General features: G+C 42.7%; 2 protein-coding genes across 7 annotated transcripts; one reads left to right on the top strand and one right to left on the bottom strand.

Moving 5' to 3' along the window:
* The first annotated feature begins 36,843 nt into the window (after positions 1-36,843).
* Positions 36,844-40,119, top strand: SRP14 (signal recognition particle 14). Its single transcript, XM_045531373.1, has 5 exons — positions 36,844-36,945; positions 37,093-37,165; positions 37,648-37,760; positions 39,205-39,237; positions 39,726-40,119. Exons 1-5 carry the CDS (start codon positions 36,922-36,924, stop codon positions 39,813-39,815), a joined length of 333 nt encoding a protein of 110 aa, XP_045387329.1. The 5' UTR covers positions 36,844-36,921; the 3' UTR covers positions 39,816-40,119.
* Positions 40,120-40,546: 427 nt separating this feature from the next.
* Positions 40,547-136,849, bottom strand: EIF2AK4 (eukaryotic translation initiation factor 2 alpha kinase 4). 6 transcript variants are annotated; one of them, XM_045530911.1, is made up of 40 exons: positions 136,640-136,849; positions 125,538-125,650; positions 121,802-121,904; positions 115,305-115,457; positions 113,240-113,320; positions 111,935-112,083; positions 104,729-104,844; positions 101,093-101,250; positions 99,607-100,142; positions 95,474-95,580; positions 94,678-94,835; positions 91,348-91,781; positions 90,447-90,516; positions 89,409-89,417; positions 88,237-88,320; positions 86,004-86,126; positions 83,659-83,763; positions 81,781-81,838; positions 81,155-81,234; positions 76,938-77,039; positions 75,067-75,120; positions 72,497-72,733; positions 71,178-71,253; positions 70,634-70,755; positions 67,108-67,157; positions 65,991-66,159; positions 64,812-64,928; positions 63,251-63,316; positions 60,362-60,532; positions 59,796-59,930; positions 56,929-57,036; positions 56,155-56,283; positions 54,331-54,417; positions 47,502-47,614; positions 44,947-45,005; positions 43,966-44,063; positions 42,882-42,950; positions 42,317-42,361; positions 41,336-41,454; positions 40,547-40,789 (listed from the first exon to the last, which is right to left on the bottom strand). In XM_045530911.1, exons 1-40 carry the CDS (start codon positions 136,781-136,783, stop codon positions 40,732-40,734), a joined length of 4,965 nt encoding a protein of 1,654 aa, XP_045386867.1. In that variant the 5' UTR covers positions 136,784-136,849; the 3' UTR covers positions 40,547-40,731. The 6 variants fall into 6 exon arrangements, with proteins under 6 accessions (XP_045386867.1, XP_045386926.1, XP_045386961.1 ...); XM_045530970.1 differs by lacking the exon at positions 89,409-89,417 and having other exon boundaries at positions 136,640-136,841; XM_045531005.1 differs by lacking the exon at positions 115,305-115,457 and having other exon boundaries at positions 136,640-136,841.
* Between the last annotated feature and the right edge of the window lie 1,977 nt (positions 136,850-138,826).

Here is a 138,826-nt window from a genome sequence, read left to right as displayed (position 1 = left end):
TTGATTGTTCTTACCCCGATCAAAGTGGTAGAAGTTAAAGGGAAAATACCAGACCCGAAAATGATGGTGACACTGGAGTCCTGAGATTAGGTATTTGTGAACAACACAAATAACAGAAGTGATCATGTGCTTACTGGTCTCATCCATCCCTGAAGAAAGTAGTGGAGTCGTGTAGATTGGAACCAAGCAAGCTAGTTCCACGTCCAGGGGGTCAGTGAAATTCCTCAGGCAGAGAATGACAGATAAGTGTCATCTCTAGTGATGATGCTGTGAAACTGGCAGCCACCTGTATCGGGAAGGATTCTGATGCTAGCTCTAGGCCTAGCAGGAAAGAGGGCCATGACCAATGAGCAATGTCTCCTGGGCGTGGGAGGAGGAAACAACAACACATATTTGCTATCCCTGTCCTAGTGATATCTCAGAAAGTAAGATAACTGTATATACACAAAGATAAGTAGAAAACAGGCAGTTCCACAGAGGAAATGTAGACAGAATGAGAAATGTAATTAAGACAGAGACAGCAGTGCTCACTAGACATTATATTTAGTCTTGCATATTAAGTGAGCCATGTGACAAGTTCTGAGCAATGAAATATAAGCAGAAATGATGTGTGTCACCTCTGGGCTGAGGCAGAAAACACCCATGTGCTATTCTTTACTCTCTCTTTCCTTGTTTCAGTGACTGAACAGGCTTCTTATTCTGATAGCACAACTACAAAATGTTGTAACCTTTGTCACCCTGGGTCCCTGAGTGATTATGTGGAGCAGAGCCCTTGGCCAGCCTGGAATGAACTTGTAGCATAAGAGAGAAACAAGCCTTTTCTGTGTCCACGGGAATTTGGGGGTTGCTTTATTACTACAGTTTACCCTAACCTACCCTGACTAATATGGTAGCCAAAGAGGAGCAGGGTTTTTTGTTCTTGTTCTCTGCCGATGTTGGAGATCACTATTTCAAAAATAAAATGATAGAGCCTTGAAAATCAACTCTAGTGTACTTGAGACTGACCAGTCTGAAAGATGTTGTTTGAAGTAGGGGTTACAATTATGTAAAATAGTGGCAACATATGTGAAAGTGATTTGCAAGTATAAGCAATATTAACATAAATTCTAGTACTGCCACTTAGCTGACAACACTACCATCACTGCCTGGGGCCAGAGAAAGTGGTGAGAAGGATCAGTTATGCAGAGGAGGGGAAAAGGCTTCAGAGTTATGAAAACAATAACATTGGGGGACTTGGGCTGGAGAAATCTAGACATAAAAGATAAAAGAGACCTTGACAATTTAATCATATGTCAAAGGATTTCTTAGGGCAAAAAAGCTGATTAGCCTCTGATCACGATTAAAGTATTTCCATGTCAGGATCCATTTGCTAACCTATTCCAAAATGTCTGTGCAACTGGTTCAGTTTATACGCTTGTAAAACACAGGGCTTGCTGATGAGCTTTTTAATTTTCTTTTCAACTGCTGTTCTTCCTTATTCCCATCACAACTTCCAGTATTTGTACTACTGAGCAGTTGTCTAATTTATTTTTTGTCCTCTGCTGACCCCTTCCCATTCCCATGTTTTAGAGCCCTGTGCAGCGTTCATTGTGATTATGCCCACTTAGAGGTACATTGTTCTTAGAGTCTATCAATCTTTGCGTCTCTGATTATCTCTTTAGGAAACATTCCTATAAGTGCAATTTCTGGGTCGTAGATGTGAGGAACACTAACTGCTATAGTAGACAAGGCCCCAAGCCACAAAGGCTTAACACAATGCAAGTTTATTTCTCACTCACACAGCTACCTAATGTGAGTATTTGGTGGGTGGCTTTCACCATGGTAATTCAGGGAGCCAGGCTCCTTCTAGCTCATCACTCTGCCATCTTCAGAATGTCCCCTCAAAAGCCTCTTTCAACAGGAAAAGAGAGGATGGAGAAGGCACATCTGCTTCTTAACTACGACAGCTTGGCAGAGACACATAGCACCACCATTCAGTTCCCATCAGTCAAGGCTAGTCCCATGGTGCCACATTGACTGCAAGGAGAACTGGAAATAAAGTCCCTGGCTGGGTAGCCACTTCCTAATGTCACCTGTATACCACAGAAGGGGCATAATCAGTGGATAACTAACCAGCTCTGGACACAAAGGCTATGGATTTCTCAAAAGCTTTTGATACCTGTCCTCAAATTGTCTTCCAGAAAGTTTGTATCATTTTACACTTTTGTTTACAGTGTATGGAAGTCCTACCTAACACAAGTTCAACCAAAATTGAATACAATACAGTTGACCCTTGAGCATGCAGGGATTAGGGGCACCGACCCCTGCACAGTCAAAAATCCACGTATAACTTTTGACTCCCCCCAAACTTAACTACTAATAGCCTACTGTTGACCAAAACTTCACTGATAACATAAATAGTTAACACATATTTTGTTTGTTATATGTATTATATAGCATATTCTTACAGTAAAGTAAGCTAGGGAAAAGAAAATATTATTAGAGAAAATATATTTACTATTCATTAAGGGGAAGTGGATCATCGTAAAGGTCTTCATCCTCATCATCTGCACATTGAGTAGGCTGAGGAGGAGGAGGAAGAGGAGGGACTGGTCTTGCTGTCCCAGGAGTGGCAGAGGTGGAAGAGGAGGCAGCACTGGCTGTAGCTTTTACTAAAAGTGGACCCACACTGTTCAAACCATGTTCAAGAGTCAACTGTATTATCATTTTAAACATCTTTATTTTGCTGACTTTATGAGTGAAAAAGGACATTTCATTGTTTTACTTACATTGTCTTATTTTCTAAAAGAGTGAGAAATATTTATATACTTAATTGCCATAGTTTCTTCTGCGAATTTCCTTTTTCTTAGTATTTGTCTTATAACTTGTGGAATTAGTATTTTATTGTCATGGAATTAGTATCTTATTGTCTATTTATAAGAGTTCGTTATATGCTGTTATTTGTCTTACAATTTCACTTACTCAAGTAACACATTTTTTAATGTAGTCACATCCATCAAGCTTTTCCTTTGTGATTTCTGTTATTCTTATGCTTATAAAACTTTTCACATAAAAATATTCAAGTGTTCACCTATACATTCTTGTAGCTTTTCTTCTTTTTACACTGCTTCCTTTCAAGAATAATAATGATTTTCCAAGTCAGTAAAAAGATCTCAAAAACAAAAAAGAATAATAATGGTTTAGTAGAACTGGCGTTTGTTCTGGCATATGTGAGCGAGGTAAGGAGCGGCTCCACATACTCACCACCGCTCTGCTGCTGACACTTCCTTGAGGACCCAGAACATGAACGTTGCATGAGTCAGGGTTTGGGCCTTGCTCTAGCAGCAACTGAGCATGAGGTCACTAACCATTCCCTGGGTCTCCCTCTAAGTTCACTTGTCTTAATTCTGCAAGGAAAGTCCCAGGCACTGCTGGTCACACGATTGACAGATACTGCTAAACACCCACTGCTTACTCAATTCCCGCCCTTCTCTTATCACTAGACTCTGGTGAATCATTGTCCTGCCCTTCGTACCTCTGTACCTCTTTCCCCCTTGGCTTTCACCTTGCAGCTTGCCAGTCTGAGTGGAAATTCCCGCCCTTGCTCCTCTTTCCTTCAAGGAAGTGGGAAGTGATTTTTGCTGACTCATTTGTCCTCTGCCCTTCTTCTGCCCCAGGGTGCTTCCCCCTTTCTCTGGAGCCTTTTCGGTTCTCTCCATGCGGCCTACCGTTTGTGGCCTTTCTGGAAACCAGGCCCTCGACTTTTCGGGGATTTAGATGTTCAGAGTATGTTCCTGCTGGCTCTGGGTCCTATTCAGACTTGTTCCTCTGGTCTGGGGACAGTGCATAGTTTGTCTCTGGTTGGCTTCAGTGCTGCTCTTGAAAGGGAAGGCTTGTCCCTGGGCCTGGCAGGCTGTCTTCCAGTGGGTGGTTATGGCCTGCAGATAGCAGGGGAGGCTCTTCTACCCCCAGGTCCTGTGGGCTTGTTTCCATAGTTAGAGGAGGAAGGAGGGAGAGCAGGGATGGAGGAGTCATGCTGACTGAGCGTGCACGCTGCCCTGAGGACCACACTAGGTTTCCCGGGGTCGTTAGAATTGACTGGGCACGATGCCAGGCAGCCCTCCATGCCTTGGGAGAACTGGAGAACTCCCGATTTGGGAGAGTGATGGTCTTGGCCGGAGCGACTGCCACACATTCTGAAATAGAGTCCCCCTCGAGACCCCTGGGATCAAGGCTCCTGCCAGTGAGTAGCCTGAGCGGCTAAGTTTCCCCAACAGAAAGGCAGCAGGTGGGACAAATTCTCGATTGTCACCACCCACTAGGAAGTGTGCAGGATAAGCAAGTTATGAACAGTCACCTTCTCCCAGAATTGGAGACTGTGGGTGCTCTCATGAGAGGTGCTAACGTTCTTCCAGCCGGGGGAGGAGGGGCTCTCCTTTTCCCTGCTTCTCCCTCCCCAAGCCTGGGAGCGGTCTAGCTCCACAGGGGGTGTTGGCAGAGAGGCCGAAGCCAGGCCTTTGGCAGACTTCCCACCTACCTTGTGCTTCAGGTGCCTGCCACCGCCCTGCCACTGCCCGGCTTCGGCATAACGCTCGGGAATGGACCTTTTTGGGTGAGAGAGGGGGAAGATCGAGACCAGTTTCCTCGAGAGAGGTGGGGCAGGGGAGCAGCCGAGAGAAAGCTGCGCCGTCTGGAAAGGAAGCCCGAAAGGAAGCCCGAAAGGAAGACAGAGTCTCTTTGAACTTCTTCCACCAAGTTGACAGGAAAGTGGCAAAAACACCATCGGCCTGGCTCAGGATGCAAAGGGAGCAGGCAGGAAGGCATGGCTTCTTTGAAGGGTTCCCGCTCTGCGTGCGGCGCGGCTCCTGGAGGGGACACCAGCCAGAGCGAGGAGCAAGCCGCTGCTCCAACAATCGGCCTGCACGGGGACCAGGCTGCGTTCGTGCTTGTGTTCCCAGCAGTCCCCAGAGCCAGGGGAGAGGGGGTGTGAGAAGGATGCTGATGAGCTGGCGGCAGACAGGGGAGGCCTGAGGCAGGACCTGAGGGCAAGGGCATCCCTGCTCCTGGAGAGACGACACTGGACTTGAGCACAGCCCAAACCTATGTTGGGAGCCCGGTGCAAAATGCAAATGGGGACCCTTAATAAAAAACTGAAGAATTTTAAGATGGCAACAACAGAGGATTAAACCAAGTGCAGGGCCCTTCTAAGCCCTGGGCCTTGTGCGACTGACTGCTCAGGTCCAAGCGTGTGGTTACCCGGGGTGAAGGGTCTACGAGCTCCTGCTGAAATGGCTGCCAAAAGGACAGTCCAGACAGTAGATGTGAAGGCCAGGGCAAAAAAAAAAGAAAGAAAAAAAAAGAAAAGAAAATCAGTCTCCCTGAGGAGTCATTTGTTTTTAAAAATATTGGGGAGAAACACAGACTCTACATTAACAGTGTGTTTTTAACTTTTAAACAGGACTTCACATCTCTGAAACCATATAACAAAGGTGACAATTTTATGAGCCAAGTTATGCATAGCACATTTTGTGTTCCTAAACGACCTAAGTGATTTTTGTAGGTCCTTCAAGGACATTAAAAAAGTAAGTATCGAGAGGGGTTGAGTGGGAAAGAATCATATGTATTTCTTTTTTTTTTTTGAGACAGAGTCTCGCTCTGTTGCCCGGGCTAGAGTGAGTGCCGTGGTGTCAGCCTAGCTCACAGCAACCTCAAACTCCTGGGCTCAAGCAATCCTCCTGTCTCAGCCTCCCGAGTAGCTGGGACTACAGTCATGTGCCACCATGCCCGGCTAATTTTTTCGATTTTTAGTAGAGACAGAGTCTCATTCTTGCTCAGTCTGGTCTGCAACCCCTGAGCTCAAGCAATCCTCCCACCTTGGCCTCCCAGAGTGCTAGGACTACAGGTGTGAGCCACCACGCCCGGCCCATATGTATTTCTATTTCTGTACCAAATGTCACTATTTCTTTTATAGAAAATTCATCCCTCTCCCATCTCTCCTGTGTGTCCAGAAGTCTGGACATTTCCCATCCCTAGTCCAGGCTGGTTTTGTTTCTCACTTGCCATTGTGTCATCTTGCATGGTTTGGAGACCACAGCTCCCCAGGTTTGTTAAGTTAGTGTCATTTGTGAGCCACACGTTTCCCCTACCTGCCAAGCCCTAACCCATGCTCAGCTAGTCAGTCAATACCTGTGTCTGACTTGAGGAGGGAGACAAGGGAAACTGAGCGCGCGAGGAGGAACAGGAGCTGGCCTGAGAGCCAGCTGCCAGTGTCCACTCTCCCGTGCTTTCCAATGCCTCCTCCTGCCTGCGTCAGCTCCCTTTCCAGGTGGTTGGGATAGAGTGGGGATTCCAATGGCCTCCCCGACAGATGGAGGCCTCACTCCATCTGCAGGGATTATCAGGCCGGGTGGATCTGGCTGTAGCAGCCTCGGCCCTCAGAACCCGACCTCCCCTCTCTCCACCTGTGGCCTTGGAATCCAGGGGCTGTCAGTCCGGGTATGTGGCCAGGTGTTTTCTCTCCTCAGTGGAGTTTTCTGGACATCTCAGGGGAGAGATATACTGACAATGGCCTAAAATTTGGAGATTCTACCCAATGGAATGACCTATCTCCCTGATGTCAAGCCAAAGAAGCCAAACCTTTGCTCAGCAAGACTGAGAGACCAGGGATCTCCTCAGCACAGGAGAGCAGCCAACTTCAGCTCCTTGCCTGGGGGAGTGTCCCAGGGGATGCTGGGAGCTAGCAGTAAACTCAGAAAACCAGGAAAGGCCCTTCCCCCCCAGGCAAGCCCCACTTGTAAGAACAGCTTCTTAGCAGAGATGCTTGGTAGAGCCCTCAGCTGGGCTCCTGCCACCCTCCCAGCTCCTCTTCAGGGTGGGGCTGCTGAGGGGCTGCAGAGCCCATGGCCCAGTAGGGTTTTTGAAGGACAGGAAAAGAAAGGCCCTCTCCTGAATGTGGAGACCAGAAATGAGGGCTGACAGACACCAGCCAAGCTTAGCAACCTCCCTGGGTCCTCATTTCTGGCCACAGCCCCATCTCCCACGCCCCTCCCCGTCCCAGTCTGTAGGGCCACAGAGCAGCCTCAGAGGCAGCCTGGGACAGGAAGAGGCCTGATCAGGGACAGTCTGCTGGGAAGACCAGGGCCCAGGGTCTGGTGCCCGACAGGCGGCCCCTCCCTACTGGCAGTGACAGCAGCCTTGGGAGCACAGCCTGCGGGTGGCAGCGGGCACCCAGGCGAGCCTCGTGCCCTCATGGCCAGGGTGACTGAGTCTGCCAGCTGTGGGGCCCGACCGTGCCAAGTCTGCCCTGGCTCCGTCTAGTCGTAATCGATGCTGGCGCCAGGCCAGGCCCCCTGCCAGCTCTGGTCACACTCGGCTAACGCCAGAGGCCCAGCCCATTAACTCTTTGCCAAGGCCCATTGTCTGGGTCCCTGCCCGGTGGTTTATTTACTCCCGGGCTGGAAGGCTGGGGCTGGGAGGTGACAGGCAGGACTGGGGGGTGGGGCAGTGGGGTGAGAGGGAAAGAGGTGAAGTGGGGGGATATGGGGGTAGGTGAGGGAGGCCGAGGCCTGGGAAGGGGTCTGAGAACAGGCCAGACCAGGAGTGGGGCACCCAGGGGGGCTTCCAGAGCCTGAGGGCAGGATATGCTGCTGAGGGTTTTTTGTTTTTTGTGTGTTTTTAGCCACATCAAAGATCTCCTGTATAGGCTGAGTGGGTCAGATACACCTCCAGAGGCCCACCTGGTGGTACCTTAGGAGTGGAAGCCGGCACTTCCTTGGGAGACCTTTAACCTTCCAGACAGTTGCCTTCAAATCCCCTGAAAGAATTTTTTATGTTACATACCCTCTTGCATTTTTAAAGTTGGCTTTGAAATTTTCCATCACAAGTTTAAATAGTTCTAAAGGATATCCTTTTAAGCATTTTATGATTATTGACTTTTTTCCACTTTCAATGTGCCTTTATTATGTAGTCATTATGAAAATTCAAAGAAAGATGAATATTGACTTTTTTTAGAGATTGGGTCTCCCTATGTTGCCCAAGATGAACTCCTGGGCCTCAAGTGATCCTCTCCCCTCAGCCTCCTGATTAGTTGGGACTACAGGTTGAATATTGACGTTTTAAAAATACAATTATAAAACTTTCTTTTAAATGTCTAATGGAATCTAAATACCATAGCGATTCTATATCTTCTAAAATCCATTTTAAAAAATAAGGGAATAAACTCTAATTCTTTAACAATTAGAAGTTTACATTGTTCCTTTTCCTCCATTTGTATTTCCATTCTGCTACTGTTACAGATTTTATCCTAATGTAAATATTTTTTATACTTGGAAATATTTTATTGATTAACCTATTAAGTAAAAATTTTAAAATTAAAATCTTTGGGCTGGATGCAGTGGCTCACACCTGTAATCCTAGCACTCTAGGGGGCTGAGACAGGAGGATCGTTTGAGGTCAGGAGTTTGAGACCAGCCTGAGCAAGAGCGAGACCCCATCTCTACTAAAAATAGAAAAAAATTAGCTGAGCATGATGGCACATGCCTGTAGTCCCAGCTACTTAGGAGGCTGAGGCAGGAGGATCACTTGAATACAGGAGTTTGAGGTTGCAGTGAGCTATGATGAAGCCACTTCACTTTAGCCCAGGTAACAGAGCCAGACTGTCTCAAAAAAACAAAAACAAACAAAAAAACTCTCCTTTGTTCATAAAGCTGAGTGTTATAAACTTTTTGTTAGGATAGTTAATTGATCAGAACAATGTAAATAATTGTAAAATTTGATAAACAACTGTTAAACATAAAAAGCAAATTTTGATTGTAAATGCATCTCTTAATGAGACAGTTGGGGCAGGTTTTCTTCCTAGTTAGTGCATGTGTATGTGGTTAACTATGACTTATTGCTAGACTGATCCAAAGTCCAGCATCCACTTCAGTCCCATGTTTTATCTTTGTAGGTTTAAACATTGGGAAACATTGTTCACATGGATAAATAAATAAATAAATGGAAACCCAAGAGTTTGTTATAAGAATGTCATTCATTTCTTTGAACTTCTTCCAAGTTATATGCCTAATAACATTATCATCAAAATGTTTTTTCATGATCCGTTGACAATTTGATTAGTGCTTCCTTCAATTTTGTTGAGGCAGAGCTGGAAACCACTTGACTTGCAAAAAGACTTGCTCCCCCGTCGTGAGAGTCACTGTCTTTCTCCATACCTACCTCACCACCCGCTAGTCACTCTGTTGGGTGCCTTGGAGATTTCTACCCTGAGGGCAGTGCTCATAGTGGGGCCAGATGGGTGAGGGGTGGGGCTTTCTCTTGTAAAGCTCTCTTCCCCCCAAGTGGGAAAGGGGATGCCTTTTTGGGAAGATTGCCTTTAGGAAAAAGGGCACAGAAAACTGAGGATCAGAAAATGGATTCTCTCCCAACTATCTTGATTCACAGACCCCTTTGAGCACCCCTGGGGTGTGTCACAATTTTTTGACTAAGACCGAAAATGTACTTGGGGGACAGAACTGAAATTTTGACTCCTCTGCTAAGGAGTGAGCTCAAAAATGGATATGATTCAAATACAAAGACGCCTGTGGCCAGTGTTGTAATTCTTCACAGCCCTCAGACTGCCCTCGAAGGGCAAATCTCCCTTTAGTCCCTTCCTCAGGCTCATACCTGCAACCTATTTATCCCTACTATGTATTGAATGTTCCCTGAACAAGGGGAGAAATGGCTGGAGGCTGAGAGAGACCCAGTTCATCAGAGTTAGAAGCATCAGTCTATCTCAGGGGCCTAGAGAAATGATCTCCAAATAATCAGCAAAAAATCAAGAGGCAGCACCTCCAAATATTTGTATATTTATAAATCATAACCATGTACTATTGCCAATCAGTATGTTATGTGTATTAAACTTTATTTTAGATTTTAAAAGCATAAATTAATGTTTATTTTATTGCTGATGCCCAGTAGATTGTCTTATAAACCTTCTTTGTAACCCATTGCTCTGTGCTGTAGAGCTTTCACTCAAGGTTGTTTTTAAAGCCCAGGGGAATGTGTGGGGGAGTGGCAAGAGATGGCCTTTGTTCTGAACCTTTGTTCTGGCCTTCACAAAGGCCTGTGCTCTGCAGTTCTTCAGCCAATATTTACTAAGATTATGTGCCAGGCACTGTGCTGGCGTCTGAGAATACAAAAAGACACAGTCTCCTGTTGTGCAACAATGTGAATACAGTTAATACTACTGAACTAGACACTTAAAAATGGTTAAGGTGGTAGATATGTTTTTTTACTGGAATTAAAAAAAAAAAGACACAATCCTGCTCTTAAGGAGGTTATAGAGTAGTGGAGGAAAAAAAGCCTTCACTAATTCATTTATCTGGCAACTTTCTATTAATAGAGTGCCAGTCACATTCTAGGGCTGGTGTAGGCGCTGGGGATAAACCTATAAGCAAAACCAGGTACAGCTGGCTTCTTGTAGAGCTTATAGTTCAAGTTCATGGCCAGGTAGGAAATGTGAACCCGCACTACCCAATAGCAGTGCACATATGGCTGTTTTAAATTAATTAATTAAAATTAAATGGAAATTAAAATTCATATCCCCAGTTTCCGTAGCCACATTTCAAGCGTTCAGTAGCCACAGGTGGCTAGTGCCACCGTATTGGACAGCACAGACAGGGAACGTTTGCGTCACTGCAGACTGCTCTAAGGCACTGAGTGTGGGCACTGCTGCGGATAGATGAGCCAGATTGCCAAGTAGGGCCCCTGCCGGCCTCTCCAGCACCTTTGCGCCAGTTTGGAAGAGGTATTCTCCCTTGGCACGTGCAGCTCCATGCCAAGGATGAGGCTTATGGAGCAGAATGTAGTTCTGGGCTTAAGAGAAGTCAAACTGTAGAGAACACGAGATGCAAATCACTCCGTGGTAACCAGGTCCCCGGAAGTAAAAGACTCGGGACTCTGAGGTGTGGTCTGATCTCATCTCCCACCGCATCCCCCACTAGCGCACCCCGTGGCTCTGCTCATGCTGGTTCCTCAGCCTCTGGCCTTTCTTCATCTCTGTGCCTCCTAAATTCCCTTCGAGGCCCAGGTAAGACTCCACGTCCTTTCCCCTTAAAGCCTTTCCTGAGCCCTTTATGAAGCTGATTAACACGTACCGAGCACATGTTGTATTTGTGTTACTGGTGAATGTGGGCAGCCGAGCGTGCTGGTGAGGCGGCCCGATGAAGACGAGACTCGGGCTTTCCTCAGGAGTGGTTCTGACTCCAGCACCAATTCGGAGCTGCACTGTCACAGTAGCCTCACTGTCATCAGTGCACATGCATCGGGCAACAAAGGCCCAAGACCCCTGTGACTTCTGCAGAGTAGTGCCTGGGACACATCTGTGTCCCCATCTCCTGTCTCATGGCACACATAAAAGACACCAGAAAAGGATTCATTGAAGGAATTTACTTTTCTAAACCTCAATTATCCAACCTGAGAAATGGTGAGACCAACACTTACTAATTGACAATGACTTTAAAGTCTTCAGAGATTCTCCAAAGAAGCTGAAATACAAATAGCAACTCACCTGGTATTGTTCTCAAAGAAGACTTAGGCTGGGCATAATGGCTCTTGCCTGTAATCCTGGCACTTTGGGAGGCTGAAGCGGGAGGATCGCTTGAGGCCAGGAGTTCAAGACCCTGTCTCTACAAAAAAAATTAAAAATTAGCTGTTTGAGGTTGTAGTGAGCTATGATGACACCACTGCACTCGATGCTAGGCAACAGAGCCAGACTGTCTCAAAAAAAAAAAAGAAGACGACTTAGATGTAGACAGGTCTCACTCTTCCTATGCATTAGAAAATCCACCTCCTCTGGGCAAGTACCAGAAGGGGTATTGATGGAAGTGTATCAGCAAAATGCTTCCTGCGGCGTCTGGCTAGCGGCCTCTGCAACCCTGGAGGCCTCCTCTCCACGCCCAGGCTCTGCCCGGGATTAGGCTGCCAGATGGGGCCTCGGCAGGTCAGCCTGCAGAATCATCCCTGTGCTGATGCTGGGGGTGGGTGCAACATGGACCAATGAGAGGAGGATTGACTTGGAAGTCAGGCCTGGGTTCAAATCCTGGTTCTGTCATCAGTCAGCCTAGTAACCCCGGGCAAATAATTCAACCCTTCTGAGCCCATTTCCATATTTGTAAAATAGACAATAACATCTGCTTCACAAGGGAACTAAATGGTAATAAATCTTGAATGTATGGCTCAGGGCTAAATTAAGATCCTGGTCCTGCCACTTAACAAGCCTTGGAGCTTTAGACAAGGTACTTAGATATTTTGTGCCTCTGTCACCTCCTCCCTAAAGGGGAGGGAAATTTATAGGGCTGTTATGAGGATTCCTTAATGTCCGATGCAGGGTGAGTGCTCAGTGAATGTTGGCATTTATTACTTCACCTTTTCAATACGTAAGGTAAGCAAGGTGGTTATACTATCCCTGCCCGGAGGGTAAGGGAGAGTCACACATCTGCTGTGGATGAAGCCTGGATGCGGAACTGGCTCTGTGCATCCTACTCCTGGCTGCAAGTCAAGGCCCTGGCTGAAACCCCCTTCTGGCTGGCTCCCTGGGCCCACTCCCAGGCCCACAGAGCTGCTGGATAGGGGACAGCCACCCCAGGAGCCAGGCTTTGCTCCCTTCTGGAGGGCCTGGGGAGCCTCTCCATGTCAGTCCATGCCTTTGTCACTGTCCCCAGTGGAGTCTGCCCTGCTCCCTGTGGGCAGCGTCCTCTCCCTGAGGTTCATTTCCACGCCCGAGGGAGGGCAGGCCTACCAACTTGTTTGCCCAGGATCAGAGTGGCGTAGGACAACGCAAGGAGCATTTTGGAGCCAGGGAGGAGGAAGAGAGCAGACCTTGGCTCTGTCTCTGAGCTATGCTGACAACAGGAGGGTGGCTAATATAAAGCCAGGGATTAGCTAAGGAGACAGGAGCGAGGAGAGGTCAAGGAAAGGAGAGAGAAGCTGAGATTCACAGAGCTGGGAGGGACCTCCTCTCCTCTCCATTTTGTAGTAGACAAGGAAAATGATTCCCATTTTGTCCAAAGTTACATAGCAGTTTGTAGGAAAGATCGGGCACTAATCCGGCCTCGAGTCTCGAGTGCCTGATCAGCTTTCCTCCCAGCCCCCAATGCTGCCCTCGCCTCCCACTCTGGCAAGACCCCTCTCCCCCAACCCCAGTGTCACTGTCCCACTGCTGCACACCACCCCAGGCCCAGGCCTGGGGGGAGGTGGCACCAGCACTGTTATCCACCTGCCTTGGCGAGACCTTCAGGGTGATCCTATCATGCCTGAGACACTTGGTCACCCCTCGTCCCCCATACAGCTCTAGTCCCCTAATCTGGCCCAGTGCCCCAAATCCTTTCACTCTGCTTCCCACTCAACCTTCCTTTTGAACACTCCTTTCACCTTCCTGATCTAATGGAAACCTGCCTGACCCCCGACATGGCTTTTTTCTTCTACATCCCTCACACCAACGTGCCTGGAGTCAGTTGTCTTCCTCGCTGTTATGGCTGCTTTTAGGTTTTTGCCTCCTTCGTTCTCACCCTAGAACGGCATCTCCTTTGAAGGTATGCCATCAGACCAAACCGCCCACCACCCTTCTGGTATTCACCGCGCTCTGGGCCACGGCTGCTCATTCACAGAAGGTTTTAGAACCTGGCTCAGGGTCTTCCTCTCTACCACCACACCTTCATTATTTTTCTAGACCTTAACATTCATTCATTCTTTCATCCAAAAAATATTTTTGAGCACTTACTGTGTGCCAGGTACTGTTCTTAGAATTGAGATTATCAGAGTAAGCCAGAGAGAAAATGTCCCCACCGGCAGGTGCTGACACTCTGATGGGAGCAAGGAGAATTAATGAATGAAGGAGTCCTGCATGACACATGTTAGGCAGAGAGGCTAGAAAAGGAAAAGGCAGCTGAGGGCTAGTGGCAGGGTCGGGGAGCTATTTCAGAGATGTGGACAAAGAAGGGCTTCCAGGTGGGTGATCCACCCACACCCACCACTCTTGGTCTTGGACCCCCTCACTCTCCGCCTCCTTCCTCCTACCTCTGCCTCCTGCTCCCACGGCCACAGCTTACACCTCGGCACCTCTGAAGCCCCCCACTCTCTGACCACTGCTTCCCATGTTTTCAGTCTTTCACTCTATCACCTCCACTCTATTCTTTGTCCCCTCTGAGACCTCCATTCCACTGAAATCACCTCTTTCACTGTGCATCAGTCCCTTTAACGTCTTCTTCAGCTAGATTCTGTCGTCCATGACAGTAATCACCCCTTCACAGAAGCCCTCCACCCTTCTGCCCTTCTGGCTGGCTCCCTGGGCCCACCCCCAGGCCCACAGAGTTGCTGGATAGGCGACAGCCCACCCCAGGAGCCAGGCTTCACTCCCTTCTGGAGGGCCAGGAGAGCCTCTCCATGTCAGTCCGTGCCTTTGTCACTGTCCCTGATGGAATCTGCAGTGTCCTCTCCCTACTCATGGCTGAGGTTCACTTCTGACTGGACTCTCCTGACACCAACCTGCTTAAACCCAACGCCCTGCCACCCTGCACCTGCACCAGGTAGCTGAACGCCACTAGAGGAAATTCTCAGCCATGCTGACTAGCCACACTTTACATTTCTGACCACAAACCTCAAGTGGGCGCTCAGCTTGCCTGGTAATCCTGCTATGTTTCTCTACTAAGTTCACTGCCCCACTTCCCAAATGGGTGTTTCATATCTTCTCCAACCCTCAACATCTCTTTGCTCCTCGCTCTTAGCTAATGACCTTGCTTCTTATTTCACTGAGAAAACAGATGCTATCAGATGAGAAGTACTTGCCTTCCCCTGTCAGATCCCCCAAGGTGCCTGCATCTGGACCTGGCTGTGGAGGGATGAGGGGAGGGAGGGGTTGATTGTGGGATGGATGAATATGTGAATGGGGGGATGAAGGGATGGATGGGTGGATGGATGGATGGATAGATGGATGGATGAAAGGATAGATGGAGGGATGGATGGATGGATGGAGGGATGGAGGGGTGGATGGATGGAGGGATGGATGAATGGATGGAGGGATGGGTAGATGGATGGAAGGATGGGTGCATGGATGAAGGGATAGATGGAGGGATGGATGGATAGATGGATGGATGAAGGGATAGATGGAGGGATAGATGGTAGATGGATGGAGGGGTAGATGGATGGAGGGATCGGTGGATGGATGGAGGGATGGGTAGATGGATGGATGGATAGATGGATGGATGAAGGGATAGATGGAGGGATGGAGGGGTGCATGGATGGATGGAGGGGTGGGTAGATGGATGGATGGATAGATGGATGTAAGAAGGGATAGATAGAGGGATGGAGGGGTGGATGGATGGATGGAGGGGTGGATGGAGGGATGTGTGAATGGATGGAAGGATAGATGGATGGATGAAAGGATGGAGGGAGGGATGGATGGATGGAGAGAGGGATGGGTGGAGGAATGGATGGAAGGATGGATGGGTGGCATCCTCTTACATTCTGGGCCATCTCCTTCACTTGTGCACCACATCCCAGTCTCTTCGCTTATTCAAGGACTTTGCCTGATATCATCCTTCTCTCTCCTGCACTAACTCCCCTTCTCTACCAGATCATTCCCTTCAGCACATAGGCATGCTGTTATCTCTCTCATCTTAAAAACAAACTCTTCCTTGACCTGATACCCTGCTCAGCTCCTACCCCATTTCCCTCCTCCCCTTCAGCAGTCCTCCTACACTTGCTTGTGCCTGTGGGCTACTTCTCCTCATCCTCACCTCTGTCCCTTCCTAGCCCACTCCAGCCAAGTTTTATCTCTGCTATTCCATTGAAACTGCACTTGTCCAAGTCACCGGTGACCTCCTTGTTGGCACACCCAAAGGTTTGTTTCCTGTCCTCACCTCACCAGTGTCTCTGCAGCATTTGTACATTCGAGCACTTGCTCCCTGCAACACTGTCTTCACTTGGGATCCAGGACTCCTCACAGGTCTGGTTTCCTCCTACCTAGATGGCAGCTCTTTCTCCAGCTCCTCCACTGGCTCTACCCCTTCTCCATCTCTAAATGTAAGCATGGTGTGGGGACTTCTTTTCTATTTAGTCTCTCCCTGGTTAAATCCTTCTAGGCCTGTGCCTTTAAATGCCATCTGGAGGTTGGAGTCTTTGTGAGGCACTGTGGAAGAGATCATAGAGTGACTGCCTGGGTGTGGCCCTGCTTTGCCCTGATAGTGTCTTACTTGGAGTCTGAGACAAAGGCTTAAGTATGAGAAGTTTATTTGGGAACATGATCCCAGGGAGCAGGAGTGAAGGAGAGGGAGAGTGAAACAGGGACACAGAGGTGCCAATACAAGGGTGTGTTAACAAGTTGGCCACCTCTATGGGTGACTATTGCTCAATTCTTCTGAGGAGCTTTGTGAAATGTACTTCAGAACCTGCTGGAAGAAGGTCGAGTGGGGGAGGGGCAGTCATCCAGGCTCCTGTTGGTTACCCCATGGAATGTTAGCTTCCCTGCACTTCCGGGTGGCTCACGTGTCCCTGCCAAGAGGGTTCCATGGATGTCCCCCCAGGACAGTGTCAGGAGGTAAGAGGAAGCAGAGGGGCACTGTCAGGCTGCATTTAAGTGACTCTGGTCAAGACTTGTGCAAAACTGGTCACTGCAGCAGTAGCTGAGGCTGACGGCAAGTGACGTGGTACACGAGACGTGCTCAGCAGAGACAGGGATAACTGCGGAGCCCTCTTCATAGGATTGCTGAGAGGATTAAATGATTTAACACATGTGTTTGAAGGAGTGCCTGGACCTTAGCAATGACCACCTACATGGTGGTGACCCTGCTCTGACATCTCCCCTGCCTGGTGGACATCTTGGAAGCCTGTCATATCCAGAACAGAGCTCCGATCCCCTGTCCCTCCTCCAGTCTCCCCTACTGCAGTTAAATGGCCTGGATTCATCTGGCTGTCCCACCCCTCACATCCAACCCTTCTCATTAATCCCTATCACAAAGCCACCAACCCAGGCAGGTCACCACTAGCCCTTGCCCGGCTGACTGTGCTAGCCTCCCAACTGCCTCCCGTCCCCGTTTGCCTCCCTACGTCTCTTCTCCCACAGCAGCTCAAGGGATAATGTTACTACCGATTAAAGTCCCCTCTAACAGCTTCCTATTATCCTTTCTTAAAATAACAGCTTTATTGAGATACAGCTCCCATACCATATAATTCACCCACTGAAAGTATACAATTCAATGTTTTTTTAGTATAGTCACAGGGTTGTGCAAACATCACCACAATCAGTTTTAGAACATCGTCATCATCCCCCATAAGAAACCCAGTGCCCATTAGCAGTCTCTCCCCGTTTCCTCCCAAACCCCCAGCCCCAGGCAACCACGAAGCTACTTTCTGTCTCCACGGATTGGCCTATTTTGGGCATTTCATATAAATGGAATCATGCAATATGTGGTCTTTGTGACCAGTTTCTTTTACCTATTATTCTTAAAATAAAATCCAAACTTTGTGCCATGCCCTTCCAGCCTGTGCGTAAGGCCCACACCCAGCCAGGCTCCCAGCTGGGCCCACTGTCCTCTCCCACCCACCCTCCTCCAGCTTCGCCCTCTATGTCTCGAGCAGGCCCCACTCCTCCCCCCAGGACCTCAACCCTATCATCCCTTTGCTGGAACTCTCTTTCCAAGTCTGTGTATGGGCCACTCTCCATGATTCAGGGTCTGCTCAAGTATCATTTCCTCCGAGAGGACTTTCCTATTCTCCACACTCCTCCCTACCAGTTTCTATCTCTTCCCCTTACTATTGGAAATATTTATTTATTGGTTTGCTTACTTGCTTACTGTCTTTCTCCCTCTTTAAACCTCCACAAGAGCAGAGATTTTTGTCCTGTCCACGTTAATATCCGCAGCACCTCCGCAGTGATGGGCACACAGTTGGTCTTTGACATCTGCTGCACAGATAATTGGATAATGCTTCTGGAAATCCAGTTGAGGAGTTTCCACAATTCCTACCACCCCCTAAACAGCATGAGACACCTTCAAGTTCTCTTCCCTAGGTCTAACGAAAACCACCATGTTATCACTTACATTCATTTTCTTTTTTTGCTGGCTATAGTGGTCTGCACTCTTATATATCATCCTGTTATGTTCTGAATGTTTGTGTTCCCCTCAAAATCCATATGTTGAAATACTCTGGAGGTGATGGTATTAGGAGGTGGGGGCCTTTGGGAGGTGATTAGATCCTGGATGTGGAGCTCTCAGGAATGGCATAATGCCCTTACAAAAGAGCCACTAATAAAAGAGGCAACCTTCTGTCACGTGAGGATGCAGCAAGAAGGTGTCATCTATGAGCAGAGAGTGAGCCCTCACCAGACACAGAATCTGCCCACACCTTGACTTTGGACTTCCCAGCCCCTAGAACTGTGAGAAATAAATTCTTGTTGTTTATAAGCCACAAAGTCTATGGTATTCTGTTACAGCATCCCAGAAGGACCAAGACACAGCCTCACACCTCCATGCACCAGCTAAGCTCTCTTCCCTCAGGCTCTCCTCATAGATTCTCTTCCTAGAGTCTCTTGCTCCCTCGGGGAAGAATACTTCATTTATCAGCTGTCAGGGTTACTGCTCCGAACACAAGTAAAACATCAAGGCCTGAAGGCACCCAGGCCTCAGCTACCTGTGTGTCATCCCCGGCCACGCTGCAGACAGCTCACTACAGCTCTGCGTGCTCCTGGGGTCCCTTCTGGGTTCCCCTTCTCCCTGTCTCTCTTCTTTAGAGCCCCGATAGTGCCTGCTTCCTTTTCCTTTAAAAATATCAGCCTTGTGGGAAAACAGGCCTTTCATACATTGCTGGTGGGAATGAAAGTGACACAATTTCAGTGGAGGGCAGTTTGTGATGTCTCATGAAATTACAAATGCACAGGCCCTTGAACCCATCCTACAGATGTGCCTGCACACATCTGAAAGGACACATATGGCACTGTCTGATGGCAAGGGCTTGGGGACCATCCTTTGTACCATCAACAGAGGACTGGTTTAGAATAAGGAACACTTGGTAGCTGTAAGAAAGAATGGAAATCTTCTATGTGAGGATATGGAATAATCCCCAGGACATACTGGCAAGAAAAACCATGACTATCGTAAACTACCTCTCGAATAATAAAGAGGAAAACTAAGAAAATATATTTACATAAAGAAATCTGGAGGAATATAAAATTTTCTATATCAGAAGTTGGGAACTGTTAGGGAAAAATTAGGAGGAAAACTTGTTACTGAGCGGATTATGCCATTTTTCTATTTGAACCATGTGATTATTACATATCAAAAAATAAATAAAAACATGAAAAAAATCACAATCCTATTTGAGGGAATCTCATCTTCTAAGGGCTTGAAAATTGTTCTTTGAAGAAACTGAAAGCGTTCAGTGGTTATGGTTGGGTGCAAGTAGGAACCCACTGCGATGCTGGCTGTGATGTTGGGGTGTGTCCTGTCAGCTCACCAAGGACAAGGGCCTTGTTCTATTCAACAATGTGTTCCCAACACCATCACAATGGGTGACACAGCGTAGGCACTTGCTAAAGGTTGTTGAATGGAATACGAAATAAATGCATGAATAGAAAGCTTCCTAACTCAGTAATGGAGCATTTCAGTCTTGGTGAAGGGTCCAGGCAGATATAAAATTGTCAAAATGGATGACTGAGCAGGGAGGAAAGCGGCAATGCTGGCTAAGTTGGAGATCAGAAGGTGGCACTCTGGATGTACGCCGTGGCTCTCCCAACGACAGATTTCTTGTAATTTTCTTGACACCTGGGGTCTGGACAACAATAATGGGCAAATGCCAAATATAGCCTAATGACAGCAATGAAGCAACGAATGACACCGCGTGGGCAGATCCCCTTGCCACGGGCCTTCTCACCAAGCCCACTTTTCTCAGGAGTCCAAAGCTCTTCTGCCTCCACACACCTGGGGGCAAACCACGGTTAGCAGCTGCCTCCCAGCCTGGACTCTGTGCTTGTGGCCGTGTAGCCCCGTCACAAATGGGCCAAGCACAGTCTGCACCACACAGTGGACTCCTGGCACTGGCCCTGGGTGGTTGGCATCGGTTACACCCGACAGGAGTGTCATCATCTGTGGGAGCCAAGCCAGAAGCCCGGGGTGCTGGCCCAGCACGCCCCTCAGCTCCTCCAGGCCCTGGCTGCCACCTTGCAGGGGCCTCCGCCTGGGGCAGACGAGTGTGGACCAAACTGTGGCTGCTGGGGGGCCCTCTCTCCCCGCTCCCCACATCTGCCTCGGGGGCTCCTGCAGATGGGTGGCTCTGTTTCCTTTCAAGCCTCCCTTGCCAAATCGCCCTCCCTCTTACTGCCCTGGGTGGGGAGTTGTCTCTGACGGGGCGGGGAGCTTTTCTGCATACCAAAGGCCACGGAAGCCCTGAGCCTGAGGCTACAGGGCCTCCCAGGGAAAGTGTTGAACTGAAGCAGTTTGCCTGGAGCTGGATGTGAGAGAAGCCAGAACCCTGGGCCCTGTCATGCCTGTGCCTGTCAGATTCCTGTCCTCCCATCCCTCCATCGGCCCAAGCCTTGGCTCTGGACTGAGTGAGCATCTTTCAGCTAGGACCTGGGCCGGAGCACCCCGTGTGGCATCAGCCAGCTGTCCCCTGAGATTTAAGGGCGTGCCCGGCAGCGTGGGGTGGGATGCGGGCAGGCTGTTAGGATGAGCCCAGCCTCTGGTCCCTGCTGATGGCTGATGCTCCCGGGGAAATGTTCCAGCAGGGAAGCTCCCAGGACTTTTTGCTTCTTGCCTCATTGCCTCAGAGAGACAGTGTTCAGAGGTGTCCCGTGGACACATTTGTCTGGCCCAGAGGACAGTTGAATATTTGCCCAGGGCTCTATGCCCTTTTCTAGGGTAGACAGAGGGCTGACTCTGCCAGAGTCCTAGCATCGTGGCTTCAAGGCTGCTGTGACCAGCAGAGGCCTGGCCCCGCCAAATCTCACTTCCTCCTGTTCCTTCCTGTCCTTCCCACTCACCTCTCACACTCCACTCACCCTCTCCTTCTGGGGCCCTACATCCTACCCCTGGGGGAATGCCAAGCCCACACTAAAGAGGCCAGTCAGCTTCTTCCAGAAGTCAGCAGAGTTGGGGCGAGGAGGGGCTGAGGGGCCCTGGGCTAGTTTCCCTGGTTCCCTCCTCAGGAAACCTCCCCACCGCCCCAGCTACAGAATGTCTGCGTTTGGCTTCAAAGCCTGGAATTCCAGCTTGGTCGCTCAACCAGAGCACTCCTGTGTCAGGTCCAGGTCAGAGGGCAGCCAGACCCACCCATGCCACCCCAACAGTGGGAAGGAGGGTGAGGAGCCCCTCCCAGGTGCCCCAGGCCCTGAGCCTCTCAGGTTCCCTCTGAGGGAGGGGGGCTGCCTCAGAGCCAGCTGCAGCTGTGGGAAACCACACACCGCAGCCTGCAGGTGCAAGGGGCCTGGGGGCGGGGGAGAACATTAACTATTTCTTGGGAGTAGGCCTTCTCCATTCCTTCCATTCCCAAACTGTGGCTTCCCCACGATGCCGGCTGCCACGCTGAACAGGAGTGTGAGGTAGGAAGCCGGCCACAGAAATGTCAAAAGACAAACTCCAGCCTCAGAGGCCCTAAAGCCTGCAGAGAGAGGCCAAGGTACCCACACTGACTCTGGGCGTCTTCAGAGGCCACTGAGAAACCTTGAGGACCATGACCCTTTTCCTGTCTGGTTGCCACTCTCCTGAGCAATTCACTCCAAGTCGTGGGACTCCACCCGGGAGAGGCAGAAGGGAGCTTCGTTCTCAGGGGGTGCCACACACTCCCACCGGGGGCTGCCCACTAAGGACCCCAAGGGCTGCCATGGGGAGCGTTATGCCCATAGGCTCAGCCTCAGGAGGGTGGTCAGCTGCTGAGCTGGCTGTTCCCACTCAGCCTATGCTCTCACTCTCTCAGCCTGTGCTCCACTCCCTCAGCCTGTGCTCCCACTCAGCCTGTGTTTCCACTCAGCCTGTGTCCCCACTCAGCCTGTGCTCCTACTCCCTCAGCCTGTGCTCCCACTCAGCCTGTGCTCCCACTCAGCCTGTGTTTCCACTCAGCCTGTGCTCCCACTCCCTCAGCCTGTGCTCCCACTCCCTCAGCCTGTGCCCCCACTCAGCCTGTGCTCCCACTCCCTCAGCCTGTGCTCCACTCCCTCAGCCTGTGCCCCCACTCAGCCTGTGCCCCCACTCAGCCTGTGCTCCCACTCAGTCTGTGCTCCCTCTCAGCCTGTGCTCCCACTCCCTCAACCTGTGCTCCTACTCCCTCAGCCTGTGCTCCACTCTCTCAGCTTGTGCTCCCACTGTCTGTGCTCCCACTCTCTCAGCTTGTGCTTCCTCTCAGCCTGGGGCCACTGGTGGTAACTGTTAGTGCGAGTCAGTGAACCTCAGCTCACCACAGCTTGGACGCTGCTCTGGAGTTGTCAAAGGGCTGGAAGCCATTCAAGGGGAAAGCTTTCACAGGATGCCCAGAATGGCTCCTTTCAGCTATGCTGTCCCCAGCAGTTAGTGTAATGCTAATGCTGCCCATCTGCCCGCCTGTCACCAGTCCAGGTTGGTCTGACCTCTCATCCTGCCAGTTCACCTGCCACCAAGAGCAGTTTTCTGGCAAGAGGCCCAGGAGGCCCAGGGTCCTATGGGAAGAGGCCAGCCTTGCCCTGTTTGAGTCCTCCCCTGACCCCTGACTTCCTTCTCATTCTTCCCAGTATAACTCACTCCCTTACACTCCCCTACTCTGTCTTTTTTTTTTTTTTTTTTGAGGCAGAGTCTCACTCTGTTTCCCGGGCTAGAGTGCCCTGGCGTCAGCCTAGCTCACAGCAACCTCAAACTCCTGGGCTCAAGCAATCCTCCTGCCTCAGCCTCCCGAGTAGCTGGGACTACAGGCACGAGCCACCATGCCTGGCTAATTTTTTCTATATATTTTTTAGCTGTCCATATAATTTGTTTCTATTTTTAGTAGAGACGGGGTCTCGCTCTTGCTCAGGCTGGTCTTGAACCCCTGAGCTCAAATGATCCTTTCACCTCGGCCTCCCAGAGTGCTAGGATTACAGGCGTGAGCCACCGCGCCCTCCCTCCCCTACTCTCTTGATTTTTCCTAACTGTGAGAAAGGCGACACTCTCTAGGAGAAAGTGACTGAGTTCATTCTGCACACATGTCTGAGCACCCAGTACTTGTCAGGCTTCACCAAGGCTTGGCACCATAGACACATGTTTTTGCCCTGGAGGAGCTCACAGTCTGGCAGGGCAGACATGCACACTCTACTCGGAGAGACAGGGCTCTTCGAGGGAAGGCACCAAGTTCTTCATGGGCAGTGGAGGGGCCAGTGATGATAATGGATGTGTGCGTAGAGCTCACAAGTGTTGTACAAAGCACTTAGTGCTGGTTGTTTGAAATGAAGCAGAAGGGGGTAAGGCAAGGTGCTTAGGGTCAAATTGGGGAGATAAGCATGTGAGTTGCAATATGTTTTCTCATAATCCCCACAGGGCAGTAGGGGGCTGATTCAAAGGGCTTTCAGAGTTCAGGGTAGGGTCACTCCCACTGGGCTAAATCAGGGAAGGCTTCTAGAAGGAGGTGGCATTTGAACTGGGTGGAATGTCAATAAGCTGAGTTGGGAGGTGGCAGACCTGAGTCATGGGCCCTGGGTGCCCAAGTGGAGACTGCAGGATGCCTCCTTCTGGATGAAACACCTAGGGGAAAGTAAACATAGAGGAGTGAAGGATTCTACCGAGATACTAAAGGGAGGAAGTAGTGTCTACCCTTTTCCTCTGCCTCCACTTCCTTAGGTGAGAGGGAGTGAGTTTTCCTTCCCTTACCCATCAATTTCTGACTTTATAAATCTGTCCCATCCTACCTTTTCACCCTCAGCTCCCCCCTTTCCCTACAAGAACTGTTGACTACCATCTGTGGTGTAATGAAAAGTGCATTTAATCTTTGTCCCCCTTTCCTGGCACAGAGCTTCAAAAACCCTTGGAATTTCCTGAGTGATAGGAATGTTTTTTGTTATTCATATGAGCCCATATCCAACACACCTAAGTGTGAGCTAATGAGGCAACTGGTGGTGGGCCCTTGGGCAATTTTAAGGAGGGACTGGCCATGCCAGAAAGACGAAGCTTGTGATCAGAGGGTTGGAAATTCCATCCCCACCCTGCAACCCACCCCAACCCCAACTTCTGGGGAAAGAATGTGGGGCTAGAGATTGAATTCATCACGTGGTCAATGATTTAATCAATCATGCCGGTGGACTGAAACCCCATGTAGAAACTCCGGACACTGAGACTGAGAGGGGCTTCCTGGTCGGTGAACACACTGATGTACTCCCCACCCCAGTCCGTGAGGAGAGGGCGTGGAAGCTCTGCACCCCGCCCAGACCTTGCCCTAGTCATCTCTTCCCTTTGGTTGCTCCTGAGTAGTATTTTATAATAAAACTGTAAGTACAGCCATGTTCAGTGAGTTCTGCGAGTTGTTCTGGTGTATTACTGGACCCTAAGGGGGGTGATGAGAACCCCAAATTTGTAGCCAAGTCAGACAGAAGTGCATGGATCCTGGGGACTGCACTTACATCTGGAGTCTGAAGTAAGGGCTGGCTTCTTGGGGTCTTTGTGGGATGTGACACTATAGAAAAAATGAACTTGGTTTCTCCTACTATAGTCTCTACACACTTCTGACATCAGATGTGTGGGGGGCTCTCTCTCACCCACCCGCCAAGCAAGCAATCAGTTCTGCAGCAGATGCTAGCTGGGCATCCTCCAATTTGATTTTGACAGGATCTACCTGGAGACAACATCAGATCCCACAGGTTAAGGGCTCAGTGCCCAGGAGTGCCCCCACTTCCAATGCCAAGTGCAAGCCCAGCTTGTTTTGTCTGTGCTTCTGACCTGCTGGCCATAAATTAGGGTTCCCATGAGCCCCTCCTTGGGTTCGATTAATTTGCTAGAGTGGCTCACAGAACTCAGGGAAATACTTACATTTTATTTTAAAGGACACTACAAAGGATACAGATGAAGAGAAGGTGTAGGACAGGGGCAGGAGCTTCCATCCATCCCAGGTGCACCACCCTCCACGTATCTGGAAGCCCCGTGAACCCTGTTCCTTTGGGTTTGTATGGAGGCTTCATTACATAGCATGATTAATTAAACCACTGGCCACCGGTGATCAACTCAACCTTCAGCCCCTCTCCCCTCCCTGGAGGTTGGGGGTGGGGCTATGAGCCCCAATGCTCTAATCCTGCTGGGGCTTTCCAGTGACCAGCCCCCATGCTGAAGCCACCTACGGGCTACCAGCCACCAGTCAACTTCATACAAAAACCACTTGGGAGATTCTGAGGATTTTAGGAGCTGTATGCCAGGAGAGGAAGACAAAATATATATTTCACTATATCACAGACACTAACTAGGTAGCTAGTGTCAGAATTGGCACTGAATGGAATTGCAGAATGCCCATTTGGTGTCAGAGAATTGGTGTCAGAATGTACCAATCAAAGAGGCCTCTTTATAACTTTTCCTATAAATCACATGCATTTCTAACCCCTTCTGTCTGAAATGGCTCTCCCACTTCCCATGTTCACTAATCAACTAGTCTCAGTTCTTTTTTTTTTTTTTTTTTTTGGAGACAGAGTCTTGCTCTTTTGCCCTGGCTAGAGTGCCGTGGAGTCAACCTAGCTCACAGCAACCTCAAACTCTTGGGCTTAAGCAATCCTCCTGCCTCAGCCTCCCGAGTAGCTGGGACTACAGGCATGCGCCACCATGCCCGGCTAATTTTTTCTATATATACTTTTAGTTGGCCAGATAATTTCTTTCTATTTTTAGTAGAGATGGGGTCTCGCTCTTACTCAGGCAGGTCTTGAACCCCTGAACTCAAACAATCCACCCGCCTTGGCCTCCCAAGTGCTAGGATTACAGGTGTGAGCCACTGCGCCCGGCCCAACTAGTCTCAGTTCTTTCAAATTCTTTCTTTCCTTCAAAGGCCACTTCCTTCATGACTTGGTACTAGGGATGCTGTCCTGAAGCCCTTCCTTGTATGTATAAACCTGCATCTCCCACACATGCGTTTGAGGAGAGGGACCTGGGGTCTTGCAGAGCTCCCACGTCAAAGGAGTTGCTCGCTAGTGCTCCTTGGTTTATAGAAGGGGAGGCTGCGTGGAGGTGAGGAGGGCTTCTGGCCCGACTAAACACTCCTTGTAGATGAAGCCTCTACTTCGGGCCTGTCCACCTCCCCGCTTCTCTGTTTGCGGTGAGAAGCAGAGTCTCAGGATGGGCAGGGCCTGGGGGACTCTGGCTTTGCGGCTCCCAACACCTTTGACCCTGACAGGAAATACGGTTTGGACATCTTCTGTACTGCCACTGCCAGTGTTCACGCAGGCCTACAAACACACACCCTCTTATTGTGCACAAGTGTGTGCCCCCCACACACACACAGGGTAGGAGCGGGCCACGCCCCATGTCTGCATCGTATTGGGCTGAGCCCAGAGTCACCACACGTGGGCTTGGTTTGGCCTCGGTACTCCCCTCTCCCCTTGCTCTCTGCCAGCATTGGTCTTGGCAGGGTGCAGCCCTAGGACGGAGGGCCGGCAGAGAACAGCGTGTTCCCTTCTCCCACACCTTCTCACCCACCTCCCACCTTGCGTGCTCCACCCTGACCCGGAGCTGCCTCCAACAGCCTAGGGCTGTGGCTCCTGCTCAAACAGCTCTGACAGAATCTATTTGACCTAAGCCACATGAGTGATCTGGCGGGGGGGGGGGGACAAAGGGCAACGTTCCTTTGTCCCCCGAACCCACTGGAAGATGAACAGGTAGTAGCCGTGTGGGAGCCACACTGGGCTCTTTGTCCCAGGGGCTGCTGAGGCCCAGGAGGCCAGGGTGGAGGGTTTCAGAAAGTGACCTAGCGGCATTTCAAAAGCCCAGGGCCTTTTCCCACACCACTGCCCACAGGAAGCTGCTCTGAGCTGCTAGGCCTAGACCTGGCTTCAAACACAGTGTGGCTGCTGTGGTCTCTGGGCCTCTGCCTTCCCTCCTCCTCGCCCTCATGCCCTCCGACAGCCTCTCCGCACAGCCTGCGTCCTAGGATAGAGTGTTAGCCATCTATCCCCTCACGGGAATTTAGATGGTCGTGTCAAGTTTTAGCTGTAACTGGAATGAAAGGCTTGGCCCTCAGTTGAAGCAATTTTAAGGAGCAGCTTAAGTGGGAGCGACAGTTGGGAGGGCTGGGATCTGTCCTTCCTGGTGTGGCTGTGCCCGACTCCCCACTGTCCAAGATATCCGGAAGGATTCTCATTCTTCCCCACCAAATGTTGCGGAATCTTCTACAAAATTAGCTCTTGAGATATTCTCAGTCCAACAGACCCAAATCTCTTTATCATGAGGATCTGGGGGAAATAAAACTCCATCACATCTCAGGTCCTAAATGGAATCTAATTCCATTTTATCTATTAATAGCTCTCGGTTGGATGCTCATCCTAATTTCTCTCCAGCTATGCTAGCTCCAAACGGTCACTACAGCAACCCTGATGTTGCCTCGGAGCATTGGAGTCTCACATTTTAAAACTAAAAGGGACCCTAGAGCTCATCAATTCCAACTCCCCATGTTATAGACGAAGAAACGAAGCCCAGCGAGGAGAAAGTGACTTGTCTTGGGTCACAGAACTAAGTAGTGGTGGAATTAAGAATAGAACTCAGTGCTTTGACTGCCAATCCAGTGCTCTCTCTGTAAAGACACACCACTTAGCATCCCCACTCGATTTAGAGTTTGGGACCTGGAATTTAGGTACTACTTTTAGGGACATGGCTGGAAGTCCCAGGATGAGGTATTTATGAAGAGTCAGTTCCTGTCCCCCTAAAGCCCTTGTTTTGTCCTTCCCTGCCTCAGTGCACTGCAGCCTGGCCTGGGGTGGGGAGGCGGTGGGCGAGGAGCTGCGGGTGGGCTCCCAGCCAGAGCCCACGGGGGCTTATCCAAATCAGCCTGGGAGCAGGTGTGGGCCCTCTGTCCCCAGAGCTTCTTGAAGAACAGTTTGTTCTGCAGGGTGCAGCTGGGGTAGGGGGAGAGTGGCAGACACCAGTACAGCCCTGGAGCCTGTTGCAGCTGCTTCCTGTTGTCAGAGTGCTCCTCGACTGAGGGGCTGAGCTCGATGGCACCTCCACGCCCCTGGCTAGCTCTCCACGTGGTGTCCTGCCTCAGTGGGCCGGTGGCTTCCCATGGCTGCTGAGGAAGACCGTGTTCAAGGAGCACAAGCCGAGTGAGGAAGTGTCTCGTGGCCAGGCACACTTTCAGCCTCATTGCTCACCACTCCCTGTGCAAACAGGGTCCTGTCCCCGAAGGTGCACATTCATTTCTCTGTCTTCTTCCTTTCTCTGTCCACAAGACCTTTCCTGTCCTCTCTGCAGAGCCAAGTTCTCCCCATTCTCTGCGTCCCCTCAGTTCTACCTCTTCCCTGAGGCTTTGTCCACAGTGCTACCTCCCCATCCACTCCACTGGCCGTACCGGACCGTCCAGCACAAGAACGTGGGCCCTAACCTCACACCGCCCAGTCTTGTGGTTTGACATTTCACCTACGTTTGTTTTGTCTCCTCTTCAAGACTTCAAGACAGGAGGATTTGGGTCCCTAACCACTACCTCCTACTTCAAATGAGTTCCCTACAGAGCTGAGCTCAGAGCTAACCCCACCATAAGGGCACAATAAATCCTTGCTGAGTGCCCCAGTGTCTCTCCCTTGGTTCCTGCCTGCATTTCAGTCTGCTGAGCCACAGTTCACCCCAGACACTGTGGCATGTTGGGAGGAGAAAGAGAAGGGTGACTTGGGCTCCCCTCCCCAGCATTTCTGCTTGGTAGTCACGTTACAGGAAGCTGACCAAGGCCTTGCCCTCTCCAAGCTTGCTGGCCTGGCCACTGCCAGGTTCTCCCCTGACTAGTAATGAGTGTTACAGGGCTGACCTGACTTGACCACCTCCTGTCCCAGAAAGGATTCCCCCAGCGTAAATGCTTGCGGGTGGACGGCAAGGGAAGGGGGAGAGTGGTGGGCACATGCAAAGCTGCCCCTCGCCCAACTCCAGGGGCTCATAGAACACTCCCAATGCGGGCTGTGCAGCCTCTGTCTCCCTTCGTGAGGCTCTCTTCACCCCAAACCTCAGGCAGGGCCTGGTCCATTCTCCCCAGAGGGTCTGAGAGGGGCTGGAGTGGGGGTGGAGTGAGCAGTAACCCGGAGTCTCAGCCTGGCGCTCTTCCCCCCATTGTGAAATGGCCTTGGATGCGGGCCAAGCAGGAAGCTGCCTCCTATAGCCTCAGATCCGTGGCCGGCGCCTGGGGTGTGAGGACGCCCCGGCTCTTCCCTTCCCGAGGGAGGGCTGAGGCTGACACACTGAGCACCTGCTAGGAGACTGCCTGAGCTGCCCTTGGCTAGTCTTGAGGGGCCTCTGCCCTCCCTCCTGCTCTCTGTGCCAGCCAGAGGGGCGTGAAGGGCAGTGGAAAGTGCATGGGCCTGGGGTTCAGGGCTTCCAGCCTCTACCCTGCCATTAATAGGCTTTGTGAACTCAGAGAGGTCACTTTCCCTCTCTGGGCCTCACTCAGTTTTCTTACTTGTGAACAACCAGAAGGTAAGGGGTTGGACTGGAAAGACCCTGGAGGCCTCTTCCAGTGCAGTATTGTGACTCATTGCAGTCAGTGATTCATTGATGTTATTAGCCGGACTTGGCTCTGATCAGACGGGAGTCTGTTCATTGTGTCTGTCTAGATTTCCCTATATAAATCTGCGCCTGTTGGTCTGTCAGAGAGGTGGAGTGGGCTTCCCTGGACAATCAAGGATGAATGATGACACAGAGGCCAAGAAATGAGCAGCATCTGTTGCTTTGGGGAGTTACGACACCTGGGTAATTGATGCAGAAACTCTGGCTATATAATTTCCTGTCCTTGACTTCCAGGCAGGAAATTTTAAGTTTGGGACCCCTAATCATCATGAATAAAGGGGCCCCTCCTCCCGCCCACTAAACCCATGAAAGCTGGGGTAAGAGGAAGGCAGGAAGAGGTCTTCACGCCCCAGACCTCCATCCTGGCTGGGAATGCTTGAGCAATAACCATGCTGGCCTTTCCTGGCCTCAGTTTCCTCTTGTACAATATGAGGTGTGCTGGCCCTCCTTCCTGAGGTTCAGCAAGAAGGAAATCATAGATAGGAAGGGGAGAACTTGTTAAAGTTCACACGTGTCTTCTAAGTGCCACTACCTGATTCTGCACAAGGCTTACCTTCCAGGCATGGGGGCCAGGGGCTGTCCATGAAGTGCTGTCTATGGGGTACCTGGAGTTCCTCTGTATCTCCCCAAAGCCCCTCCACCTGAAGTCCCACCATTAGAGTCTTTTCTTTGTTTAACATTGCCTAAGTTTCCTCCAAAAATGGAGTGTGACATATCTTACCATTTGTCCTGAACTTACAATGTGTGATTTAGCCACCCGATGGGTTACCGCTGCACAGCTAGTTGAGGTTAGTGAGAGACCCGGCTTTGGTGGAGGTGGAAGGGAGGGTGTTTTGGGGGACTGCATATTTGTCCTCAGGGTACTGCTTAAGAAGGAGGGGAATAGAACAATGCAACCTGGCCTTTCCGGCTGCTTTCTCATTTACAAGTCGTTAGGCACATCATCTCCTTTAACTCACCACAGCAGTGTCAGGAATCTATTTCCAGGTTACAGTTGAGCGAATGGAGGTGCGTGGAGATTAAAGTGGCTTTCCTTCAGAGACACAGCCGGAAAGTGCCAAGGTGGGCCTAGAACCCAAAGACTGAGGACCCAGGAGGCAGGATGGGGGTTGGGAGGAGACAGGGGCTTGGGATGGGGGGTCCACACCATAAGGGAGGGAAAGAGGAGGGGTGGAGAGTGGAGTCCCAGAATGTTCTGCTCTGCCCTGGGTTGGCCTGTTTCTTTCTGCCTTCCCTCCCTTCTCACCACCTCCTCCCCTCCTCCTCCTCCTCCCCGCTCTCTGGACAGCTGACAGGTCCTGTCCCCACACCAGCTGCCCTCAGGCTGCCTTCCCTTGCTCCTCTCCAACACAGCCAGAGCGTCACTGGGGCTGAAGTTGGTTGGATGGGGTCCAAATCTCCACACCACCTCTTACTCGTGATGTGACTCCAGACAAGTCACTTCATCTTCTGATGCCTTCGTGTCTGTGTCTCCAGGCGAAAAGATGAACATAAAACAACACACATCTCACAGGGCTACTATGAGGACTCAAGAGAGAAAACATGTGAAGCACCTAGAAATGAGCCTGGCACTTAGTAACTTCTCAATAAATATAAGCGAGGCATTATTGGACAAAAAATAGTCCCTCCTCTAACATGAAATTGAGGCTTCTTGCACCTAGATCAGGGCCTGGCACTGCTTATTGTTTAGTCCTTGTTCAGTGAATGAATGAATGATAATCTTCTTGTTACACAGAACGCTCTGGCCTCCGCAGAAGTGATTTTGAAAAAATAACCACCACAATCTTGGGTATTCTCCTGGTCGGTCTAAGGTAAATGATGGGGCAAGATCTGGGGACGGCTGGGGCTGCCGGCAGCCCTGTGTCCGGCGAGGGCAGGGCGTCCCCTGCCGGCCGCGAGGAGCGCTGCGGGCAGGGCCCGGGGGCCGGTTCTGGCCGCGAGACGCCGCCTGGAGCAGGGCACGGGGGCGTTGCCTCCCGCCTCGACCTCAGGCGAGCGAGGGGAAGGCCAGTGCTAATCGCTGGCACTGGTGGGCTCTGCGGGAGGGGCTGTGGGGAGAGAAGCAGTAGTTCTCAGAATTTTGGAAGTGGAAGTGACCTTAGCGATCTAGTCTAAGTCCTTAACATAATGGTGAAGAAATTTTAATAATATGTCAGCTGAGTACTTACAATTGCGCTTTACATGGATTACGTCATTGAAACCCCAAAACAACCCTCGGTGGTGGGTACTATGTGAGGATAAGGTGCAGCTAAGTACCTTGCCCAGGGTCCCATACAAAGCGAGGGACCAGGGCAAACCCAGGCCCTCTGACTCCCCGTGAAGGGCCCCACTCTAGGGTACTGTAGCTGGGATTTAAATCCAGGACCTCATTCCGGGGGTGGAGACAGTCCCTGGAGCCCTGAATCTCCCCAGTAGACACAATGAGCATTTGTTGACCAACTGACTGAAGGAAAGAATGAAAGAATTGGTAGCTGCAAATGTCTGAGTGGACTCAGTCCAGGGGGTGTGTTGATGTGGCTTCAGGGTTGTTGCTTTCTTTCTCCCAGAGCCCAGGCTTCCGGGACACACTCTCATCTCCCTTGGCCACCCCTCTGGCCCTCTCTAGGAAGCCTCCACCAGAGCTAATCCTCCAACTGACTAAGGAGGTCTTCCAGCTTCAGGTCCTCACTCCTGTCACCCTGAACCAAAACCCACCCAAGGATATTCCTTGATGCATTTAGATGACACCCTCCTTCCTTTTTGTGGAGCTGACCCTAAATTCAGCACACTGGCACTATGGCAAAGTGAGACAGCCAGAACCCAAGGTGTGGGTCCCCTCAGTATCAAACTGGAAAGTTAAACTAGCCCAGAGAACAGCACCCCTAAACCATGCCGTGTCTGGCAGGATGGGCACTAATCCATGCTGGCTGTGATCTGCTTATGTTGAACAAACCCACCTTAACAAGGAGCAAATGGGAACAGGCAACTCCAACCTAAGTGATGAGAGTGCAGTAATGCCTACGTTAGCTCATTTACCCCTCCCCGTGACAGGGAGGTAGGCACTTTTATTAAGACATTCCCATTTTACAGATGAGGAAATTGAGGCACAGAGGGATTTAAGTAATTTTGGAATAAGTAAAAGAGATTAGTGGAAACATAAATAAAAGACAAACTAAAAAAGAAAAACTACAACAACAACAAAAAACAAAACAAAGATTAGTGGATGTTTCCAGTGGAAAACTCTACATTGTTTAGAACACACCCAGCTGGATTAGCTGATTCTAGCCTTTCATTTCCTTTGAGCTATTTTGCAACTCTGTAGGTTGTAGAGAACCAACAGCAATGCATGCAGCAATGCAATGATGCTTACCTATGTGCATACGAGTGATTCTGTTCAGTGACGGGACAACCCTGGGTACCTCCTGTGCAAAATTCAATTTTGCTTCCATTTACAAATTCATTTCAGAATTCCTGATGTATAAATCTGTCTGTTCTTTGGATTCTCATTTGAATCAGTTATAACATCTACCTGGTCCCTATGTTAATAATAAGTTAAACAAATCTTTAATATGTCTATGAGAGTCATGATTTCACCTTTTAAAAAAATTATTGAAAATTATCTTTTAACAGGGGTCTTGTATTTTGTCTCCAATCACTTGGACAAAGAGAAGTAGAACCGGGATTCAAACTCGGGCAGCTAGGAACTAGCGACTGTGTTTTTAACCATTACATTTTCCAGGCAGCGCCAAGTGTAATTGCAGAGTCACTGCAGCTGTGCATTAATCAATCCTAACCTTAGCAAGACCCTTGATCCTCATTCAAACTCTAACCTAAATCTTGACCCTAATTCAGACCTAACTCTAATTAAAACCTAATAAATTAAATTGTGCTCTGAGGAAAAAAACGCGTGACCCCCTGCATTTCAGGAGAGATGATCTTAGGTGGAACAAACAGGAATATTTATCCAGGCCCCTTAGGTCCCATGCACTGTTGAGGAACATGGGGTATTTTTCTCTCCTCCTCTTCCTGTAGTAGCCCTGCACATGGGGAAGCAGCCAAGGTTGGTACAAGTGCCTTTTTGCTCTTAGTGCTGCCTAGGCCTTTGATGTGGGAAGGGATTTGGGAGCCATTTGCATTTGGCAGTTCTAGGGTGAGGGAGAGGGAGCAGGACGGTGTCTGGCTTGTGTGACTTGCAGACAGTGACCCAGCTCCCTGCCTCATATACAAACTTCTCTGCCTCAAGGGCCAAAAGCCATTAACCTCTATTATGCATTTCAATTACAATTTGATTAATGATGTTGCCCTAACCACCCATAATTGCGAGTTAAAATTTAGGGTGCTGGACAATATCAAAATTTAACTCAATTTCATTGTACCTGGAGCTAACTTTATTCCTGACTAATCATGAACAATATCATTTTTTTAATTGGGGAATTTATTTTCCTATATATTCTCATAAATCAATTAACTTCATTATTGCTTTTATCCATTGTTTTATATTTTTTCATCCCAAATTTAAAATTTAGTAACATTATTTTATTTCATAGTGCTAATTTTTATTATTCTTTTTATCTATGGCAAATGATACTGGTTTTCCATTTATGATAATATTAAATACACTTATTTAAGTATAAAATGAGTCAACTTAAAGAAAAATATTAACTAACAGTACAGGTGATATTGGGATAATGTCAGAAATCGGGATGGTGATGTCTGAGTGATGGATGGTGTATAGCCTATAAATATAACACTGTCTGATACTGTTTATTGAGCATGTATTATATGCCAGGCCCAATGTTATTGATGGTAGCACTGTCCAATAGAATCAGCAAGGGTGAAAAGGCTCTATATCTGTACTGTCCAAGCCACATATGGCTACTGAATCCTTGAAACATGGCTAGTGTGACTGAGGAATTAAAAATTTTTTAAATTTAATTTTAATTAATTTAAATATAACTATTCATATTTACCATGTTAGAGCAAGCCTAAGGGTCTGTTTTTTTTTTTTTTTTGAGACAGAGTCTCACTCTGTTGCCCGGGCTAGAGTGAGTACCATGGCGTCAGCCTAGCTCACAGCAACCTCAAACTCCTGGGCTCAAGTGATCCTTCTGCCTCAGCCTCCCAAGTAGCTGGGACTACAGGCATGCACCACCATGCCTGGCTAATTTTTTCTATATATATTTTTAGCTGTCCATATAATTTCTTTCTATTTTTAGTAGAGACGGGGGTCTCGCTCTTGCTCAGGCTGGTCTCGAACTCCTGACCTCGAGCGATCCTCCCGCCTCGGCCTCCCAGAGTGTTAGGATTACAGGCGTGAGCCACCGCTCCCGGCCAAGCCTAAAGGACTTACATTTAGTATTTTATAAAATCTTCATAACATCAATGAAATAAGCATTATTATTGTCATTTTGCTAATGAAGAGATTTGGGCCTTGAGAGGTTGCCTGAGGCTACATAACTATTAATAATAAGTAGCAGAGATAGGATCTGAACCAGATCCCTCTGACTTCAGAACAGGTACTCTAAGTCATTTCCCACAGAAAAACAGAGCCAGAAGAACACTGTCAGTAATTGAATTGTAGTGGCCCAAGTGTGATGCTAAAACTGTCAGACATGAGTATTTCTGTTACTAGAGTGGCTTATTCTGTTGTGGGGCAGCCAGCATGACTGCTGGTTCTTGAGTGGAAGTGAGATGTGAGTGGGCACATGGTGAGCAGTGAGATGTGTCCACATGGAGGGCTGACCCTGATGAGGCATCTCAGATATTACATGACCAAATCAAAACTTTTTATCTTTCTACTTCCCAAGTCTTTCCTATTTAGTAAATGGCACCACTATCATCTACCCAGTTGCTCAAATAAAAACCTCATGAGTCATCCCTGATTCCTTTTTCCTCTTAATGTTCCCTTCCAATCCCATATGAGTCCTGTTGGCTCTATCTTCAAGTATATGCTAATCTTGTAAACATGCTAGCACCTGTACTTCTGCAAAAACCTCTGTGGTAGGCCGGATGGTCCCCTAAAGATTTCTATGTCCTGTTTAAAACTTCCTTAACAAGAACCTTCTCTTTGTATTTGGAACAAAATCAAGCTTACCATGGCCATAGGCCCTAGGTGATCTGGTCACCGGCCACCTCTCCTTACTCCTTTGTTCCTTGTTCCACATGCCCTCTCCACCCCACCTCACCTCCCAGCCTTGTGGGCACAGGGCAACTTGTTTTCCCTCTGGAGCTCTTGCTCTAGAAATTCCCTCTGAGAAACTGTGCCCCTCAGAGCTTTGTATGGCTGGCCCCTTTAGCTTTCAGCTCAAAGTTCTCCTCTTCAGCGAGAACTCCCCTGACCCCAACCCAAAGCAGTACCCTTGCCACTGTCATTTATATCATCCTGCTTAGTTTTCACAGCACTCATTATCTGGAGCTATATGACCACTGGTTTGCTTGTTGATTGTTTATTTCTTCCCTACCCCTTTAACCCAAGTTCCGGGAAACCAGGAACTTAGCTTGTCATATCCTGTAGTACCCCTAACCCTTACAACAGTGCCTGGCACAGGCTAAGATGCACTCAGCAAAAACCCATCGTGTGAAAACGATTGACTTTACCGAGGGCTCAGAGTTCAAGTTGGCTGCTAGCAGAGCAGGGCCGAAGCCCGGGACTCTGGGCTGCAGTCTCCCGTGCTGGAGCTGTGGATCAGCATTTAGGGCCACACGGTCTGGTCAGAGGAGAGTTCAAAGGACCTTCATGGGAATTTATCACAATGATGACAGCGATATTGAAAAAAAACAACAGCTAATGCTTATTGAGCACTTTCTATGTTTCAGACACTGTACTACACGTTTAATATAAATTTCATGTACTCTTCACAACCACACTGTGAAGCAGATACTCTTATTGTCCTCACTGTAACGATGAGGAAACCGAAGCACTGAACTGTTTAGGTAACTTGTCTAACGTAGAGGCGACTACGCACAACTATAGGTTTCCATGACATCTTTCTTTTGCTCTCAGTCCTCCACATTGACTGGGGTGATAGGACTTTTGGTCTGTGACACCTCAGGTCAGCCCCAGCGCCCTGCCGCTCCCTCCCCACCGGGGACCAGCGGAGATGCCCCAGGCCACGGGCGCGGGGCGGGAGGGGCGGGGAGAAGAGGGCGGAGGCCGGGATTGGTGGAAGAGACGCGGAGCCTGACGGCGGAAGTCCCGCCCAGCCGAGGCCAACCTTCCGGCTCTAACCGCTTGGCTTTACGCGGGCCGAGGGGAGCCAGAACCGCTGGGATGGTCCTCCTGGAGAGCGAGCAGGTATGGCCACACCTGGCTGGCCGAGGGGCGGATGCGGTTCAGTGCTGAGATTCAGACCTCTGTCTCGGTTTGCGGGAGGGGCGGGGGCTTGACGCGGCGGGGCGAGGATTTGGGGCCGCTGACAGGGCCGGGTTTGTTGTGTTCCAGTTTCTGACGGAGCTGACCAGGCTGTTCCAGAAGTGCCGGTTGTCGGGCAGCGTGTACATCACCTTGAAGAAGTGTAAGCAGCCGTCGTCGCGGCAGGGCTGGAAGGAAGCTGGGAGAGGGCGCCTTGGAAGCCTAGCGATGCCTGGCCCGGGTGCTGAATGTCTAGGAGTCACCGGGGGCTCTTTGTGGCGGAACCCCGCGTTCCCCTGTCTTCCTCCGCCTTGTGCTGGGCACATTCGGGGCTTAGGGTCCGGAGACTATTAGGGATTGTGGCTTGTGCGGCCCCCGGCCACCTAGGTCGGTTGCAAGAGGCCTCGAGCATGTCAGGGCTTTTCTTTTTGTCAGGGATCCCAAACCCCGCCACGATTGGTGAGGTTTAGTGTGCTTTGATGTTACAGCGTTTCTCCAAGGTTTGGCCAAAACGTAATCGGGGATGATGTGGTTAACAAACAGAACTAGAGCGGTGGGCGTGGACTAGGTCACCTCTTTTTGTCTATCAGCAAAGTATGCGTGTGTGGCCATGGCTGTGTTCACCAGAATGTGTTTTTCATGCAGATGATGGTCGAACTAAACCCGTTCCAAAGAAAGGTTCTGTGGAGGGCTTTGAGCCCTCCGACAACAAGTGTCTGTTGAGAGCCACTGATGGGAAAAAGAAGATCAGCACTGTGGTGAGTTGTTTGATTCCTAAGGCTACATTTTGGAGTTTAAAGACTTGAACTTAACTGAGGATGGGGCATATCTGAACAAGGCTTTTTTTTTTTTCCCCCAACATCAAGACTATAGCGTAGTTCCCTGGCTGTCTTGGGACCAGGACCTTCCTTTACTACTTTAGTAGTAGAAACCTCAACAATAAAATTGAAATGAAGAAGGTAGAGGTCAAACACTTATTAGTTTTGCTAAAATTTTTGTGGAAATAAAATTAGCATGTTGGTCCGTACTCGTAGTACTGTAAGCAGTTGCATAAATGTTTGATTCCTTATCCCCTTACTGTGATTTCAATAAATGGTTTCTTGGTACCAGATGATTTTACTTTTGAGTTATTATTCCCTTATCTTTGTGGGTCACATAGCACTCACATGGCTATATGTTAGGCTTTGTATTTGAGAAAATATGCATTCAGTCAAGAGCCTTAGTCTTTCCTTTGGGTGGAGGGGGAATATGGCAAAGGAAGAGACTCCCTGGATTCTGAGTGAATACTTTTTTATTCCCCTGTGGCAGAACCAGACTGCCATCTAATCACATTAGTGTAGGATATTCTTGAGCAAGTAGATTGTAATTAGTTGATAAGTCTCCCTTTATAAATTATCTTGAGAAGACTTTGACAGTAAAGTAAGCTTATGTGGTTTTTAAAATTAAGTTGGATACCATGAAACATGAAAACCTAAGGAATCTTCTTCAGAGGTAGAATTTCTTTTGTGGTAGCTTGCATTATGCTTAAATAGGCCTGAATTAATGGAAGGCAGTTTAAAAAATAAGATGGCGAGGAAGGAATTTAAATGTATCCTGCACAAAAAATTAATACTGAGAAGTCCTTTGACATCTCTCGGAACCCAGGGAGAAAACTATGCCATCCCATATAAGGGATTTCAAGAGGTTGAGAAACACAGCTACTTTAGGAATCCACAGCTTGGTGCAATTCTCACGTGGAAAAAGATGCAGAACTACTTTGCTTGTTCCCTAGGCAGAGGAAAGTGGCATAGAAAAATAGCTGCTAGTGTATTGCAACCCCTGAAGTGGGAAGAAGTATTTTAACATATTGACTGCCACACTAGAAAAAAATTTTTTTCCTTGGGGCCACAGGGTTTTATTATGAAAATAGAATAAAAACTTCAAAAACAAAACGACCCAAATTTAATGAAAAATTTGTTATTTTTTATTGTTTTCTGAGTTATATGCAACTTGAAAAATAGTTCTCTCGGCTCCCAAGGTGAGTTACACATGCTTCGCGAGTCCCCAGGCTCAAAACTAGCATGAGTTAAATAACTCACGTGGCAGTTCATGTGTTAAAAATTAGGATGTTGTCTTCATGAGGCTTTTGAGATACTATCTAGGGAGGAACAGAGGATACCTATATAGGTAACAGGGGTGACCTCTTTTCTCTTCCTTTTCCAGGTGAGCTCCAAAGAAGTGAATAAGTTTCAGATGGTGAGTTTCTGGTGTTTTCTGTGTTCCCCTTCTCAGGGCAAGAGTCAACATAGTAGTGAGCACTGGGTAAGATTGATATTTGGGTTCACTGCTCTCCTGTGGTGTAAGTTTTACCAGTATTTTTCAAGTAAAAGCTGCCGGGCTGTGAGTTTCAACACCAATATTGTCCTTCTTTCTCATTTTTTAAGCTTGATTTTGTTGTCTTAGGCTTCAGATGTGCTCTACCTATAGTGTAGTTGAACCAGAAGTTGCCAGCAGTTTTCCCTTAAAAAAAAGTAAAAATTCTGCAACTCTCTGTGGGCAAGTGTTGCAGAAGCTGCTATGTGAATGAGTGTTTTATGTTTATACCATTTTCCAGTACAAGTATCCCATGGTCTTATATTCTTTATCAGGTGGGCCTTCTGATTTTGGCTACCCATTATGGAAATATGGCAGCTCCTCCACCCATGTGCACCCTTCCAGCTAAGGTCATGTTCTGTGTTTTGCAGGCTTATTCAAACCTTCTGAGAGCTAACATGGATGGGCTGAAGAAGAGGGACAAAAAGAGCAAGAATAAGAAGAGCAAAGCAGCACAGTGAAGGACACTGAGTTTCCTGCTTTCACCAACTAACCACTGAATTGCTATTTTTCCTTTGGTTTTTACTTTTGGCCACAAAGTTAAGTTTCTGGTTCCCCCACACTAATTGTTTTCATGTGAGATTAGGGTCATTTTATAGAAAGGGGTTGCAATGTTTACAGGGTAGTTGTGGTGAGAAGCCAGTTTATTTTAGATCTAGCAAATTCGTCTGTGCTGCATGGTTGTATATTCCTGGATTATAGATTAAAAATCTCAGTAATCTCTGTGAAGAGCAGTGTATCATTAAACATGTCGCTTTATCAGCACTGACCGTCTCTTACTCCTTTTCCTAACCCATTTTAATAGTTTTGGCAATAACTACTAATTCTGGAATGATGCAATTAATGAATGGGTTTTAGCCCTATCTTCTAGGTTATTGGAATTGAAACCTGACAATTTTATAAAAAGTCATGTTAACTCATGGGCATTCTTCTCACCTGGCTGTATAATTTTATCATCATAGTTCATTTAGCAAATTTGAATGAATTCTCATAAATGAGGAGAAACATATTACAAAATCATTAAGACTAAAGATTCCAAGGTAACGGTGATTTTTGGTTTCTTTATGTCCTTTAGTTTGGACGTTTTCATGTATTTAGTCATTATGGCCAAGGGAAGAACAAGGATGTTTTCTTGTGTTCCAGCTCCATAAAACCTTTAGTATTAATAGATTTGTAATTAAAAAGCAGCAGATATATAAAAGCATTTATTAAATCCAAAAAGATAAATTCACAATATACATGAAAAACTAACAAAGCTCAACTTTGTAGGCCAGCTTCTTAGAATTTAAAGTTAATTTAAAATTACAACGAATGTACAACATTCCATTATTCCAGTAAAAGCCCCTGTTTGAACATTGTAATGACAGTTCTTTAGGGTTAAAATAAGATTCTGTAGTAGTCATCTCTGTAGCTATACAGGAATAGCACAGACACCCTGCAAAAGAAAGGAAAAGGTAGATTATAAGGACAGACTCAGTTTAATAAGTGAAGAACAGAGTTAATATAGTTAGGACACTTAATTTTAGGAGCATTGTTTAATCAAAAACAAGATGGAAGGCCAGTCACGAAGAATGACAGGTTTTACAGAAGGTGTGACTGGCAAGGGTCTGCAGATGAGGTCCTACATAAGGAGAACCCCATTCACCTCAAGGCTTCCCTGTTGCCTTTTAAATGGATGATAACATGAATGACTGGCATTTTGACATAAGCAAAGTAATCACAGTTATTTTCTTTCATTTAAAGGTACTTCTAGAAGTGAGCTACCTGGGTGAATGACATAATTGGGATATATAGGACCACTGTCTTTTGTTATTGATGACATCGTGACTGTGATTCACAGTCCAAGCAAGAGGTATTGGTTGCCAGCTCTAACAACTTACCAGCCATCAAACCTCAACAAGACAACAAAATGTGTGTCACTCTGAAACCCCTCCTGGAATTTTAACCACGTGAAACCTGCTATGCCTAAATAATAACTTACTTTTTTTCTACTTTGATGTTATAAATTTCATCACAGACTAATTTGAGGTATCTTTGCTTTGGAAGGCGTGACAGCAGCTGCTTCACAGTTGTGTTAAATGCCTGTTCATCAGCATCCCACTAGGAAAAAGCAGATAACACTTAACAGGGCACCAGGACCTACCAACTGGCTTTTTCTGGGTCACTAATGAAATTCCAATGCCATTCCCCTTTTCAAGTATGCCAGGAGAATCAGTTATAGGGAGATGGTAGAACTGGTGCTGAGACTGCTGGGGTTTTTCCTTTGAAGCATCAAGTTTCTTTGAAACAAGACTACCTAATTAGAGCCTGATTAATAACACTGCAGCCCTGGTGTGCTATTTGACTTTTCTGCCTACTGTTTACTTCTTGTAAAATGAAAATATCAGCTGTGTGTCCACTTGACTATCAATAAATTGCCAGTATAGGGGTATGTGCTTATTTGTAAGAGAACAACAGAACATGAAATATTAATTCTGGGGCAAAGTTCATTTTTAATTTAATCTTTGATGAAATCTCTGGATAGACAAAAAAGTATTCTTTGATATGACTTTGCAAAAATCACCTATAGCTATTAAAGTATTCTTTTTTCTTTTTTTGTAGAGACAGGATCTTGCTGTGTCACTCAGGCTAGAGTGCAGTGGCATGATCATAGCTCACTGCAACACTGAACTTCTGGGCTCAAGTGATCCTGCTGCCTCAGCCTCCTCAGTAGCTGGGATTATAGGCGTGAGCTTCCATGCTTGGCTTGAAATTTTTAAAAGTCACTAGAAAAGTATGATTCCTTCAACATAGGATTTAGGAATACATATGTCACATAAAAGGAACAATGTTACTAAATTCCTGGAGCTGTCAGAAAACTAAGAAAATTTAATGCTGTTTTCAATATTTTTTTGGCAAACTAACAGCAAAGATCTGGGTGGGATCTTAAAGGGCACAGTAAAGAAGAGTTCATATTGCTTACCTCTAATGATAAAAACTGTAAGATTGTTTCTTTGGGTAGATCCACCTGTTAATACATAAAAATGTACATCTATCAGGGAACTCACATATTGACTATGATGGCACTTTGGATGGGGCAATATGAATAGGGTTGACAGAGGCTGGGATGTTATTGTGCTATAAAACAGACTGGATGGATGGCGCAGTAGTATGTAGCACTGGTGAACTAATAAGCAGTGGAAACTGAACTCCCATCCCTACACACCACTCCCCAAAGGTCTGACACTGCTACATGCGCTTGAGTGTAGGCTTAGTAAGGCAAAGGCCTGAAACATTTAGAAAAGGTTGATTTTGGTTGTCATTTCCCCCTTCCATATTTCAGAGGGAAAAATAAGAGAAACAAACAAAAACCTTCAATTTCCCCTGCAGTTCTTTATAGGTTTAGATTAGCACCTGGTTCACAGTGACAATAAGGCCTGCCTCCAAGTACTGCTGACACTGAGCAAAACAGCCCTGAACTTAAGGCAACTATTTTGACAGTATGGACAGAGGTGATCTTCAAAATATTAAAGAAAGAAGCAACTTACAGCCAAAATTTCAATTTCACTGCTTTTCTGATGTAAGTTGGCAAGGGAGGTCTGAAGTCGGGTTTGTACCTAACAAGAAGAAAATGGAATTCAGAACATGTTAAACCAAGCCATAGTTCTTGCCATCTTATTTCCTATTCCAGGAAATAATCACAGAGTGACAAACCAAAACCTAAAAAGGATTCCAAATAGTGTCTAAAGATTTGTTTTTAATCTGCCTCAGAAAAAGGGGTGTCTAGGTATTATGATCTCGGGGGAAATAAGGTTTTTATAACCTATCTTGATCACTTGTTTAATAATCCTTGTCACTTATTTCTTTATAATTTTAAAATGATACCTAATAAGAACTCAGTACAGTAAACAGTATATACAGAAGCAGAGAGATTTTAGTATACAGTTAAATTAGAAGTAAATGGGTTTCCACCCAAATCCTGAGAAACAGCTAGGAGAGTTCACACAAATAAAGTACCTGGTCTTTCACATTTCAGTCTAATTACATTTCTAAATAATGGCTCTTAACTCCCCCTTTCCCATATGTCCACAGCGCACTCTAACTCTCATATTCAGTATACTTAAGCTCAGCATTCTAGTACCTATTTTCTTCTATTGTTCTCTAACTATATAATGAACATGCTTCTAAGGTTATAAACTTTCTGAGGATGTGGGCCATGTTAATTAATGTCTTTTATATTGTACACAGCCCTTAGCACACCATCAGACATATAGCAGATAACAAAACCACGTAAGGAAGGAGAAACCTGCTTTAAGTCTTGTGATCAGCCTCTTCTGCTTTGTTATTTAGAGCAAAGCCAAACAAACCCAGACTGCCATTAGAAAGTTTTCGTTTAGATGCAATCATTCTGATAACAGCTGCTTCTATGAGCCCACAGTGTACAATGAGGCCTCTCAGGGGGACAGATGGGGCCGAGTCCTGGCACCAGAGAGATGCTTTGTGCTGAGGAAACTTTCAGAAGCCACCAGTTAGGGAAGTGGGAAGAAAAATATTTTCAAGAAACTCTATGTTTATTATTTTCTTTTCCTATTTTTTTTCTCTTTTGTCCAAAGAAACCTTGGCCTGGCGTACCTGAGTTTCATACCTCCTCCTAGTGCTGGCTGACAGCTTCTCCGGGGCTATCACACTCACAATGGGAACAACTGTTGCTCCATGGATTTCAAACAAACCTGAGACAGAGAGTTTCAGAATTTATGGCCTTATCTCATTCTATTTTATACAACATACTACACAGAGCAGAGTTTATTAGTAGACATCCTGTCATGATTCTAAGGGCCAGATCATGTCTGAGCCCTGTTTTCTATTTATGCAAGCACCTGCACTTGACCAAGGAGGAGCCCTGAACCCCAATACCCAGCACTGTTGATGCTTCTGTCAAGTGGGGGTAACTTTGTCAGAAGGCACAGGGAGGCCACATGAGTCACCAAAACCTCATGAACCTAAGAAAATCAAGCTTGAAATCTCCCAAACTCTAATACTTCCTTAAATTCCTCAAAGTAGTTAAAATCTGATGGTGACACAAAGTCAATGGTAACAGAAATGAATGAGACTCAATTATGTTAAAAGGCAAATATGTTTTCTCGTGGACTTAATGGAATCCTCCTTTTTCAGTAAGGTTGATAGAGGTGATGAAACTAAAGGCATAACTACCAGCACTGTTCCCTCTTTGCTTTCATGAAAATAAAATTTATATAGTGTCTTTTTCTAAGGATTTCAAAATACGTTTCTTCAATTCTCTTTGTGAGGAAATATTCCAGGAAAAATATCCACATGTCATCTATATAATAAACTGAGTAAAATGAAGATTAAACCACTTGTAAAAATAAGACAGAGATATACCAGAAGAATCACCTAAATTATAGTAGTTTTATCATTTTCTAGGATGTAGGTTTCAAAGCAAAGGGATGAATTCTTACATGGTACAATTTATTATATACATGTTACTTTAAAAAGGTATTTCCAATGTCACAAGCAGTTAGTCACAGTCATAAGTCCTTAAAGCAAACATACACACAAGCATTATCATGTTCGGATCATAATTAGTAATTATACCTGAAGCATTAGAAAATGACCCCTTCAGATTTTGTACTGCAAGATTATCGGAAGCTTCTCTAAAAACAAGCAAACAAAAACAATTAGAAAACAGTCAATACGGCAAAAGCAACACAGATAACTTACAGTGAGCTACAGGTATACTGAGCCACTTTTTCTGTTGAATATAAAAACATATTCTTCTTAGTTATTAGTGGGAGGAAAAACAAAAATTCACAACAAAAAGCTGTACTTAGTTATGCTTTTGGTCAAGAGCAAGTAAAAAATGATAAAGGATGTCTTGTCAAGTTAACAAATACATAAAGAAAAAATTTTGATTTATTCAGCTGGGTTTGAAACCCTGGATCCACACATGAAATATAACAGGCGTTCTTTCCGCCCCCCTCATAATACAAGGAAACATGAGCAACAGCGTGCCCCACCTTCTCTATGGCAGCCTTGACAACCACCCACGGGAGAACATTTGGTAAATAAGGATATTCTTTCAAAAACTGTGAATGGATGTTCTTTCAAATGCTGTGAATTAATTTATAGCCGCTGAGAGATGCAACAGCACTCTCTCTTGGGAAAACAGGGAAATAATCATTTGGATGGAGGAAGACTCTGAACCTTTCCCAGCTAAAACTAAATCCTATTTAGCTTTGTAAGTGCCTTAATAACGTTTGTTCCCTCACACTCACTGGTATTTAGTTGGCTATTTGTGGTTTTCTCTTCTAAACCTCTGTCTTTGATTTGGATCTGTAATTCTAATACTGGCCACTCCAAGAACATTACATTCCCTCAGAAAAGCCTGATGGTGAATTTATTAAAGCGAGGTGTGAATGGGAAGTGGGGGGACATGAGAGGAAGAAGAAAGCAAGGAGATTTATTTTCCATAAGCCAGGATTTCGCAATCTTAGCACTACTGACTTTTTGGGCCAGATAATTCTCTGTAGGATGTTTTAGTAACACAATCCTGGCCTCTACTAGACACCAGAGGCACTCCTTAGCTTTTTTTTTTTTTCTTTTCTTTTTTTTTTTTTTATTCTTATTTTCAGCATATCGTGGGGTTACAAAAGTTTAGGTTACATATATTGCCCTTGCCCCCCAACTCCTTAGCTTTGACAACCGAAATGTCTCCAGACATTGCCGGATATCCCCTCGGGGGCAAAATCACTGCTGGTTGATAATCACTAATGAAAGCCAAAAAAAATTATAATAGAGTGTTTTCTGATTATGAGCATATACATAAGGGTTGTAAATATATAGAAAAGCTTAATAAAGGATCCCTTAGTATCCCACTAACCAGAAATAACTACAATTAAAAATTTGGTACATCCTTCCAGGCATTTTTCTATGCATAGGTTGCATATTTTGGTTAAAACAAAATGGGATTATATTATACATCCTATTTGTGGACATCCTTCCATGCCGATAAACTCAGCTTAACTACAATCATCACTTTTAAAGGCTGCACAGTATTTCACTGAGTTATTATCATAATTCAAACAATCTTCTTTCTACCAATGTGTATTTTGATATTATAAATGAGGGATTTCTCCAAGTACGGTCCAGCGACCTTTGGAGGTCCCTGAGATCCTTTTAAGGGGTCTGTAAGGTCACAACTATTTTCATAATAATCCTACTATGTTAACTGTCCTTTTTACTCTCATTGTCTCACAAACGTGCAATGGAATTTTCCAGAGACTATATGATGTGTGACATCACAACAGATTGAATACAGAAGCAAATATGAGAATCACTTCTTCTTCTAAAGCATTAAAAGGGATTACAGAAATATAAAACAATGCACCAAAGAGATTTGTAAATGTTAAACAATGCTACTTTTCTCACTAAATTAATTTTGTTTTGGAAAATACAGTTATTTTCCAATAAGAATATTATATAGGTTAGCATGTAAGGGGGTTATTGTTATTTTAAAATGAATAAATATTTTTAAAATGCTCAAGTTTTAATTTCTAACAAAAATATTGACAGCTATAACCCACATAAAAGTTCTTTGGGGTCCTCAAACCAAAAAGTTTGAGAACTGCTGTTATAAACGATGCCTTGATAGAAAACTTTGGAATAATTTTTACTATAAATTCCTGAGAGTGGAATTACTGGGTCAACTTTTAAAAATTCTTTTAACTTACTTTGCTAAATTCCTACTCAGACGGCTGATACTCCCATCATAAGCACATGAGATCTTTTCCCAGAACACATTATAGCTTTCAAAGTACACAGACAAAATACTATTGAAATTTACTGATTAACAGACTGAATAAGATAATAACAGACAGATTTTGGCTCCTTAGGCCTTTCAAAATGATAAACTATTCTGGGAAACGTTATGAAGAACAAATGTGGAAAGTAAGATATGATTAGTCTTATACAAGGGGTCATAAAATTAAACTGCTGATTGAGTTATTCAGAAGTAATAGAATGGCTCATCAGAAGCAATTCTGACCTGTCTTTATTTCCCAAAAGGGTCAAATTGACTTTTAAAACAAATTTATGTCGGTTCTATGTAGGTAATTGCGGTCAGTTTTCTAGGCTTCTGTTGACTAAGATACCTGATACTCCTTTCGTCACTGACTTTAGTCCTCAGTTTCTGCATAACATGGTCCACAAGGTCAGACTCCAGCACACGCTTCTCTGTTTGCCTTTCCTTCTCAAAAGACTTAACCTGAAAAAGAATGAAACAGACCCATCACTTGGAGGTTTGTGAAACCAGAAAGCTGGCTCAGAGTACCACAGTAACACTATTAAGTCAACAGTTTAGGTCGGCGGTTCTTAACCAGGGCTGATTTTGCTCCCTAGGGGACACGTGGCAATGTCTGGAGACATTTTTGGACGTTACAACTGTGGGTGGGTGCAACTGGCACCTAATGGGTAGAGGCCAGAGATGTGCTGAACAATGAACAGGGCAGCCCGTGCAACAAAGAGGTATCTGTCCCCAAATGTTAAAAGTGCCACTGTCAAGAAACCCTAGTCTGGACTAGTTTATCAGAGGTGATAGGATTAAAAAGGCCAAGATGAACCAGCTTCCATTTCATTTGATTTGTTCACATATTAAACATCCTCTGGTCAATCACCAAGGTTTCTTAGACCTCAGCATCATCTACGAATACAACTCCTCCCTCTCTTTTCTAAACCCAAGTCCTGCCATCCCTCTTTTATGGTACCCATCCTTTCATCTTCACTCCAACCGGCACCCAACCTTGGCCTGGGCTAGTCCGATATTCTTCACACTGCTGTCCTGTCTTCAATTTTCCCTCACTCTGTTCCATGTCACACATCCCTGCACATTAATTTCTCTCAACTACAACTCTGATGTCCCCTCTGCCCGAAACATTTGTGGGCTCTCCATCGGCTGCTACATAAAGTTCAAATTCCTTGGTTGACATCTGGGCTCTCCATGATCTGGCCATAGCCATGCCCTCTTGCTGAAGTCCCCTTCTTTCCAACCTTCCTGCTTCTCCCAGCATCGACTACTCAGAGCAGTACCAGAGTGGTTCTCTGCTGGCCTGCATCTATCTTTTGGACAACTACTGAAAGAACTACTATCACTTTTGCTTACTCCCTTTGCTTAAAGGCCCTTTCAGCACGTATCTATATTCTACCCATCCTTGAGGGTCCAGCATAAACCCCACCACCAACCTGAAGACTTCCTGCTGCCTCTCTTGTAATCTCCCAGGCTGAGGAACCCTCAGAGAACTTCATCTGTAGGACTCTGATGGCATTTAGCATTTTCTAGTTCATAATCCCATACTAACGTCTTATGTTCCCTGCCAGATTATAGGATCCTTGATAGCAGGGCCTGAGGATGAAATGTCTCTCTATCCTCCATGGCCCTAAATTCAATCCCTCTCACATTGTGAATGCTGAATTGATAAATGATGTGATTTCTTGCTTTTCAAATATGAAAATGATGCTACTGACCCACCATTAATAGAGGCAGCAGCAAAATTCAAAAGAGCTAGATAGGCTGGAATGATGTACTGAAATAAAAAGATTGCATTTAACAGAGATAAATATAAAGTCCTGTAATTAAAGCCTTCACTGTAGAAGGCCAGCCAGACATGGTGATAACTTGGAAAGGCCAATGGGTTTTGTAATAGTTGATGATAAGTTCAGTATGAGCCAAACAGCCACATGGTTGCTAAGAGTCAGGTCATCCTAGGTTGTAACAGAAGTACGGTGTCTGGATTGTGGAACGTCAGAGACTCTTCTCATTTAGTCAGAACATGCTAGAGCACTCTGTAGAATTCAGTATCACATTTAAAGAGAGAGAGTGACTAAAGTGTGTCTAGAGGAGGTTAACTAGGAGGGTCAAGGATTTGGAAACCATGTTATATGGAATGGCTTAAGTCACTTAAGTAAGTAATGCTTAAATCAGAAAAGAGGACACTTAAAATGTTATGGCAGCTGTTCCCTAAAATTTTTTCTCTTTTTTTTTTTTTTGAGACAGGGTCTCACTCTGTTGCCCAGGCAGGAGTGCAGTGGTGCAATCCCAGCTCACTGCAGCCTTGAACTCCTGGGCTCAAGTGATCTCCTGCCCCAGCATCCCAAGCAGCTGGGACTACAGGTACGTGCCACCATACCCAGATAATTTTTCTTTTTCTTTTTTGTAGAGATGAGGTTGTGCCATGTTACCAAGGCTGGTCTCGAACTCTGGGATCCGCCTGCCTCAGCCTCTGGGCCTGACCCTAAAATTTACTTTGAAGAAGGAGGAAGAATTAGACATTATTTTGACTGTTCTAGAGGGCAGAACTAGGACCAGTGAGTATAAATTTTGGGAAGCGGCCGGGCGCAGTGGCTCACGCCTGTAATCCTAGCACTCTGGGAGGCCGAGGCGGGTAGATCGCTCGAGGTCAGGAGTTCGAGACCAGCCTGAGCAAGAGCGAGACCCCATCTCTACTAAAAATAGAAGCAAATTAGCTGGCCAACTAAAATATATATAGAAAAAATTAGCCGAGCATGGTGGCGCATGCCTGTAGTCCCAGGTACTCGGGAGGCTGAGGCAGTAGGATCGCTTAAGCCCAGGAGTTTGAGGTTGCTGTGAGCTAGGCTGATGCCACGGCACTCACTCTAGCCAGGGCAATAAAGTGACACTCTGTCTCAAAAAAATAAATAAATAAAAAAATAAAAATAAAATAAAAAATAAATTTTGGGAAGCATATTCTGATTCAAGTTTTTAAAATCTGCCAATAATTACGGCAGGGTGTTATGACACTGGAATTATCCAGCAAGGCCAGATGCTCATCTCTTGGCAATATGGCAGAAGCAATCACTCCTCTGGGAGAGTTTGATTAGTGAGACTTAGGGTCATTTATAATATCGTGATTAACAAGAAGACCAAAAGTGGGGACTTGGAAATTTGCCCACGAAGGATTAAGTGCTATGAGAACTGCCCTCCTGCTCTAAACAACTAGAAAACCAAACAAAACATAAAAACGTTTTTTAGACAAAATAGACAATAAGCAGTGGATGACTATTATCCCTGATAGAAGGGAAACAAACAGAGTGAGCCCCACAGATGACCAGTATACTGAATTGAAGAAGTTTCTGGACTGCAGTGCAGAGAAGGAAAACCTAAACAGGAGGGGCAACGTTTTGAGGGGGAGCTCCAGAGCCTTGCTGAGTTGAGGAGACAGAGTGGAGTTTAGGCAGGCCAAGGTGGCTGGAAGTTATGGGGCAGGGGATGAAAAGGAGAGAGCTACATACTCAGAGAAATAAAGATTTCTGAAGCTCTGCAGGTGAGTCCACACACAATTTTGACCAAGCACTGATCTGTGCATGGGTGAGAGGAAACTCAGGAAACAACCACCAGAAACGAGCAGATGTTAATAATTCCTGGAACTCATAGGGCTCAGGATAGTTCTTGTTCTTACCAGCCAGAGCTGAGAGCCATCATGATACACAGGGCTTTAGGCAGAACCCTCCAAATGGTATTGCCTTAGCAGTGGGGTAAATCAGCTCTAGACAAAAGGTTGCCTGGAGCTGCCCTAACAAAGTTGAAAATCAAGCCTGGGAAGGATCGAACAGAATGCAAGTATCTTACCTACACCTCAGAACAAAGCCCCACAATATTTATAGGAACATAAGAAAATCCAGCACCCAACAAAGTACAATTCACCATGTCCAACAACGAGTCAAATATTACTGGGCATGCTGAGTGATAGGAAAATATGACTCATAACCAGGAGAAGCATCAATAGATATAAATGGATCCAGAAGTGGCACAGATGATGGAATTAGTAGACAAATACCTTAAAACAACTATTACAAATTTTGTAAAGGATGTGAAGGAAACAAGAATGATGCTGAAGTGAGAAATGGAAGACATAAAAAAGATACAGTATCTGAAGTGAGAAATGCACTGGAAGGGATTAATAGCAGATTAGATATTGCATAAGAAAACATCAGTGAACTATACAGGCCAGGCACGGTGGCTCATACCTGAAATCCTAGCACTCTGGGAGGCTGAGGTGGGAGGATTGCTTGAGCTCAGGAGTTCGAGACCAGCCTGAGCAAGAGTAAGGCCCCATCTCTACTAAAAATAGAAAAATTAGCCAGGCATTGTGGCACACGCCTGTAATTCCAGCTACTCGGGAGGCTGAGGCAGGAGGGTTGCTTGAGTCCAGGAGTTTGAGGTTGCTATGAGCTAGGCTGACGCCACTACACTCTACCCGGGGCGACAGAGCAAGACTCTATCTCAAAAAAACAAAAAACAAAAGAAGAACTATCTAGGATAAAGCAGAGAGGGGAGAAAAACAAACAGAACCTCTGTGAGCTGTGGGGCATTACTAAATGATTAATATGTTGTAATCAGAGTCCTAGAGAAAATGTGAGAGAAGGGACAGAAAAATATTTGAAGAAATAATGTCTGAAAAATTTCCAAATTTGATGAAAACTATAAACCTACAGTTTAAAGAAGCCCCATGAACACCAAGTATTAGGGACATAAAGGATACCACACTGGAGCAGAGCATAATCAAACTGCAGAAAACCAGTGACAGAAGAAAATCTTAAGAGCTGACAGAAAATAAAAAGATACACTATATACAGAGGATCAAAGCAGACTTTTTGACAGAAACCATGTCAGAAGACAGTAAAACATATCTTCAAAGTGCAAAAAGAACAAAATGTCAATCTTGAATTCTATACCTAACAAAAATATCTTTCAAAAATGAAGGTGAAATGAAGATTTTTGTTTCTTTTTGAGATAGGGTCTTGCTCTGTTGCCTGGGCTAGAGGGCACAGTGGTGTCATCATAGCTCACAGCAACCTCAAACTCCTGGGCTCAAGAGATACTTCTACCTGAGCCCCCCGAGTAACTAGGACTACAGGCACATGCCACCATGCCCAGCTAATTAAAACATTTTTTTTTGTAGAGACAGGGTCTCACTATGTTGCTCAGACTGGTCTTGAACTCCTGACCTCAAGCGATCCTCCCGCCTTGGCCTCCCAAAGTGCTAGGATTATAGGTGTGAGCCACTGTGCTTGGCCCGGAATATATTCTTTCCAAGTGTATGTGAAACATTCACAGTAACAGGCCAAATTTTGGACTTTAAAACATATCTCAATAAAATTAAAAGGACTGAAATCATACAGTGTATGTTCTCTGACCACAATAGAATGAAACTATTAATAGAAATGAAGAAAGATACCTAAAAAATACCCATATATTTGTAAATTAAACCACACTTCTAAATGATCTATGGTTCAAAGAAGAAATCATAAAGGAAATTAGAAAATATTCTGAAACAAATGAAAATGAAAGCTCTCTTTATAAAAATGTGTGAGATGTAACTAACCTAATACTTAGAGTGAAATTTATGGCATTAAATGCTTATACTTAGAAAAGAAGAAAATCTAAAATCAGGGATCTAGGCCAGGGGCTGGCAATTTTTTTTTTTTTTTTTCAGTAAAGGGCCAGATAGCAAATATTTTAAGCTTTGTGGCCATGCGCAGTTTCTGTTACATACTCTTCTTTGTTGTGTTTTCCCCCACAAAGATGTAAAAATGATTCCTAGCTCACAGGCCATACAAAAATAGGCCTGGGCTATAGTTTATCAATCTCTAAAGTTCCACCTGAAGAAAGCAGAAAAAGAAGATTAAACTAAATCCAAAAAAAGCAGAAGGAAGAAAATAGAAAGAGTGGCGATTAATAAAATAGAAAACAAATGAACAAACAAATAGAGAAAAATCAGACGCCAAAAGCTGGTTCTCTGAAAAGACAAATAAAATTGATCAACCTCTAGCCAGGCTGATCAGCAAAAAGAGGGAAGACACCAGTTACCAATACCAGGAATGCAAGACATCACTACAGATCCTAGAGATAGTGAAAAAATAACAAGGGAATATTTGAAAATTAAGAAGAAATGGAAAAATTCTGGGAAAGATCCAAACTACCAGAGCTTACTCTAACAGAAAGAAGCAATTGGAACAGCTCTGTATCTAGGCCCACGGGGCTGAATTCCACCAAGTATTTGAGGTTGGAATTATAATGCCAATTGTACAGAAAATCTTACAGAAAACAGAAGAGGAGAGAACACTGTCCAATTCATTTTATGAGGTCAGCATTACCCTGATATCAAAACCAGACAAAGACATTGTAAGACAGACGTGGGGGAAAAGGTTGAAAACAATGTTGATTATTTTTCCCTTTAAAAATAATTATAAATAAAGGTTATGAGGTGGTATATTTATGAGCATTTTTAGTTAACACATTGACTGCCACACAAAAAGACCCAGAAACTTTTCCTTGGGGCCACAGTGTTTTATTAAGAAAATAGAATAAAAACTTCAATTGTAATTTAAAAGTAAACATAAATAGAAAAATAAAATGTATTGGCTTCTATTCATTTAATCCACATTTTTAGAATTAAACTGTCAATATTAATTGTAACAATAAGAACATCAATAAGTAAGATTTTATAAATGCTTCACGCGGCCCCAGGGTCAAAACTAGAGTGAGTTACATACAACTCTCATGGCAGTTGATGTGTTAACTACAATAAAGGAAAACTGGTTAGGAAACAGCCAGAGGATGTATCAGTCATGAGGTATCAGCTCTGCTTATTATTCTTATTTTCTTAGATGGAAAAAGAGAATAAGGGGAGAAAAGTAAAAAACAAAAACAGAAAAACAAAAAAACCCCAAAAACTACAGCCACAGTTTATCTTTTTCAAAAGCTCTAAGGAAAGGTGGTCAGATTCTCTCTTCCTTATCTTATATACTTTCTCCACTAAGAAGCCTGGCAATTCCAAGGCGGAGCTGAAGTAACGGATCTCCAGCCGCGCACAAGGCCAGGCCTCCCATGAGGAGGTGGGCGCCCCGGTGATAGGGAGATTGGGAAGTCCGACTGTTGACTCGTGAGAGATCTATGGTCTTTACCTTGACATGGCTCCCCTCTTTATCCGAGACTAGGGCTACATAGGTGATTTCACGATGTCTGCAGTACTCCTGTAATTCCTCTTGGGACTGAAACAAATAAACACATTGCATAGGTAAACACAGAGCACCTGGAACAGCTTCAAGTAGTTGTGAATGAAAATACTGTTTCAACTGTATTGTCAAAGTGAACTGCTAAATATGCTGACTTCAGGGGCTATAAATATTAAGCAAGACAAGCTCAGAATTCAAAGGAGGAACATGGCCTTTTTGCCTTCCTTACTTTTATGATTGTTCTAAGGGGCACGAACAATCAGGCAATACTAAGAGGGTTTCAAAAGCTTCAAGTCTTAATGGAAAATGCCAAAAACTACACCACATACACACAGCAGAAAACTTCTCAGGAGAGCAAAGGAAATAAAAGAAGTGGAAGGTGAAGAGCAGAATGGAAGCAGAACGCAAACCAGCATCAGGGCAGAGAAGCCTGCAGGGTGCCGCTGTGCAGGACTAAAGTCACTGGTCACTGGGCTTGTGTTTTACTGTAGGACAGGACACTTCTCTAACAATTCATGAAACAAGGGAACAAGTGGAAGCGGATACTGCTCTGTCAAATGATTGAAAATTGTTGCTCAAATTTGGGTCCCAGTAGTGGATCTCAGATCAGAAAAAAGGACATTAGTGGGAAAATTGGCAAAATTTAAATAAGATCTATAGATTAGTTATGAGTATTGGTGCAGTGTTAATTTTCAGGGTTAGATAATTGTACTACAGATATGTAAAATGTTAAATTTGGGGGAAAATGGATGAAGGTTACACATAAACTGTCTTGTATAACTTTTATGTAAGTATAAAATTATTTCAAAATAAAGAGTAAAAAAAATTGTTGCTTATTACACTTCTGATAACACTTCTGAAAACAAACAGCATCAGCTTCAGAGCCTCCCGGCAGGTGATGTTAACCGAGCAGGGGGCAGGGTGGCGGGGCTGTGTCCCTGGTCATCGCCATGCTCTGGGGCACCTTTAGTGTGCATGAACGTGAGTACAGCCTGGATGACCCCTTGGGGGCACACCCCTTCTGTGCTCTGCTTCTGACAGCACAGCACCCCCTGTTCTAAAGGTCAGGCAGGTGTCCCCAGGGGTGCCTCTTTCCTCGCCTCACACCCAGGTCAGGTGTCAGGCCTGCATGCTGTGGGAGATCTGAGGATACAGAGCCACAAACACACGACACACAATGCCTTCAGAAGTGCGGAAGGCTGCGGGACAGCCCTGCAAAGATGGCCACATCCTAACCTCCTGGAACCTGCAAGAGACCACCGCAGATTATCCAGGTGGGGCCAGTGTAAACAGAAAGTCTATGTCGGAGGGAGCCAGACAGATGAGAGAGGGAGAGGGAGAGAGAGAGAGAGAGAGAGAGAGAGAGAAGATGTAAGAATAGAAGCTCAGAGAGGAAAGAAGATGCTATGCTACTGAGTTTGATGATGGAGGAAGAGGCCATGAGCCAAGGAATGCAGGGGACCTCCAGGAACTGGAAAAGGCAAGGGAACAGATTCTTCCCTAGAGCTTCCAGAAGGAACCAGCCCTGCTGGCACCTTGATTTTAACCCAATGAAGCTGCTTTTGGACTTCTGACTTCCAGAAATGTAAGATAATATATAAGTGTTACAGAAATTACAGTAATTGGTTACTACAGCAATCAGAAACTAATGCAGGAAGCAACTCTAACCACAGAGATAAACAGAGTTTGACAGAGTCTATAGGTGCAGAGGGCAGTTGTCCTGGAAGCCATACGTATCTGCCCTTCACTCATAGGTGCTTTCTGTGCCATTACCTGTGACCAGTCGTACATGATTTCTGTTGTGATTCCTGCTGTCCAGAGTTTCTGGGTTATGTTGATGGCCCTGGACATGGACATCTGGCCAACACTTACAACAAGGAGGTCACAAGAGCTTATTGTAACCTGGATCAGAAACAGAGTGGTTACACTTAGAGGAGCAAGGTAGGTGGACATGGGACCAGCACCTGGAGGGGAGGCGACACCATGGGAGACAGGCATTCTTGAAATCTTGTGCAGCAACATAGCATGCAGAAGGTTTTGCTTCAAAATGACATCATAAAAATATGACACAGTCAAAAAATTTTATATCAGTCTTTTAATATAGAAATTATTTCAACTACCCTGAGCCATCAGGAAGATATTCTTTTCCTGTAGGAAAACTGTTCTTACCTGAAATACAAAGGAGAAAAAGCCATTTCTAGCTTTGTAGACCACAGCAGGATTTCTCAACGAGGGGCTTTAAGTAAGAGTCTGTTAACAACTATAACATCTCACATTTGTATGGTACATTACAGATGCGGAAAGTGAGCTTAGGAAAGGATGAATGAATGGTCTAAGGTGGGTGACCCACCTAAAGAACAGAGGATAAGGACTGAAATGCAGGGACTGACACCAAGTCTTAGGCTTGACAGATCATGTTAATTTCCAAAATCCTCAGTCTACAGCTGCCACATCTGGGCTTCCATGTAAATGACTGCACAAGGCATATAATACTTTTAGAAATGAAAGACATCTGAAAGCACACTGGAAAGCAAAGCCAGAACTTACAGGTTCTTCCATGTTGAGGACAGCAGCAGTTATCTTGTCTATAGCTATGCTGACCCCGATGGCAGTGGGGACTGGCCCCAGGGCCTGTGGTCCTCTGAACTGGGGAATCTGTGGAGAGACACAAACAGGCCTGGTTATAAAACAGAGAAGAAACTGCAATTACGAGAAAAGTATGATTATAGAGTGAGTACTCTGTCAGCAATTTTATCAAAGGGTCCAACAAAAAGAAGTGTGTGTATGTGCATGTAATAAGAGACAGAAGCACACATGCAAATTTAGGAAAATATTACCAAATGTTCCATTTAGGTCTGGACTGTTTAATATGGTAGCTACAAGCCACATGTGACTATCAAGTATTTAAAATATGGCTAATCTGGATTGATATGTGCTGTACATGTAAAATACTCATTGGTTACAAAGACTTGAATGAAAAAAAGAATGTAAAATAGCTCATTAATAATTTTTAGAAGTTTGAGTACATGTTGAAATAATATTTTAGATATACTAGGTTAAATAGAATATATTATTAAAATTAATCCCACCTGTCTTTTTTTACTTACTTAATATTACTAGACAACTTAAATTACATATGTAGGTTCTGGATCAAGATGGAGTAGGTACACTTCTCCCTGTTTCTCCTGCTAAGTATAGCTAAGAATCCTGGACATCATATATAAAACAAACACAAGAAGACTCTGAAGGTAGAGGAAGGCAGGCTGGCTGGGGACCATGGGATCTGAGGAACATGTGTAAGTTTCCTGGGTTTGCTCTTTGCCTCCTATATCCTGGATTGGGTGCTGGAGAAACTTGCAACCCAGAAAGGCCAAGACACAAAAGCCCCAAGAAAAACCTGTTCTCTATGGCCAAAAGACCAAGAGAGGGGCAACCCAGCAAGACAGAAATCTTTTAGGCGTAAGTGTCCTGCTCCAGTCAAATGTCGTGGAAAAAAGCATGGCCCCCCTCCCACCCCATCAGCAAAGGCTGAGTGGGGAGCCCAGATATTTACCCCCTATCCAGAGGTAATGAGACCCCCACCTAGTCTGGCAGGGAGGTCTCAGAGAAGAGCAAGTGGGGAGCCAGGACTTTCACACCTGCCTGGGGGTGATGCCCTAATGCCAACAGTCAACACCCTACTCCCAACAGTATCAGTGGAGGCCAGAACCTCCAGGATCCTGGACTTCTACCCTCATCCAAGCAGGAACAAAGCATTCCTCTCCCCTGGAGGGGGGCCAGAGGAGACACAGTGGGAGGCCCCCTGCCATCCCCGCCCCCCACAGTATCAGTGGAGGCATGTGGAAAGCAGCAACAAGGCACCTCCCACTCTGGGGTGTTGAAGGAGGCCATGTGAGAAACCTGGATCTTCACCCCCACCTGACAGCAGCAGCCCCTGCCCACATGGATGAGGTATCGGAGGCAGCCTGCTAAAACATATCCAGATGAGCTCCAGAGTCTTGTAACCTAACACTCGCAATGTCCAGGATACAACCAAAAATCATGCATCATACCAAGAGCTGAGGAGATCTCAAACTAGATGAGGAAGACTGGCAACAGATGTCAGAATTATCTGACAAGGATTTTAAAGTAACCACCATAAAAATGCCTCAACAAGCATTATGAACAGGATTGAAACATAAAAAAGTGGAAAGCAAACAAGTAGAAGATAAAAATGATTCCATGGATGGGCTCAATAGCAGAATGGAGATGACTGACAAAAGAATTAGTGAAACTGAAGATAAAACAGAAATTACTCAATCTGAATAACAGACAGAAAATAGACTACAAAGCAAAATGAAGCCGGGCATGATGGCTCTTGCCTATAATCCCAGTTACTCAGGAGGCCACAGCTGGGGGATCGCTTGAGGCCAGGAGTTTGAGACCAGCCCGGGCAACATGGCAGCAAGACCCTGTCTCTTAAAAAAAAAAAAAGCAAATGTCCCAGAACCTCAGGACATTTGTGTCACTGTGGTCATAGAGAGGAAAAAGAAGGTGAGAATGAAAAAAAAATTCAAAGAAATAATACCTGAAAAATTCTCCAAATTGGCAAAAGACATAAACCTATAGATTTAAGAAGCTAAGCAAATCCCAAACAAGATAAACTCAAAGAAATTCATATCAAGACATATCATAATTTCATTTGAAACTGAAGAAAAAGAAAAAAACTCTTGAAGGCATCAAGTGAGAAATACCTTTCCTATAGGGGAAAACGAATTCAAATAACAGTGGATTTCTCATCAGAAACCAGAATTTTGGCTAAATACAATAGAGTTTCTTCTCTTTTTTGGTTTTCTAAATTATGTTTGACAGAGCAAAAAGTTTAACATTGTTTGATGTGGATCTCACTATATGTAGAGGACACATTTTAGGCAATTACATTATAAACGGCACATAGAGTAGAGACATAAAGGGAGGTAACTGAGAAAATAAACTGGTGAAATGTTGATACCATAGCTATTTGTGGTGATGGAATAGCTCTGTATCTTGACTGTGGCAGTGGTTATGGCAATCCACATGTGATAAAATGGCTCAGAATCATACACATACGTTGTACCAATGTCAATTTCCTGGTTTTGATATTTTCCTATAGTTACGCCAGGTATTAACCATTTGAGGAAACTGGGTAAAGGGCACATGAAATCTCTCTGTACTATCTTTACAACTTTCTGTAAACCTATAATTATTTTTTTAAAAAAGTTAAAAAAATTACAAATGTGGTTCACATTACATTTCTATTCCTAGAAGAAAGATAAGGAGGTATTTAATCATATTACTGGTTGAAGTTTTTGTGTCGGTTTGAAAAATTTCAAGATAATACATTGGGGAAGAAATAAAATTAAGCCAGAACAAGTAACTAAAGGGTAAGCCCTCACCAGCAGGTCGTATCTGCCCCCAGCGGCAAGGATTTCAGGGACAGCCCTCTGCCTCCGTCTGATGAAGGCCACAAACTGGAAGATGGTTCCGTTGTGCTGCTGTACCTTGTAAACCAAGCCCAAATTGATCAAGACCTGTAAAGTGAAATGTCACACAAATGCTGTCAAGGGCTTGAAATTTAGAATGTGGGATGTAACACTGAAAATGCTGTTTCCCATCAAGAGCATCAGAACAATGTAGCATAAACAAAATATTCAGTGAAATCTGGCGCCAAGTCTGTTTAACTGTAGCCTGCCAAGCCAGAGAAACTCTGTTCTCTTCAAGAATAACCACCTCTGAGGCTAACACGAGAATCGCTACGCAATAGGAATAGTGATGCCTGCAAAGAAACCCTGATTTAAGCCAAAACTATTACTGGATATCAAATGCTCTGAAATGAAGAGAGCAGTTTTTCTGGAAAAATAAAACACTGACTAGCATTAATGAAATGAAACCCATTCCCCTCCACCCCACGCTATTATTAATGGCACAAATCCGTACTGCCAGTATCAAACAGTTGCCAAACCTGTGACTTGATGCCAAGTTTCTTCAACAGTCCAACAACCTCCTCTAGATCTTTTAAGCCATACTTCACCAACTGGGCAACACCTGTTTTCTGTTTTATTAATGAATTTATTGTTGGCATTAGATCTTGCAAATCTCCTTTCTGCTCAATAAACTTGTAGAGTCGACACAGCTGGAAAGCAAAGAGGCCAGTTAGTTGCCAATCCACGGCAGGGAAGACTCCCTTTGCACTCTGTTTCCTACATACAGGGGGACACAGCTCCCCCTCTGGGGGTGGGGAAGGGGTGTTACGGTCAAAACATCCATAGCCTTTGCTACTACCCTGACTAAGAATTTTCCAACAACTCTAAAGCACACTGCAGCAGTGTTTTAGGCACATATTCACAGTTCACTTTTATTCATAGACATTTACTCACAGTTACTGCTGACCATGGCACAGCAGACCCTGGCACTAGCAGAGCCTCTAGTACATATTCTCGGGATAGTACTGCTCCTCTTTACCTGCCTCATTCTCATGAATTCCCATTACTGCAGGCACACAAATGGGGGAACAGGAGGGCAAAGTCTGCCTGTTCTAATGTTCACAGAATCAACCAGAGACTCCCTCCCCTCCCCTTGCTCGAATAACTCCTATCTATAGCCCCGAGCTACTGTCTCCTGCAGGCAGCCTCCTGCCCCTTCCTTCCCTGCTTCTCACCTGGATCCAGACCCTGGCTCTCACCAGCTGTAGGTAGCTCTGTCTGCCCCAGAAGAGGGGGCAGTGGCTACAGATGATCTACCTGTGGGTCAGTCACAGTCCCTGGCACATAGCAGGAGTAAGAGGAAATGACCATAATCACAAAGGCAGAAAAGAAACTCCCAGGAGCTAAAGTTGAAATTATTAAGAAACAATATTATAGCTATTTTAAGATTGTAGGCAAGTAGAACCTGGTTCATCCATAAATTGGCACATGAAAACTAAGGGCCGAATGAAGACTCGGCTTGACATGGCTTAATATGATTGTGAATCATAAATCTCTTACATTTTTAAAAAATCTAAAGAGTGTTAAAATCTCCTATAATCTGTTTAAAGATCAAAATTTTAAATTTGAAAATCATTGTCTTTAAAATATTTTTTTGCTTAGTGAAATAAAAAAATTCTTGACAAATTTTAACATTAATAAACAACCCCATTAATAAACTACCAGGAACACTAGAGTCAATATTTCCAGATTTTTGTCCGCACCCTATCATCAACTAACTCCATGTGACTTTGGACAAATCACAACATCTCTTTGGGCTTCAGGTGTCTCATCTATAAAATGAGAAGACTGAGCTAGATGTTTGAAACTCTATTATACTATTTCTACTGTTCTTTCCAATATCCTTAGAGTTCCATTTTAAAATAGTTAAAGTATCAAAGGCCTTTACTAGATACTATTTTTCGATTTTTAAACTAATTCAACACACCAATTCTGACTAATGCTTAGCATCATCAAATACCCAGTGGGTAGAGATTTAGCAAAAAGAAAAAGCTGACATTTTGGCAACCAATGCAGCTATCATGTGCAAGTGTGTGATATTTATAAGACTTTCTGAAATGTGACATGAGTTGAAAGAACCTGTTGGGCTTGAAACTTTGTGTATGGAATCACTGACTAGTTTCTTGTGCAGATTCTTTGTGCTATTTAAACTTGGGACTATTTCTGCACATAGGTGTGTGCTGTGTACATGTTCAGAGGGTATGTAAATATTGTTCTTCATATTTGAATACTATGCTATTGGGTCACTTTACATATCATTAATATCTCCCCTAATGTTAAATATTCAAGATTTAACCTGGCATAATTTTCAGAACTCCTAGTGCTGTGTATCTGGTTTGCTTTCCCTACCTGCAAATGGGTAATGTCTTTAAACTATGGTTTCCATGTACCCTGTGAAAGTTGTTTTAAAGAGTTGAGGGCAGAGATCTGCTGCACATATTCCCCTGTGGCTTTTCTAAGGCCAATATGAATTAAGAAGTCAAACGCAGTCTGTGGACTCCCCAGCCTACTCCTCTTCATACCCCTGGCTCCATGCCTGCCACACTGTAGGTGTCCAGAAGATCGAGTGACTGCCTGGCCTGTGTACAGTCGTGTTTAATCCAGCCCATATGTGAATTCTGCTGATCACTACAGGATCATGTATTGAGTGTCAGACCAGGGGCTAGAAGGGTTGTGGGGAAGTTAAAAAAAAAAAAAATCTCTTCTTATAAAAATATTCAGGAAAATGTACAAAATCCCTGCTGTCTTCTGTTGTTCAGCTACTCAATTAAGTGTGGGTTACTGTGCCAAAGATCTGGGGTCAATCTGATGCCTGCAGTGAGAATACAACCAACCTGTTTATCCCATGAGCTTTTCCTTATTGTTAACGGGATCAAATGTGAGATTTTAGCAGTAAGAAATGTACCAGAAAAGCAAGGGCTTCAATTCAACTCTGAAGAGTTAGGAGACCTGGAGGCAGGGGGTAGGGTGGGGATACCCAGATGAATCCGCAGAGCTCTGTGCCTCCTTCGAGTACCACATAATCTATTTCAGAAGGAGACAACTAGTACTAGGTCTGCTCAGCGGGAGGCTCTACCAAGCACAGCTCTATAAGGGAGGGTAAAAGAAAAGTATCTGCTGATCAAGAAAGAACAGGATGATTACAGCACACCAAGAAGAAGCATGGAGAGGCAGTCTTTGATCACAGCATCAGTTTTTCTCTTCTGCTAATCCCAGACGTTGCCATGGTACCTGACACGCAAGGGAAGAACTGCGTCTGCAAGGCAGCAGGGAGTGCTGCTATCTTACTGCAACAAGAATTGGGTGACATTTTCTGGCATCACAAAATGACACAGAAAGCTGTAATAATACCATTAGAAGGTACTTACACTATTAGAAGACAAAGACAGATTACAGAATTTAGCTTCCACTTCTCTCCTCGTCAGCTTCTCTGTCTAATGCAGAAGAAAAATGTAACAACGAGTCACCAAATTTGGCCCTGAACAAGACACAATTTCCAGGCCAATTCTGACAATAATAGCCTTCATTTTGGGCAAACTGCTCCTAATTGTAAAGGATGGATTTAATTCTGTGATTAAAAAAACTCTTTCCCCCAATTCACACAAAACTATAACTAACTTATTTTAAAATTTGAAAAACTTTGACATAAAAGAATTAAAATGAGGAAAAATGTACTTGTTGAATGGTGAGGTGACCCAGATCTGAACAGGCTTAAATAGGGTATTCGTTTGTGTGGGGAGGGAGTCATTTTGATCCGTGTTCCCTAACAAAGCTGGGCCTTGAGCATTTCATCCCGGCTGGCAGAGGGGCCATGGCCATGGATGTGAACAGGTGCGAGTGGAAGCACCTCTGCATGATCCCTGGGGTTTCTGTCAGTGTCCGACTGACATCACATTGTACCTGTCACTGCCAAACAGCAGCAGCACTTTGGGGGGAGGAAAGAACCACTAGAAAACAAACAGTAAAGTTTGGGTCTTGATGTGTACCTGCCAGGTGAAAGAAAAGTTAAGCCTCTTGATGTATAAAGAACAGTAAGTCATTATGGACTTGCACTATTCTCTGTCTTAACCATAGGCTGCCTGGCACTGCTAGTTATTGAATCTCCTGGATGCCTCTTATTTATTATGAAAATAAAATGTAACATGAAAAGATATTAGAAAAGATAAACATTCACCTTATCCCAGCACCATAATAGAAAGCTAATTTGTTTTTTCAATGTTCCCCCTCCAGGCTCTGTATCTGCACACATACCATAAAGTAATGAATACTACAACGTGGCTAAATTAGGGACGAGTAACCGGAGATGCCGTAGCCCCAGCCCCACAGGAAGAAGGTGGTAAATGAGGCCCCACTAGAGGTCGAAGCCACTCTCCCCCAATTCAACCAGCAAATCTATCAGTGACGCGACTGGTGAGCACAGGCAGGCTGGCAGCAGCAAGGGCAGGCGCACGTCTTTTATTCTCCACACTGACACCCTCCCTCAGCCTCTGGAAAGTCAGGATAATAACAGCGCCAGTGTGAGCATGAAGTGAGTTCAGCAATGGGAAGGGCCTAGAACAATCCCCGGCATACAGGGAGGTGCTGGGTAAAGGTTAACTGGTTTTAAATCATTACTGGCAAGTATCAGGACCAATTACTTAGTGATTTCTTGCCTTAAGAAGTAGGTTACTGAAGGACTTTACTATCTTTCAAATTAGAAATTACCTTTTAAAAAAACACCCTAGAGGTTACTAGTACTATAGGGCTTAGTGTAGAATAAAAGCTAAAGCAATACTTGTTAACTGTTGCCATAATTAAAGCCAATTTGTTCTTTCACCTTCAAGGGAAGGAGATAAAACTCCCAATTCAGTTTTATGGCTGCATCAGTAAGAAAATAGTCCTGAACTATTATTATTTTTCAACATTGAGTCCAAGTAATTAAATGCTTACCACAGCATCATACAGAATAACATAGACTTGACTGAGCTTATCTTCTGGGATCCCACAGTGTAAGAGGATTGCTTTCAATAACATGGTATGGTTCAAGTAAATACTGTAATTTCTTTCCTGAGACACAGAGAAAAATTATTATTTTCATTATAAAAGTAATTATAGATACAAGACCAAATCTGGAATCTTACCATCACTTTATCATCATAACACTATGGAAGAAAAGGATTGAATTTTAGCATATGGCCTCCTAGCTTATTGTTTCACACACATTCTTTTTATATTGTTGTAATCAGAGAATATAATCTAATTTAACACTGTATGATGTGCATCAAAAATACTCTGACTGGTCTCCAGTTTTGTTTAAAAGCCTCAGTGAATTCACACAGATTTCAAAGAGGGAGGATCTGGGTCAATAGTGATTAACTTATAAGCACAGGCCCGTGTATTGTTACTTCTGTCCACACGAGCAAATCCACGGGCATTCACAGAGTGGTGAGCTGTGTGCTGAGCTGGGTACGCAGAAAAGTGAACCCATGGCCTCTGCCCTGAAAGAACACACCCTTTGCTTGGAGAAAACAACTAACGCAACTCAAGGTAGTTTGTGGCTGTCTCATATCAAGCTGTGAGAGTTGAGAAGAAAAGGTGGCCAACCAATCAAGCAGGTAGCAGTCAGGCTTCCTGGGGAGAAGGGGCCCAAACTATGGCTTGTCAGAGACAAGACTCTAGACAAGGGATCACTTGACTGATGGTGGCAGGAATGACAGGGCATGTGTGTGGGATGGGAGGGCTAAGGAGAGCTGGTGGCAGTCCCCACTGGGGGCAATGTGCAAACACAGATGGGAAGTTGGGGAGTTAAGAGATCAGATATGGGAGGGAGCCACTGCAAGGCATGAACATGCTAAAAGTATCCTAGCGATTTTAGTCTGATTTCTTGCATTTTGAAGAATGGGCAGAGAAAAACCACAATCCCCCCAAACAAAACCAATTCCTGTCAAGGTAGAAGAGCCTGAGATCAACCTTGGAAGCAACATCAAACTCTTGTGACTTATGCTAGTAAAGATGCTTCACTGCCAGCACAAACCAAAGAGCAGGTTTGTCACTGGGGCTTCCCCACCACACTTGGTGAAGGGCTCTAGGGGGGGGCGGTCTCAGAATGCTAAAATGTGGACAAGACACCTGAAGCGCTGGAAACTCTTGGATGATTTCATAGATAGTGTAGATGATTTCAGCAGTGGGCAGAGAGCTGTTGGTGGTAGAAGTGACAATATCAAATGCACATTCCAGAAGTTCTTTGGGATGAAATCGATCTAACTTGCGAGGTCTGAACACACGTTCTATGCAGTATCTGGAGAGAGAAACGCGGAAATCTAAGGTCATTGCTCACTGGAAACAAATATGTATGAGAAATCGTTGAACAAAATAAATAGGAAAAAATTTAATCAGTGATATGATCAAGAGGGCATAGATAGATTTGCCCTGGAATAGTAGTCTTGCCTTGTCATCTATGTTCCAATTCCCAGTTTTGCCACTATTAAACTGTGGGGCTTAATTGGTTTTTAATGGTTGACATAGAGACAAAATTATACACAAAAATAATTTTACCTTACATGATTGCTTTCCACAGAGGGATACCCACACTTTAGGACTATGACTATTAATCGTTCACTTGTAGCTAGGATAAAAGCACGTAAAGAGCTTTAACTGCCTTTGAAGAAAGGAGCTTTAAAGCAGGGTGCCTCACTGACAGCAGTACTGCTCCAATTCGCCAAGAGCTCGGTGTGGGACCCCTGTGGTATGTGATTGTACAGAAAACCTTTTCCCAACACTAAGTGCCTGGAGGTCCTCAGCGCTCTGCATTCCTGCTGGGTTTACTCCACTTCTCCACGAGCAGCCTTTGTTCAGTTACCTGTGTAGGCAGTTTTCACACAGACACCACTGGCCATGTGTCACTCCAATTAAATTTTAAAAGGGGCCATCTGTGATCAACAACAGCCAGATGTTTTTATCAAGCAACCATTTGTGAAAATAATTAGTTATGTTGCTTGGGGACATTTAGAAGGCACAGAATAGACTACAGGAACATCATGGTACCTGCGTGCTATGTTCCCTCTAATAGTCCTAGTTACCTTATAGAAAGGGGTATTGTGGCTCTTTTTTTTTTTTTTTTTGTCATATCCTAAGCTCAGTACTCTGAATCCAGAATTCCTTCCTGTGTAAAGATCCCAGAAGATAAAAGAATCTTCCTCGATTTCTTTCTCATGTCTGCCAAATGGAACACCCTACTGTTTCTTACCGTTTTAAATTCAATATATTATTTCTTGCCACATATCTTGCAAAAGGGACCTGAAAAATAAAGTTTTAAAGGTCAATGTCAAGATGTGCCAACTATCATACTCCTCATATTCCTTTTGTTTTTTAAGGACGGCTTTACTGAAATATAACTCACATACCACAAAGTTCACCCATTTAAAGTGTACAATTCAGTGGTTTTTAGTATATTCGCAAATTTATGCTCTACTCACTCCTTGAAATGTTCCTGAGTGCTTCAGTCAGCAGTAGGCTCCAATGTTAGACACACCATCACCCTTCTCAGGTTTTTTTTTTTGAGACAGAGTCTCACTCTGTTGCCCTGGCTAGAGTGCTGTGGCATCAGCCTAGCTCACAGCAACCTCAGACTCCTGGGCTCAAGTGATCCTACAGCCTCAGCCTCCTGAGTAGCTGGGACTACAGTCATGCGCCACCATGCCCGGCTAATTTTTTCTATATATATTTTTAGTTGTCCAGTGAATTTCTTTCCATTTTTAGTAGAGACGGGGTCTCGTTCTTGCTCAGGCTGGTCTCAAACTCCTGACCTCGAGCGATCCACCCGCCTCGGCCTCCCAGAGTGCTAGGATTACAGGTGTGAGCCACCACACCCGACCCTCAGGTTTTTTAAGTTTGAGAAAAATTTCACTTTTAGTTAAATATACTCTGCCATACTTTTATTATGTCAAATTAAAATTGGTGCAAGTTATTTTGTTACTTGTGAATTTTTTTCTTTAAAATGTCATTTATGATAATGTAATCAAATGGGTATTATCTCTTATGGTGAATTTTCTGATTTTCCTATCAATCTTTTAGGAGAAATTATTAATAACCACCCTCAAATAATAACCAACATTGATAATACCATTGACAGGTTGCTCTAAGAGATCAGACATGGTATCATAGGTCAAATTCCCAATGACCAATCATTTTTTTATTTTAAACATTAGCTCATGGAAAGGGAGCCAATCTTTAAAAATATGTACTTTTGTCTCCTAATGTTTAGAGAATAAGGAGCCAGTTTTAAGTATAGCTGTGTAAATGTTTATACTTCTACTTTTTCTTTATCTTCCCAAATGACTGATTTGCTATTTATTTACCTCTACCTCAAAATAATCCCAAATCACTTTGCTTACTTAAAAAAAAAAAAAAAGGCCAGAAATGTAGAAGGAATTTCCACTTAGACCATAAACACAAAACCTGTTCTTGCAATAAGCCATATGACGTAGATATAAAAAAAGAAAATGCCTTGATTCCACTCCCTCCTCTAGAAAAATAAGGTCAAAATGAGTGCATTCTTTGACTATGCTGTTTGGTGATACAAACAAGCTGGTGTGCATGGTCATTCACACACACGTGAGAGGATGTTTATACGTGCACACACACCAAGTGCATGTAAACACAGTGTACCTTAGTACACATACAGCTTTTTTTTTTTTTAAAAAACTTTTCTCTTTCTCTGTAACGAAAATTGGATTAGAGTTCCTTTGAAACTTACTTTTTTTTTAAGCTAATGATACACCATGGACATTCCTACAGATCAAACATAGGTATGGACATATCTAAATATATACAGTCACCCTCAGTATCCATGGGGTTTGGTTCCAGGACCCCCCAAGGATATCAAAATCAGCGGATGCTCAAGTCTCTGATATAAAATGACACAATGTTGGCATATAACCTATGCATATCCTCCCATATACTTTAGATCAGTGGTCCCTAACCTTTTTGGCACCAGGGACTGGTTTCATGGAAGACAATTTTTCCATGCACCGGGTTGGGGGGGGATGGTTTGGGATGATTCAAGGTCATTACATTTATTGTGCACTTAATTTCTATGATTATTACATTATAATATATAATGAAATAATTAGACAACTGACCATAACGCAGAATCAGTGGGAGCCCTGAGCTTGTTTTCCTGCAACTAGACGGTCCCATCTGAGGGTGATGGGACTCAGTGACTGATCTGACAGGAGACAGAGCTCAGGCAGTGATGCGAGTGATTGGGAGTGGCTGTGAATACAGAGAAGCGCCTCTCTCCCTCTCTCTCTCTCTCTTGCCTGCCACTCACCTCCTGCTGTAGGCCACGGACCAGTACCCGTCTTGATCATCTCTAGATTACTCACAACACCTAATATAATGTCTACACATTGCTTCATTCATATGGATTCAATGTCGTCCTCAGTGTACAGCAACTCAAGATTTATTTTTTGGAACTTCGTGGAATTTTTTTTTCCTGAATATTTGCCATCTGCACTTGGCACTTGACTGGATGGATCCATGGATGTGAAAATCAAGGATATGAAAGGCCAACTGTATATATTTCCATCTTATACATATGTAAATATACATATTTATTGAAAATCTAGATGTAAATATTTTAATAGCTCCTTAATATTCCATAATATTGATGAGAAATTATTCAACCGTTTTCTTATTGATAAACATGTAGTTTTCAGTTTTTGACCATCACAATAATATGGCAATTAATGTCTTTTTAACATTCATACACTAATGTGTTTTTATTTCTTTGAATAAGTTCCTCAGAGTGGGATTGCTAGTTCAAAAGATATAGTATGTGCATCAAATTTAAAAAATTTTTATTATAAACTTTCAGATTACTTTTCTAAAGGATTAGCAATTCATATTTCCATCAGCAACATATGAAAGTACTTATTTTCCTACACCTTTGTCATCTCTGGATGGTATTAATTTAAATATTTTTTGCCAGCCTGATGGGTAAAGTTGAGATAGCTTTGCACTTCCTTATTAGGCAGGCGGAACATCTTTTCAGAAGCCTATCAGTCATGTGCATTTTCTCTTCTGAGAACTGCCTGGTTATATCCTCTGCTCATGTCCCCACTTATAAGTGCTTTCTGTACTTGAGGGGTATTAAGCCCCTGTCTGACACATGCATTCCATGTTTTCCTCTGGCCTACGGTCCAGTGCCACAGATGGGCTTGTTAGCAGCGAACACCATGTGACTGCATGACGGGCAACACTGCTGCTGTCGACAAGAGCCCTGGGGGTCAGAAGAAAGCACGCATGGGCAAAACACAACATGCCAATTAGCAGAGATACTTGCTGTTACAAGAATTTAATTGTTCTAGATGTTAACATGTGAGGATGTTATTGAAGATCTAGCCAGGAAGTTAAAAAAAAAACAAACTTCATTTACTTATCTGAGTTGGCCAGGTTAACCTGCTGGGTCACCTGGCAGATCACAATGCTGAGGTGCATGTGCGGTTCCTGCAACTCGGGATTCCCTTGGCTCCTAGAGCCAGAAACACTTGTGCTATGAGCAAGGTAGATGCCTTCAGGGCCAAACATTTACTAAACTCCAATAATGCTCTTACCCTGACAAGTCCCTTAAGAATACATTTCTTAAAGGTGACACTCAGAATATAAGCCTGGCAGAAAAATTGACCAGTAGGGGCAATCCTTTAACAGACAGGCCATCCCTGTGACCAGACACGGCACCCAGACTGTGAGCAGAGGGTTCCCAGCCTCACCCGCAGGTCAAAAGGAAGCATCACCAGCATCCCGCTGTGGTCCATGAATAAGGCAGCTTCATTGTGCTCGTATATTTGCCTGTTTCGGGGAAGCAGTAGTGGGGTACACAATTGGATAGCTCCTACACCAAATTAGAAAAAATGACAAACCATCAGGTTCTTATTCTTCCTAGGAGGCAACCTAAAAGGAACACACATCTGACAGTTAAGTAATCTGCTACTGGGACTGTTAAAATCATCATCAGTTTTTCTTCAACTCTCTAAATTTACAAGTGGAGAGCTCAGTTAGAGTTAAGTTTGTCAATCTGGTCATATTTCTGACTCTACAAACCAACTGTATTTTAGTAGCAAGGTTATAATATTTAAATCAGTTTCTCTTCAACTAGCTGAGCTGTAAAAATAAGCTTAAATTTCACATGATGTCAATTGCCTGTAACTGAATTTAAAAGTAAAATATGGTATACCCAAATCCACTAATGGTATTTTCTAATGATGACAAAAAGAATGTTATGAAAAAGAATATGATTTTTAAAAAGGGCATTACCATGTCTTTTAAAGATGCGGATGATGGTTTCACACACATGCTGCTGTATCTTGGCTGTACCAATTGAAAAGTTGCCCTAAAACAGGACCAAAATTAAAACGTCATCATCAAAGCCCAATCGAAGGGGTACCTTAAAACATTAATCTGTGGCTTCAGTAGGTACTACATTGCTTATTCCCAGGATCATAAAGGAGATTTCAACAAGTCAGCTCCTCTTTGAACATATTCAGGGAAGAGGCCACATGTCTTGCAAAGCATCCTGCTTTAGAACGCAAGACCTAGTCTCTCAAGCAATGGGAAAGCCGCCTGGCATCAAAGTCCAAGCCCTTAACCACGTTGATCTATACCTTTCAGAGAGAGCTAGTCAAATAACACATTCTCCCTGACTCTCAGGGATACCGTGGAACAAACACCCAAAGGCATCAAGGCCCCATCCCACACAGGGAGGGCATTCACTGTAGGCCTGCTGAAAGCTACGTGGCATTTACATATTTTGCCAAGAGCTTTCTTTTTTATTTGTTTTCTTATTGTAAGAGTTGTACCACTTCACCCTAGAAAATTTAGAAACAGCATATAAGCAAAAGGACAAATATAAAAAAGTTACCTATAAGCCTGTGAATATGTTTCTAATGTTGCCAGCCAGCAAAAACTCTGGTCCCTAAATTCTATCCTCATCCTCCATAAATTTCACTACTTCCTCTACTACTTTATCTTTTAAAATTGTATCACATTTTAAGCATACAGAAACATACAGAGAATATAACAAATTATCTCTCACCTACCCACCCAACTTTATCAAATTTTAACATTTTGCTATATTGCTTCAGATTTTTTTTTTAAAGAAATAAAACATTAAAGGCTCCCCACACTGGCAACCAGGCTACACTTCAGAAACCACTTGGGAGCTTTTAAAGAGATTCTGCAGTGCCTCACAGCTGGAGATCTGAGCCACTGGGGGACCTGGGCATCTGCTTTGTCAGAGCGCTGCCCGGGTGATCCGGATGTGTGCCCAGTGCTGGGAGCTACGCTACTACTTCCTCTGGATCTGAGCTGGTTGGATGTTTTTGGCTCTTGGCAGCAAGGCCAGGGATCAGTCTCTAGGGGTGGGTCAAGAATTCCTTCAAGTAAGTGATTAAAAGTGTGACCCTTCTTCCCAGAATGCATATGCACACATTTTGGGTGTACTTTTAGGGGTCTCCCAGACCTCACATAGGAACTTACGTTGGAGGCATTTAAAAAATCCATGGAAAATAAGGAACTGATTTGATCCTTTTGTGGCCCAGGTTAAGCTCCCTTTGTGCAGCGTGGCGCAAGCCCACCTTCAGTATGTCGCTGTCGTAGGTGTAATCGATGGCAGGGGAGACGCGCTGGGAGAAGATCTGGGCCATCATGGTGCGGTAGGCCTTCCCGTCCACGTTGGCCAGGGTGTGGTGCAGCACTTCGTGAAGCTCCGACTCCTCCATCTGGGGCGGGGGCAGCAGCTCACTCTTGAGCAGTTCCGTGGCTGTGGGCCGTTTCGCAGGATCGTGGTTCAACAGCCAGGAGATGACAGATTTCTGTAAGGAAACCCAGGCACACCACTGATGGGAGGCAGCACATGATGCTCGGGAGTCTCCAGAGAAGTCAGGGTCAGTTCAGGCCAAAGAAAAGACACTTCTTCTTGCATTTCACTGGCATTTGAAAACTCTGAATAGGTCATTTTTTCTCTGCACTTTTGTTAGGGCCACAGAGTTGTACAGCAATGTAATACGAGTATTTCTTAAAAGGTGGAGGCCCCTTTTACATTTTATTGTCACAAGCAACCAAAAAATCCTCAACAACTATGTAAAAGCAGAACTTAGGCCTTATAAACACACAAAATATGGTATAAAAAGATGTAAGAACATAAAACAAATAGCTTTACGTGCCTAATTTTAGCATAAATTATAACGCATAACAGCTGCTGGAATCCTTAAACATGTAAAACATCTTGTTTTAGCTTCTTTTCCATTTATGTTATTTGTATTGATGCCACTCCCTTGAATTCTCTTAATTTACATTACTCATGTTATACGTTCACAGTTACTACCTCATTAAGCATGGACCATTTGAAGGCAATATAAATCTTTAAGAGGTTCCTTAATGGTTCTTAATTCTCTTATTTATAATAAGGATTTATAAGGAGTTAGAGGAATATTTGAGATCAGAAAAGCTCAGTCTTTGGATGAACTTTATTAAGCATTTTCTAATTATATATCTTAAAAAAATTACTAACAAAGTATCTTGTGTGTATAATAAAATAAAAAAAATAAAATATACTCCCTCCCATCACCACTCTCCCTTACTACTGTCTCAGGCTGAAGTAAAAACACAGGTAATTACTTTTCTTGTGATATAGGAGTTTCATATTATAAAAAAAGGAACTGACATGATACAACATTTATGAAAGCTATGCTAAATTAAACTGGTAAAAATAGTAATACCTGATTCAGCATAAGAGACCCTGTTATGGTGTGAAATTTCTGTGCATGGCAAAAATTATGTTATGGTCAATTTATAAGCATCTTCTGTGTTGCCTCCTTTCAAATAAAAAGCAGCTACTGTGACATGGGAGGTGGCAGTAGTTGTGGTGGTGTTGTTTTAGCACCAATTTTGTACAGCTCAGACTCAAATGCTCAAGAGTACCTAATATATATCTGAGGACAGGTGAACAGCCCTCAGTGTGAAAAATGGTGCGTAAAATTGACCTCATGTTTGTAGTTTAATAAAGTTCCTTTGCCACCATAGCTGTCAACAAGTAGAAATACTGAATAAGACTGACCTTGTTACAGGGAAAGGCTATGAAATTAACATTTTTTTACTCATGACCCCCAGAAACAATAATAGCTAGGAAAAGAAATAGAAACATGACTCAATGTATTTCTAATGATCTTCACCAATTAAATAAATGAGACAGAATGGGCCCCTATAGCCATAAATAACTGTCATGTTAAACATTTCCAAATTATAGAATGTCAGTGCTAATATAAATGAAGGGTACTTAATCCCTTTATTTTACAGGTGAGGAAAATTAAAGTCTAGAAAAGTTAAGTGGAATGTACATCCTGATACATAATCAATAAGTAAGAAATAGAAAATCAATACAGTGTTCTATTTATGCTTCTGTTCTCAACATTAATAATTTAAATGAGGGATTTTGCCTTGATTATAATATCAATAAAATTCAGTTTAAGGAATAAACTTCTATACAACAAGAGTATTAACCACTGAAGGTTTCACCAAGACAAACACTGGCACTGAAAAGAAAGGTCCACCAAAAGCACAATACACAAATTGACTAATTAATTGTTCTTTCATATCAGCTGCATAGCAATATTAGCCTATGACATGAGTTACACACACACACACACACACACACACACACACACACACAGTCGATATTTAGGGTATACAAAAGAAATTATTTTGCTTTTTAAAATACTGTAACATCAGATTGTCTAGAAAATGCAACCCTTCCCCCACAATCTGAGCTACTTCAAATTCGCAAAAAACCCCAAAATTATAGGTTTATTTTTTTTTCTTAAAGTCTCAAGCTTCATCTAAAACAATGAGCTGTAAAAGCATTCTTTTCTTTTCAACAGCTAAGCCAAGGGTCCAAATAGTACTTCAAAAGCACAATGAATCACACAAAAGATCCCTGTAGTTTGTTAATTTTCCATGCCAGCCCTTGGCATTCTTATGGGGCCTTTCAAGTCTAATAACATTTTAAGTGCTTCATCTTCTGATTTTTTCCCCCCATGTTGTTCCCAGGACACATGAGAATGAGTGGCAGAAGATTACTAATTGAAAAAGAATAAAAATAGTAATTAAAATGCAAGACTGAAGACACAGTAATTAAAGAGAAAATTACCTGCTTTGCATGCTCTCCATCATCGAAGTCTTCTGGAAACTTAGGCGCAGTGGGCTAAAAGAATATTACATTCAAATCAGCAAGTGCTTGGCCAACTGCCACAGTGAAAGCATTTATTCACCATAAGTAAGAAACTCAAATACAGGAATAAAAATCTGCTAACAAGGAAAGACTGAGGCGATAATGCCTTGAAGACTGATGCTCATTCTTCCAATTGCTTATGTATTATTTCAACACAAACTTTACCCAAATGACAACCTAGGTTATAAAAAGCACATCATCTGAGGACAAAGTATTTAAAAATCAAATGGTTTCAGAGAAAGACAAAGTAATTGTATGAAAAGCACAGATGAAAAAAGGCAAAAAATGCCAATCCACCAACAAAGAGTAAGAGAAAACCATTAACACTAAAACCTATACCGACCCAAAAGTTCTCAGTTTTCTGGTAAATGGGATCTCAATTATAAAATTAACTTAACAGTTTAGATATTCTTGAAATGAGAGAACAAATATGAATTTTAGACTAAAGAAAGGCACTTCATTAAGCACATAATCACCTAAGAGCATTATAATCAAGACAAAGTGATAGTAACCCCTTTATTTACTCCTGTACTTTACAAACACAGCTGTCCATACTGTATTGGAAATAAAATAATTCAACTGTTCTCCAAAGTATCCAGAGGTGTATTCCCAGTGACAACGTATATGATTTAGCTTAAAGAATACTCCTGCTTCCCTGTGCATCCTCACCTAAACCTCACTTTCCACTTTCATCTCAATGCCATTTTCTACCCTCACACTGTAATGCTGGTCCTTTAAGCTACAGTAATAACAGAGGTAAGGATTAATCCCAAGAATACAAATAGGAATTTTAGGCCGGGCACGGTGGCTCACGCCTGTAATCCTAGCACTCTGGGAGGCCGAGGCGGGTGGATCGCTGGAGGTCAGGAGTTCGAGACCAGCCTGAGCAAGAGCGAGACCCCCGTGTCTCTACTAAAAATAGAAAGAAATTATCTGGCCAACTAAAATATATATAGAAAAAATTAGCTGGGCATGGTGGCGCATGCCTGTAGTCCCAGGTACTCGGGAGGCTGAGGCAGTAGGATCCCTTAAGCCCAGGAGTTTGAGGTTGCTGTGAGCTAGGCTGACGCCACGGCACTCACTCTAGCCAGGGCAACAAAGTGACACTCTGTCTCAAAAAAAAAAAATGGGAATTTTATTGAGGGGGAAAAAAATTCAAGTAACAGATATTTTTCTCAGACCCATCTTAACTTCTGATCATGGTGGTTTTCTTTCGGCATTACTACACCAGGTCCATTCAACAGGAATCTTCAATTTCCAGAGCTAAATATCTACTATCCTTATAACCCATTCCCACTGCTATAGCTGTATTGATATCAAACAAAATTTTTCAATTCTTCCTTTGTTTTAAAATCGAGAGTAAATCTCTAAGAATAATTTTTTACAAGTAACATAACCTATCAATTTCTCCAAGTAAGATTTCCAAAAACAAAACCAAGGTAAGATTTTCATCATTGGAGGTGTGTAAGCAGAGGAGGACTTCGACTTACTAGAGATACAGTAGACGGACCTATAAGATCCCTCTCTCAAGAGTTGACAGTATTTGGGTACCAAAACTAAGTTATTTTAAGAACTTAGGTGAGGTGACTTTCCTTGCTCAGAAAAATGTTTCACTGCAAATGGGAGAACTGGTTAGCCTGCCATGTCTCAGCAAATGAATCATTAGAATTACAACAGGACAGCCTCTTCCATATTATAAATACCAGAAAAATATCTTGCCTTGAATTCTGATCTCCATGATAAGATTCAGGTTACTGGAAAATTTATGCACCAAAACATGTGATACCTACATCTCTGAGTTGGTTGAGAACAAAGATCCTTTCTGAGGCCGTGACCATGGGGTGATAGGACATCTCAAAGAAGATGATTCCCAGGCTGAAGAGATCCACTTTCTGAGGGGAAGAAAGAATTGCATTTAGAGAGCCTTGATATGAAAGTATAATTTACCAGGGAATTATGAGCACTTGTAGAATAAAGTTTGCTGAAGCGCAAAACAAGCCACATTAGAAAAATGTGATTTGTTTTAAAAAATTATGGGTAAAAAGACTAAATGAGATATTTTATATTTAGATGACAATAAAATATTTGGCATGATTTCTCTCAACACTTTCCTAGAAAATTATAATAATTGTAACTGGTTTAGCTGCATACACAGACATAGGTAACTGCTGGCTGAAGACTGGAAATAACGGCTGAAGAATAAGGGCAACTGGGACTGGTCATAAGAATTTGCTTTGTTTTGCATCTTTACGAATCATCTCAAAAGTCAAACACAGACCAAAACCTGCAGCTGATAGCAAATGTCCACTACTGACTGTAAAGCCATCCCAGCAAGGACAAAAGAATGGCACAATAGAAAGTTTGTGTGACTAATCTTAGCAAAATACGGAAGTGCAATTAAAGAAGAAATGCAAAGGAAACCTATGGAATGGGAGAAAATATCTGCAAACCATATATCTGATATATTCAAAATATATAAGGAACTCATACAACTCAACTGCAAAAAAACAAATAACCCAATCAAAAAACGGACAAAGGACCTGAACGGACATTTTCCTAATGACATACAAATGTCCAACAGGTACATGAAAAGACACTCAACATCATTAATCATCAAGAAAATGTAAATCAAAACCACAATGAGATATCACCTCACACCAGTTAAGATGGCCAGTACAAAATGTCAAAAGATAGCAAACGTTGGGCCAGTGCGGTGGCTCATGCTTGTAATCCTAACACTTTGGGAGGCCAAGGCTGGGGGATCACTCGTGGTCAGGAGTGAGCCTGAGCAAGAGAGAGAACCTGTCTCTACAAAAAGTAGAAAAATTAGCTGGGTGTAGTGGTGTGCACCTGTAGTCCCAGCTACTCGGGAGGCTGAGGCAGGAGGATAGCTTGAGCCTAGGAGTTTGAGGTTGCAGTGAGCTATGACATCACCACTACACTCTAGCTCAGGCAACAGAGAGAGATCCTTTCTCCCAAAACAACAACAACAAGAACAACAAAAAAAGAAAATTGTATGGAGACTCCTTGAAAAATTAAAAGCAGAACTACCATATGACCCAGCATTCCTATTTCTGGGTATATACCCAAAAGACTTGAAATCAGTGTGTTGAAGAGATATATATCTGTACTCCCATGTCAGCTATATAGTACCATGCACAACAGCCAAGATACAGAGTCAACCTAAGCGTACACAGATGAATGAAGAAAATGTGATATATATATATTAATACAATCGAATATTATTTGGCCTTTAAAAAGAAGGCCAAGAAGGGAATCCTGCCATTTTTGACAAGGCTGAACCTGAGGACACTATGCTAAGTGAAATAAGCTGGATACAAAGACAGACACTGCGTGATCTCACTTGTATGTGGAATTAAGTTAAACTCACAATAACGGAGGGTAGAATGGTGGTTATCAGGGGCTGAGGGTTGGGAGAAAGGGAGAGATGTTGGTCAAAGAGTATAAACTTTCAGTTATGAGATAAATAAATTCTGCACATCTAATGTATAGAATGGTGACTATAATTAATAATAATGTATTGTATTCTTGAAATTTGCTGAGAAAGATTTCAAGTGTTCTTACCACACACACAAAAAATGGTAACTAGGTGAGGTGGTGGACATGTTAGTTTGATTGTGGAACTCATTTCACAATGTATATGTACATCAAAACATCACATTCTATACCTTAATATATACAATTTTTATTTGTCAATAAAGCTAGAAAAAAACAAAACAAAACAAAGACAAATCATAAAAAGCCAGAGAAAAGAAAGAGTAAACTCAAAGAAACTAGAAAGATATAAATAATCAAGATAATTATTAAAAAAGATGCAAAAGGGCAGGCAATGCAGAGAAAACCAACGTAGGGAGCTGCAGAGGGGAAGGTGGCATTTGGAAGGGAGCGTGTCTGAGGAAACTGGTCACGACCTGGCTGAGGGAAACACTGCTCACTGTCAGCTGCGAAGAGAAGACACTTCCAAGAAAATGGAAGACATTTTAAGAAGTACTCTTAAATGAATCTGGACCCAAAGATGAGTAGGAGAGTCTCTCGAAATACCACCGGTGACTTCCAAAGTCTTAAACTCTCATTGAGGCATTTCCTGCACATACTGGCATAGAAAATGTAGAACAAACAGAAAAGCACCAATACTTACTACTACTGATGTCTAAGATGTGCCCACTTTGGTTTTGTTTTTTAAACACACACACACACACACACACACACTACAAAACTAGAACCATACGACTGTTTCTAACTTTTATGCACTTAAGATACTGAGAATACTTTTTAACATGCTATTATTATTATTTTTCTAAAGCAGGTTTCTGAAACATGCTTTTAATGGCATATAGTATTAAATTATACAAAAGTCCCATAATTCATTTAACTAGCCCCCACTTTAGACACTGTTATTTTTCACTATTACAAATAATGCTGTGATGGACCTCTTTCGTATCAATCTTTTTAGACGTCCCTGGTTGTTTCCTTTGGATAAATTTCTAAAAGTGGAATCTCTGGGCCTAATGGTAGAGCATTTTTAAGGATTTCACGACACTCTTCCAAACTGACCTCAGAAAGATGACACTAAATAAAGGTGCCCTCCCACATGCACAGTGCATACAGTCCAGCTCCCCACACCCTCACCCACTGCTGCCCGATGCTCCCAGTGAGAACCAAAACCCAGGCTTGAGTTTCCACTGCAAGCCTGAGAATCTTCTTTGATGCCAATGGCCTGCCTGATACATTTTTAATATTTATCTCCACTCTCTAGATGAGAGTGATCTCATGTAGTTTCATGGCTTTAAATCCTGTCTGTATGCTGATGAGTCTCAAATTTATGCCTCTGACTCTCATCTTTCCTCTGAACTCAAGTCTTAGGTCTCTAACAACCTACTGGACATCTCTAATCAGATTTCTCATCAGGCATTTCAAACTAACATGCCTCAAACTGAATTTTCCTGCCATCTTCCCCGCCTTCCCCCTATGTCTTTCCCCAGGTTTCCTCATCTTGGTCAACTATGCTTCACCCAGGTGCTCCAGACAGAAACCCGAGCCTTGGACTTACTCCCCTCCACTTCCTCACCAACATCCACTCCAATGGGAAAATCTTACTTTCCCCTCCGACACTGGCATACTTCTCCCCATCTCTGCTGCCACCACTCCAGTTCCAGCTACCAGCCTTTCCACCTGGACTTCTGCAGCCTCCTGGCAGCAGCCACAGTGAACTCTCTTGTTAAAGATTCTTCAGTGGCTGCCTGTGCACTTCCTATTAAACACACACTCCTTACCCTGGCTAACCTGGCCTTGCGTGATCTGACCCGTCTTCTTTTCCAGCTTCACGTTGTGCCTCTCTGCCCGCTGCTTGCCACACTGCAGCCACACTGACCTTCCTATTGACTGTCTTAAACATGCCAAGCTCTCTCAGCCATGGCCTTGTCTTCATGCGTGCTGTTTCCTCTGCTGCACCCCTTTTCCCTCCCTGTCATTCTCCAGCCCCAACTTTGCATGGTTTGGCCCTTGCCATCCTTTATTCTGAATGCTGTCCTCTCAGGGAGGTCTTCTCTGGTCAGTCACCTAAAGAAGATGCCCCCTACTGTTTTCTTGTCACCTCACTGCATTTCTTTTCTGCTTAGCCCTTGTCACAATTTGTGATTAACTTCTTTTATTTTTTGCTTGTTTATCATCTGTTTCATCCACCACTGGGTAAGCTTCCTGAGGGCTGGGGCCTTATTCACGTGACTGCCTGTTCCGTGTGTTCCTGGGACCTTGCCCAGGACAGGGTTAATCCACATGCTCCTCGGATGGATGGGTGGACTGTTAGCTCCTGGCAGCGTCAGCTTCAAGTCACCATCCTCGGGTACCACGTGTTCTGCATGGAGTGTGAATGAGTGAACGTTCCTGACTATTCAGCTGGTAACTAAATCCCAAATGCTGTGATCTTGATGTTCTTACCATGAACTTACTCCTGAGACCTCGCCTCTTCCCCCCACAAACCCTGTACCTGGTTGTATGCAGATTTGGTGCTTCCCTGGACCTCCGGGCTTACATACAGAGCAGTGCCAACCATCCCAGTCAGATGGCCTGTGTGGAGGAAAAGAGAGGGAAAGCTTTCCAATAACAGGACCTAAAGATTAGGCAAATTAAAAACAAAAAAAACATTTCTTGAAAGTGAGGCGTGATCTGTCAACCGTCTGCACCAATCATAGGAAGCAGCAGCATGCACCGCACCAAATGAACAACCCTAAGTCAGACATGGCCACACGCACATTCCACACAAGGATGTCTTTGCCACTGCAGGGGAGGGGCCGTGCCGGAGAAGAGGACCCCAGAGGGACAGGGTCAAAAGGTGACCTCACAGTACCACTTGGGCTTAGACAGAGTGTGACTGTCTACCCAAGGGAGCCAATTATTCTAACTGAAGCTCTAATTTTTTAAAGTTCTGAAGCACAATTAATACAGTGAAAAGAAAAAAAAATTAAAGCATTTCCATAATTTTGTTAAGTCTAATGAATAATGAAAATTTGCTTTAGAATAAAAACTTTACAAGTAAAAAGCAGGTTTCAGGTTGAGAAATTCTGTGGTCTTCTTTTTCGTACATGAATGAAGTATGGAGCCTTCTAGGTTTACCTGAAGGGTCTGATTTCATCGAGTGATCTCCAGCCTGATCCTCTTGCTTGCCGTCAGCCTAAAAACACAGGTAAGCCAGATAGCCAGTTAAAATGATATATTATTCCAAAAGGCTGGTCTTTCCATTTCTAAATGAATATGCATTTCTAATATGAATATGCATACTATATGACTAAAAAATATGATATGCATGGAAATCTGAATAATAATGGCTTTTTTTGAATCTTAATTTGTTTTCATTTAGTTAACCCACTAATGCAAGTCTCATAGGAAATCCACTGAGCTCGAGAGGGTGGAGGGCAACTCACTATACAACTCTTTCTTCAAGGCAGAAATACCCAAAAGCTTCTAGAAAGCAATTTATTTTCATGTTGCAAACGCCAAAAACAGAATCTATTTTCAAAAATATGAGAGTATGTTAAAACCAACTACAAATTACTCTTTCTATTTTCCCATTGCTGTTACTTTCTCTGGGTCAGTTTTTACTCTTCTCTCCTAGAGGCTGGTCCCCAAACCTGCTATCACTCTAACACCTCCTAGGCAGCCTCACCTTCCTGCACTAGATCTGGAACATCTGTCTTGAGCAACACCCTAAATCACTATTGTTATGTCTTCACGCCACAGGTTCCTATCACAAGCACCAGCATCGATAAGAGCAGCTTCTACCTTCTGAGTGCCAGGCAGTGTTTCAGGTGCTTTACCTGCATTCTTATCTTACCTTGCTGACAACTCTTTGAGGTAGGTACTAGTATTCGGCACATTTTACAGAGGAGGTATTAAGAAGTTAATCAATTTGCCCAAGATCATGCCACAAAGCAGTGGCAGAGATAGGACTCTACTCCAGGTCAGTGGGACTCCAGAGCCTGTGCTCTTAACTATCTCACTACACGACAGCTTTCCAGATATCAAGTTAAATTCTTTATTTTAGGGATCAAGATCTCTGCCATCTGGCCCTTCCTTGGTCTCAGCACTCTTCAGCATGCCCCACTGTTCTGCTCAGAACCACGTCCTCACTGTCCCTCTCCTACTTCCTCCCTCTCCACTCCTAACCGCGCCTTCTAATTTGGCCCCTGTGGCTGTTTTCACCATTATTAATCCAAGTCCTGTTTTCCTTCTCTGCCCACTCTTGGAATTAACTGCATTTCCTGCAGATCTTGGTGTCTAATAACTCTGGCTTGCGATATGAAGTAAAACTCCTCCTCAAGGCCTGCTGCCTACAAGACTGCCCACCCTTCCAGTGACGTCCCAACTGCCCAGCATCCTCCCTCACTCTCCACTGCAACTCCCGGTTCCAGCCAATGAGACAACACGCTGGTCTTAGACCAGCCGTGTCTGCTCACCGCAGGGCCTTTGCTTATGCTGCGCCTCCTCTCTGGGATCCCCCGCCCCGGTGTAACCATGGCCTACCCTCAACCTTGGCCTGCCGGACTTCCCACCCTTCCTTCAAGGCCATCTGAAATGCTGTCTTTATACAGCCTTTCCTGATCCTCACGACCATATGTTCCCCTGCTGTTTTATGTTTTTGAGCTTCATTTCCCCAAACTAATGAAAAACCATCCAAGCATAAAGCACCTGGCCCAGTGCCAGGCATGACAGATCAAAATACAAAATTATTTCATAAAGTATTGTATGCTTTTGACTTAAATATTGTTCACAAGCCAATAATTTTATGTCCCTCAAGTAGAATGCTCTAAAATGTATTCACCATTTCAAAGCCTAAAAGATCATCTGCAGTGTGCCCCTTCAGGCATTGTACAATTTCCTGAGGATTACACAGCAGAGTTCAGTGAACTCTACTATCCTTTCTTCTAACACTTTCAGGATTATCAGGCATCTGGGTCCATTTTTTGGGGACAGTCTAATTTTTAAAATACTCACAGCAAAGGCTAGATGGTCTGTTGCCAAACCAAAATCACCTATTTTCACATGGTCATCGGAATCCAAAAAAATGTTGACAGGCTTCAAGTCCCGGTGAATCATTCCCTGTCGGAAAAGAGTAAAGAAACCAACAATGCTTCTCATGCACAGTTTATAGGTACACCTGTTTCCTAAACTGAAAGGCCAACCTAGTGATGAAAACCGGAAGAGTCTTCTCTCGCAGACCACCCTGGCCCAGGCTGTCTGGCCTCTGCACTGTCTCCCGACTGTCCTATGCCCGCTCTGCCATCTCCCAGTTCTGCCTGGGTGTATCCTGATCAGGTGAACTCCAAAGGATTCCCTGTGGCATCCAAGGCCCCTTCCACTGGGTTCACCACATCACCTTTCCCTCTGCTGCATCACAAAGCCCCTGCTCTGGTCAGGGAGACACACCATTTCATTCCTTCTTCTATTCCTTTCTGTGCACTATTTCCCCCACCGAGGACACCCTTTCAGTTCTCCATTCATTTGAACTGTGACAACACTGGCCAAGTGCCAACTCACTCATGAGCCTTCCAACAATTCAACTGTGCATCGCCAGCACACACAGTAAGCGCCCAATGAGTACTTGTTACACGAACCCTGCTTTCTCTTCTTCTTAAGGGCTCATAATGCTTATTGCTTCATGTATTATTAATATAAAATAGAAAATAATTAAATGAAATGAAGACATTTTATCGTATGATCTCATTTACCATTACATGGAAGTAAATTCTGGCTCCCTCCAAAAACAAGAAGTCTCTCTCAAGCATGGGGTTTGTCACATACTTGTGCCTCCCTGTATTTCTAGGTGTGGCCCAGTGTTAGACAGCAAATGGTTAGCAAATACTGAACAAATTCGATGGAGAGGAAGAGAGCAGAGGAAGCACGGCTCTAGGACTCCAGGATGATATTACAGTCATAGAGCTCTAATGGCCCTTATTAGAACTCATTTTTATTTTCAACCTTGAAAATTCTGCTTCCACCAACTCATTTATAAACTAGACGTGTAAATTACAGCTCTCTCCTGGCAGAATAAATGTGATGCAGTATAAATATTTTAAAGTTAAAGAAAATTGAGGCAAAGGAAAAAACTGATATATTTATACTGGCTAATGCATTAGACAGTCCAATTTTTAGTCTGTAAGCAGTGTTTCATTCTGAAGCTAGTTCCATTAGCATTTACACTATAATGGCAATTTCTAGCTTTAAAATGACATTTTATACGTGTGACAAGTGTTACTCAGAATCTCATTTCCCTCCTTGCTAGATGACTTTCTGGTTTCTCCACGTTCCTAGGAAGGGCAGCACTGATTCAGTTAGAATCAAATAACTTGGCAGGTATTAATCATACTTTTGCTTTATTCTAAACCACTCAAGGAAATCATCTTCACATTCCATATATGTTCAAATATTTCTTTCTGACCCAGAGGTTGGCAAGCGTTTTCTGTAAAGGGCCAGATAGTAAATATTTTAGGCTTTACAAGCTATACAGTCCCTGTTGCAACTATTTAAATCTGTTGTTATGGCAAAAAACAGCCATAGGCTCTATGTAAACAAATGAGCATGGCTACCTTCCAATAAAACTTTATTGATGGACACTGAAATTTGAATTTCACATAATTTTTATTTATCATGAAATATTCTTCTTTTGATTTTTTAACAATCACTTAAAAATATAAAAGCCATTCTTTGCTCACTGGCCATACAAATACAAAACAGGTGGTGGGTTGGATGACCCATGGCCGTAGTTTGTGGATCCCTGTTCTATCAGTGTTTTAGTTTATATTTTATTACATTTTATTTTATTTTTTCCACCGCCTCCCCTAATCAGTGTTTTAAATTTTGGTACTCTGGGCCAGGCACAGTGGCTCACGCCTGTAATCCTAGCACTGTGGGAGGCCGAGGTGAGAGGATCACTTGAGCTAGGGAGTTCAAGACCAGCCTGAGCAAGAGCAAGGACCCATCTCTACTAAAAAAAAAAAGAAAAAGAAAAATTAGGCAGGCATCAGGTTGTGTGCCTGTAGTCTCAACTACTCAGGAGGCTGAGGCAAGAGGATTGCTTAAGCCCAGGAGTTTGAGGTTACAGTGAGCTATGATCATGACACTGCACTCTAGCTGGGGAAATGAGACTCTGTCTCAAAAAGATACTTTCCACTATATTCTTGTCTTTTGACACTTTGTTCTATTTCATACAAAAATAGATTATCTCAATATACCCATAGTTTCCTATTTCAGTTTTTCTTCATTCTCACATTTGATTTTTTTATTCGGTCATAAATTCATATAAATGTAAGTTTTCAGATACAAAATGTTGTGAAGTTTACTTTCTCATGGATATAAGCTAATCCATCCAGAATCTCTCGAAAAAGCCTCCAGAGTCTCATGGTGTCTCGGTACAGGCCCTGGTCAATGGTGTCGCGTAAAGTGCTCTTTTCACAGTACTCCATCTGCAGACAGGACACATGCGGCAGAACTGGATTAGACAAAAGTTTAAGAGCATAATTGCAATTAATGTAATCCTCTATTTTAAAACTTATACCATGGATTTTAAACAGTTATGGGAAAGACTTGATTTTCTACATTGAAGAAAGAAACCAAGAGTATTAAAAAATTACCTTGGGGTAAATATGCATTTGTTAATGATGTTAATAATGCTAATAACCAACCACATTAAAAATACATTGGGGGCGAATATGCACAATCTAGCATCCCAACATAACCATTTCTAACCATTTTTTAATTTTCTATATTACTGCTCTTTAAAAAAATAAGACTTAGCACTCTGGGAGGCCGAGGTGGGCAGACTGTTTGAGCTCATGAGTTCGAGACCAGCCTGAGCAAGAGTGAGACCCCGTCTCTACTAAAAAAATAGAAAGAAATTAGCCAGACAACTAAAACTATATAGAAAAAATTAGCCAGGAATGGTGGCACGTGCCTGTAGTCCCAGCTACTCGGGAGGCTGAGGCAGGAGGATTGCTTGAGCCCAGGAGTTTGAGGTTGCTGTGAGCTAGGCTGATGCCACGGCACTCTAGCCCGGGCAACAGAGTGGGACTCTGTCTCAAAAAAAAAGAAATTAAAAAAAAAAAATTAGACTTGTTTAAAATCCTTGTCACAAATAATATGAAAAAACTGAGAATGCAGTTAAAGTTTTATTCATTGTTTTATAAGATTGCTTCCAAACCTAAATTTACAAAAAGGGCTAATTAATCTAATGATATCATTAGCCTTTCTTATTAGTATATTAAAGACAAATGACCTTCAAGTCTAAAGCAAAACATTGTAAATATTAAAACATTCAAGAAAAGGCTTTGTCTCACCCCTTTGTGGGTGTATTAATATATCAGAAAACAATGCAGCATCATTTAAATCTTAAATCAACACATAGCATTTAATTTATGAAAGTAGCCTATATGTTTCAACCAGTGCCAGAGTTGAGATTTCTCATGAAGAACAATCTTAATGTTTTTCACAGAGAGGAAGATCAGCCCTCACTCTCTCGCCCTCAGAACGAGTGTCAGCAAATTCTGACTCATCCTCCAGGTCTGAGTCAGGGCCTCACACGGCCTTCTCTGATGCCCACACCACCATCCTACCGCACCTCCAGTGCACTTGCTTGTGTATTTCTGTCTCATTAGAATTGTTTAGAGGGTAACGGTGCATAACAGATACTCAATAGTGGATCAGGGGACAAATGTTTTATTATCTGTGTAAGTGGTACCTCAAAGATATTTATGTCAGGGAATACCCAAAACCAGCTCCAACCCTACGAGAGCAACTACCTAATTAGTCCCTTTTGAAACACTTTAATTATCTGAGGGTTCCTTTCTCCCCACAGTACTGTATCTCACATTGAAAGATTTGCCTAATTGCAGTCAAGGCTGAAAACACTAGCAGTGACCCACAGGACTGTTCACTCGGGGCAGAGGAAAGACCTCTTCTCTGGCTGCAGCCGTCCCTCTGCTGGCAGGGCCTACCACTGCCCAGGATGCTGCAGCTCAGGCAGGTGTGCAGGCCAAAGCCTGGGCTTCTTTTTAGTAATGCCTCACTGGAACTGCCTATGGCACTTGTCTCCCAGAGGTTCCTAAGGCTCTCGCACACATATGCATATGTGTGAGTCATACCTTACTTAGATTTGGCTTGTTGGAGTGGAGTTTCTGTGCATGCATAGTCTAGCATTTATGGAACTCAGAAATGGTTCTAAGCACTTCATACATGTCACCTCATTTATTCTTTACAAGTCTATAAGATAGTTATTATTTAATTTATAGATGGGGAAACTGAGGCACAGGATGCTGAATACTTTGCCTGAGCTCACATAGCCATGACAGGTGGATCCAGGATGTGAACTTCCACAGCCTGGGCCCAGAGCGCTCTATGGTGCCTCCTGACATGCTGCAGAAAAGCTTGAGTTCAAGGTTGAGGGAAAAGAGGCCAATTCATCTTTGGTAGTGCCTGCAAACCTCCTTCTGTCCATTGTCTTATCCCAGCATCCTGAAACATGCCCATCAGCCACTACTGGGTGTTGCTGTGTCACCACGCTGTACACTAGGACCTCACCTGGATATATAGGTAGTGCACAGCCTCGGTTGTCACTGATGGCTCACTTTCATGGCAGCCATTCTTTTCGTCGCAGTCTTCATCCTAACCCAAGAGGAACACACAAGAACTCAAAATGGGGGTGAAATTAAATGAGATCATCATCATCACTAAGTATTTGTGCTCACCTCCCACATACATGGCCATCTTATTGCCTTAGGGGGAGGTCAGTTAGCAGAACACAACCACTGTCCATTAGAGGCTCACAGCATTTTTAAGGCAAGTTTGTTATTACCAGAATCCTCTGTATAGTTTATAAGTCTGTCGCTACATGAAATAATGATAGGGAAGATAGAAAACAGGTAGGTATTGAAGATGTGTAATCCATAGAAAGACTCCTTGCCAAGTCAATTCTTTCTCCCCATTGGTACCCTTCTATGGTAAGAAGGGCAGGATGTATACAGGCTAACATTTTAAGGCTTCAGTTTTACTGGAACGCCTTCCTTCGGTGGTAAGGCTTACTTTGGAAACAGAAGACTAGAAATCCATGTTTAGCTAAGACAATTTCAGTGTCACCATATTATCAAAGGGCACACTGCCCTCAGCGTCACATCCTTGAAGAATAAGCACTCAGCTGACACTTGCAGTGAATGATCCTCTAGACTACCTTGGCACATGGTTAATCTGTTTGTCCCCTACAGCTAATTTCCTTTCTAATATATGATACCTTTTTTTAAAAAAATTCTTTTTTCTTCTGATACATGTATTTGAATACTTTTATCCTTACAAGTACAGAAAAAGCATCTGTTGGTATTTGCCCATTTCTGATTTAGGTTTTCTTGACGAAAAGTTTTCGAACATTTTTCCTTTATCAAAGAAAAAAAAAAAAAACCTCTGCTCTGGAAACATTTACGTACTCTGGGGATTATCTGTAGAAGATTAATCTCTTAGAGGCTTCTACCCATCAATTAGAATGCCCATGGGATGCTGCCCTTAACTGAGCAAAACCAGGATTGTAAATCTGGTGCCCCCATGATAATTACATGCGTAACTAATGCTAAAACTTTAACTTTTGCTTTAGCAGTAGTTGACATTATTTATGCTATTAATATTATTCAAGGTTAAACTTATAATTAATACATTTATACTGAGAGGCATTTAAGATGATTTTAATTCATAAGGAAAGTACTTACAAAAACACACTGTCTCAGGATTAGGAAGTGGACATGAAAAAATAAAAATAAAAAGACACATTGGCTAATGCATTCAAGCCTCCTTCAAATCTATTGAACTGCTCATTTAAGAGTTTACATTTAGATTTTTCTTTATCTACTATGAATGCATCCTTATAACTACTGGTAATTACATTTTTATTTCTGATAATAAAGTCATTGTATCCAGCCCCCTGCTGCAGAATGCTTCCCTGCAGCAAGAACTAACAGCCTTAGCAGTTAAAAACCTCCACCCTGAGCTCCATGCCCCAGCACAGAGGGGCACTGCTGGCCTTGATGGAGGAAGATGAAGAATCAAGTGTGTGTTGAGGCCTGGAGCAGTGCTTTCCAAACTTTTTTGACCATGATCCACATGAAGAAATACATTTTACATCACACCCATACACATAGTCATAAGGGAAAAATTCCATAAATAAAGTTTCCCTTCACTATAAGTATGATGCAATTTTGGTATTCTCTACTGCTCTACAGCATTAAAAATAAAATAAAGCTGGTTGTGACCCTCTACACTGATTTCATAACCTATTACAGTATCATGATACACAGTGTTAAAACACCGTTCTAGAGGATGGTCCATGAAAATAAGGAATTGAGATTAATTGATGTGGGACAGACCAAGGTAATTCTATGATTAGGCTGTTTAGTTAATTTGCATTCAATTCTCTTCCCCAATAATTTGGTTTCCCAAAATCCTCAGGAAATTGTTTTCATCACACACACAAAAATGCAGTGTCTCAATTTACTTCTTTTTTCTAAAAGTAGGTATGCTTTATTACGTGAATTAATAAAGGGCTATATATAAACACAAGTAGCATATATTTGAAATGAATGATGTTTTTAAAATTGATAGTTTCTACACTTGCATATCAGATTAAAGGCTTTAATATTTTACATGACGTTTGTGATATCAGATGTCTGTTTCCTTTTATCAGGTGTTAGCTTCCTTATACCCCCACCTTATGATGAATAAAATGCTGTAATTTCTATGTATATATTTACCTGATTCTGGCTTTTACTGTTCTCATCTTCATTGTCAAAGATGATATCACTTTCAGAATCTGAAGCAGGTCTTAAAAAGAGAAATAGAGAAATATTAAAGAAACCAAAATTCTTATAGTAATTCTAAAAATTGACACTTGTTAATTACTAGAAAGAACAAAAGGCTAGAGACATTGTATCATGACCCCACAGGCATCAATCTATATACCGTATCATGCTGATTTGTACTCAATATTACACAAAACACAGGACTCTTGATTTAAATAAAAACTAGCCAGATTAAATTTCCTGAAAAAATTTAATAGCTAAGAGTTATGATAAATTGTATCCAACTGGATATAGTAAAATCATGAAAGTAAATGACCAGGGTGGATTCTGAGAGGCATAAACTTTAGGATCATAATTATTGGTTTGATACCTTTTTTGGAACCGCAGCTGGCACTACATCAAGACTCCAGATTAATTCTTAAATGTTCCAGAGTTGGAAGCCCTTATCTAAAGAATGCCCTATAAGAAATTTTATTAAATGTATTAAGATGAGGTTTTGGAAGTAATCTCTATTTTTCCTTTCTTTAGGGCTTGGATTTTGAAGGTCTTTCGAAGACAGTAATTTTTATTTTTCCTTTCTTCAGGGCTTGGATTTTAAAGATCTTTTGAAGACAGTGGGGAAAAAAGTCCTTTGGATTACATTTGGTTATTCTCTGAAAGTGGGTCTCTCGTGTGTGTGTGTGTGTGTGTGTGTGTGTGTGTGTGTGTGTGTGTGTGTGTGTGTGTGTGTGTGTGAGAAACATGGTCAACACATCTGGATTTCTAAATGAACCCCCTTTCCCCTGGCACGGGCCTGAAGGGGCATAAAGATTGGGGTGCATCGAGGCAGCCCGGCCCGCGCCCACGCCCTTACAGGAAGGACTGCGAGAAGACACCCTCCAGCTCATCCTCCTCGTCGTCCTCGTCCTCGCTGCTGGAGCCCGGGCCGGCGGCGGGGAAGCGGGCGCTGGCCGAGCGCTCCCCCGAGGTGCTCCACTCCACCGAGCTACTGAGGATGGGCGGCGGCGCCGCGGCCTCCACGCTGTCCGGGCTGTCAGTGTCGCCCGCCGGCTGCCCGCGGGCAGCTTGCCCGTCCCTGGCCAAGGGACCTGAGGTTGGGGGCGGCGTCCCCAGGCCCGCCGGGCGCTCATGGCGCTCAATCCAGGCGTTGTAGTAGCGCACAATGTTCTCATGGTGCAGGCGCGACAGCAGCGTGACTTCGCCCTTGATCCTGCGAAAGTGCCTGCTGGCCGGGTTGATGGGGATGCGCTTCACCGCGTAGCAGCAGCCGTCCAGCTTGTTCTGCACCTGCCGGGCAGCAAGGGGAAGGGGCCGGTGCCTCAGTCAGTCACTCGCAACCTTGCACAAAGGTCATCCCCTCCACTCCCCTCCCAAGGAGAACCTGGAGTTCCAGATGAGACCCAAAGGCCACAGTGAAGAACCACGTCTTAAACTTGTAAACTGAAGAAAGCCCCGACTGCCCCAGAATTTTTAGAAAACAGCGCACCCTGATCTATACATATTTAGCTTGCTAGGAGACCCTGAGGAAAACATAATCTTCATTTTAGATGCTTAATTTTATTGACAATCACTTCCCTGCTTTTCCAATATCATATCTGCTATCTAAATTCCCAAATAAATCTTGGTTTTAAAATAAAAATTATTTTCTAAAGTCAGTGTAAAGTTTCAGATGATGATTTTAGTTTCTCTGATCTTTTTTTAAAACTTAAAGTCACTAAAGACAAATTAAACTCCGAAAATTTTAACAGAACTGAATGCAAATGCTAATTCCTTGATTTATAAAGAAGTGCAAACTTGGGAAAATTATTTAATTTCCTGAGGCTCAATTTTCTTATCTATAAAATGGTATTTTTACCATTTCCACTACGCCTAACAGTGACTGTAAGGATTAACGAGAGAACATGGGGACAGCACCTGTGTCAAGGCCTCACAGAGAAAGGTGCTTACTTAGCTTAGCGAAGAACAGCAATGGCTACGAACAAAACTGCTGCCCACTGATTTTGTCACATAACTAAGATTTCTGATTGATGATGTGTTTTGAAAATAGAGCAACACAATGAAGAACACAATAAAATAATAAAAATACAAGAGAAAGTTTCAAAGGCAAGTCCCCGTGTCTTACACATAGGCATCCTTATGCTGGGCAGTTTCATTGTGTAACTGGGCAGAAGTAACTTTTATAAAACCCTGTTCACTGAAACATTCCAGTACCAACTGTGCAGGTCAACTGAGGTGACGATATACTCTAGAAAAGCAATACGTGGCCATGGCTGGCAGGGGAAATTAGTTGTTTACAAAACAAAACAGAGCATCATTCTCTCGTTTAGCTCACAGGTTTCAATTAGACTATTAAAATTACTAGGAATAAGAAAGGAGTAGTATAAAATTGAGTTTCAGATTATCTTTTTTTTGTGTCAAAATACTGATAAGAACACATGCTTTGGAGTACAACAGATGTGGGTCTGAATGCTGGTTTCATCTCTTTGTAGATATGTGTAACTTCAGGCAAAGGACATAACTTCTCTGAGCCTCAGTTCCTTCATCTGGAAAATGGGGATCATATCTATCTTGTAAGAATGTCCTGTGATTGAAAGACAGTTCTGTAAGCCACTTGGCACACCACCTGAAATATGGAATGTGCTCCAAAAAAATGATAAACTGTGTTCTTCTGCTGCCACATTAATAGGGAAGTGGATATGGGGGAGGTCTCAGCATTGCCTATCAGTATTATGTCTCAGTACACATCACACACACTATGACTCACTGACCAGGAAGGGGGGTCTACACTGGAAACTCCCAGGAATTTGGAAACGTGCATATGCAGTAATGGGTGGAACTGCTGACGAACAGCTGCCAGATCACTGGGCGGACTGAATGAGAGCTTAAACTACTTAGATAGTTTTGTTATACGAACTTACTAATCATTTTTAAGTACTTATAAGGAAATGAAGTTTGTTAATGTTTTAGACTTGACCAAAATGACATTATGAGTTAAAAAGATAGTATATGCTTCAATCATCTCCTCCTCTTAAAGATAAATACGATCTTTCTGATCAGGATGCCTGTCTTGCTTAAGATTGCCTTTCTTTTACTGCAGAACAACTAATTTAATTCTTTTTTCAGCGCAAAAGTCCTTCCACAGTAATAGTAATTATGCTTCCCAATAATACTCTCAGAATCCTAAACAGACATATGCCCCATTGATGGTGGGTCACTTTCATGTGTGAAAGAGGACATGTGCCTTACAACATTAATCTGGGTCTCCTAAATTCAAAAAGAATAGCTTATATATAAAAATAGCTGAAGCCTCTTCTACAAGGGGCAGATAATAATAAAAGTCACCCAAATAGACTATAATGAAGAAAGGAAGACCTAACAACAGCACACCTTAATAACACATTGCTACTTTTCCATCTCAGTAAGAGCTGAAAAATAAAGGCCATCAAGACCATCTGGGGCTATTTCCCAGTTTGAATTCCATCTCTGTTCTAACCTTGGAGCCCTTTTCTCTACAGCAACTACTAACAGCAAATGGGAGAAAACCACAACAATTTTCTTTTTGAAGCAAAGTACACAAAGCTGTTCTTTATGTAGAGGTCCTGACTCCACTTGAAGTGCTGTTATAATCATGTGTTTTTCATGTTAATGCTCTATGAATCAAGCAAGGAAAGAGGAATGATGCATTGTCTTTGTTTTGTTTTGTTTTCTGAGATAGGCACTCACTCTGTCACCAAGGCTTGAGTGCAGTGGCATCATCATAGCTCACTGTAACCTCAAAATCCTGGGCTCAAGCAATCTTCCTGCCTCAGCCTCCTGAGTAGCTGGGACTATAGGTTTGTGCCACCACACCTGGCTAATTTTTCTGTTTTTTGTAGAGGCGAGGTTTCACTCTTACCCAGGCTGGTCTCAAATTCCTGACCTCAAGCGATCCTCCCACCTTGGCCTCCCAAAGTGCTAGATTATAGGTGTGAGCCACCGCACGTAGCCTGGTGCATTCTTAAATGCGTCCAGTGTAACTTTAAATAAAGCCTTTAACTCCAGGAAGGTGAAGATGATCTTAGTTTCTAATAGTCACATTCACTTCCCTTCCCACCCCCAAAATAGAAGTCAAGTCTGTAAGTCTTTGTGGAAATGAAACAGAGAAGGAACTCTAAAAGGGACTGGGGACAACTCTGTATCACACCTTGATGACAGCTCCAAAAGCTCCTTTGCCAAGAAGCTGTATTTCTTCAAACTCAATGAAATATCGGGAAAACTGTCTTTGTGTCTCACTAAAGAACGCAGCACTGGGTAGCCGGTTGCTGGGAATAACCGTCTCAACATAATCTTGTCCTCCAGAATCTGAGATGAAACAAAGGGTAAGATGCAAATGAGGCATTAGAAATATAGTAAGAGCTACAACAGTCAGAAAGACACAAGCACTGGGAAGGAGCCCCAACTAGTAGTTTGAAAAAGTACCTCTAATGGGAGCAAAGCTTTAACGCTTTCCCTTACCTCGCCCTCCTTAAAGTAGGCAGAAATATAGAAAAATATATTTATATATTTATATGGGTATAAATATATAATTAGACCAAGTTTATAGGTGAGGGTAACATAGAGTAAGTGACAGATTATACAGAGTTAAAACCCAAACCTAGGTCTCCTGATCCATCCCAATCTCTACTGAGGTTCCTTTATCTGAAATGTGGCAAGAAAAATCTAGTTACACGGCAATAAGGGTGACCTAACAAGAAAGGTGACTAAAGACTAAAAAAGGCTACACCAATGGATGTTCCATCAAGTAGAAACTGGAAAAATCAGAGTGGCAAAACAGTCCCATGCACACAGCACACAGCAAAAGAATGGATTTTTGTGTAGCTCAGCATAAAGTAGATAAATAAATAATCCACGCAGTCCCTTCTGGTTTTAGGTTTGTATATACTTTCAAAATAACTGAATGTCAAACAGGGCATCAAAAAAAAGAGTGGTAATGGACTCACCTTCAGGACTTTGTTCCACTAAAGGCATTTTTGGCTGAGGATTTATAAATCTGTGTTTCAACAGCTGCTGAGGACTCCATCTTTCCTTGTCATCCAAGCAAACACACCTCATGAGAGGGAAAGAAGAATCTTAGCAACACACAAAACCAATGCTAAACTGGTTAATCCAAGGCATTTAACTGTGGTTTATTTTTTAAAGATACACATCAGAGAATTCATGTTAATCATGAACCAAATGTACTCATAAGTGAATTTAAATTAATAAATGTTCCTGCAGGATTTATATGCTGAGTACCAGGTTGGGTGCACGTGGGGAATCAAAAAGACAGTGCAGTCTCTAGAGACAGGAAAAACAAAGTTTTAAAAGTCTAAGATAGCACAGGTAGGCTATACATTTTCACCCCCATTAACAAGTTAACACCTTGTCATGCCTAACTGGGGCATGTCATGCCTTTCTGGGGACCAGTCATAAAGGAAGCTTTCCAAAGACAAAAGCCAGGCACAGTGGCACACGCCTGCTACTTGGGAGGCTGAAGTGGGAGGACTGCTTGAGCCCAGGTGTTTGACACTATAGTGAGCTATGATCATGCTATGGCACTGCTACACTCCAGGCTGGGCGACAGAGGGAGACTCTGTCTCTAAAAAATAAAAATTAAAAAGTACAAAGCAAATCACATAGCTGATGCAGGGTTGCAGATCACTATGATAAACTTTAGATGAAGCCTGTTCATCACAGTATGAAGTAAGCTGGAAACATTGAAGGAATACTTTCTAAAGTCCCACATTTTACCACATATTTTCTTTTAATTCTCATCCCTTGAACCCTGAACCTATTAACTTACTATTTAATGTGGTAATAAACAATTTTTGTTTTGTTTTGTTTTTTAATGAGTAAAAACAAGCCATACCTTTAACCGAGGGGTTCTCAAAGTGGGGTCCCTGGCCAGCAGATCAGTATCACCTTGGAATTTGTTAGAAATACAAATTCTACTCAACCCCTGAGCTAGTAAATCAGCAGCTCTGAGGGTGTGGACAGTAATCTGTGCTTTAACAAGCCCTCTAGGTGATTTTAATACAAGCTGAAGTCTAAGTTAAAGTCTAAGTCTAAATTAGTAAAATTCGTTCTTTCTTTCTTTTTTTTTTTTTGAGACAGTCTCACTCTGTTGCCCAGGCTAGAGTGTCGTGGCGTCAGCCTAGCTCATAGCAACCTCAAACTACTGGGCTCAAGCGATCCTACTGCCTCAGCCTCTCAAGTCGCTGGGACTACAGGCATGTGCCACCATGCCCGGCTAATTTTTTCTATATATATTTTTAGTTGTCCATATAATTTCTTTCTATTTTTAGTAGAGATGGGGGGTCTTGCTCTTGCTCAGGCTGGTCTCGAACTCCTGAGCTCAAATAATCCACCCGCCTCGGCATCCCAGAGTGCTAGGATTACAGGCGTGAGCCACCGCGCCCGGCCCTAAATTAGAAATATAGCAAGAGCTACAACAGTCAGAAAGACACAAGCACTGGAAGAAGGAGCCCCGACCAGTAGTTTGAAAAAGTACCTCTAATGGGAGAAAAACTTTAACACTTTCCCTCACCTCACCCTCCTTAAATTCTAATTAAGCCAAGCTGGCTTTCATAACAATGACCCAAGTAGCACCACTTGACCCTAATTATAAACAATATATTTAAAAGAATCAACCACCATTGAGAGTTATGGACTTCAAAATCTAGACATACGAAGTGATGTAAAGGATAACATTTTATTTTTTATGTCACAGCACTAAAAAGCAAAGCACTAATTTCATATTCTGAAAAGGCAAGAAAAAATTCCAATAAAAGAAGATACTCTAAGATACTCTATTTTCCCCTAAATTTAAAATTAATTTTGAATTATATCAGTAAAACATAAATACCTTCTTCTTGCAAATATTAAAACATTACTGACAACGATAAAGTCTTTGACCAAACCCCTCCTCCAATTCTTCCCTTTTTGAATACTGATTTTTTTAAACATCATCCTGTACATTTTCAACTTCCTTTTTTCATTAGACCATGTGTCTCAGAGATCTTTCTAAGCCAGTAAAGATCTTTTTTAAACTTCTGTATAGGCACAGATCTACCAGAACTTATTTATATATTCTCCTACTGATAGGACTATTTCCAATTTTCCACTTGTATTAAAAAAATGCTATAATGAACACCTCTCTATATATATGCCCTATTGGGTTTCTACAGTGCATTATCACTCTAACTTAACTGTGACATTAATGTGATTGACATGACAATACATCTGGATCAGAAAAAATTTGAAACCTACCTAGAACAAATTGTATTATTAAGGGATTTTTATAGCCACCAAGATCTCACTTAAAAAGATGAACTTCTCTGAATCAATAATTTTGGCCAGTAGTTAGTTGTAAGTAGCAGAGGTCCAGCTTTGAATCAAAAGGGTTAAGATGTCTGGAAACTTCCACAGTTCTCACGACTGAGGATGGTGATGAGAATTAGCACTGACTTAGCAGGGACCAAGCCCAGGCACCACGTAAGCACCTCACAGGTGTTCACTCGTTCAACCCTCACAACCACCTCCTGCCGTAGGCGGTGCTATCATCCCTCCTGGGGGGGGCACCTGGGGCAGGGAGTTAAGTCACTCAGCCAGTAGGGGTAGAGGTGGGATAAACCGATCTGAAACAAAACCTTCTCCAAAGGGTGTTCATCAACAAGTAAAAATATAACAACAAATGAAATGTCGCTGTTTTCATTCTTTGTGAATGATTTTCTTCTTTTGTTAACTGAGACTGGACAGCAAAGGTTATAAAACAATACCTGGAAGCTCCTCAAACAAGCACAGTCCAGGGAACTGCTCCAGTGAGAGAGGAACATACCAAATACCCCAAGGGGCCCTCATGTTAAAAGAGTAAGAAATACCGCTGACTCAAGTTCAAAACTGACAGAGTGTAGAGCTCTTTTCTTTAAGAGAACCAGTAAAGTTTTAGATACCAAGCCTGTCATTTCACTTCTAAATGTGAAAGATATGTTCTACTTAAACCTCTCAGTGCTGTTTTTACCTTTACTAAATTACTCTTGATGAGTTAAGAAGGGCAGAAAGCTAGAGGGGGGCACTGTGAAGACTGAAATGAGTCTTTCCACCCAAGAGAGTTTATCACCTTCTCTGTCATTTTGGCCAACCTCATCGTTAGGGGGTGTTTAAATAAATATTTTAAAAGCTCCATCAGATTTAAAAGAAATCACAAAAGATTTTTACATACTTTAAGAAGAGAAACCAGCATAAAGAATCAGAATTGGCCCCTTTCCACAACTGTGTGTATATCATGTCTACTTCTATTTTTGTAGTACACAAAAACTCTCATTTAAATACAAGTGCAGCTACTTTCATCTCTGGGATGGGTAAGACAATTGAGTGACAGGAAATAACAACGTGGATCAGGCCACTGGCAACGGGGATAGATTGGAAAAGGTGAAAAAGAAAAGAAGTGTAGAGAGTGGATGATGTGAATAAAAGCAAGTGACTGGGAAAAAGAAGATGAGAAGACAGAACGTCAGAAAAGAAATCAGTCCAGGTCAATTTGTGCAGGAAGGCTGGACCAGGAGATTATCTGGAAAAATCCAGGCTTAAGGGATCTTATCTCTCATTTAACATGCACTGAGAGAAGTTAGCTCTGGCTTGGACTGGGAACAGAGGCAGCACTACACTAGAAACACTGATGTGAAGGAGCCAAAGACGTTGAGCCTGGGGAAGGCCTCTCGGGAAGGATTCTCCCCAACTTGATAAAATGTGGCTCTGTAATTAAACATGTACCTGTAATTTTCAGGTATTGAAAATCCTCCGACTGGAGTACAGAGTCATTTGCATCTACAACTTGGCTTAATGGGACAGCCAAGGAAGATGAATGGTTAAGAAGCACAAGGTGCAGAATCACACCCCTAAAGCTGTTTTCTAAATAGGAGGCCTTGTCTTTGACTCCATTGCCAGCAGCAATGGTCAACAGAGAGGTCCTCCATTTGGAATACCCGAGGCATTTCTTCTTTCCTCACTTCTCAGCTTCCACATCACTTAGATGTCTACAAAATCAAAAGTACAGGAGTAAAGTACAATTGGAGAGAACCTCAATGATACTCACTTCTTTAGGAAATCTTGAAAGTCAGCTGGTAAGTCACTAGGGATAACCACGGGATACTCTCCACATTCATGTCCTTGGCTGAGGGACAGGAGCAGAAGGCCAAGGCGCCAAACGTCCCCTTTCTTCCCTGTTTTATACGGCAGGGCACTGTCACTAAAACGAACTCGGGTTTGCTCGAACACATCCTCCTTGCAAATGTCTGCGAGGCGCTTAGAAATGCTGTAGTCTGTAATCTTGATGATACCTTCTGCATCCACCAAGACATTCAATGCACTCAGGACCTTGTGCACCACGGAATTGTTATGCAGATAATCGAGACCTGACAGGAGCTGAGCCGCGTATCTGCGAAGCTGATGCACGGGGATGGCGCCTGAGTGGCTCCGGTGTGTGGCGAGAGAAACCCCACTAACGTGCTCCACTAAAATGTCCACTATGATAGAGTCATCCTGCTCTTTGAGATTCATTGCAAAGTAGCGTACTATGTTTGGATGGTTCAATTTCACCAGTGAGTTGAATTCTGTTTCTGCCCCTTGAATCTGATATGGTGAAACAAAAAGGTAATACTGGGTCAATCAGCATTAGTTGGCATTTCACCTCAAAAGTGAAGTATTTGATACACTTTCAAATGAGAGGAGAACAAATATGCCCTGAACTGAATCCCCCCTTAAACCATATGGTCAACTTAATAGTACATAAAGATAGAAAAAATTTAGTTAATTCTCAACTTCTTTAATCTCAAAACCTAGTGTGCAAATACTACAAAATTAGTTGAAAGTTTTTCAAATCAGTTTCTTTTGAGATATGGCCACCAGAAAAAAGCAACGCTGATTTTAAAATAATATTTTCTGATTGTAATAAAGATCATTGTAAAAATTTTAAAAATACAAAGGAAAAACCCCACAAATTATCTAGATGGCCACCGGCCAAAGATAACTTAGGATTTCAGTGTATTTACTTCCGATTTTTACTATGCATAAGTACACACGTTTCTAATCACCATGCTTTACCTACTCTTTTTGCAACCTCATTATTACATAATACTGCAATATGCAATATTAAATGTTCTCTTTATGCTTGGTAATACAGATTAACTTTAAAATCCTCCAGTCTTCCCAAACTGTTTAGGAACAATATTTGAAAAGAGTAGGGGAAATATAAATAATCGCAAAAAGCACAATTACAAAATAATTTTTAGTCCCAGTGGGAGAGACAGCTGTTAATAGCATCACAAGGGCTGGGAAGGGAGGCTAAGATGGAAGCTGCAAGAGTTTTGACCGTGTTGTAAAAGCTCTGAAAGAGGAAGTGAGGAGCTGAGAAGACGCTGATGAAGAGGTGCAGGCCCCCACTGCCCTCTCCGGTTAAACAGATCTCACACAGCTCTGGACCACACCTTTGCAAGCCAATGAAATGCACAGCTGTTTTGTTCTGTCCTCTCCTAGAGCTCAAGATTAGGCCTTTCGCCCAGCTAGCCACCTTGGATGCCTACCTGCTTTTTGCACTTATCAATCTTCTCTCTTTCTTGACTGGTAAGGAATGGACCCATTTTTTTCTGCCACTGAAGGACCCACTCATATAACAAGACAAAGCTGCCAGTGGTTGTTTCCAAAGCATTGTAAACTAATTTTCCAAGCTGCTCGTCACTGCCTGCACATAAAACAGAAAATGTAATTAAACCTCACTGGTATGTTTTCTGTGGGGGGAAAGAAGGGAGGGGGATATACATTCATTCATTCATTCAACCATGGACAGATACCATGTGCTAACTATGAAAAATATGACTTCTTATAATTCATGCTCTTTTGTAAATAATTTTTAATATTTAACAACATATCCTGAGTCCTAAAATATTAATTTTTATAAAGGGACATGAATCAACGAGGTCTTAATATCAGACCAAATAAAGAGACTAAGGTTTTATTTTACTAGCCATTACTCATAATGTTATTTTCAAATCAATTCACCTTTGCTGACTGTGCCTCCTGGTGTACCCTCACACACCTAAATACCACCCAAAACGGTAGAGAGAATTTGAAAATACAGAACATTCCACCAGGATTATTCCATCAATATAGATTAGTGTGCACAGTAAAAAGATTTTAGTAATTTGGAAATCTGAATATATCAATGACTTTCTAAATGTAAAATTTGAATATGCTCAGTAAATATAAACTGGCCAATATTTTGGAGATAAGGAACCAGAAATGATAGTTTAAATTTGAAGCTAGAAAGAGAGGCACATTTATTTAGTACTAGGCATATGGTTTCCACTTGTACCTGGGAGGGCTATATTTTTCTAATACCAAAAATTTCCTCATAAAAATCTCTATTTTCATTAAAGACTGTAATAGAAACTTATCGAAATGTTAGAAAAGGGCCAGGCATGGAGGCTCACGCCTGTAATTCTAGCACTCTGGGAGGCTGAGGCGGGAGGATCACTTGAGTTCAGGAGTTCGAGACCAGTGTGAGCAAGAGTGAGACCCCTGTACCTACTAAAAATAGTAAAAATTAGCCAGGTGTGGTGGTGCACACCTGCAGACTCGGCTACTTGGGAGGCTGAGGCAGTAGGATCGCTTGAGCACAGGAGTCTGAGGTTGCTGTGAGCTAGGCTGACGCCACGGCACTCACTCTAGCCCGGGCAACAGAGTGAGACTCTGTCTCAAACAAAACAAAAAAATTAGAAAAGGAGAAACTATCACTATTTTGTTTTATTTTTCTTTTAGTTCTCTCTACTTTTCCCTCCCCAATCTACCAAATCATAGCACATACAGCACACTTGGCACAATGACATTTTGGACCAGATAATCCAAATTCATTGTAGAGGGCTATTTTGTGCACTGTAGGATGTTTAGCAGGTTCTCTGGCTTCCACCCACATGATACCAGTAGCACCATCACCCCAGTCTTAACCATCAAAATGTCTGCAGATATCACCAAATGTCCCCTAGGTACAAAATTGCCCCCAGTTGAGAACCACTGATATACAGTGTTCTGACTTTTTCTCTTAGTATATAAATAATAGTTTTCCATTACGTTGTCTTTATAATGAAAAAAATTTTTCATGAGATACTGATAATTATTTTTTCCATTTGAAAAATGAAAAGTGTAGTAACCTATATATATAGATAATAAAATAGTCTCAGACAAAGTACTTTGGAGAAATATGACTGAACTAGCTCACCTAGACTTTTTATCTGAGAAGCAGTTTTTATTTCATAGGAATGCTGATAATTTGGAGATTTTAATTAAAATAATCCATTATGCTAGTCAAAAATAACTGACTTTCTTAGCCTGTGGGGAAAAAAACTGATGTTTGAAAATCTGTCAACCAAAGGAAGCAACCTGAGAAATGTGGGATCTAAGCAGTCCACTGGAGACATATGACATCTAAGCATTTACAGAATGGAGTGTGATGTTATTTATATACAGCCTAGTTAAATTTGTGCATTACACAGTACACTGTCTTGCAATATTTATCTCCCCAATTGGGACTAATTAGGCATTTCATAATTGCTGAGTTTTTAAAAAAATTATAATTTTATTATTGCCAACCTCTTCTTGTCACTTTTTCATGATGGGGATAAGAAAAAGGACAAAAGACCACACTGCAATGAGGCTAAAGGAAAATATGTTACCAAAAGAACCCTGACTAAAACTCTATGATGTGCTAACAATGATCACTTACACAGACAGTCTCTACAGTGCCTTATCCATATCCATAAGCTCTCTCTTCTCTCTAGTTCTAACAACTTCAAACTGAAAAACACATATTAGTCTTCATAATAAAAATACTTCATTGAAAATAAAAAAGTAGTTGATATTTTATAAAAATATTTCATAAAAAATTAGGGCACATTTTAAAAAATCAGACACATTATGAGAAAACAAAATAAATAATTTCCTTGGTGGTTTTATAAAATATTCTCCAATTGCAAATGTGCCTCCTAATGAGGGTTATTAACGCAGGTGAATCTGTCTAATGAGTACCAGTGAGAATAAGAGACTGAGTTAAGGCATTATAATAAGTACCTGGATTAATCTGCCTTCCTGATTTCCACAGGTTATTATAAGTAGTGAGTTTTACCTTGTTAATTCATGAATCTGAAATGCCTCCCAGTCAAGGACAGTCTCAGGTCCAAAGCCAACCATCTCTACCAAGGTCTTGAACCTGCCCCCGTGTGGCTCTGTTTGAATACGGCAGCTCTTTGTATGTGCAGAATCTTGTACTATCCAGGCTGCTTTCAATCAGCCACGATTAAGTATCTAGTTCATAGACTACTGAGAGGTTTGGTTTCTTCCCCTCCACCTGCTGCCTGCTCCCTGGCAACTCTCCTGCTTACTGGTATCTCCTTAGAGAAGGAGAAAAGATGCTGAAAGAAAGCACACTCAGTTCAGATAATTTGGCTACCTGTTAGTTCTGGTAAAAATATTCATTCATGGGATTGAAAATTAAAGTGAATTGTCAAATTCACTATGTACAAGTGATCCCTATACCAATCAGTGGCTTTATGTGTGTGGCTGAGAAAAGATAATATATGTTTAGGGCAAAGGAAGTAGACACTGAAAACTTGATTTTAATATGAGCAATTCAAATTCTGATTGCTGAACCAGCTTTATTCCAAATAGTCATCAGTAGACAAAACTGCTAAATACGACATACAGTAAATAACATGGTTTTCCCAGTCACGTACAACATGCCACACAGGAAAATGACAAGGAGATGGATGTCAACTCAAAAGAAGATTTGGTCAATAAAGATCACGGGCATTAAAACTTCTTTTGTTACACATATTTTATTAGCAGTAGGTGTACATGATGTAAAATTCTACTGATTGATAAGATTTTAACCATTTTGTGTCTCAAAAAGCTAATTATGACAAACTTAAAAATATCTTTATGCTAACAATATTTCCAAGAGCACAGGTTTTTATTTCCATCTTATATTAGGGGAAACCTGAGTGACTTCTCGTTCCAGGCACTGGGAATGGGAGCTAGAATGACCAACTACTGGCTTCATGGTCTTCCTTGGACTGTGCTGGTCTAAACAACAGTGTCTATTCTACCACATTCCTTCATGATTAACTTTTGTCTACAGTAATTTAAATGAATTTTGTCAGTTTACTCACCAATACATTTCCCTTTGTGGACCATGAACTGATCAGGACTCCCCACGTTGAAATACAGGACGTCACAGGAGCCAGGAGAATCTTCACCACTACATACAGAATACTGACGTTCTCGCCTTAGAAATAAATTTCCACAATGATTTTTTTCTTTAATTTAAGATTGAGGTAGGAAATTCTGGCTCCTCCATTTTCTCCTGTTTATTTAGTCCATTCACAGTCAAACATCTGCCTCCCCTGGGAATTGAGCTGAAGGTGCTAATGGGAAAGCAAACTCACCCACTTCCCACTGTCATCTTCTCCACAGATCCCTTATCCTAGGTCTGTGCTGCTCAATATGGTAGCTAGGAGCCATTTGCAGCTATTCAAATTCAAATTAAATTAAATTAAAAATTTAGTTCAAGTGCAGTGGCCACATGTAAGTACTCAACAGCTACATGTGTCTAATGGACAGCACAGATATATAACAGAACATTTCCATCACCATAAAAAGTTCTACTGGCCAGCAGTGATTTGGATCACTCCCACATTGATTCTGTTATCTCTTCAATCCCATGCACATGCACACCTGGGGAAAGCTGCAAAATGGGGGCAGGGTTGGAGCCACTACAAATTCCTAGTTTCCAACAGGGCCCCAAACTATTGGTAGATACTCCCGTCATTCCCCTCTGTGACTTCCCCAAAATACTCAAGACCCAACCTCTCCACTCTTTTTTTTATACTTTTTTTCTGGGTGGGGAGCAATACCTGGGAAACTAGATTATAATGCAAAAATAATTAATAAATGGGGAAGAGGGTTACAGGAAAGAGGCAAGGGGCAGAGCTCTTGACGGTCAAGACTGAACACTTACAAGAAACACCTGAATGAAGTCCATGATCAGATCTCTAGAAGATCTCGAGAGAGATCACTCTCACTCAGAGCATGAGGTTGGCTTTTACTTTCACTGAGAACATGAGGCAATGTAGGAGTGAACTGCACAATTTTTATTGTTCCACCTATGAAGTTACTTGGCATTGGCACTATTCGTTCTCTTCAGGTGACTCTGGGGAAGAACAGCTGCCGTGTCCGCAGTACCCTACCCTACAGTCTCCCCTGGGATCTCGGGCCATCCGTCAGTCCCTCTCTATATTGGCTCCTTCCCCTCAGCCTCTAAATCTCTCCCACCCACAGACCCCTCCCTCAATCCCGCACCACCCACCCGTTCCTCTTATTCACACTTCTGTTCTTGCTATCTTCACTCCCGCACCCCTTCTCTTTACTTCTCACACCACTGCAGTGTCAATAAAATGGCCACTCCCACTCTCAGCCTGACTTTTTCCTGCTTGGTTCTTTGGTTTTGCTTAGTGGCACAGTTCTCCATTCTGTCTCATCGGGCACAGACCTCTGAGTCTCCTTGGGCTCCTAGATATCCTGCATCCAACTGAGTCCGAGTACCACGTCCTGCTCTCCATTTCCCCTGCCCTATTCAGGCCATCTTTGACGTTCTCCTGGACACATGCAATACTCCATTATCACCTGGTCTCTCTGCTCCCAATCCTATACATCTTCCCCTTCCCAAATCCCTCCCACACGAGTGACAAAATATGTATTATGATATGGGTCTCTTATACTACACATATGTCCACATATTCTAAACATCAGAGAGTAACAAATATGTTGTAGTTCTATTTAAATTTCTACTTCTAAAGTTGTGTGTCCAACCAGGGGCACACTGGGATTTATGGAGAAAAGGCTAAAAGCAAAGGTTCAAAATGACTTATTAACAAAAATTATGCAGAAGCACCTCTATATCAGTTCTTACCCTTCCAACAGATGATGCTAATAGTCATTTTAGCCTGGGCCATCTTAATGTTCTTCAGTTTACAGCATGTAAATGCTTGGTTTTAAGGTGTTTTAGAATGTGAATCACCCCATTATGACTGAGAAGTACAAACAGTGAGAGTGTTAAGAGTGCTATAAGACAAGGTATAACTAGGATCGAAGAAGTAGGATCATTTGTCAAGAAAGTGACAAATGTACATGCCACATGGGACAGATTGACAGCTGGAACAATTCCAAAGGACAGAAAGAAAATCACACAGAGTTTGAAAAGAAGGAATAAAGAGGCAAATCCAATGTCATAATGCCAATTGTTTTCACCCAAAAGATGTATACATGTTGGGTGCTCATACTCTTCACTTGGAACTCATCAAGAACAGGATTTAGAACAACCTGTTGGACTATAACTCATTCGTAGGTAAAGTAGCTTGTGAACTCCAGTGGAAACAGACATGAAAGCAGACAAGTAGTGTTTAGAAGCAACGACTCCAGTCTGATCATCAATGATCTAGCCTAGATTATGAAGGTCTGTGGGGTGTACAGTATTAGTAGAAACATCACCTACGTTGTCAGTTTTGTCAAGCAGCTGTGGCAGTACCCAACCTACAAAGGATAAAGAATTGCCAAATAATATTAACTACGTTTTATAAAGGACAGAAAATGAAACATAATTCAATTTTAGAAGACTAAATTAGGCATCTAGAACCTTGGTATCTGAAAAAAGAAAAAAAATGATTAAAAAAAGCCAAGTGGCAAGAAGAGAGGTGGCAGTTTGTCAAGTGGGGATTTGAGAATTGGGCTACCATCCAAAAGATCTCTCCACCATGATCAATGGTGTAGATGGCTGGGATAGGATGGAGAAAGAGGATCTCACCTGAGACATATATGGGACAGTCTCACCTTCCTGCCTAATTCATCAAGATGCCACCAAAAACTCTACCTCTTGATCCCTCAACTTGAAACTTGGGGCAGCTTTGCAGAAACAAAGTTAATAAGAAGTCCTGATGTTTAATTTAAGGTGAACCAGTCTATGCCTCCAAGGAACCAACCAGGAAAACAGCGAACAACAGAGGAACACAGGTTTGGAGAGATGTATCAAGGATCCCCTCTCCCCCTGCACACATCCTTCATACTGCAGTGGCTCCCCAGCTTTCTGGGGAGAGGGGAGGGAATCCATGTCCTCGACTTATATCTTTAATTATCTCTTCTCTGTAAGAATGAACAGCCAGCAGTCACCACACTTGGCTTTAGGACAGAAAAAACAAACTAGGAGATAACATGATCTTGTTTGAGGGTGGAAATAGGGGATGTATTCTATTCTGGGCTATACTTCTACAACCTGCGAAGAGAGTAAGTCTGAATATGTGAAAATAATTTTCTACCACGAGCTATTTTATAGAGGTGTTTTTTTGCTTCTCCTAAAAGGTTCAAAGTGCCCATTCATCAGGTGCAACATCCCTGGGAGAAAGACAGGGATCGGGGAGGGCTAAGTTTGCACTTTACAAAAGACAACTTCACACTGAACTGTATAAAGTGGTTAACTGTGTGTTATTTGATTTACCTCAATTTTTTAAACAAGTAAATCCTTCAAGAGGGGGAGGGGAAATAACATGAAGGACACAGAAAATAAAGTTCCTCAACAAAGGCAACAACTCATCAGCGAAAAGCTGGGTCAAGAGGCCAGGCCCTTGAGTACCAGGGATGTAAGGTCTTTCCACTAGAACGGTGAGTGGTTTTTTCCTTTTCCTCTTGTTTTAAGCAATGGAAACCTTTTGTTAAATAAAACCTGATTCTTGATAGATCCCACAGATGAAGAAAAGCAGACTTGCTCTTGCTGAAGAGGTTACAGACCCTACAAGCACCAAAAACACAGTTTCTACCTTTCTATCATCTTTCCTTCCTCCCTCCCTTCCTTCATCTGATTTGTTTATTTATTTTGAGACAGGGTCTTGCTCTGTCGCCCAAGCTGGAGTGCAGTGGCACAATCATAGCTCCCTACAGTCTCCAACTCCTGCCTCAGCCTCCCAAGTAGCTGGGACTACAGACGCACACCACTGCAACCAGTCATCAGACGTTTACTGAGTGCCTACTATGTGCCTGCCAGGCACTGTTCCGGGTATGGAGGAAAACACAGATGAGGTCTTTGCTCTCACAGACTTTTCATTCAAAAGCAAACAAATGAATAAGAATTTCAACTAAGTGACAAAGCCGAGAAGTGGGGTGGGAAGGCTCAGGAAGGAGTCTCTAGGGGTCACGTTTGAGGGGAGAACTGAGTGAGGAGGAGGAGCTGGCCATGCAAAGTGCCAGAGGGAGAGTGTCCCAGGCAGAGTGACCAGCAGAGTCTCTGAGATGGAAAGGAGCTCGTTGTGCTCAAAGCACTGATGTGGCGAGGGAGAGGGAAAGGTGGTAAGAAATGAGACACAAAAATCACTCCTCTGCTGTTGTTTTCCTGCTGTCCATTTTCCACTTGTAGCCAGGAAGAATTTTATATAGCATGAATCAAGTAGTATCATATTCCTATTTAAACCTCCAAAATTTCTCATTACCTCTGCACCCCTGACCTGGCCAAGAAGGCCCTCTGCGACCTGCCCCTCCCCTTCCCGCCCCAAGAACCTCTCTCCCCACACCAATTCTAGCTGCACCATCCTGTTTGATGAGCTTGGCACATGACACACCCATGCCAGCCTCAGGTCACCTGTACCAGCTGTTCTTCGTGCTGAGATGTCCTCCCTCTGACCTTTGGGTAGTTGGCTCCTTCTCATCACCCAGACCTGGTATTCCCCAATCTAAAGCCACCCTAGATCCAACCTTTGTATTTTTTCCTGCAAATGCCCAGTCTAAAGCGTCCACCCAGTCTCTCTTCAACACAGCCTGTTTTGACCCTCTGCACAGCACTAACCTCTGCCTGATATTGCCTTGTTTATTTGTGGGCAGTTCCATCCAACTGGAACATAAGCTCCACAAAAGCAGAGGCCTTCTTGATCTTGTCTGCTGAATCCCCAGGACTCAGAATAGTACCCACCACATAGCAAGTGCTCAGTAAGTATCTGCTGAATGAATGAGCGAATTGTGGTTCTAGATTTTACTGCTTTTAGTCACAGCCAATTTGAATACTGCCTGCTAACAATATTGATTACAAGGTTGTCTCTACTAACTCTACTAATGTATTTATTAACAGAAGAAAACGGAGCACTTGGTTTCCTTTGACTTTCCAACCCATAAAGACCAATGAACAGCAAGTAAGAAAAAGAATCAAAAGTATATCACGGGCCGGGCACGGTGGCTCACGCCTGTAATCCTAGCACTCTGGGAGGCCGAGGCGGGTGGATCGCTCAAGGTCAGGAGTTTGAGACCAGCCTGAGCAAGAGCGAGACCCTGTCTCTACTAAAAAAATAGAAAGCAATTATCTGGCCAACTAAAAAATATATATAGCAAAAATTAGCCGGGCATGGTGGCGCATGCCTGCAGTCCCAGCTACTCGGGAGGCTGAGGCAGTAGGATCACTTAAGCCCAGGACTTTGAGGTTGCTGTGAGCTAGGCTGACGCCACGGCACTCACTCTAGCCTGGGCAACAAAGCGAGACTCTGTCTCAAAAAAAAAAAAAAAAAAAAAGTATATCACGAGGTAGTTTAGGGGACTTATTTCTTATCCAAAGCAGCATGTAAACTACACTTCCAAATCAATAGCTAGCACAGTTAGTACCAGCACAGAGTTCCATGCAGACCCAGGTTGAACATCCTAAATCCCCAGGATCTGAAATTTGGAGCATTTTGGCTCCAAAATCTGCAATATTTTGAGTACTGACATGACACTCAAAGGAAATGCTCACTGGAATGTTTTGGATTTCAGACTTTTAGATTTGGGATGCTCAACTGGTAAGTGTAATATAAATATTCCAAAATCTGAAAAAATCTGAAATCTGAAACACTTCTGGTCCCAGGCATTTCCGATAAGGGATACTCAATTTGTATGTGCAACAAACTTGGCAAACAATAGATGAAACAGATACAAACAATCTCTTTTCATCTTTCTTCTTAGATGCTCATGGAACATTGTTCTATCCAAGATATATAAATGCCACTCTACAGGTATCATATAATTGTTTTATCCACACTGAAGGGAGAAAGAACTTACCATTCTCCTTTGAATAAACTTGCTATCTGTGATCAAAAAGTGAGTCTAACTTTGGACCCACTGTTTATAGTCAGCCACAAAAATGGAAATGTTTCAACTTAAGAAAATTTTTTTCCAAACATCTGAAAAGACTTATTCATATCACTGAATTTAGCTGTTTCTATTACAATAAAAATTTACAAGATATTTGCTAGTAAAATGCTCTGACAACTTCAAATTCTGTTGTCTTTTGGAAGCTCAGTTGCAAAAATAATTTAAATTGGTAAGGAGTTATAATCTCAAAAAGGAATTGTCAGAAATAATATTTTAAAAATTTATTCACCCTAATAGTAGGTAAACATTAATACCAAAATGATTTCTGAGCTTGTTTTTTTTTTTCTTTTTTTTTTCCTCTTCCCCTGAGCTTGTTTTTATTAAAAAAGTAGATAATAAGGAAAAGAACAAAAATGGTTCCTTCTAATAAACGAACTATAATATAACCCAGAAGTTTATATAAATCTTTAGTTTGGCACCTAAAATGTTTCTTTTCACAGAAGCAAACTGTTGCTTTTAAGGGCTCCTTGGAGTCTCATAAGAGATAGTTCAAACATATAATGAAGCTAAAGTACCTCCACTATTTAATAACCCAGCCACTCACAATCGTTTCTGCACTAAAATCCCTATCTGGTCTACAGGGCGACAAACAGGGAAGTCACAATTCTTGAGTGGAAAAGAATGTGGAGGAAGAAGTAGTGTCTTTCAAGTGACCTCTGGTGACAGGGAACAAGCCAGGGGCCCACTGCAGTAGCAGGAGGGAGGGGAACCCTGGCAGCAAACTGGGGCTCCCATGCCCATGTCACAGATGCTCTGCAGCTGTGCTCTTTTTGGAGCATTCCCCACACCTGTGGTGAGACCTAAGGCATTGCAGACTGAAATGCACAAACAGTGAAATGTGACGATGATTCTGATGGAAGAAAAAATTTCAAATCACTTACTGAATAGTCAGTCATTAAAAGTCAAATCAGGCTGTACTGAAAGCAAGTCTGTGATGTGTCATAGGCTATTATGAAAAAGAATGAACACAAAACTGGTTTCATTAAAGATACTTGGGAAGTGTTAAATGAAAATTTCATTTTACACTGCTAACTAATATATTTATACAGGCTTTGAAAAAGTTATCAAGACTATTACCTGAAAATTCCATCAAAGTTCGCTACAAGTTGTTTTAATCCTTCTACATCTTTCATCCTCCCACATCAGAAATCCCAGGGACTTACCTGGACCTTACTGAGGAGTTTGCCCGAAGTTTGCCATTTCCCACAAAGTCGGGAGAGCTTCCATGTAGAATAGCAGCCGCTCTGTGTCCTCCTGGATCTTTCTTAGATGTGTGATCTTGATTTGACAAACTAGCAATTTCCAAACGTTCCTAGAAAAAGAAAAGTAAAACCTACTTTAGATGTAAGTCATAAATGGAAGACGATCGTGGTACATAATTAACAATTCTGCATAGAATGCACGTTTTTTATTTAAGCTGAATGCTTACAAGTGAACTAATGTTGAACTCAACTTTAAAAAATTTGATGCCCAGATATGTACTAGTTCAAGAACTGAATTTCAGGTCACGTTTCAAGAGAATGTGAAGTTCATAAGTAAAAGTGATTACAATCTTGGAATATGTGTGAAAAGTGAGGGAGAGGAGAAAAGAAAAGAGGATTCAAAGAGAGAGCAGAGAGTAGCTGATGGGAAGGCAGGTCACACGCAAGACAGCAGAGCCGGCAGAAACAGTGACATCATCTTATATTTGTACACAGCTTTATACTTTCTCATAGGGAAGTACATTCGTCTATAGGAACAATTACATGAGACAGAAGGGAAGGCATTATCAGTCTCATCTTAGGGTTAAGGAAAATGAGTCACACAGAGCGTGACAGGTGTGTCAAGGTTACAGAGCTCGGCGGTAAAAAAGCCAAAGCTCTCTTTAAGCCGGGTGCTGCTTCTTTGCACATCAGTGCACTTCCTGCCACACCACATAGCGTCTCCTAAGTTAAATGTCATAATTCTATAAAAGATGAGTGAAATCTTCTCTGAATTTCTCCAAACATGTAGAACTGGTTTTTTGATTGAGCTGCACTCAGGAAAAATAAAGGAAAAAACACTAACTTTTTTCACTACTGCCTTTTAAACCTGCTCTGTTGTTGAATCATCCTTTTCCATCACTGAATGAAATTTCAGGCAGATTCAAATGGTTCCCATTTACTCTTCGTTATGAACAAATAGTTTTCTTTTCCAAGTATTAAGAATTTCAGTCCAGGTTAATTATGAAAGCTTCAATCTCTTCTCTCCCTCAACTCATATGATAAATTACTGTAATTATATTCGCCTACATCATCTACAGATAATATACAACTCTAAATTTTGCCACCTATTTGGGGAGTCTAAACAAAGATTTTTTTTTTTTTTGTGCTTCATCTTAAGCTTTACTACCAATAGAAACACGGAAGAGAAAAATATCAATGGAAATAAAAACATTTTATGTTTCACAAGAAGTAAATTATTTTGGTACAGCAGAGTTGACAGAGTACCTGCTTAGCCATTTCTTTCCTTTTTTTCTCTTCTTTGATCTCTTCTTTCCTTCTCTGAATCTCATGAAGGATTTCACGTTGCTGAAATAAAACAAACTACCATCAAATGCCAATCTCTGAAACGCATTTAACAGATAAGTTCTGGAACCACAGAACATCTTTTGAATTTCAATAACTCAAGCCCTCCTTTCCTAAGAGATGTGAATATACTGAATCTCAGTGCAAAGTGCAGTTCCACCAGGTTTACCAGAGTTCTTATGCGACAGGCATTCCCATTTACACAGGTGTTAGGACTGTGTGGGGAGGGGCATTTGCTCTCCACTCTTCATGTTCCGATGCCCAGGGACTTCGCCATAGCAACGCTGATGGCTTATCACTTCTCACACTCGTCTCAGCCCCTGCTCTCTGATATCTGCCTGTCTGCAGCGAACACGCTGGTCCAGGGCCAGCCTGGTGGAGGTGGGCTGTCCTCAATGTCCAGGCCTGGCGATGGCCCAGATACCACACTCACTTGCCGTAGACCTCGACCTGCATTTTCCAATCAGCTTTCCTAGTATTGAAAGTATTTTGATCTCCACCCATTTTTATTAGTACCCTAAAATTCCAGATTGTAAATATCAAAAATGTTAAGAGACTCATCAAAAACGATACCAGCAATAACACAAAATATAAAAACATACCCCAAACTTACAGGTAGTTGTAGCAGTAAACAAGATTGTTAGCTAAATGTTTACTATCTTCTAATAAAAATGTGCCCTCCTAAAAACAATGACAGTAATAGAAAACCATGGACTCTAAATGACAACTAGGCTATACAATTTAAATACGAGATAAGTAACAAAATCAATGAAACCTACAAAGAGTGTTAACATAAGCATAGGATAAACAAAATAAAGCAGAAAAAACAAAACAAAAAAGCCAGGCATGAGAACCTATGAAGAGAAGGAAAAAGCAAAACCTTAGATGTAACTGTAAGAAACTGTCATACCTATAACGAACGAACTAGAAAACCTCACCAACAGATAAAAATAAATGTAGCAACAGTCTTGGATGGGAAGTTTAAATACTCTCAAGGTATCAATTCTTCCAAAATGAATATATAAATTTAGTACAACTTCAATCAAAATGCCAGGGGGATTATTTGTTCTGTTTTGACTTTGAGAAAGCAATCCTACAGCGCGTCTGTAAGAAAGGGGTAAGAATGGCTGAGGGGGAAAAAAACAATGGAAGATGAAGGAATGGGGAAGGGTGGGCCTGACTTGTCAGGCATCAAAACATCATAAAGAAACAATAATTCAAAGAGTATGGCAGACACTCAAGGAAAAAACAGATGAACAAAATAGATAACTGACAAATACAATCTAGTATACATAAGTAGTTGAAATGTACTGTAAAGGAAGTAGTACACATCACTTAATAAAGAATGATTATTTAATAAATGTGTTAAGAAAGGTCCAGGAAAAAAACAAACTTAGGCTTTTTTTTTTTTTACAACTTGAACCAAAGTCTAGATAAGTTGATTAAAGGGCTATATAGAAAAAAAATTAAGTTAAAAGCAAGATGGAAATTTAGATCGCATACATTATCTTTGATTTAAAGGATTTTTAAAATAAGACAGGAGTTTATATCCTCATGTGAACAGAGTAAAGAAAAAAATACAAATGGTTAGTGAACAGTTTATTCCCTGACTTTTACTACTCATTTGGGCATGAGATACTTGTCTCACACAGGGAAGAAGAAAGCCTCCAACACTCAGTGAATTTCTGCACAGCTCGAGGAGCTCAGGAAGACCACAGGAAGCTTGGCTAAATGGCTTCCTTTCTGTCTCTCTTTTTTTAAGACCTAGACTAAGAGTTCTAAGCAGCAGCACTGATGTGTGTCAGGAGGGTACTGCTCATAGTATTTTTTAGTCACTCTTGGCACCTTCTCTCACACAAATCTACCTTTCTTCAATCAAATGCTGAGCAAAACATAGATAAAGATAAGTCTGTGGGCAGAGACAGTAAAAACCCATAGAAGCTTGCATCCTCCAGGCTGGCTGCCCTCGCTGACAAGGGCGTCTCACCTCCTGCTCCTCCTTCCGCTTGGCTTCCAGCAGCCTCTGCTGCTCCTCCTGAGCTCGCCTTTTCAGCATCTCTTCATGGAAAGACTTGGGAGGGGGCTTGTTATGCTCGCTGAGAAATGATTGCACGTGGTAAGCCAGTTCAAATATCATCACCTGAACATGTAAACAAAAACCAACCACAAATGAGCAAATAATGAGAAGGCATGCCCCAAAGGGGAGATCCTATGGAACTGCAAAACGAGCTGGCAGTCATAGAGACCCACGTACAATGCACAGTGGCCTCTTAATATATAGCTCACTGCAGCCTCCAACTCTTGGGCTCAAGCGAACCTCCTGCTTCAGTCTCCCAAGTAGCTGGGCACACACCACCACACCTGGCTAATTGTTAGACATTTTTTGTAGAGACGGGATCTTGCCCTTGCTCAGGCTGGTTTTGAGCTCCTGGCCTCAAGTGATCCTCTTGCCATAGCCTCCCAAAGTGCTAGGGTTATAGGCTTGAGCCACTGTGCCTGGCCCCATTATTCATTTTGATATGACAAATTCTGAATTAGGTATATGATATGATCACAGCAGGAGAAAGCTTTTAAAGGGCTCACTGCAGTGTGTTGCTACCAAGACAAATCACTACCTAGGTGAGTATAAAGTTTCACTTTTCTTTTGGAGACCTATTCAATTTACTCGCATTTTCTGTAAAATAAATCCAATAGAATATTTTTCTGTACAAATAAATGCGATAAAATATTTAAAAGCATATGAATGTAAAAGCTACCTTCCCAACTAGGAAACCTGTCTACATGACAGCTGAGCAGACAATACTCATTGCTAACATCAGCGCATTCATCTGCCCACACAGCATGTTGAAAATATTCCATTGCAAGTATAGAGGCAAATATTTAAAGGCCTTACTATCTCCCTGCTAGTAATGGGCCAGTAGGAGGCTGATCAATACTTAGAAAGTTACTTCATTTCCACTTAGGAAAGTGTTCACAGAACCAGGAAGAAAAAGGCCTCCCTCTCAGACATTCTCTAAGCGAATACAGGAAACCACTTACCCCTACCCCTAGAAGGCACAAATCATTCCTGGGGTGGTAAATGAATAGAACAAGGGTTTCTGAGACCCCACACTGACCAGTTACCCAGCCCCAAAGCAGGGAAGAGTGCCAACTTTTACAGATAAGGAACACGACACTGAGATTTCTTTCTTCTCAATTACAATGAAGCAATTTGAAATTCTCATTTCATGTTCAAAACAGTTTCTAAGGGGACTTAAGAGTGGTAAATAATAATAGGAGTCATTGTACACAGAATATAAAGTTAGCCCATTTAATATTCTACTTTTCCCTTAGGGAATAAATGCAAAGAAAAGCTCTTGTTGGGTGAATTTAATGTATTTTTGCTTACATCAGAAGCTGTGGTATTTACTGGATATATTTCAATGTAGAGTTGAGAAACACCAGTCTAGATAAAGCCTAAGAGGCAAGTTTTCCTAAGAAAAGGTCTTCTAAGGAAAGATGGAAAAAGAGGCAGTTTCTATTTTGTCAAAGAGAAACTGCTCTAAACCAGATGGGAAGCAGGAGCCAAGCTGGGGGGAATGGTCTTTTTACTGATTGCTTTAATTTAATTTATTAGTGTTTGCTGTACATACAAATCTGACAAAACTTGTAAGACTAGATGACAATAACTACTTTACAAACTGGCTCTTACCTCTCCTTCCCTCCATGCTGCAGGGCTCACTGTCTTGCTTTCCCGCAGGCCTCTGCTGAACTCCTCACACAAACAGCCACTCCACCATCACTCTCCAGACCTCGCACCCTGACTCTTCCTCCCAGCACATGGAGCTGCCTGATTTGTTGTACACTTGCTTTCTGTCTGGTGCCCTGACAGTGTGGCCTAATGGTTTGCTCACTGCAGTTTCCCACTGCTGGAACAGTGAGCACCTGGTACATGGCAGATAGGTGATAAATATTTGTTGGATAACTAATAAAAAAAATGCATTTGACTTTACTAATTTTGAAAAATACAGTACACATAAGTTTACTTTTACATGACTAATATAGAACTGCTATAACAGGTTAAAAATCATTTGGAGGCAATTAGAAGTGCTTAAGAACAAGTTGTTTTTGAGTACCTATTCCCATTCAAATAATTAAATGACTCATTATTTTGTAAGTCTGGCATCAGGAATTCACCACAATGAATTCCTAAGCTGCACTTTAACATCTAATTATACTGTATTTTATTTGAAAATATAAATAACTTCTTTAGAATTATGTATATTTTACACCTCCTAGTACTTCAGACTTAACAGAAACGAATTTAAGACAAACAAGAACAGTGATTTGCACGGTACATTCCCCTATTTAATGCCCTTTCAAATCTCATTACACAGAGATGACTCAGATGAATACTAGTACAGGCATACCTCGGAGACATTGTGGGTTCGGTTTCAGATCTCTGCAATAAAGTAAATATTGCAATAAAGCAAGTCTCCAATTTTTTAGTTTCCCAGTGCATATAAATTATGTTTCCACTATTATGTGTGCAATAGCATTATGTCTAAAAAAACAATGTACATACCTTAATTTAAAAATACTTTGTTGTTAAAAAATGCTAACGATCACCTGAGCCTTCAGTGAGTCATAATCTTTTAGTTGATGGAGGGTTTTGCCTCAATATTGATGGCTACTAACGATCAGGGTGGTGGCTGCTGAAGGATGGGGTGGCTGTGGCAATTTCTTAAAATAACAATGAAATCTGCCCCATCAACTGACTCTTTTTCACAAAAGATTTCTCTGTAGCCATTTTACCTACAGTAGAACTTTCAAAATCAGAGTCAATCCTCTCAAACCTTGCCACTGCTTTATCAACTAAGTTTATATAATATTCTAAATCCTTTATTGTCACTTCAACAATGTTCACAGCATCTTCACCAGGAGTAGATTCCATCTGAAGAAACCATTTTCTTTGCTCATCCATATGAATCAACTCATTCAAGTTTCATCATGAGATTGCAGCAGTTCAGTCACACCTTCAGGCTCCACTTCTATTTCTCTTGCTATTTTCACCACATTTGCCGTTAATTCTTCTACTAAAGTCTTGAACCCCTCAAAGTCATCCATGAGGGTTGGAATCAACTTCTTCCAAACTCCTGTTAATGCTGATATTTTGACCTCCTCCCATGAATCACCAATGCTCTTACTGGCATCTAGAATGGTGAATCTTTTCCAGAAGGTTTTCAATTTACTTTGTCCAGATCCATCACTATCTATGGCAACTATAGCCTTAAGAAATGTATTTCTTAAATAAGACTTGAAAGTCAAATTACTCCTTGATCCATGGGCTACAGAATGGATGTTGTATTAGCAGGCATGAAAACAACATTAATTTCCTTGCATGTCTCCATCAGAATTCTGGGGTTATTGGGTGCATTATCAAAGAGCAGACATATTTTGAAAGAAAACTTTTTTTCCTAAGCAGTAGGTCTCAACCGTGGGCTTAAAATATTCAGTAAACCATTCTGTAAACAGATGTGCTCTCATCCAGGCTTTGTTGTTCCATTTATACAGCACAGGCAGAGTAGGTTTAGCATAATTCTTAAGGGCTTTAGGATTTTGGAAATGGTAAATGTGCACTGGCTTCAACTTTGTCACCAGCTACATTAGCCCCTAACAAAAAGTCAGCCTGTCCTTTGAAGCTTTGAAGTCAGGTATTGACTTCTTTCTAGTGATGAAAGTCCTAAATATTGGAAGCATTGCCTTCCAATAGAAGGCTGTTTTGTCTACACACACACACAGAAAGAGAGAGTTTGGCTCATGTAATTATAGAGGCTAGCAAGTCCAGAATTACAGGGCAGGATGGCAGGCTGGAGACCCACAGAAGAAATAATGCTGGAGTAAAAGTCTGCAGGCTACCTCCTGGCAGAATTCCCTCTTCTTAAGAGGATGTCAGTCTTTTTCTATAAAGGCCTTCAACTGACTAGATGAGGCCTACCCATGCTGTGGAAGATTATCAGCTTAAGTAAAAGTCTAATGATTTAAATGTTGATCTCATTTAAAATACATCTTCCCAGAAATGTCTAGAAAAATGTTTGGCCAAATATCTGGGCCCATGGCTTAGCCAAATTGATACAAAAAATTAACCATCACATCTATTAGAACAGCTAAAATAAAAAAAAAATAGTGACAACATCAAATGCTGGCAAGTATACAGAGAAACTGGACCATTCACATATTTTTGGTGGGAATATAAAGAGGTTCAGCCAATTTGAAAAAGATTGGCAGCTTCTTAAAAAACTAAACATGCAGTTGCTCTACACCCACAATTGCACTCCTGGGCATTTATCCCAGACAAATGAAAACTTATGCTTACACACAAAAACCTACATATTTATATTTACAGCAGCTTTATTTGTAATAGCCAAAAACTGGAAATAATCTAGATGTCTTTCACCTGGTGAATGGTTAAACAAACAGTGGTAATTCTATACCTTGGTATACTACTCAGCTACAAAAACTAACATCTATTGAGACATGCAACAGCCTGGATGAATCTCTAGGAAATTATGCAGAATGGAAAATGCCAATCCCAAAGGGTTACATACTGTGTGACTACACCTATATAACATCCTTGAAATGACAAAATTATAGAAATGGAGAACAGATTAGTGGTTGGCAGGTATGGAGGAAATGGTGGGAGTTCCAGGGGTGGCTAGAGGAGAGCAACCTGAGAGATGCTTGGGGTGAGGGAACACTTCTGTTTCTCAGTTGTATCGATGTCAATATCCTAGTTACATATTGTACTACAGCATTGCACAATGTTACCAGTGGGCAAACTGGGTAAAAGGTGCATGAGATCTTTAGGATTTCTTACAATACATGTATAAATATATAATTGTCTTAAAAGTTTAATTTAAAATACAGTTAAAAAAAGTGAAATCATAAATCATGAATCCAAGAAAGTAGAGGATTTTCTGTAGCTGAATTTTCAATATAACTCCATATTATTAATATTTTTTAGTTAGACATTAGAGTCCCCTTACACTAAGAAGAACTTGAGAATAACTCCCAAGGCCTAGTTTTTTTATTCAGGCTGTTCTATAATCACTCTCATTAATCATTAAATTCTTCGAAACATCAACTTAAGTGGACATAATTTTTATAGCAAAAGGTACTTCACGGATTGCACTGTGACTCACTGTGTTATAAAATGCAAGTGCCTCTGTATGAGGTGAATGTTACCTTTGGTTATCTCTAACAGAGGTCTGAAATAGATGAGGAGGCAGCCTAGGGCTGCTTAAGCAAAAACACTTGAGTGATTTATACAGAAGTAAGGAAAAGATGGATTGCATTTAGAGGGAATTGGTCTGGCTTAAGGAAAGCATAATAATACTCTACCCCCAGAAGTCACCTAGTCTTGCTCTCCAGAGAGAGTTCTCCCACCCAAGGGAGAACTCATACGTAGACCTTGATGTTCAAAAGATTAAAAAAGAATCAGTGCTGAACTCAGTATAAATCCTTAGGGGTAGAACAGATATTAAAGAAGTCGAATATGTCGCTAATTAAGGAAAACAATGAATCCTGATACGCAAGAGGTGGCAAAGTTTGGTCAGATATCACTTGTCTACAAACATTTTCCAACATAAAGATTCAAGTCAAGATCAGGTCACAATGCCAGGTCCAAAGTGTGCAAAAAGTACAGTCAAGTTCACATTGACTATTTTCAGAAAAATTCTTAAGCATCAAGAATATCATCTATAGATACTCTACGAATTATATTTCAAAAACCTTCCTAAATCAATAGAAATAACAATGTTCCCCTTTGTACACAACAATAAGAAACAAAATATTCTAGTCAAAATTGGATCTGAGGTGCAATGGGAGAGCCTTTAAGCCAGCAGTCCCCAACCTTCTTGGCACCAGGGACTGGTTTTATGGAAGACAATTTTTCCACAGATGGGTGGGTGGTGGGGTGGTGGGGGTTGGGGGATGGTGGAGGAGAGAGGATGGTTTGGTTTGGGGGTGACTCAAGCACATTACATTTATCGTGCAGTCAAACCTCTCTGCTAATGATAATCTGTATTTGCAGCCACTCCCCAGTGCTAGCATCACCGCCTCAGCTCCACCTCATATCATCAGGCATTAGATTCTCATAAGAAGCCATAACCCTAGATCCTTCACATGCTCAGTTTACAGGAGAGTACCGCTCCTGTGAGAATCTAATTAATCCCCCTCCCCACCTGATCTGACAGGAGGCAGAGCTTATGTGGTGATGCGAGTGATGGGGAGCGGCTGTAAATACAGGTGAACCTTCACTTACCCACCCACCGCTCACCTCCTGCTCTGTGCCTGGTTCCTAACAGGCCACAGACTGGTACCAGTCCACAGCCCAGGGGTTGGGGACCACAGCCTTAAGCCACAGAAAAGGCAGGAAGGCAAATGCTGGTGAGCATGATGGAGATTTTCACTGTCCTCTTTTAATTTCAGTTTAACAAATCTTACCTCCCCACATTGTTTTTTGGCTAGTTCTTCCAGGCGGGATTTTAACAAATTTACACTTTCATTTGATAGACCTTTGGCATTCTTTAAGTCTATTTCAGGAACTCTGGAAAAGAAAAAAATAAAAAAGGAATTACTCCAGAAAGTATAGCCTGTTTGTATTAATATTGGCTAAGTTCCAAGCACTCTAGGCCTGAGGATTTCACACAGTCCTCATATGTGAACAATCCCAGCAACATTTCCTTTAACCTTAAAAGGATTTCAACAATATCACAGCAACTACAGGTTGACACGATGCTTGACATGGAGCCACCTGCACCCTGTGGGGTAGCAGGTTGGGCAACATGTTCGGTTTTGGCTGTCAGGTGCCCTATTCCCCCAGGCGATCCAGACTTACCATGCTTAATCTGCTAGCTTTCAGCTTTACAATCTGATTAAAATTTCCCAACATCAATTACTATTTATTGTCTCTGATTTGCTCTGATTCCCAACTCTTGGTTTCTTCTCCAAGAAAAAAAAAAATCATTCCAGCTGTGTCTGACTCCAGTCTAGTAACTTAACCATGTATTCCCTTGTATGGTAATTCTCGACCCTGGCTTGCAACCAACATCAATTAACCTAGCTTTGACAGCTCACCAGCAAGTCCAAGCACTCTGCACCTGTTCATGTGCTCTACCTTAAAGCAGAACAAGAATAACCAAGCAACATGGAGCCCCAGCGACCTACCTAGTATTCCCACAACACTCCCTCACTCTGATTGTAAACAGGTGGAAATGCTCACTCGTATATAAGTCCACTCATGCACACGCTGCAAACTGCCTATCCCAAGGATGCCTAATTCATGCTTCTCTTCATCCCTTACAGCTCATCTAAGTCAATATTTTCTACTCAACAATATTATACAACCAGTCCTCAGGTTTCCTTTTATACCCAATCAATAAATATCCAATAACAACTCTCTGAGATTAAATAAGATTTATTTAATTTTACTGAAGTGGAGATGAATCATTTCCTCCCAAGCATTTCTGAGTAATTCATGGTATTTTACCTTTGTGAAGCTTGGATGATTCACCTATCTCTGCATTCCCTCAATGCTTCAATGTGATGGATTGCTACCATTCTTATCTACTTGGATAGATGGACATCTGAGAATAGGAAAGCTGTGTATAGTCCTGAGTCCCTGTATGGTCCATCTGATCTAGGATTCTCTCTCACACAGTGCCAGTAAGGACTATTTTGCAGAAAAGCAAAGTTTTCCTGTACCATATCATTTCAGAAGGATAGGAATGGTTCCCCAAATCAAGCTTTATATAATTATTTTTTTTAATTAAGCAATCATTATACAGCAATGTTAACAAAATGGTGAAAAATTTATCTATAAAATTAATTAAACTTTAAACAAATTTCTTAATGTTCTCTTTCTGTCCTTGCCACATAATTCATAATTTATGCTTACTTTTAGTTTTTATAAGCATTTCCATGTTTTTCTAAAAACATCATCCCATAATATTTTCATCACAGGGACACATCAAGATTTACCTGAACAGTTCTTTAGGGTAGTGGTTCTTAACTGGGGACAACCTTGGCCCCTAGGGGACAACTGTCAATGTCTGAAGACTTTTTTGGTTTTTGCAACCTGAGGAGAAAGGTACTCCTGGTATCTAGGAGGTAGAGGTCCGGGATGCTGCTGAACATCCTACAGTGCACGGGACAGCCCCATAACAAAGAACTGTCAGCGGTGCCAAGGTGGAGAAACCTCACTCTAGTGTTTGATAATTAGACTGCTTCCAATTTCTTTACTTTCATAAACAATGCTACAATTAACATTATAGTACTGATATATCCAAGTTTTTCTCTATTTTGATTTTTCAAGAGTATTTTGAGTTTGTGAAGCTAAGGTGTAACAAAAAAATATATATTTGGTCTTTGACCCCGATTCCTGGCACAGAATTCTACTACCCTTGGAATTTCCTAAGTGACAGGGGTGAGAGGAACATCTTATGTTATTTATAACAAACTCCTTTCAATCATACCAGAGTTAGCGCTAATGAGGTAACTCTGATCAGTGTCTGGATAGCTTCAGCAATGGGGCTGGTCATCAGAAAGACCAAGTCTTGATCACAGGGTGAGAAACGGCAGCCCCATCCCAGACCTTCGGGGAGGAGGGGGCTGGAGATCGAATTCAATCACCAATGGCCAAAGATTTAATTCATCAATCACGCCTTATGTAACGAAACCTCCATAAAGACCCCTAAATGACAGGGTTCAGGGAGATTCTGGGTTGGTGAACACACAGAGGTGCTGGGAGGGCGGCAGGCCTGAGGGGGCATAGAAGCTCCGTGCCCCTCCCCCCACACCTTGCCCTACACATCTCTTCCATTTGGCTGTTCCAGAGCTGTATCCTGTATGACAAACCATTAAATACAAGTAAAGTATTTTCCTGAGTTCTGTAAGTCATCACAGCAAATTATCCAACCCCTGAGGGGTCTGTGGGAAACCCCAAATTTACACCCAGAATTTATAGGTCAGAAGTACTGGGACTTGCAACTGGCATCTGCAGTGGGGGCAATCTTGTGGGACTGAGCCCTTAATTTGCAGGGTCTGTGTGAACTATGGACTGTTAGTGTCAGAATTGAATTGAACTTTTGGGCACCACATAGCCAAGAAAGACACCATGTATTTGGTGTCGGGCATAAAAAAAAACCTAGAGAGGCTCTGTCTTAATTTTCTTTCATAAATTTAATTACCTTTTTTCATTAATTAATGTTTTACATACCTCCTATACATACTTTCAGTACAGTGTTGGGGGACAAGGGGAGTTACTGACTTCAAGGAGCTCAGTTTTGACCTATCTGTATTTTCATATCTGCCATCACCTCTTAGGATACCAAATTCTGTACATTTACCACCCAATGTGTAAAGCAGTGCTTCCTTTTATTTGCCACTTCCCTTCTCAAAATCCTTCACTGGTTCCCTGCAATATCAGTTCAAACCACTTGACATCATCCAGGCCAATCTGCCTTGCCACGTGGAATGTCTGGGGAAAGATCACACGGAACATACATGATACTTCAAGAACAGACCACTGGAGTGCTGATGGCTAACACTTTGGCTTTAACCAGTGATTCCCAACCAGAGGTGACGTCACCTTCAGGGGGAGTTTGGGAATGTGTGGGGTTTTGTTGTCTCAATGATTGGAGAACATCAGTGGGTAAGAGCCTGGGATGCTAATGTCCTTGGGACAGCCCTGCAGAAGGCAGACTCGCCTGTCACAGTGCCCCATGGAGAAGCACGGCAACTCTGAACACTACTCTGTGAATGGTCACGTTGGGCACAGAAGGTTACTGAATTTCTAATGCCAGTCATACTTTAAACCTTAAGTACACGATTGCTTTCAATAGTCACCACGCCTTTATCCTTCTCTTCTAGGTTTTCCCTCTTCCTAGTTTATGAAGAATTAAGTAAACAAAGTTAACATGTCAGAAGAAGCAAACAAGTAGTCACTGAGCAAATATCAATATCTATAGTGACAATTCTATGTATAAACAGTTTTAAAACAAGACAGGTTTCATGAAAACATCTATTGCTGATGTAGTTTCGTTGAAACACAGGTGATAGGAAATGAAATTTAACGTGGAATGGGGGCAGGAAGGAGGAAATACTATTAATGTCAATCGGCTCCTATGTTGTCAGAACAGAAAACTGAAATTACATCGAAGTTATTTATAAATGTACTCACACATCTGGATAGGTAGGCGGGCATTTAACCCTCAACTCCACTTTTACATAAACTTCTTCACCAATTAGGCCTTGAGGGTACAGAACTAAATTGATTTCAGGAGGCTCTTTGATCTAAAAGAGAAAACAGAAAATTTAATTTTTTTTTTATAGAGAGCAAACCATTAACAAGATAACAATGATCTAAACTCAAAAGTTCTACTTTTAAAATATTATACATAACTATATCTTACATAGGTGTTTGGGAATATTTTCCAAAAGCATGGTTTAAAGATTTCAGAGAAAATGCATTTTCCTTTTCAAAGTTATCCAAGAGAGAAGCAAACTGTTCCACTTAGCTTCTGTTCATTCAAATGTTATGGAGTGCCAATTATGTGCTGGGTACTGCCCTAGGGGCTGGGAGTGCGGGGGTAAATTTAGACAGACATAGTTCCAACTAGCTGATACAAACTAGAAGACAAATGAGTAATTTAAAATAGTGATGGGTGCTGTAAAGAAAATAGGGTAAGGGGACACAGCAGTGGGAGAGAAGATATCTAGACAGGTAGGTCAAGGAAGGCCTCTGAGCAGGGGAGATATGAATTGAGATTTGAATACTGAGATATTAACAAGTAAAAACACTTGACTAGAGAAATCTGATAGCTCTTGTAAAATTGTATGTTTTCAATCAATTGCTTTTCACCAAATCATCAAATACTCTGTTGTTCTTTAAGTTATTTATACACACTTTTTCCAAAAAGGATTTGAAGCAGGTTATATTACATGTAGCTAATGAAAAGGGGAGGCTAAAGGGAAAAATAATCGCTGAGCATTCCCGTGGTTCAGGCACATTACCAGCTCTGCAAGGCGGGTGCCATCGCCATTTTACAGACACAGCAGCCCAGACTCAGGGAGTTTAAAATTCTTGCCCACAGATACACAGTGCCAGAGCTGGAATTCAAACCCAGCTTGAACTCCAAAACCTGTGTCTCTCTCATAAGCCACTCCTTTATTATGCCAATCCTGATGATTGAGCCTTAACTTTTTCTCTGAACATACAGGCAGCCAGGGCAAAAAGGGAAAAGTGATATTATCAGAAAGGAGAAACCCAAAAATTTCTTTTAGGGGCAAGAAAGAACTTAGCAACACTAAATTTTAACAAATTTCTAACGTAAACTTTACATGTGGTACCCTGAATCATATAATAAACAATGTTCTCATCTATGTGTATGAAATCCTTAATATCAGTTTTTATATGGCTTTATAATAATCCTTGATAAAAGCTGGGAGTCCTCCAGTGAAGCATAATTCTATAAACATGGTCCTAGGGAGGGTTAAGCATTCTGTGGCCTACGAGGCCTTCATCCACTCATTCACCCATCACACATACATCAGCCACACTATGAGCCCTGACTCTGTCAGGCGCTGTGCTTAGTCCATGGAGGTGAGAAGACAGACGTAGTTCCAGCTCTACTGGAACTTTGGTCTGGTAGGGGAAAACAAACATAACAAACGTGTAAGTACAAGTTTGAAAGTGTGTTAAAGAGAGGCCAGGCACAGTGCCTCATGCTTGTAATCCCAGTACTTGGGAGAGGCCAAGGTGGGAGGATTGCTTGAGGACAGGAGTTACAAACCAGCCTGGGCAACATAGCAAGACCCCATTTCTAAAAAAAAAAAAAAAGAAGAAGAAGAAGAAAACTTAGCCAGGCCTGGCACGCCTGTAGTCCCAGCTACTTGAGAGGCTGAGGCAGGAGAATCGCTTAAGCCCAGGATTTGAAGCTATGATCTTCAAAAAGAAACTGTGCTGAAGAGATGATCTTGTGCTCTACTTAGAGAATGATTGGGAGAGCGGGCACAAGGGAACACACTTCAATGTGATCATCAGGGAAGACCTAAGGATGTAGCATTTATGTTGAGATGAGGCAGAGAGCAAGCATTTTAGACAAAGAAAGAGCATGCAAAGAAACTCAAAAGTGGCCAGGCGTGGTGGCTCACGCCTGTAATCCTAGCCCTCTGGGAGGCCGAGGCGGGTGAATTGTTTGAGGTCAGGAGTTCGAGACCAGCCTGAGCGAGACCCCGTCTCTACTAAAAAAATAGAAATAAATTCTCTGGACAACTAAAAATATATATAGCAAAAATTAGCTGGGCATGGTGGCACATGCCTGTAGTCCCAGCTACTCGGGAGGCTGAGGCAGTAGGATCGCTTAAGCCCAGGAGTTTGAGGTTGCTGTGAGCTAGGCTGACGCCACAGCACTCACTCTAACCTGGGCAACAAAGTGAGACTCTGTCTCAAAAAAAAAAAAAAAAAAAAAAGGAAACTCAAAAAGTGAATCAGAGATTGGTGCATTCCGAAAACCAAAAGGAGGCCTGTATGTCTGGAACGCAGGGTAAAGGGGGATAAAGGGGAGACCGGGTTAAAGCAGGTGTGACAGGGAACAGCTGGATCATGCAGGGCCTTGTTGGAGGGTAAAATATTTGGCAGGATTTTAAGATGGGAACGATATGATCTAACACATGTTTTAAAAGATCACTTTGGCTGCCATGTAAAGAATGAATGGGGACAAACAAGAAAGAGCAGAAGTCAAAAGCTATTATAACAAACCAGACTGTGTTGGTGGCAAAGGAGAGAGAGAGAGAGAGAGAGAAAGAGAAGGAAGTGGATCTGAGATAGAGCTGACAGAGATTGGGCTGTGAGGGAGAAAAACAGAAGGTAAGGCCTTGTCACAGATGCCCCTTGAGGTTGAGGAGGATGAGGACAGAAAGTGCTCATGGCTGTGGTAACGTGACTGCAGGTGGCCTTGCTGTGCACAGGCCCTGGCATGCTGCAGAGTGGAGGCAAGGTGAGGAGGTGGACACAGTGAGTCTAGACAACTCCCTCAAGAAGGCCTGGGTATTAAGCGGGACAGAGAATGGGGTCAGAGATGGAGAGGGAAGTGAAATCAAGGGAGGAATTTGTTTTGTTTTGCTTCTAAAGATGGGAGATACTAGAGCATGTGAGGATGCTGATGGGAATGCTATAGAAGAGTGGGAAAGATACAAAATTTGGATCTGAAGCAGCAAAACCCTTTGGAGGGCAGAAGGCCACAGATCCTGGACACAACAGAGACAGCTGGACTTTGACAGGAGGAGGGGCTCCCATTCTAGAGTAACAGGAGGACATGAGAGGAAAAGCAGGTATAGGGGCTGGTGGGTTTCTGCAGAGGAGCCTCAGAGGGACAACGGTGAGACTGAACAAGCTCCAGGCCTCCTGCTTCCTCCTCAACCAGAGCAGGCCAGCTTTCTTGACTTTCTGTATCAGACGGAATTTAGCATAGGAAGCATTTAGCAGCTAAGAGTAGTTAAAATATTTAGTTGCTAAGAAGGAAATGAAAAATTATTGCCCTGATCAGTCTCCTTAAATAGCCTGACTTAAAAAAAAAATTTATCATGGAAATGTTCAAACAAAAGCAGAGATAAGGGTATAATGAACTTCCTATACCTGCCATCCAGTTTCAATAATTACCAATTTATAGCCAATCTTGTTTACATGTTGCTCCTCCTCTCAGCTACCACCTTGGATTATTCTGAAGTATTAATAAATCCTACCAACCAGTCTTTGCCTGTGTTACTGTTCTTCATTTCCTAACGACAATCTCGTGAAGGAGGGAGATTATAGATCCCCATTTTAGGGATGTAAAAACTAAGAGACTCACATAATTTTACCAGTGCTTTCTTGTCTCACAGGCCGTAAGTTTTGGATAGACATTATGATCACCAATTTATAACTTATTTTGTCAAAAAATACTTTTTTGCTACCTCTTTACTGTATATCACTTTAGAAAATACAAAATATTTTAATACCAAAAGTACAAGGAAGTACAAAATTCTCAGAATAGAGCAGTCTTACCTAAGAAGGGTCAATTTACCTTACACAAATCTACCTTCACCTACACATTATTCTGCCTTTCATTTTCTAAGTTAGCTATTAACCAGTGAAAACTTTATGTCAGAACAGCAAACAGGAACAGTAGTCAAAATCCATATTGACTAACATAGCTTAAAAGAGGCAAAAGAAATAAGAAGGGAAGAAAAGGCGAAATGTATACAGATGGTCTTCTCAAAGTAAAATATTCAAGACCTGGCAGGTCCAATATGAAAGAGTTAAGTCAAGATGATAAAATGCAAGCACCACACCTAGGAGCAACGGGAGATTTTCTGTTTTTGAAGCTACAAAACTGGAGTAGCCCTCTATAATTGGAAGGAGTTAAGAAGCATGTAAATATAAGTAGAACTACACTTATCAATTATCGCATTTGTAGTTTCTACTTGTATTACACAACTACAAATGCCAAGGATAGGCCTTTCTTGGACCCAGGATGGAAAACAGCTTGCAACAAACACAGATAACACACAACACATGCCACATGAGGTGAGTTACCACTGCCTGTGTATGATAACAAATGTGGTTTAACATTCCCTTTTATCTTTATTTAGCAAGCAAAAAGTGTATATGAATGAAATTAAACTTCTTGGGAAATAGTGCTGGGAGGCCATGACTTTATGGCCAGAGTCACTGCAACAAGAAGCAATCCTCAGCAAACAGCAGCCTATTGGAGGATTGGGGGACTACACATTTGAAGATATTCTTTATTAAAGGGAATGCTTAATAAAACTCAATGAATCCCGTTAAGGACTGCCAGCAAGCATCAGGGAAGTTTTCTGTCACATGCTGCTAAACTTAATTCTAATCATTACAGGCTCACAGTAAAAAACAACAACAACAAAACAAACCCCTGAGCCTCAGAAACCCACTCAGGGAATAATACTTCCAGAAATAAGAGCAGAGTATCGGCTAGGCTTCCTCAAGCAAACTGAAAGGATTCTCAACATAGTGATTACCAACATGGTGAAGAGGCTTTTATGCAAGACATACAAACATTACCTTATATTGGGGCATTCAAGGACTTGTGGAGGTGAATAGAATTTGATTAAAAAGTTTAATAGCCAAGATGTAACTGGAAATGGGCTAGGGTAGGGCCTCCTTTGTTTAGAAGTCAAATGGTCGTTAGAATTCAGTGTTGATAAAATCTTTGACTGAATCTGCACAAGGAAATAATGAATTCCTGAAACATTTGCAGGCAAATAAACACAAAATGAGGGGTAACCAAAAATTTCTGAGAGCACTAAAGACGAGGAAAACACAATGCAGTGTGTGTGAGCTAGAAACTATACAAAGTCCTACGTGAGAAAAAAATATATTTGTTTTGAAGACTGAAAATGCAAGTGACATGAAAGCAAGATAATAAGTAGTCAAGGAAAGAAGGCCACATAATAAGAAATCAATTAAATTTGCTTTTTAATAGGATTGTGAAGTTGAATACTCTCCTAAAACTGTTATAAAATAGCCAAATAGATCATCAAGCATATAAAAAAGAAAAGAGTGATGCAAATTCACCCCAAAACATTAGGAGAGGCAATGCTCATTTGGAACTTATCCCCTACCCCCACAGCCCCACCCCCTGGGCCCCAAAAAGAAATAAAAAGCATCAGCTCATCAAGAAACAAAACCAGCCAAGGATCTTAAAATAATGCAAGGATTAGGAAGGAACCTTGGGGACCTTCTTTTCAGCAAAACACACACCTCACGGAGGAGTCCCCAACCGAAGCCTCAGAAATCCCTGCTGATGGTCCAAATGTGCTTCTTTCAGACACTTCCTAACACTCAAGCCCAGCAAAATAAACTGGTTTAAGCATGTGTCTATATCCGTTAAAAGTACTGAAGGGGGCTGGGCGTGGTGGCTCATGCCTGTAATCCTAGCACTCTGGGAGGCCAAAGCAGGTGGATCACTCGAGGTCAGGAGTTCGAGACCAGCCTGAGCAAGAGCGAGACCCCGTTTCTACTGAAAAATAGAAAGAAATTAGAGGCCCAACTAAAAATATATAGAAAAAGTTAGCCGGGCATGGTGGCGCATGCCTGTAGTCCCAGCTACTCGGGAGGCTGAGGCAGAAGGATTGCTTTGAGCCCAGGAGTTTGAGGTTGCTGTGAGCTAGGCTGATGCCACAGCACTCTAGCCTGGGCAACAGAGTGAGACTCTGTCTCAAAAAAAAAAAAAAAAAATACTGAAGGGAAGGATAAAAACTGATCAGCTTTTTCACACAGCTGCAAATCTTGGGTTCTAAGATTCAAAGGGTTGAGGGGAGGTCAATGACAGCCCCAGGATTAAACTTCACTGGTTTACAAGAAAAGCAGCAGAGTGAGCATGAAGTTTGAGAAATTAATTTAAAATGTTACACAATTTTCCATTGCACAACAGTATGAATATATTTAATAATACTGAACTGCACATTTAAAAATGGTTAAGATGACAAATTTTATGTTAAGTGTTTTTTCCCACAATTATTTTTTGAAAACAGTTACATAATACAATTAAAATCACTTTCAGGTGATTGGTCTAGAATTGTTACCTAGGTTTCTACTACTCATTCTCCTTGAATTTGATGGCAAGACTTTACTTAACATGGCCTCTGTTCTCACCTGCTCCAGATCCCCTCAAGTGCTGTTTGTAACACAGGCAAGAAACTATTCTGTATGAAAATATAACCAATTGAGAAATAAAGTACCATGGGGAAGCTAGATAATTTGGGCAGGACTTTGGTTTTAAGTCTGTGAAGAAGCCAAAAAATAAAAATGATAGTAAAAGCTCAAAAATGCGAATATCAAAAGCCCAGAAAATGGAAATTAGATAACATTCCTCTAGATTTTATGTTAAATGCCTTACTGATTTTTCTAAATGAATGAATACTAAAATGAACATATCTAAAAATGAATATTTTCTGTAACTGACCTTGTAAAAATCACCAAGTTCATTCACCTGTTCTCAAGAAATATGTCAAGCTGCTGAGAATTTCTAGAATGCTAGATTCCTTAAAGTTTAATAATAACTTACAGCTCCGTTTTAAGGAAACATTAAAATATTCAGAATCTGAATTCTCCCCAAACTAAATATATGTAATATTATTCCAACAAAAATGCCAACAGAATTTTCTGAACCAGGCAAGCTGATTCTAAAGTTCATTTGCTTTGGAGGCTGAGATGGGAGGATCCTTGAGCCCAGGAGTTTGAGGCTGTAGTGTCCTATGATCCTGCCTGTGAATAGCCACTACACTCCAGCCAGGGAACATAGTGAAACCCTGTCTCTAAATAAATAAATAAATAAATTTAAAAAAAGTTCATATGGAAAAACTAAAGTAAAACTAGTCAAGAAAATTCTGTCAAGTAAACCACACTAAATACTAAGGCTTGTTATAAATCTTCTATAATTAAAGCAATGTGGTAGTGGTGCTTAAATAGATTAATGGCATAGAAAACATCAAGAAATACACCTAAATACATGTGGGAAATATTTCACTCAATAAAAATTTTTGGGAGTTTTTTTTCTTAACCAGGCACTGAGGATGTAGGAGTGAACAAATACATGAACCCTGTCATATAATGTAAAGGCAGGATCTCAAATTAGTGGAAAAGAATGAAAAACTCAATCACCTGTGTTTTTCTAACTGCCTACTTGGGGGAGGGGGGGGAGGCACACTAGCGGGTAGCGGGTAGGGGGTGGCCTAGACTCAGATGGAGTTAAGAACTTTTTTTTTTTTTTTGGAGATAGAGCCTTGCTCTGTTGCCCAGCCAAGAGTGCCCTGGCGTCAGCCTAGCTTCTGATTCAGCCTGCTTCAGCCTCTTGAGTAGCTGGGACTACAGGCATGCACCACCATGCCTGGCTAATTCTTTTCTATATATTTTTAGTTGTCCAGATAATTTCTTTCTATGTTTAGCAGAAACAGGGTCTCACTCTTGCACTCCTGACCTTGAGCAATCCTCCCACCTTGGCCTCCCAGAGCGCTAGGATTACCCACCACACCTGGCCAGAGATAAGTACTTTTTAAAAGCCTATTTCTAGGCCTGGTGTAGTGGCTCATGCCTGTAATCCTAGCACTCTGGGAGGCCGAGGTGGGAGGATGGTTTGAGCTCAGGAGTTCTAGACCAGCCTGAGCAAGAGTGAGACCCCCGTCTCTACTAAAAAAATAGAAAGAAATTATACGGACAACTGAAAAAAAATATATAGAAAAAAATTAGCCGGGCATGGTAGCACATGCCTGTAGTCCCAGCTACTCGGGAGGCTGAGGCAGAAGGATTGCTTGAGGCCAGGGGTTTGAGGTTGCTGTGAGCTGGCACTCCAGCCCGGGCAACAGAGACTCTGTCTCAAAAGCTATTTCTATATTTATTTGCTGAAAATTTAAAAATGAAGTCATAAAAAAAAATTTTAAAACCTCAAAGAATTCGTTTTTTGGTAACACTGGAACAGAGAAGTCTTTCTAGAAAATAAGACAAACCACAGGGACCACTGAACAAAAAATTGGTCATTTTGGCTCAACATTTTTGATTACATAAATATCAAAGTGCACATGGTTAATTAGAAGGAAATACTGGCAATATATAACCCGAAATGTGAATCTTCTTAACATATATCTAATTCTTACAAATGAATAAGCCAATAGACCACAGAGAGTGGAAAAACAAATCAAAGAACATGAACAGTCCACAGAAAAAGAAAAATAAATGGTTCACAAAGGTGGCCTACATAATTTATAAATAAATAAAAATTAAAATGAGATATGTTTATCTACTGGCAAAGATGAAAAAGTCTGACATATACAATGTTGGTGATTATCTAGGAAAAGAAGCACCCTCATACACTACTGGCAAGCCCAGGGACAGAAGCAAGCTTTTTGGAGGGAAGTTTGCAATAGCTATCAAACTATAAAGGAGCAGACCCTTTGCTGATATGGAAAGCTAGCCAAAATAAGCAAGTTAATAATTTATAACTATCTATAAATTATAGATTATGTATTTTTTCTTTTTTTTTCCAGACAGAGTCTCACTCTGTTGCCCGGGCTAGAGTGCCGTGGCATCAGCCTAACTCACAGCAACCTCAAACTCTTGGGCTCAAGCAATCCTCCTGCCTCAGCCTCCCGAGTAGCTGGGACTACAGGCTTGCGCCACCATGCTCGGCTAATTTTTTCTATATTTTTAGTTGTCTGGTTAATTTCTTTCTATTTTTCAGTAGAAACGGGGTCTCGCTCTTGCTCAGGCTGGGCTCAAACTCCTGAACTCAAACGATCCTCCCGCCTCAGCCTCTCAGAGTGCTAGTATTATAGGCGTGAGCCACTGTGCCTGGCCTATAAATTATATTTTAAACTAGTGGTATCTCAACTTTTTTCAAACGCAAAATAATTTTTAGTATATACTAAAATATTTAATTATAAATGCTTAAAATGTTGATTCAAAATGTTTAGTTATTTATAAATGATATACATTCACTACTAAACTAAAATTTATATTACAGCAAATCCTTCCCAAAAGTTTTAAAAAATCTGACCTGAATTTATCAGCAGCAAATTTAGTCTGAACTGGTATGAGGTTATTAGTAGTCTTTATCTGTCCAGTTCAGTGTGAAATTTGAATATTCATAAATTTCTGTGTTTGATTTTGGATGCTGTCCCAGACATTGAGGAAGGTGTTAGGTAATGTGTGGAATGTGCACACAAAAACATGAACAGGAACACTTTTGAATCCTGAAACCTATCAGGCGTCCAGAGTTTTACATAAAGGATTGTGGCCCTGCATAACTTTTCCCTGAAGACTGGCAAATAGCAGGTGATAATAAGTACTCTGATTCATCCCATGACCATCAATTGCTTGCCTGCAGGGCCTGTGAAAGTGTTGAGGCCATTTGCCCTGTGCACCACAGAGCTATCTGAATTCTTCTGCCTGCCTTTTGTAATTTTTGTTTTGGTTTGTCTAGTCTTCTATCTTATTATAAGCTGTAAATTATACCTAAAAGCAGCTTCCTTTTCCCTTTGGTTTTTCTGCAGCCTTAGGAGCAGATAACCTAGCTTGTGAAAAGTAAACGAACTGGTTCTGAGTGAAGTCTCAGTAGCTTTGCATAGAGTCAGTGTACACTTCATAACACCTATTTTGTCTTTTTAATGGGGCTGCTTCCTGGTTTTCAATGTCTGGAAACAGATCACCAGAAACTTATGTTACTATTATAAGCATGTAAAAGGGGAATATTTATATTTTTACTATTTCAGGTTAAAAATAAGTCTTGAAATTAAGCACTAAAAAAGTAAGCTACCCAAGGGCAGCGATTTTTGACTGCTTTGTCCACAGCTGTATTTCCAATGCCTAAAACAATATTTAGTGAAGGAAGGAGGAAGTACGTTGGGTTAGAGGGAGAATATTTTGCCCTGACAGCTCCAGAAGATGCTACTTCTTCAGGAAATCCTGAATGTGTAGATAAGGCAGATGGTGTGAAGTGCCAGAATTAAAGGCAGATGAAGGAAGGTAGTACTTTTTAAATGACTGTTCAGAAACATATTAGTTCAGTACATCCATTCTTCAAGGAAGGGGGGAAAATGTTAGTATCAGCAGCTTATAATGCGCCTTAACTTCCAGACAAAAAGGAAAATAATATTTTAAACTAAATGCCATTTTTAAAAGGTCTAGACTAAGTAAACTCCCTTTCTGTTACAGCTAAGATATTCTAAACTCTCAGACAAATGCCTTCGAGGAAGGTACAGAAGGTTCTTCCATACCAGAAAACACAGGGGATGCCTAGGGAGTAAAGTAGGAATTTCGTGGTGTACCGTTGTGAATACGTGAGTGAGACTTGAGAATTCTGACTGAGGGCATAAGGCCTGTTCGAGCGCCCAAAAAGCGTTCCTAGAACAAAGTTGCAACGGGTGCCTACGAATGTGCTGTTGTGTAATCCTCCGGGGCTTTCAGGAGGGAAAAAGGGGCAAGGTTGGAAGGAGGCAGGGATGTTATGGGGTGTCAGAGAGAATAAAAAGCAGTGCCAGGTGAGAGAGGAGCCGACTTGGGAAAAAGGCTGTAGGAGAATTCGGCCCAGGTGGGGGTTCTGGAGACCAATTGCGGGTGCAAGGACAAAAAGTGAGCAAGGGTGGAATCGGAAGGATGAAAACCCTGCAGGATCCTAAAGGGGCCGCCCAAGCTGGAGGCGTCACGGCTTTGGCCCGGGGCCGGGGGAGGCCAGGGAACGCCAGCCCGGGCCGGATGAGCCACGTTCCTACCGGTCCGCGCGCGTGTGGCCGCAGGTCCTGGAAGTCTGCGCCGTAGATGGCCTCCAGGGCCTGCAGCTCGTGGTCCTGTCGCTGCGGGTAGCTCTCCGGAGGCTCGTCCCGGCCGCGCCCGGGGGCCCCTCGGCCCCCAACCATGGCAGCGCTGTGGCCCTGGCAGGGCGGCCGTGCCACGGCGGCGCTGGGCCCCGGGCAGGCTCCGGGGCGGGGCTCAGGGGGGCGGGGCTCCGTGCCAGAGCCTGGCCCGTGGGCGGGGCTCCGCACTGGGGACGGGCTCATGGGCGGGGCTCCGTGCCAGGGTCTGGCCCGTGGGCGGGGCTCCGCGCTGGGGACGGGCTCGTGGGCGGGGGTCTGCACTGGGGGCTGGCTCAGGAGGTTGGAGGAGCCCTGGCAAACGGGGAAGGTAGGGTTTGCTCACACCCTTTGGTGGGAATGGGAACAAAGGAACTGCACGAACGTAGATCAATCATACATTTAGGAATGAAAACACCAATTTGTATAGTTTTCACGGAACAAGTCTCTTTAACAGAAGTGCCTGCTGGAACTCTTCCACTCTGGCATGGCTTGTGAGAGGAAACTCTTAAAGGGCTGACTTTGATGGGTTCTCAAGTCACTTATAGTCTCACCTTGAACCTTCCGGAACAAGGCTACTAGGAGTAAAAATTGCGACCAGCACCCTCCTTCTCCCCAGTTAAGTACCATCAAGCTCATCCTAGTCCTGTCGCTGCCGGTAGCTCTCCGGAGGCTCGTCCCGGCCGCGCCTGGGGGCCCCTCGGCCCCCAACCATGGCAGCGCTGTGGCCAAGGCAAGGCCGCCGTGTCATCCTGTTAACCATAGATTCAACATCCCATGCATGTTCTCTGTCCCCTTACATTTCCCAGCTTTGGAGATCTCCAGTACCACCTTGCAATTTCAACTGAAACATGTCTTTCCATTCACACATCTTTATGAGCTATATTCCCATGAAAAGAATTATCCTCCCTGCCCAGTTCACTTAATGTGAATTTAAGGAGTCTTTCTGTTAGATCCTGCCTCCAATCATATTTTTTCAAGTTTATAAAATAACCTATCTACCCCAGACATTCTCATTGCATTTCATTTTCTGTTGCCTACTAATGCCGCATGTCCATTTAGAATATCACATTACCCCAAGCTAGGTTTAATTATGTGTTTATTCTGTCCACCTGGCTTACTTCTACACTGTTCACTAGATAATGATTATGTAGGTATCTTACTATCATCTATCTACTTAGTTTTGGCCAGATTACACAAATGTACTAGCTTGACCCAAGGCCATTTAAAAAAATCTTCTTCCCTCCACTGGGGACCTGTTCCTTTTCCAGTGATCCCAACTAGGTAAATGGTACCACACTACTAAGTGTGATTCTGGATTCCCTTTCTTTCAACTCTCACATCCAGAGAGTTACTATTTCTTCAGTCCATCTACTACATTCCAACTCATTGCCACTAACTTAGTTCAAGCCACCATCACCTCTTCCTTGGATGACTTCAGTGGCTCTCTAACCAGTCACTGTCTTCATTCTTGCTTCACATTAAGCCATTCTTCCTATTGCAGTCAGAGGTAATTCACAAATATCACTCCAATCCTTAAAATTCTTCCATTTCTCCATTGGTCTTTTTATTTTTTTTAAAAAACTCTAATTATGGAGTTTTACATACATAAAAATAGAGGAAATATGATAATAAACTACCCTGTACTCATCACTCAGCTTCAACAATTATACTTATCTTGCCAATCTTGTTTCTTCTCTTCTACCTATCCCTCAGGAGTGTTTTAAAGAAACTCTTAAACATTATCATTTTTCCCATAAATACTTAAGTATGTATCTCTAACAGAAAAGAACTTTTAAGCAATATAACATCATTCTTACACCTTAAAATGTAACAATTTCTTAACATTATTTCATACCTAATCTACGTTCAATTTTTTCCATTTGTCTAAAATTAGAATCTGTACTGGATGCTGGACCTATAAAGCACCAGAACATAATCAGAACAATCAGCAAAATTTAAAAGGAGTCTGTGGATTAGATGGCAGTATTATATCAGTATTAATTTCCTGACTAATGGTTATACTGTGGTCATGTAGAAAAGTATCCTCCTTATTAGGAAATTTCCATTGTGGCATTAAGCGGTAATGGAGTATTAAATATGCAATTA

This window comes from Lemur catta, chromosome 1, assembly GCF_020740605.2.
Source record: "Lemur catta isolate mLemCat1 chromosome 1, mLemCat1.pri, whole genome shotgun sequence".
Classification (NCBI taxonomy): Eukaryota; Metazoa; Chordata; class Mammalia; order Primates; family Lemuridae; genus Lemur; species Lemur catta.
Note: the sequence above shows the minus strand (reverse complement) of the source record. Positions and strands in the feature narration are given on the sequence as shown.

Coding starts and splice junctions, on each gene's coding strand:
- SRP14 (XM_045531373.1), top strand. CDS start 36,922: ATGGTCCTCCTGGAGAGCGAGCAG. Junction 37,166..37,647: donor GTACATCACCTTGAAGAAGT/GTAAGCAGCCGT, acceptor TTTTTCATGCAG/ATGATGGTCGAACTAAACCC. Junction 37,761..39,204: donor AAAAGAAGATCAGCACTGTG/GTGAGTTGTTTG, acceptor TTCCTTTTCCAG/GTGAGCTCCAAAGAAGTGAA.
- EIF2AK4 (XM_045530911.1), bottom strand. CDS start 136,783: ATGGTTGGGGGCCGAGGGGCCCCCGGGCGCGGCCGGGACGAGCCTCCG. Junction 64,929..65,990: donor AAGAGTTTCCAGCGCTTCAG/GTGTCTTGTCCA, acceptor TCTGTGTCTCAG/GAAAGAAATTACAGTATTTA. Junction 59,931..60,361: donor AACTTGGCATCAAGTCACAG/GTTTGGCAACTG, acceptor TTCACTTTACAG/GTCTTGATCAATTTGGGCTT.